We start from the raw sequence: 119,131 nt of genomic DNA on the forward strand, positions 1-119,131 counted from the left end.
TTTTTGCGGTACGCGGGCCTCTCATTGTTGTGGCCTCTCCCGTTGCGGAGCACAGGCTCCGGACACGCAGGCTCAGCGGGCATGGCTCACGGGCCTACCCGCTCCACGGCATGTGGGATCTTTCCAGACCGGGGCGCGAACCCATGTCTCCTGCATCGGCAGGCGGACTCTCAACCACTGCGCCACCAGGGAAGCCCTGCATTGAATTTTTATTTTGTTTAAAATTAGAAAAAGAACTCATTAAATTTTAAATTAGCTCACGTAAAAAGAAATTCTCCTATTCAAATGTTTCCAAGATGAAGTCTATACAATGTAAAAAGGTGACCACTGCTGGTCAGGGATTTTTGAGAAATGATTTTTGCCTTTTTTTTGAGAAAGGGATGGCAATGCTACAGTTACTCCTGAACCATCCTCTACCAAAGAGACACAGTCTTAGGTGAGATACAGGGTCAACAAAACAAAACAAGTTAGGCTGCTCTCCTTATCACTAGGTTAGGTGAAATCTGGTTTTTTGCCTTTTTTTCTTGAAGAGATATTTTAAAAAACCCAGTAATAGCCTTTATCACAGGATTTCTGAAACCAAAACAGCAAGTGAAAAGAGGCTGACATCAGGATGAAATATGAATAACCAGCTACATTATTTTATTCCTTTACAACCATTTATTTTGGCCCCTCACATTAAAAAGTTTTTTCTACAGCCATAGTTCTCAATAATTTTAAAGTCTTCATCCATCAGATCCAACAAGGCTCCCAACAGTAAGTAATTTTCAGTGGGACAAGGAAGAGAGCCTCATACAGGTACAAATCAGAATAGGGAGGGGAATTTAACTTCAATAAAAATGGTTTTAGATGCTTGTAATATCCCCCTACTTGGATGATTACTGCTTTATATTGTTTTGTTGCCTTTAACTGAATATTTAGTTCAACATCACAGGCAATTACCTATTAAAAAAAAGCTTTATTCTGCCAAACATTGTTAGTGCTCCTCCATTCTCCATTCTCCCTTCCTAACTGTATCCTATCTTGCCGTCCTGTCTCTGCAAACCATGTGCTTCAGCGAAAGGTGACTTCATCTCCAGCCTCCGGACTAGACCTGGCTGGTTTAAAGCTAATCTCAAACTCTTGCAACAATGTCTGGTTTAGGAATAGGGTATAGACAAGTCAACTGTGGCATTCCCCTGGCCATAGGATTGTTCAGAAATGATCCCGAGGGACAGTGTGAGCCCATGAGATTCCAGCTGCTTAAAAAGGAATGTCCTTACTGTTAGGAGAAAGGCCCCCCAAAAAGATGCTGTTTCTCTGGAAATCATTCTGTGCTGTTACAGTCTCTCCCCAGTGAGGGATACTGACCTGAGGATGAAATAACTCAAAATGAAGAGCACAGGTGATGGACTTGTAGGGATTGCACGAACCCTGAAGCTCTCCCTACTTCTAAAGTACCAAGCACAAACATTTCCTTATGCTATAAACCAGTTGGGGGTCAAGTTTTCCACTTCTTGAAGCTAAAAGCATACTGATACTTATACAACATATGGAATATTGAAGAATTCCTCAACATATTGTTTTATAATTTTAGTGTGAACTGTTTCACGTCATAGGCTGGAATAATAGGGAAAGAGAAGCTGCTTGAATCTCTGTAATTATCGATTTAAGTTAATCACTTTAAATAGCATCTGAAATATTAATTCTAAAAGTTCCATTAAATACAACGTAATAATATGGCTGGTTATAAGAGACGAGGGCTTTTAGCAATCACAAAATGCCAAAGATCTTAAAGCAAATCTCAGTAATAGGATTTGTGCTTAAACTATGTTTTACCTACAATGTCCTTGAGATCTAATCTTAAACTATCAATGCTGATAAGAAGTGATTAAGATACATCTCTTCCTGAATAATTTATGTACCACATCATCAAGTTGAAGAATTACATTGAAGAGGGAGTTCAATAACTATTTATAGTATTACAAAAATAATCCTTATGTTTTTAAAAAGTGGTCCCTTTTCAGATAATTCATTCATTCCTTTAACTTTATTGAAATATTTAAAAATAACATCAAAAATACAAAAATAGAAGCAAGTGACCTTTAGAAATGAACTTAACTTTTTCCTTCTTTGGTGAAATTTCATGTTTTGTTCCATAGCTCGGATGTCTAGGAAATCAGTATCTTTAAGGGTATGAGGAGAGGGGGAGGTGATAAAAAACAGATGGAAGGTAATCCACATGATTGTTTTCTAGCAGAAATGTAACTGCATTGAAAATATATGCTTTTGAAGATTACTTAGGTGCCAAAATAATTGTGGAAAACTTGTGCTGTATTTTGATAGAAAATCTTCTGCCCTTCAAAGATGCTTATTTTGGGGTTTCTACGTTCTCTCCATTAAACTCAGCAGTATTTATTCTGCAGACTACAGATCCATAGGCTCTTTGGCATCCATCCTCCATTATTTACTTATACTTAATCTGTTGGATTCATAATTCTTACATATTATAATAGCATGTGGCCACAGAGGAAATAAAATATTCAAGCTAGCTAAATACTGATCATCTAGATTTAAATTGATTTCTATTTTGCTGATATAAGAAAGTAGAAAAAAGATAGAGCTTCATCAAAAGAGAAAGTTCTCAAATTAAGGGACATATATTAAATTAACTCTCTTCTTCTTTTGTGTTTGGTGGTTCATGTATGAGATTTTAGAATGGAAAGCAGTATCTGATAAGGTACAAACAACTAATATAAGCAGATTTGTTGGTTCTGTTTCCAAAAACCTGTAACATTTTAATCCAATGAGATTTTGTTTTGGGGGGAGGACTTGTAAACAAAATATCCCAATGAGTGAAATTTTGACCAAAGTAAATAACATATCTGGATGTTATTATCTTTGAATATAATCATGGTTGATTTGAGGGGAGGGAGAGAAAAAAATGTATGGAATAATTGCCTCATTACCAGGTATCTGATTAAATTGTTTGATTTAAATGGATGTGAAGGTAATGAATACAAGAAACTGCTATGAAGTTCCACCTTTTCTTATCAAAATGATAACATTAGGCACCCATACTCATGAGAACCAGGCTGGGTAGGGAGAAAGCTAATTGATCTAGGCAGAAACCCTTCACGGGAAAGGACAAGAAGAAAAGAAACCTGGCCACCTGTGTAAGATGAGCACTCCCTAAGCTCTACTCTGAGAAGTGGTAAGTTAACCATTTGGATGGGCTGATAATTGGGTCCGTTGCAATGCATTTGTTATACCATTTAATACTTTTTAAATGGAAACAAATTCAAGCCCTGGAATCTCTGCTCCGTTTTCCTAAAACTTAGAAGCTTACTTTAATTAAAAAAAAAAAATCACCAGTGAACTTGACTGAACATAGATATATGATAAATTTATTCAATTCCTCTGATTAAGTTCAGAGGTAAATTTTCCAAGATAGACGGCAATGTGAGTTTGGGTATTTGAAATTTGAAGAAACTCCTGGGAATCTTATGGTTCTATTTTGGTCAAGGTAAGAAATAAGAGAAAGTCCTTGAAAACTTCTGATTGCTACAATAAAAAAATTGAAGTATAAAAGTTTGACAAAAGTAAGCTACTAGCTAAATATAACAAAATAATATTATAGCATTTTATTTGGAAGAAATGAATATTCTAAGAAAATGTTTAACATTTTGATAAATTTACTTTATAATAGAGGATATTAGTCAAATAGGTCATGTCACGTTAAGTTTAGAGTCCATCTACTGGCTAAAATCCGTTGTAGTTTCATCCATTCATTCAACAAATATTTATTAAATGCCTACTGTGTGCCAAGCACTATTCTAGACCCTGGGGATAGAAAGTAGAACAAACAAGATCCTGTCTCATGGAACTTAATTAATAGGTTGTACTTCATTGGCATGTGTTCTACTAATATAATGACTTGTTAATTTAAACAAGGATTTGGGATGTTGTTAATTTAAACAAGGATTTGGGATGTGCTGTATCAAAACAGTGTTAACATTCCCGACAAGAAAATAATAGCAAGCAAGTAGTAAAATATCTTTTTAACTTCTCCCTGCTGAATAGACATCATTTTGGCATGTACATATTCCTTGATAGAGATGACAGAAGCCAGTTTGTTAATAAACACTGCAGGATAGTGGCCAAAACTATAATATTCCATATCTTGATACAATGCAAATGTTGTTTAAGAATTATTAGAACTGGTTGATAAACACATACTTTTAAAAATGTATTTCAAAAATACGTCTCGTTGTGTCTATAACGATTGGTTTAAATTCTGCAGAAGTCTAGATTTTAAAATAGTTCTTTTTTCTTATTTTAAGTATCCTTCTCACTCCCTAATGGAGTAATCCTCTTTCCTTATCAGGCTTCTTGAGAACACTAATGAAACATAGAATTTAATATTATATCTTTTTTTCCTTTTCTTCAAATTTTCCTCTTTCTCCTCTTAACACGTGTAGAATAATCACTTTTTTCAAGGGTAACTCACTCACTCTCATCCTTGACGTCCTTGCAAAATCATCTCTTTATTGTCATCTTAGCCTTTGAGCCTTTCCCAAAGCACCACTTTAGGTCTTTCTTCTCTCCTGTAGTCCAATAAATCATTTCTTTTCATATTGTTAAAAAGTTGCTGAAACTAAATGGATTACACAGTGTTTTTAATGTATCAGAGAATGGTTGGTACAATCTGATCAAGAAAATTTCACAGCTACACTTCTTGAGCTGCACCGAATTATGTATTCACCTCTGTCCTCTGCACATGTACGAATTACATCTCTATTACTCTCTATAACTGATGCAGATATAATTCTATGATTGTTGTAAATTTGGCTTGTTTACTCAATAAGAGTCTATTGAGCCTCTACTACACATTTACTCAGCACTCTTCCAGGCAATAACAATAGGACAATGAACAAAATAGACATGTTTTCTAACTTACTGGAATTTACATTTACTGATATTTGGAAGATGGTATATTTCTGGTTAACGTTAGGATAAGCCACTCAACGTTAATGTTGCAGTTTTTAGCTAAAAAATTTTTTTTTAAATCACTGCTTTTTAGTCAGCTCTCATCTGGGACATTGATTACTTTTATGATAAAAACCAATTCACAATTGTGAAAATTAACAAAGTGCACTAATATTCCGTTATCACACTCAACTATCCTAAGCGTACCTCTCAGCTGAAAACGTCCAACCATTTAAATCTGGCGTAACTAGAATATCAAAGTCAACCTTCCTAAGAACTTCATTCACTGCATTGAAATAACAACGATTTCAACGTATAATTAGGATGACTTTAATCTTCTCTAACCCCACGGAGTGTCATGTAGAAGTAGGATATTACTTCCCCTTGGACATTGTATTTCCTCCTTTCACTATTGCAAACCGCTTTAAAGATGAATCTAGCTCAAGAGTGTAAGTGAGGGGCTTTTCAAAGGGTCCACTAAATTACCCACTAACTGGAGAGGAGGGTTAACATCGACGGAGCCTGGGTTGGTCGAAGGCTGACTGTGTAGTCCAAAGCAAACTTCTTTGAAGTGCTATGTTCTATCTTTAAAAATCATGCAAAATGTTTATTGTATCCATATAGTTTCATGCTTGTTTTAATATAAAAAACATGTTTTCATTTCTCACCACTGATTAACATTGTTGCCCCACAACATGATATAGAAATTTCTACTCCAGAGTTCTGTCACAGTTCCATGTTCTCAGGTCATATGTGTACCCCAGTTTGAGAATCACTAGGGTACCTTAACAGAAGCACTCAGAGTGCCTGACCTCTGATTGTTATCAAATTGTTCAAGTTATCCAACTTCAGATTTTCCTATCTGTTGAAAAGTGGTAAAAACCCTGCTTTATTCTCCAAAATGTTGCTGGAAAGATCAGAAGAGTCAATAGAATATTATTATTATTATTATCATCATCACCATCATCATCATCAAATGACTGGTTTGTTCAACAATCAGAACTTAGGTCAGGGTACAAATATGAAATGGTTCCATTTTTCTCCAGTTACTGCTTTCAACTATGCAGCGTTGAGTTTCCTTCTCCCATCCCATTATGACAGCTTAGTCAGACCCCACAGCTTTCTGATCACTCTCAGCTATTAAAATATCAGTTCAGTCCAATTTATTTCCAGTTGAAAATTTTACCTCACATCTGTTTGAAATCTCATCTCCTCCCGCCCTCCCTGTTTCAGTGAAATTTCCGTTTAAGTAATTTAGATTGGGAAAGGAATGGGATCAACTGTTCTATCCCCTTTCCTCTCTTTCTTCCTCTCTTTTCTTTCTCCAAAGAATTGGGATCAAAGATGCAAATATCCCTAACTCAGCAGATACAGGTGTAGTCCTCCCTTCTCTGTTGCTCTTTCTTGGTTCAAGATCCATCCATCCCTGATGCCCTTTGAGTGGCTCCTGGCTCAATGCTGAATTTCTCCTGGGACACGTGTGTGAGTTCTTGTTATGCTCACTAGAACCTGTACACATTAATGCAAATAAAAAGTATTATGTTGGCAGCAGGAACACATGCAAAAATTTGGGAAGTATAGTATTGTGACTTATGCAAAATCGCATGGGATAACAGTTTTGTTGTACCACTCATGAAATGGTGTGATGCAGCTTGCTAGCTGCTGATTAGGGGAGCTGCTTGTGCTACGGCTTAGGGATGTGGGTGAGAAGTTAAGGGAGGCTTCTGTCTTCTCTGAATCTAGGCCATATGTTTAGAGCCTTTCTCTTAATTTAAGGGCGGGGGCTGTAATTATTTTTATGTAATTTGTTGTGGTTGGTTCAGTCTAACACAGTGAGGTAGGGAATAGCGTTATACGCTTCAGGTGTGCTTGTAACATCAGCATTAAATAGAACTCTTGTGCCAGGGATATCTTTTAGCACAGAAGACTCTGTTACCATTTAGTGGGGTCAGACTTCTATGGGCCCAACACTCACCCAGAAGCCTGGGGAATTTCTCCACCAGACAGCTGAGTAGGCTGGCACCAGCTCTTCCACCAGTATTGGTTTCAGTTTTTCAAAAGGGAGCATTTTAGAGAAGAACAAACAAAAAAACCCACATCAGACATTACATAATAGGTGAAGCAAAGTCCCACAATGTCACATAATGTTTCTCAATGTCAACGTTACTGTGGCGGGTCTTTCATCCCAGCTTCTACCATCTGTTCTATCCTCTACCCCTAAAATGGACCCCTGAAAGTCTGCTGCCCCTAGTATGTGGGCACTCTACTGACGGCATAGTCTTTGTAAAGCAAAACTGAGCAGCATTTTCTATTGGCCTGCAGCCCTTTCCACAGTTCCAGGAGTGTCTCCAGCTCTTCTGTCTTGAGTAGGGTGCATTCTCCCACTCTCTACTCTACACCTGGCCTCAGAGAGAGCCACTGTGACAACATACCATGACAGGGTGGCTCAAAGCTCACCTCAGCCTAAAGTAACCCCATGAAGCTTACTCCACATAGGAGAGAGCGCCAGAAATGTTGCTTTTCTTTAGAATCTTAACTTCAATCCGAAGCTCCTTTCAACAGCAGAAATCCCATTTCAGTCATCATTGGAGCTCCCCTCATCCACGCACAAAATGTTGTGCAAAGGTGCTAAGGTTCTTACACCGAGTAAATATTGAGGAGGCCTTGAAAATTTTTGCCCTTGCTGGTCACTGCTCAGCTGTCTCTCATCCAAGCCCTTGAAGTCTAGTGAATTTGCTGATTCTATGTGAAATTAGGGGCATAAGAACCTGTGCCAAGGATGATAAACTGGGGCCTAACTCCTCACTTCCCTCCCCATTTCCATCCCCTCCTGAGGGGTTTCCCAAGAAGTGGACTGTGTGTCCCCACCACGTTCCCCTTCACTCCTCTCCTTCCCAGCCGAAGGCAACCTCTTCTCCTTTCCTTACCACTCTCTCTCCGCAGCCGGTCAGGGACAGCTATTAAAACCACCTTCATGAATTTAGGTTGGGAGTGGGGGATGAGGTGTGGTGTTGGTAACTAACCTGTGGCTGGTAGAAGTTTTGGTTTGGCTCCTGCAGTGGGTTTTTGTTTTCTTTAAACTGAAATTAGTTACCAGCATTTAAAAATTGAATTGGTTCACGTAAATATCTATAATGCTAGCTTTTTATGGAAATTTGGAAAATCTGACTATTACTGCATGACAATACCCAGCTGGGGCAGAGAAGGGCTGTCCCTGCTTCTGCTCAGGCCAGGCCCAGCCCACTGCACTAGTTAACAGCACCTGCCTGACATGAGGAGTTTCTGACTTTGGAAGGTTCTGCTGTGGTCTTTCACAAAAGGCAAGGAGAGGGGCTGTATGGGGGGATATTACCCCAGAACATAAATATAGGCCTAGGTGGGGGGGATATAGAGGATCTGGTTATTTCTGAAGAACCAGAAAAGGAACAAATCACAAAATAATAGCAGAATAAATTATCCCTCCACATTCACAATAAAAATAGCTACCATATTCAGAGATTTCATCACATCCTAGGCCCTTAAAAGAGGCAATGCCATTTAATCCTCACAAAAACCATGTGAGGTGAGGACTACTAACTCTGTTTTACTGATGGGAAAACTGAGGTTCAGAGCAAAGTAATTTTGGCTAAGCCACAAGGCTGATAGGTTGAGAAACTTGGAATGCAGGTATGTATGACTCTTTACTATGGGGCTCCATTGTCTCCACTACCATAGATATTAGTGGTCCTTCTTTAAGGGATTAAAGGCACAGAAATTAATGACCAAGTTTAATGAGATCAGACCCTAGATTGGAAGTCACCTTGACACTAAGTAAGTACTAGTTATTAAGTCTATTCCTGCTCCCTCTTCTAGAAGGAGGCTATTTTCTGAGCATGCTTGAAGGTCAGGGTGGCACCATGCTTTTACAAATAGCAGTTATTCAATAGATATGTTAGTTTTATTAGTCCTTGGAGCTTGCCTTAAATTTTACTAAGTGTGAACATGTGAGTATGTGGGGAGGGGACAAAAAGAGGCAAGGGGCTGAGGAAGGGGAACACAGCTCATGATCCCTCTTGTGGTGGCCACAGAAGTGTTGATAAGAAATATAGAGACATACTACTAGGAAAGTGGTTTGTGGGAATGTAAAATAGCTACAGAATAAGAAAGGCTTGAAATGAGTCAAAATGCTTTGTTTGGTTCTGGGAAATCCCTAGAACTAGAAAGCTACCTAATATGATAAGCTTTTAGGTTGACAAACATGATTTCAGAATCAAGGATTTAATCAAACTTGTTAGTTTGAATTTGCATGTTTACAGTGTAATGAATCTCACATTATATTATGTAATAGACACAAATTTTATGTCTTATTAGCACTTATGTATTTTGAAACAGTATTGATACTTTATAAACTTATAACAAAATTTTCTCTCATGAATTTAAACTGAAATACGATGATTTATGCAAGAACTGAAGTTATTACTGCTAAATATCACATATGAGAGGAAATTAGATTGTAGAATAACAGATAAGGAGGCTCTAGATGCTGATAGAATTATAATTCCATTTCTAGGTGGGATAAATGAGAAATTTCATGTCCTTAGTTTTATAGTTGTAAAAACAAAAAAAACATGCCAACTAAGTTGATGACTTTTCATTAGCTGTGATGAGGTGATTTTAGAAGTAATAGTGTTGTTTTGGGGGGGAAATCCAGAGAAAGAGAGCCATGTGAAAATGTTACCATGTGATAAAGTTTCTTAGTTTATGTCGACGATTTGTCAGATTTTTTTCTCACCTGAGATTATTCTCTGGCATTCAGCGATGGTTTACAATCCAGGTTTTCAGCCCTGGTGGATATCCTAAAGCAAAACAATGAGGTATATTGATGGCAGTTCCTAGTTCTTTTACAGCTACTATTTAAGGTCTGAGATTGTTCATATAAAAAGGTAACAATTAAATGGCATTTACTACATTTAAGTTCTGAACTAAGGCATCATCTATGCTACCACTGTATAGCTGAAACTGAGGCTAAAACAGATAAAGTGACTTGCTTAAGGTAACCCAGCATGTAAATTGGCAGAAGTAGGTCCTAAACTCTGATCTCTTTCCACGGGAGACCCTTAGTCTCATGCTTTGACCTCCCTTTTTCTAGAGTTTAAGGCTAAGTAGTGTTTTACACCACTAATAACGTTGTATTTTGCTTGTTGTTGTTTATCTGTTTGCTAATATTCTTTGAGTATTGTCAATGTGGACATATTTATTAGACTGCTCAACAGAGGATATGTTAAATAACAACATTGGTATTGCATCAACAAAATTTTGACAGTGGTAAACTCTATAAAATTACGAGGCCAGTTTCCTCAATGAAGAGTTTCAAGGAAAAAAAAAAGTGGAGGCGAGTACCTACAGATTAAAAGTGGCAAGAGATAGATCAACCAAATACATTGTGTTTTGGAACTTGTCTGGGTCCTGATTTGAGCAAACCAACTGAAACAAATTATGAGACAATCAGGGAAATTTGAACAGTGTATATTTAATTGTATTAAGGAATTATTGTTAACTTTGAAGGTGTAATAATGCAATTGTGGTTAAGTATCTAATATTTTAAGATATTTTTTAAAATCTTTATCTTTTAGAGGTACATATTGAAAGGGATGAATTGATATGACCTTAGGGATTTCCTTCAAATCCCTGCTCCTCTGCAACAGATGAAGATGATTGGTCTTTAGTTGACAATTTCTGAAGCTGCGTTCTGAGTACCTGCTGGTTCATTATATTATTCTACCTACTTTTGAGTCTGTTTGACATTTTCTGCAAGGGAACGTAGTGTTCAATGATGAACCCAAAGTAGATCACTACTTTGATTTTATTTTGCATAATGCTTTATATCAGAGAGGGCTCTGAAGGGGCCTGAAAGGGTCTTAGAAGTAGTGTGGTCTCCACATCCTCCTTTTCTTTGGGGCACAAAGCGGAGGTTGGGGTTGAGGGGGGTGAAGGAGTGGAAATTGTTCTCTTCCTCCTCCCTCACGCCTATCCCGCCCAAGATCGTTTCAAACTAGGTGCCCTCCGAAAGATTTCTAATGTTTCCTAAAATAAAGGCTGAAGTTTGTGGGGAAGAAGGGGTAGAAAGGGGAAAATGTCGGTTTACAGCTTTTAAATGCCTTCTTTATTCTGGTCTTGACTTTGCTCATTACTTTGTCGTCAGGGGGTAGAAGAACGTATACCTTTAATTCCCCGGCCCACGTGACAATGTTTTTGTTTTAGGGTAAATTTTACTGGACAGGAAATTCTCAGAGAGCTTACGTCACAGCCAACAGTTTACAGCAATTACCGTATTGACGCTACTTGTTTACAAAGCGTGGAAACTTGAGCAGCCGCGCGAGGACAATTTTAGAGTTCAGACTTAAAATCATTATTTTTATGTGACTTAACTCTTAAGCAGTGTTGACAATGAGGGCCTGAACAAACCAATTTTTTTTTTTTTTTTTTTTTTTTGGTAATCTCTATTGATATATTTCCCAGGCTGTGTCTAGCGCGTAAAGCAGAGAACAAATCCACTTTCGTTTCTGGGGAACTTCCGGAAGCGTTTACTGCAGTAGTGCGCCTGCGCAGTTGGTCTCCACCAAATTGCCCGCTTTCCTTCGTCCGGCTAGCAGGGGGCGCTGTGAGGTAATGGCTAGTCTTCTCCTCAGGCCTCTGGAACTTTGCGTAAAACGGTAGGAGGCGAAGCGGGCTGAGGGGCGTTCTATCCTCGACTGCCCTGGTCTCTATGACCCTTTGTCCTCCAGCCTCGCCCGGGCTGTGGGCCTGCGGGCCTGGTTGCTAGGTGGAAGCGGGGTGCGGCGGTGGCCGCGGCGGCTACCCGGGCGTTCAAAAAGCTGCTACGCAGGCGGCAAAAGGTCCTCAGGCGGCGGACTCGCGTCTCCCTGGAAACAGGCCGGGCCGGGTGGCCGAGCGGCTTTTGAGTCGGGGCCGGGTTGCGGGTGGACTGGCGGCCCGGGGCCGGGGAGCCGGGTGCGCTGCAGGCGGACCGCAGAGCGGGGTCCGGGTGTCCCGGGCCGCAGGCGGGTGGCGGGAGCCTCGGCGGGAGTCCAGCCGGGGGTCGCGGGCTGCCAGCCACTCAGCCGGGCTCCTTTTCCTCGCAGCAGACCCCGGGCCGCCGACCGCGACCATGGTCTCCAAGTCCGACCAACTGCTCATCGTCGTGTCCATCCTAGAAGGTGAGTGGCCCAGAACTTGGCGTTTGCGACTGCTACTTCCTGAATTTCAACAGTAGTATGAGACCGAGGCTTTATTAACCTGAAAAACCCTGTCATCTTTGCTTGTGCCGTCCCCAGAGACTTCTTCAAAGTTGTACACAGTGAGGTCTGTTGGCCAGTTGATTTAAAAATCCCCCAAGGGAGTATGAGAGCTCTTAGGGGTAGGTGATATTTAGCGTGACTAGCCGTAGACCCAGAGAATGTTGGAAAAACGATTTCCATCAGAGGCAGCACGTCGATGACGTATATTATGAGCCGAAAGTGTGCCTGGAAAGCACGTTCTGTTCAGCAATCTCCTGGTAGTACCATTGGTGAGAACTTTACTTTGACTCGAGTACACGTTTCCTGCATTTCCAGAAGTGTTGGCGGTGGCTGTTCCCTTTACAGCTCTTGACGGGGGACGTAGAGGACTACAGTTGTCGAGAGGGTCTGTTACACATGCCTCGAAGTTTGGTTTGTTGAATGAGTGACATTTGTTTATTTGGAGACTCACTGAGTGTCAGGCACTGTGCTGGGAATGGAAGAGTAAAATAGTCCTGGTTCTAAAAGCTAAGGGAGTAGCATGGAGAACAATACATAATTCAAGTAATTCATCGTGATGTGGAAGAGAGAATGACCACCTCTCTGGGGAAAAGCTGGGAAAGGTTTCCCAGAGGAAGTGACATTTATTTGGGTCCTACATAATGATTCGAAATTTGTCAGGCGAAAAAAAAGGAAGGGAGGGCATTCCAGGCAAAGGGAGGAGCCAGTGGTGTGGTTAAGGTATAGAAAAACAAGGCATGTTCTTTGATTGCTTGAATTCAGTGTGGTTGGAGAGGAGGTTGCAGGAAAGTGGAGGGTATAGGAGTTGATAGGTAAATTGAGGATAGGTTTTGAATAACATGACGCGACGAGGTCATCTTGAGTGGTGAGAGGAATGGCTGGGGACCCCTGCCTTGCCGTGGGAGGTATCTTGTGGAGGCCTGGCACCATTTGGGTGGTGAGAGGAAAGAAAACATTACAAACCCAAATTTTGAGTTTTGGAAGAGAAGACTGACCAGAAGCTTTAGTGTTGGGGCAGATTTAACTGTTAGGTTACTGACTGTTTAAAGACATAGGACTGAAATCCCATTGTAATTTGGTGAACATAAGCTTTTGGACTTGGATTGAGGTAACAGAAATGTCAAGCGCTCTCTCCCTTCAAGGTTGTAGGGTTCTGTCTCCTTGGGGAGATCAAATTAATGTGGAGGACATATGTTGGGATGTAATATAAATAAAATAAAAATAAATGTTACGGGCTGTAAATGCAGGTTTTGGAGGTGGGAGAGGATGATGGCTGAAGTGCCTTGAGTGGTAGGTAAGCTTTAGATAAGCGAGGATAGAAGGAAGTCATTCCGGGAGATTGGACAACCCAGGCAACTGTGGGATTGAGCATGGTGGGTGGAACAGTGAAGAGGTCAGCAGGGTGACCAGACCCAAGGAAGGTGAATATTCAGGAATATTGTGGTAAGAAATAAGCTTGTACAGATAGAGTGAATAGGCCTTGGAGGATCTTGAAAGCCAAGGAATTTAGGTTTAATGTTCTAAAAAATAGGGAGCCAGTGTATATTCCTAAGTAGGAAAGAGGTTTTTTGCAAATGTACTTGAGTAGCAGCATGCAGGGAAGAGAACCTGGAGTCAGGAAGGTCACTTAGGGGTTGCTGCAAACATATCTAAAACTGGCCCACGGTCCTCCAAACTGTTCCTCCTCTTGTGTTTGTATTTTCATTCATTGTAACCATGCTGTTGCATCAAGCCAAGACCCTGGGAGTCATCATCTTCCTGCATTCCCTCTCCATCCCCAACTGATAAATGGTCACTGAGTGTTGATTTTATTTTTAAAATAATAGTACGTGCTTCATATAAACTTTTAAATGAATGAGTTTCCATTCTGGGTGTCTTGCTTTGGGGCCGTCATTATCCACCTAATCTACTGTAGTAATTGTCTCAGTAGTCTGTTTCATGAATGTTTTCTTTTCAGAAAACACTTAGTGCCCACCTTACTGTCTGGGGATAACCTTTCTGAAGTGCCAATCTAATTTTCTTAAAATCCTTCGGTGTGCTGAGGGGTAAGGTCTGTACTTAAGAGTGGCGTACATGGTCCTTTATGGTAGACCTGTTGCCTATCTTTTCAGCCTCATCTCCCCTCCTGCCATATGTTCATGTGTTCCCAGTCCTTCAACTATATTGAGCTGCTTGCAATTTCTTGACCACATTTCTAGAAATGCCCTTTATTCAAAATAAAATGATTGGGTTTCTACTATGAGCAAACTTCGGGCTATTTACTGGATTCCAAGGACGAAAATGACAGCGTTTCTGTTCTCAAGGTATTCATTGTCTTTGGGACGAGGCAGGGACCTGTTTGTTCTATTGCTTATCCTCTATTTTCAAGCTTATTGGAGGTTGTAGTTAGGATAGTCTGAAAATACAGGGTTTTTTGACATATGAAATTCATTTGGGAAACTTAGTGATCTTTCAGAGCAGCTGAAAATGAGGTCCAGCAAGAGGCCTCCAATTAGTGCTAATTGGGAGAGCCATGACATGTGTGGTAAGACTCTTAATAGGGAGTTTCAAATGAGAACATCAGGTTGAAACTCACATGTTTGCAATCAAGCTCTTTCTGGCCAGCTTAATTCCTTACTAAGTGGCTTGTAGCAGGGTGAGTAGCAGCAGGGATGTATTTACTTAACAGTGGTTAAAACTCCCCTAACTGAAATCCCGCTCACCGAAATCCCCCTCACCAGACCTGGAAACATGTTGGTTGTAAGATTCTTAGTGCTTATTTCTTAGTTTTTTAGCTTTCTGTTTTCAGTGTTTTAAGTTTGTCTCTTTCCGCTAGACCCTCAATTCCTCAAGAACAAGTACTCTGTTTTACTCTTTGCATCCCATTTTCTGGCGTATACCCGACTTTGAATATGCCTTCAACAAACAGTAAAGGAATGAGGTCAGGCAGTACAAATGGACAGTAATGTGTAGATAGAATATTTTAATATTTCTTGATAATATACAACATTGTCCTTGAAAATAACATGAATGAATAAATGTGTTTATTTTCCTTTGGCTAATTGTAAGGTATTCTTAACTGTGTTAGCAGGAAAATTAAGATGCAGGTAAATTTGTTTTTGCTAATTTATTTCTCAACTCTCCAGATGATTTAACTGTTCTGTATTAAGTACTGGTATCGTAATATCTAAAATTGGTGTAATCACATTTTTAACTCTTTAATTCAAATGTTATTAAGATCATTGCTGCTCACAGTGTGAACCAAGGACACCACCATGGACATCTCCTGGGATCTTGTTAGAAATGCAGACTCTCTGGCCCACCCCAGACCTACTGAACCAGAATCTACATTTTAACAGGGTTCCTGGGTAATTCATTGCACATCAGTGTTAGAGAAGCACTAATTTATTAATTATAGCTTTCAATTTGATAAATGTTTTTTATGAATCATGAATTTGAGTGTATCTGTGAGTATGTGCTAGTGAGGTAGTTTATGGACTATACAAGTCAACCACTGTTAACATGTCAATTTTTAAAACACATGCTAAGTGATCATATTTGATTTTTGTACACTTGTGGTTAACCTGTACAGTCTTTTTTTCTAGGTCGCCATTTCCCCAAACGTCCAAAACATATGCTTGTAGTAGAAGCAAAGTTTGATGGAGAACAGTTGGCTACTGATCCTGTGGACCATACTGACCAGCCAGAATTTGCTACTGAGTTAGCCTGGGAAATTGACAGGAAAGCACTTCATCAGCACAGGTGACTGTTATTTTCAACTTGTTTGGCTCTTTTTCAGTCTGTTATAAATAAATACATATATATATCTAAGTAGATAATAGTAATATTTGTTGAGTGGTTTTTTAATGTGTCAGGAAATTTGTAAGTACTTTGCAACAGTAATTCATTTAAACATCAGACTAACCCTATGAAATAGGTATTATTTCCCCCGTATTACAGATGAGAAAACTGAGGCCTAAGAGGTTAAGTAACTTGCCTTAAGTCAGTCAGCTGGACAGTGGTAGAGCCCAGCAGCCAGTTCAACTCCAGAGCTAAGCTTTTAACCACTACACTTAGCTTAGCTTGCTATTTTTCTTTCTTTTTTTGCTAATGTCTGAGAGAATAAATATTCTAGAAGTGCCATCATGATGCCTATCCACTATTAAATGTGGGTTGGAATTCTCTTTAATTTTTTTTTTTTTTTTTTTTCGGTACACGGGCCTCTCACTGTTGGGGCCTCTCCCGTTGCGGAGCACAGGCTCCGGACGCGCAGGCTCAGCGGCCACGGCTCACGGGCCCAGCTGCTCCGCAGCATGTGGGATCCTCCTGGACCGGGACACGAACCCGTGTCCCCTGCATCAGCAGGCGGACTCTCAACCAGTGTGCCACCAGGGAAGCCCCACTGTAATTTTTATTAATAAATTTATTGTATATTTTACCTGGCTTGCCAAGGATATATAGATATATATGTAGTAATTATATAAGGTATTCTTTCTAATTTTACACTTGATTTTAGACCTTTAAATACTTTATTGGTATATAAAACATATTTAAAGTTATAGCTTCTTATTATTTCATGAACTATTACGACCAGAGCAGGCAAGAACACTAATACTTTTATTTTAAAAAGAATTGAAAATATGTTTCCTCTGGGGAACATAGACTCTCTTTAATATTTGTTCTTTCTTAGTACTAAATGAAATAAAAGTACCAAGTTTAAAAAATGAAAGCAAGGAGAAATTTAATTTCTTCTGTTGTTAGATTAGTCCATGGATTTATTAGAAAGGGTATCAAATTCCTAGAGGATATTAGAATTTTGTATATCATCTCAGTGACTTCTGGAATATCTGCTCAGACAGAGACTTGATATATTAGTGCCTGCCTTGGTGGTTGTGTATCTAATTGTGTTAGTGCAGAGTGGTACCACTCTGTATTTTGTAGACTGAGAAAATAACACAGATAAATTAAATATAGAGATGATGATCTTGTGCCAAGTGCAGGTTTCATAGTCATTCCATTAGATGACAGTGATGGCAAAATCCAATCAGCTTACTATATGAGTGAGCCAGTGTAGGGGTTCCAGACTCAAAAGAAGCCATGTTATGCCAGTGAAGGTCATGCTTTTATGACCTTATCATGTAGTACATTGAATTGTTGTTAACTTAATTTTAATAATTTGTGATATTATGACATTTGATTCTTAAGTTTGTTTCATTTTTTTAGCAACAAAAAGAGCTATAAGCATATACGCGTGTGTATTTGAAGCTTTATGTGTGTGTGACAGTCTAAGAAAATTTAAAATCAATCTTGAAAATTCATGGTAATTTTTGACTTTAAAAGAGTTTTGTATGTTACAGAAGCTTGAGAAACATTGATCTAGATGTTAGCTTCTTCGATGAGAGAGACTAAAATTTTTGACATGTTTTGTATATTGCTTTAGTTGGTGTATAGATAAGTAGACATAATAGTTATGCCAGTTGAAGAGTTTTTCAGAAAGTATAGAATAGATATAGGTTATCCAACAAAATTATAATTGTCTTGATAGTAGTAGGCTGCTTTTTCAAAGCTAATAGAAAGTTCAGTATTAAGCAAAAGCGATTTTATTTATCACATAAATTGTTATGTTGCAGGCTACAGCGTACTCCTATCAAACTCCATTGTTTTGCCTTGGATCCTTTATCTTCAGCCAGGGAAACTATAGGTTACATTGTTCTAGACCTAAGAACTGCTCAAGAAACAAAGCAGGTACTGACCTTTTGATGTTTTGTTACTGATTATGTAAACAGTTGGTTATATTGAGTAGATAACAGATTGATGGAAAGGGCATGGAATATTGGACCTAATAAATAATGGGCTTGAGGCAATATGGTAGTTCTTAGTTCTTATGATGAATTTGATTTAGAAAATCCTGACCTTGTGGTTATTCTTTTGGCCTAGAACCATCTCTCTCAAAGAAACTTCTCTCTGAGTTCAAATCTGTGTTCAAGTTGCTATTACCTTTAACACGTTCAGCTCCTGCACTTCACCTTCAAAGGTGTGCCTCTTTTAGAGTTCCTTGCTTCAGTGGATGGTCACCACCCTCCTACCAGTTAGGCGAGCTAGAAATATAGAAGTCTTCCTTGACACGTCCCTTTCCTGGCCTCCTTGGCAACCCTTTGCAGTTGGTTTTCCTTCCTGATCCATCTGCTATTCTGCATTTTCACGCTGCTGTCTCAACTTAAGCCACTATCTGTGCTTCTTACCTTGGCTGTCTTAATAGTAGCCTTCTAACTGGTTTCCCTGCTTCCCGCTCCTTGCATTCCTTATGTAGTGGTTAGAGGAAGGGAATTTCTTGAAAGACACTTGTTATGTAAATAGTACTCCCACCACAGGAAGGAAGAACAACTCAGGGTCTTGATTCCTGTGCTTTTTGTTATTGAAAATGCTTCTTATGTCTTTGAAAATATCTTAGAACCTTCTTTGTGTGTTATTGACTTTAGAAATTCTCACTTTCAGTTTTTCCTAATGACTTGTTTTTGGTCCAACTTTCTTAAGAAAATAAAGTAAAAAAAAAATTCTTTTAAAGTCCTCAGTTGATTTGAATCTTAAATTAGGATTCTGTGAAGAAAAATTTACCTGTTACTAACATTTTTGGTACTGACAGCAATGGTAGAGGCATACCTTGTTTTATTGCAGTTCACTTTATTGTGCTTCACAGATACTTTTTTTTTTTTTTTAAACCAGTTGAAGGTTTGTGGCAACCCTATGTCAAGCAAATCTGTTGGGGCTGTTTTCCAGCAGCATTTGCTCACATTTTGGTAATTCTTGTAATGTTTCAAACATTTTCATTATTATATTTGTTACAGTGATCTGTGATCAGTGATCTCTGATGTTACTATTGTAAAAAGATTATGACTCACTGAAGGCTCAGATGATGGTTAGCATTTTTAGCGATAAAGTACTTTTTAAATAAGGTATGTACATTGTTTTTTTAGGCATAATGCTACTGCACACTTAATAGACTACAGGATAGTGTAAACATAACTTTTGTATGCACCAGGAAACCAAAACATTTGTGACTCACTTTATTGCAATAGTCACTTTATTGTGGTGGTCTGGAACTGAACTTACAATATCTCCAAGGGTGTGTGTGTATTTGCAAATGAGCCAGTCAACCTGGCCCAAATTTGGAATTATTCAAAAGAAACTGAACTGCTTTAAAAGAGGACTTGTTTCTCCTCCATCCTTAGGTACTCATCACCTCTCTGCCCCCAAGTCCTGAAAAAGGTTTTCCTTCTTTAAGCTTAGACCCTGAATACTTCTGCAGTTGCTTTGGTTAAAGAGAAGGTAAATCCTTTCAGGAGGAGGATATCTGAGCTGAGATCATGCCTCTAAATGCTTTTGGTGTTCCTTTTCCCCTTGTCTAGTCCTTTAGGGCAGTCTGTCATCGTATTGGTGAAGAAAGTTAAGGAGAAATTTTTTTTTTTTTTGTGGTACGCGGGCCTCTCACTGTTGTGGCCTCTCCCGTTGCGGATCACAGCTCCGGACGCGCAGGCTTAGCGGCCATGGCTCACGGGCCCAGCCACTCCGCGGCATGTGGGATCTTCCTGGACCGGGGCATGAACCCATGTCCCCTGCATCAGCAGGTGGACTCTCAACCACTGCGCCACCAGGGAAGCCCCCGAGAAATTTTTAAAAATTATGTTAGTTTTGGGGAAACCAAATATTGTCTTGTTTAATGTCTTCTGTTTGCCAGCAGAAGAAATATTTGAAGTTGGATAGTAGAATATTTGAATTTCAAGATAAATTGATTCTCTATAAATAAACACAAACAGAAGAGCCTAGATTTATTTTTCTGAGTTAATAACAGAAATATATCATAAATCCTGTGAACAGCTAAAAATATTTTTTTCCAGGCTTATACTTAAAATTAGAAAATATCTGTCATAAGAAATATAGCAACAAACTGAGTTTTTGCCTTTAAAAAAGTTGGTTGTGGATTTTTTTTAAATACCTGTGGGCTAGTTCACTCTGTTTTACTTACAAACATAATTTGAATATAAAGCTGCAGTTTTTGGTTTTGATCACTATAAGCACCAGTTCCTATGCCTCTATATTACAGTGGTCAGAGTAAGAATGCTGTTTACACGTATTGAAATGGTGCCCCTTCACTAATGATACACGTGGTCTTGGGCCATGAGATTTTGATTTTGGTATTAGAATTCTTGAGGTTACCTTGCGGTTTGGGGGAGGAGGTGGCTATTCAGGTAATTTAGGATACCTCATTCTGTGAGAAACCCTTTCTATTTCAGTTTCAGTCAAATACATGGTTCATAACCCAGAACTCTACCATTAGACCTTACTTAAGTATTTTGTTAGTATTTTTATTAACACTAAGCTTTTCATTTTCTGATTTGATATAAACAGAACAAAGCAGAAATGTGGCAGGCAGAAAACGTATAACAGAAAAAGTGAAAAATTAGGGGTTAGGAAATGGAAAATTGATAGTCTTTGTTGTTGTTGTTATAAGGGATGAAGTGAGATTAAGGATATGAGTGAAGATAGAAAGAAATACACATACTGGGTTTCCTCCTCTTTAATATATTATTACCTGTTGAAGCATAGGAGTAGAAACAAGGAAGGCAATCTAAACTTATACTTAATTTTTTCACGAGGAAATTCAGTTAGCTTCCTAAGCAGGATTAATTTCTTTTGAGGAAAATGTGGGGAAAGAAAATACTTTAAAGGAGGAGAAAGTACTGAGAAACTACAGGAAATATATTTAGAAGCTTATAAAACATTTCCCACTACTGTATATTTCCTATTAACTATTAAGGAGTATTGCTTTTGTTTTGTTTTGTTGTTACTCTCTAGGCACCAAAATGGTACCAGTTGCTGAGTAATAAATACACCAAGTTCAAGTCTGAGATACAGATAAGCATTGCTTTGGAAACAGATACAAAGGCACCAGTGGATAGTTTTAAAGCAAAGGGAGCCCCTCCTCGAGATGGAAAAGGTTTGTACATCATCTCTAAGGTTATTCTCTGAGAAGTTATATCTGTGCACTAGAACTTGAGGAAGGGAGGGGAGGAGGTATTATAGGAAGATAAATGCAGGAGTGTAAACTGGTCTTACTCTAGAGGAGCAGACAAACGTTGGGACATTGTTACACATGAATGCTTGTTGCTCTTATCTCTTGTTTACAAAAATTAGAGATAGGAAAGATTGTCTTTTCTTTATTTGATATGTATAACAGAACAAAGCAGAATTTTATATTGTTTATAAAAATTGCTATTTAGGAACATTTTCTTCCTAGGATGAGTGCAGGATAGCCAAAAATGCGTATGCTGGTCTCTGTTAACTCAGCTTTAGTTTAAGAAAACCTTCATTTTTTTTTTTCCCCTTTATTTTTTAATTAATAAACCTTTTTTTTAGAGCATTTTTAGGTTCACAGCAAAATTGAGTGGGAAGTACTCAGTGTTCCCAGATACCCACATACACACACAGTCCTCCCCACCACTATCAGCATCTCCCACCAGAGCGGTACACTTGTTGAAATCGATGAACCCACATTGACACATAATTATCACCTAGTATCCATAATTAATATTAGGGTTTGTCCTTGGTATTGTACACTGTATAGGTTTTGACAAATGTGTAAGGACACATATCCATGATTGGAGTATCCTACAGAATAGTTTCACTGCCCTGAAGATCCTCTATGTTCTGCTTGTTCATCCCTCCCGCCCCTCTAACCCTTGGCAACTACTGATCTTCTTACTATCTCCGTAGTTTTGCTTTTTTCAGAATGTTGTATTGTTGGAATCGTGTAGCATGGAGCCTTTTCAGATTGGATTTTTTCACTTAGTAATATGCATTTAAGTTTCTTCTGTGTCTTTTTGTGGCATGATAGGTCATTTCTTTTTAGAGCTGAATAGTATTCCATTGTTTGGATGTACCACTGTTTATTTAAACACTCAGCTACTGAAGGATATCTTGGTTGCTTCCAAGTTGGGGCAGTTAGGAATAAAGCTGTTACAGACATCTCTGCAGGCTTTTGAGCAGACCTAAGTTTTCAGTTCATTTGGGTAAATACCAAGGAGCGTGATTACTGGATCCTATGGTAAAAGCATGCCTAGTTTTATAAGAAACTGCCAAACTGTAAGAGTATATGGTAAGAATATATTTAATTTTGTAAAAAACCAACAAACTGTCTTCCAAAGTGACTACCATTTTGCATTCCCACCAGCAGTGAATAAGAGTTCTTGTTCCTCCATATCCTTGTCAGCATTTGGTGTTGTCACTGTTTTTGATTTTGTTCATTCTGACAGATGTGTAGTGGTGTCTCATTGTTTTAATTTGCGATTCTCTAGTAATAAATGATGTTAACATCTTTTCATGTGCTTACTTGCCATCAGTATATCTTCTTAAGTGAGGTGTCTGTTCAGGTCTTTTGCCCATTTTTTAATTGGTTGTGTGTTTTGTTGCATTTTAAGAGTTCTTTTTATATTTTGGATAATAGTCCTTTATCAAATGTCTCTTTTGCAAATACTTTTTCCAGTCTGTGACTTGTCTTCTCATTCTTTTGACATTGTTTTTAGTAGAGCAGAAGTTTTTAAATTTTCATGAAATCCACCTCATCAGTTCTTTCATGCATTGTACCTACAGTGTTACATCTAAAAGGTCATTATCATACCCAAGGTCATCCAGGTTTTTCCTGTATTGTCTTTTTAGGATTTAATAAAGTTTTGTGCTTTACACTTTAGTCTATGATCCGTTTTTTTTGTTTTGTTTTGTTTTTTGCGGTACGTGGGCCTCTCACTGTTGTGGCCTCTCCCGTTGCGGAGCACAGGCTCCGGACGCGCAGGCTCAGCGGCCATGGCTCACGGGCCCAGCCGCTCCGCGGCATGTGGGATCTTCCCAGACCAGGGCACGAACCCATGTCCCCTGCATCGGCAGGCAGACTCTCAACCACTGCGCCACCAGGGAAGCCCTATGCTCCATTTTGAGTTCATTTTTGTGAAGGTTTTAAGGTCTGTGTCTGTATTCATTTTTTTTAACATGTAGATGTCCAGTTGTTCCAGCACCACTTTTTGAAAGAGTATCTTTGCTCCATTGTACTTCCTTTGCTATTTTGTCAAAGATCAGTTGACTGTATTTATGTTGGTCTATTTCTAGTCTTTCTATTCTATTTCACTGATCTTTGTGTCTGTTTCACCAGTACCACACTGTCTTGATTATTGTAGCTTTATATTAAGTCTTGAGGTTGAGTATTCCAACTCTGTTGTTCTTCAGTGTTGAGTTGCCTGTTCTGGGTCTTTTGCTTCTCCATGTAAACTTCGGAAGCGTTTTGTCCATGTCCACGAAATAATTTTCTGGGATTTTAATTGGGATTGCGTTGATTGTATAGATCAAGTTGGGAAGGACTGACATCCTGACAGTATTGAATTGTCCTATTAGCATAGAATATCTCTCCATTTATTTATTGTTCTTCTTTGACTTTATTTATCGCAGTTTTATAGTTTACCTCATATAGATCTTCTGCATGCTTTGTTAGATTTATTCCTAAGTATTTAATAGTTTTGGGTGCTAATATAAATGGTATTTTATTTTATTTTTTGATGGTACATTTTAAAGATATTTTTATTTTATATTGGAGTATATTTCATTTACAATGTTATGTTACTTTCAGGTGTAGAGCAAAGTGATTCAGTTATACATATACGTATATCTGTTCTTTTTCGAATTCTTTTCCCATTTAGGTTATTACAGAATATTGAGTAGAGTTCCCTGTGCTATACAGTAGGTCCTTGTTGGTTATCTATTTTAAATATAGTAGTGTGTATATGTCAGTCCCAAACTCCCAATTTATCCCTCCTCCCCACCTTTCCCCTTTGGTAACCATGAGTCTCTTCTCTAAGTTTGTAAGTCTCTGTTCTGTAAATAAATTTATTTGTATCATATTTTTTAAATTTCTACATATAAGTGGTATCATATTAGTCTTTCTCTGTCTGACTTCACTTAGTATGATAATCTCCATCCATATTGCTGCAAGTGGCATTATTTCATTCTTTTTAATGAGTAATATTCCATTGTATACATGTACCACATCTTTTTTATCCATTCATCTGTGGATGGACATTTAGGTTGCTTCCATGTCCTGGCTATTGTAAATAGTGCTGCAGTGAACATTGGGGTACATGTGTCTTTTCAAGTTATGGTTTTCTCCAGATATATGCCCAGGAGTGGGATTGCTGGATCATATGGTTGCTCTGTTTTTACTCCATTGGTTTATTTTTGGTTTTATTTCCATTACTCTAGGAGATGGATTGAAAAAGATATTCCTGCAATTTATGTCAAAGAGTGTTTTTCCTATGATTTCCTCTAACAGATTTATAGTATCCGGTCTTACATTTAGGTCTTTACTCCATTTTGAGTTTATTTTTGTGTATGGTGTTAGAGAATGTTCTAATTTCATTCTTTTACATGTAGCTGTCCAGTTTTCCCAGCACCACTTATTGAAGAGGCTGTCTTTTCTCCATTATGTATTCTTGTCTCTTTTGTCGAAGATTAATTGACCATGGGTGCATGGGTTTATCTCTGGGCTTTCTATCCTGTTCCATTGATCTATCTTTCTGTTTTTGTGCCAGTACCATACTGTTTTGATTACTGTAGCTTTGTAGTATAGTCTGAAGTTGGGGAGCCTGATTCCTCCAGCTCTGTTTTTCTTTCTTAGGATTGCTTTGGCTCTTCGGGATCTTTTGTTTCTCCGTACAAATTTTAAAATTTTTTGTTGTAGATCTACAAAAAATGCCATTGATATTTTTGTGTATGGTGTTAGAGAATGTTCTAATTTCATTCTTTTACATGTAGCTGTCCAGTTTTCCCAGCACCACTTATTGAAGAGGCTGTCTTTTCTCCATTATGTATTCTTGCCTCTTTTGTCGAAGATTAATTGACCATGGGTGCGTGGGTTTATCTCTGGGCTTTCTATCCTGTTCCATTGATCTATCTTTCTGTTTTTGTGCCAGTACCATACTGTTTTGATTACTGTAGCTTTGTAGTATAGTCTGAAGTTGGGGAGCCTGATTCCTCCAGCTCTGTTTTTCTTTCTTAGGATTGCTTTGGCTCTTCGGGATCTTTTGTTTCTCCGTACAAATTTTAAAATTTTTTGTTGTAGATCTACAAAAAATGCCATTGGTAATTTGATAGGTATTGCATTAAATCTGTAGATTGCCTTGGGTAGTATAGTCATTTTGACAATATTGATTCTTCCAATTCAAGAATATGGTATATCTTTCCATCTGTGTGTGACATCTTTGATTTGTTTCATTAGCATCTTACAGTTTTCAGAGTACAGATCTTTGTCTTCTTAGGTAGGTTTATTCCTAGGTATTTTATTCTTTTTGATGTGATGGTAAATGGGATTGTTTCCTCAATTTCTCTTTCTGATCTTTCATTGGTAGTGTATAGAAATGCAAGAGATTTCTGTATATTAATCTTGTATCCTGCAACTTTACCTAATTCATCGTTGAGCTCTAGTAGTTTTCTGGTAGCATCTTTAGGATGTTTTATGTATAGTATCATGTCATCTGCAAACAGTGACAGTTTTACTTCTTCTCTTCCAATTTGGATTCCTTTTATTTCTTTTTCTTCTCTGATTGCCATGGCTAAGACTTCCAAAACTATGTTCAATAAAAGTGGTGAGATGGAATGCTTTCAGCTGTTCCTGATTGTGAATGGTTAGCTGTGGGTTTGTCATATATGGCCCTTATTATGTTGAGGTAAGTTCCTTCTGTGCCCACTTTCTGGAGAGTTTTTAATCATAAATGGGTATTGAATTTTGTGAACAGCTTTTTCTGCATCTCTTGAGATGATCATATGGTTTTTATTCTTTAGTTTGTTAATTGGTGTATCACACTGATTGATTTGCAGATATTGAAGAATCCTTGCATCCCTGGGGTAAATCCCACTTGATCGTGGTGTATGATCCTTTTAATATATTGTTGGATTTGGTTTGCCAGTTTTTTGTTGAGAATTTTTGCATCTATGTTCATCAGTGATATTGGCCTTTGTTCCTCCATGGGTTTATCCTGCCTGGGACTCTCAGCGCTTCGTGGATTTGAGTGTTTCCTTTCCCATGTTAGGGAAGTTTTCACCTATGATCTCTTCAGATGTTTTCTTGGACCCTTTCTCTCTCTCTTCTCCTTCTGAGACCCCATGTAATGAGAATGTTGTTGCCTTTAATGTTGTTCCGTGGGTCTCTTAGAACGTCCTCATATCTTTCCATTTTTTTTCCTTTATTCTGTTCCACAGCAATATATCCACATCTGTCTTCCAACTCACTTATCCACTCTTCGTTTAGTTTGCTATTGATTCCTTCTAGTGGATTTTTTGTTTCAGTTCTTGTATCGTTCATCTCTGTTTGCTTGTTCTTTAGATCTTCTAGCTCTTTATTAAACATTTCTTGTATCTTTTCAGTCTCTGCCGTCATTCTTTTTTGAGATCTTGGATCATCTTTACTATCATTACTCTGAATTCTTCTTCATGTAGATTGCAATTCTTCTGCCTCGTTTAGTTTGCTATTGATTCCTTCTAGTGGATTTTTTGTTTCAGTTCTTGTATCGTTCATCTCTGTTTGCTTGTTCTTTAGATCTTCTAGCTCTTTATTAAACATTTCTTGTATCTTTTCAGTCTCTGCCGTCATTCTTTTTTGAGATCTTGGATCATCTTTACTATCATTACTCTGAATTCTTCTTCATGTAGATTGCATATCTCCACTTCACTTAGTAGTTCTTCTGGGGTTTTATCTTGTTCCTTCGTCTGGGACATACTCCTCTGTCATCTCATTTTGTCTAACTTTCTGTGATTGAGGTTTCTGTTCCACAGACTGCAGGGTTGTAGTTCTTGCTTCTGCTTTCTGCCCACTGGTGGATGAGGCCCAACTAAGAGGCTTGTGCAGGCTTCCTGGTGGGAGTTTCCTGCCCACTTGTGGGTGGCCTGGGTCTTGACCCTCTGGTGGGTAGGGCTGTGTCAAGGGATTTGTTTAGCGGGAAGCTGTGGGCTCAGAAAGACTCAGCCTGTCTCCTGATGGGTGGGGCTGTGTTCCTGCCCTGTTGGTTGTTTGGCCTCAGGTGTCTCAGCACTGGAGCCTACAGGCTGTTGGGTGGGGCCAGATCTTGGGGAGAAAATTGCAGTCTCCAGGACAGCTCACGCCAATGAGTACTCCCCAGAAGTACTGCCACCAATGTCTCTGTCCCTGCAGTGAGCCACAGCTGCCCCCTGCCTTTCCCGGAGACCCTCCAGTACCAGCAGGTAGGTCTGGCCCAGGCTCCTATGAGATCACTGCTTTTTCACCTGGGTCCTGGTGTGCATGAGACCTTGTGTGCACCCTCCAAGAGCGGAGTTTCTGTTTCCTCCGGTTCTGTGGATTTCCTGCGATCAAACCCCACAGGCCTTCAAAGCCAGTTTGCTCTGGGGGCTCCTCCTTCCCGTGCCAGACCTTCAGGCCAGGGAGCCTGACATGGGGCTCAGAACTTACACTCCTGTGGGGGAACCTCTGTGATATAATTATTTTCCAGTTCGTGGGTCGCCCACCCAGTGGGAATGGGATTTGATTTTACTGAGTTTGCGCCCCTCCTACCCTGTCTTTGTGGCTTCTCTGTCTTTGGATGTAGGATATCTGTTTTGGTAGGTTCCAGCATTTTTTTTGTTGATGGTTGTTCATCACTTAGCTGTGATTTTGGTGTTTTTTTGGGAAGAGGTGAGCTTACATCCCCTACTCTGCCATCTTGTCTCTGTGGTAGTTAATTTTTTGTAAATGGTATTTAAAATTTCAAATGCCACTTGTTTATTATTGGTCTGTAGTGAAGCAGTTGGCTTTTGCATATTAACCTTGTCTCCTGCAGCCTTGTTATAATTGCTTATTATTAGTTCCAGTAGTAGGTTTTTTTTGTTTTTGTTTTTGGTCTTTCCATAGATGGTCATTCTACAGTTACTTGCAAACAAAGACAGTTTTGTGTCTTTCTTCCCAATCTGCATGACTTTGTTTCTTTTCTTGTGTTCCTGCATTAGCTAGGACTTACAGTGTGCTATTGAAAAGCAGTAGTGAAAGGGGACATCCTTGCCGTACTCCTGATCTTAGTGGGAAAGCTTCTCACCATTAAGTATGATGTTAGCTGTAGATATTTTGTAGATGTTCTTTATCAGGTGAGGAGGTTACTCTCTATTTCTAGTTTGCAGAGTGTTTTATCATGAATGAGTGTTGGATTTTGTCAAATGCTTTTTCTGCATGTATTAATACAATCATGTGGTTTTTCTTCTTTAGCCTGTTGACGTGATGGATTACATTAATGGCTTTTTGAATGTTGAACCAGTCTTGTGTACCTTGAATAAATCCATTTGGTTGTGGTGTATAGTTCTTTTTACACATTGTGTTGATTTTATTGGCTAATACTTTGTTGAGGATTTTTACATCTATGTTTATGAGATATTGGTCTGTTGTTTTCTTCTCTTGTAATGTCTTTGCTTGGATTTCATATTAGGATAATGCTAGTCTCATATAATGAGTTAGGAAGTATTCCCTCTGCTTCTGTCTTGTGGGAAAAAAAAAATTGTAGAGCATTGGTATAATTTCTTCCTTGAATGTTAGGTAGAATTCACCAGTGAATCCTTCTGGATCTGGTGTTTTCTGTTCTCTAAAGTTATTGATTCAATTTCATTAAGTGATATAGGCCTATTCAGATTGTTTCTTCTTGTGTGTGTTTTAGCAGATTGTGTTTTTGAAAGGAATTGTCCATTTCATCTAGGTTGTCAAACTTGTGGGCATAGAGTTGTTCATAGCATTCCTTATTAAACTTTTAATGTCCATGGGAATCTGTAGTGATGTCCCTTTTTTCATTTCTGTTAATAGTAATTTGTGTCTTCTTTATTTTCTTAGGCTGGCTAGATGCTTATTGATTTTATTGATCTTTTCAAAGAACCAGATTTTGATTTTGTTAAATTTTTTCTCCATTGATTTCCTGTTTTCAATTTCATTGATTTTTGCTCTAGTTTTTATTGTTTCTCTTCTTCTGCTTACTTTGGATTTAATTTGCTCCTGTTTTTCTGTTTTCCTAAGATTGAAGTGTAGATTATGGATTTTTTTTTTTTTTTTGCCTTTTAGTGTGCCTTGTAATTTTTTATTGAAAGATGGACATGATATACTGGGTAAAGGAAAATAGACTTTTAGTAATATAGCGATAAGGGGGAGGGGAAGCATTCTGTAGTCTTGTGATTAGGTTTCAGTCTTGGTGAGGCTGTGTCCCCTGTACTGTTTGGGCTTGTCTGGTACTAGATTTTGGTTATGCATCTTGGCAGGCCTATTAAGATGCTCTGTTCTCATTGCATCTTATCAGGTGGCGCACTATTTTGATTTAGTCTCACTACTGATTATGTTCACTTGATTACTTGATTATGGTGGTGTGTGTCTGTTCTCAACTATAAATTTTTGTTTTCTTTTGTACTTAATAAATATTTTGTGGGGAAGATTTAGAAAATAAGAAAAATATTTATTCTTCATTATACCTTCAATTTATTCACTTATTTGTATTGCCTAAGTATGGACTTGACAGTTTTCTCTTTAATTAGCGGGTTATAATCTTTAACCATCATTATTTGTCCCAGATTTGGGCATTGAGAACCCCTTCAAGCTTCTTCTGTTTCCTTTTTATGATCTCAATAATCCTTTGAGCTTTTTTAAAAAAAAATGTTTATTTATTTATTTATTTGGCTGTGTTGTGTCTTAGTTGCAGCACATGGGATCTTCGTTGTGGCATGCAGGATTTTTTGTTGTGGCTCACAGGCTTCTCTCCAGTCGTGGTGTGGGCTCTAGAGTGCGCAGGCTCAGTAGTTGCGGCACATGGGCTCCCTAGTTGTGGTGCACGAGCTCTAGAGTGCGCGGACTCAGTAGCTGTGGTGTGCAGGTTTAGTTGCCCCGCAGCATGTGGTATCTTAGTTCCCTGATCAGAGATCCAACCCGCATCCCCTGCATCGGAAGGCGGATTCTTTACCACTGGAGCACCAGGGAAGTCTCTTTGAGCTTTTGTTTCTTTTTCCTGATACAAGAAGATGGTCCACGTTCATCAAATAATTTTCCTATCTCAGCCCTGGATTCAGCCATTACTTTAAGGAGCCCTGCTTCTTTTTAGAAAAGAATGATGTTTACAAGTCAAGGTCCAGCTGCTAGGTGTGCTCTTGGGGTGTTGTTCCCATGTATGTATACATACACACGCAGACACATGGATACATATACACAGACACACGTATATATACATATATACTTTATATATCGATTTGCCTATATATATACTGAACAACATATATTCACACTGACACATTCAATCCTTTTAATCCTACACCACAAGATTTATCCTAGTGTTCTCCCTTTCTGATAATGCGAGACCTGTCATAGTTAGTATTTTGACCTCTTAAGCTCTGCTGACCTTACTATTTAATGGCTACCTTTATTAAAGTACTTAATTGTCAGGTACTGTGCTAAGTGCTTTTGTTATCTAATTTGATCTTCTCAACAACACTGTAAAAGCTTTGCGGAAACTAAAGGAGATCATATAATTTTCCCATACAACTACTGAATGACAGAACTAGGGTTGGAACTTTGGTCTATGTGAATGTAGTGTCTATACTCTTAACCATTAAACTAATTTTAGCTAGTGCTACTGTAAGCACATTTCTTTTGGCTTAACTCCTGAAGGAGTCGAGGATTGCTGGTTTTACAGGGTATGCATATATAAAATTTTGATAAGCCCTGATATATTACCCTCCAAAAGGTTGTACTAGTCTGGACCTACCAACGTGGAGAGTGCCAACCTGCTGGCAATCTCCCTGGCACTGAATATTGTCTATTATTTTAGTTTTGTGTAGTTTTGTTTTTTTCCTTAATCAGTTTTGAAAAATCCTTGTCCCTCTCCAGTCTCTTCATAACGAAGCCTATTTGATTATATCTCTTCTCTCCTCAAAATTGTTTTATTGTTTTCTCTTATTCTTAGAAAACTATCCAAATGTTTCAGCATGGCATTCAAGGAAGCTCTTTATGATATGGCCTCTCCCCACTTTCTGTACCTGAGTCCTCACTCTATGATCCAGCATGCCATATCTATTTCAGTTCTCTAACCACATGCTTTCTCTTGCTTCAGTGTCTTTGTATATATTGTTTCTTCTGCCTAGAACACTGTTTTCCACTCCCTCATTCTCTATCTAGTCACCTTGCTCTTTTTAGCCAAGTTTTACTTATTTTTCAGTTCGCAGTTTAGATTCACTTCCTTGGGGCAACCTGTGATACCTTTTCTACGTGGTTTATTAAATTGAAATCAAAGGAAACCTTACTGAGATATTAACTGTATCTGTGAAAACTGCCAAGTAAATTAAAAAGTATAACCAGCTTTCAAAATCTTATAATGGTTTATGGCAAACTACAATGTAGTTTAATTGTGTTTTTTTCCATGAAGTACCTGCCAGCCTGTCTGGACTTGACGCAAAGGACATTGTGGCGGTGCTGAATGAGGAGGGAGGCTATCATCAGATTGGACCAGCAGAGTATTGTACTGACTTCTTCATGATGTCCGTGACCATAGCATTCGCCACCCAGTTGGAGCAGGTGAGATGAGTGATTCATGAAGAACTTGAAAACATTTTATTTTTAAAATCTGTCTTTTAGGTATTAAAAAGACTTGCAAGTAGACTTACAAAAATAATTTAGAAAAATGTTTTCTTTCATATCAGAAAGCATTTTTGTTTTAGGAAAAGAATAAATTGGGATGATCTTGGTAGTAAGAGAATAAATTAAATCTCTTAGAATTTAAAAGAAAGACCATAAATAAGCATTGTTTCACATTGTATTGTGTGACATTGTAAAGACTGTTATGAAATGATTTTTTTCTAAGTGTTAAATACTTTACTTTTTGGAGAAATATACAATGTTGGGAACATTGTCTCAGTCAGACCTTAATAGCTGTCAGGTCTGGGATTAGATTTTACGTTATTTACACACTAACAAATTAGCCTAAATGCTGCCAGAAGACAGAAGATTCTTGGGTCAGAGAGAAAGGAGTATACTACTCTTAGCACAGCAAGCAACATGAATATCAGCATATTTCTTTCAGTTCCCCCTATCCCAAGTCCCATGGAGGTGACATAGAGGGGCTCAGGTGGTTGCTCCACACTCATTGGGAGTGTGTCACAGCTGAGGAACACAGAACTTAGGGAATGTACGACTTTTACTGTAAGTAGTCTAGGTCTTTGTCTGGGAAGACACGTTACTTTATGAAAGTTACGAGCTGCATAAACAACGCTGGGAGATGGCCTGGGTAAGAGTGGTCAGGGCCTTGCATTCTTGTTACACTCAGCAAGAATGTGCAGGGATGCTCAGGGCCTGTTGCCGATTGCTTCCTCCCAGCAATGGTTCAACACAAAAGTAGCTGTTACTTCATTGTCCTTTTCAGGATCGAGTCCAGATTTTTTGACATTATGTTGATCTATAGCACCTGAAATAAATTAATACTTTAAAAAATAGAGAATATGGCTTATGACTTTAAAATTTTTATCAGACTATTCACTTTCTTAGAGGTATACATTTCCCAGATAATCCGCATTCATAAGTGAAATATGAGTTAGTGACGACACTAAATCTTAATAAGATCTATCAGGTAAAGATTTTTCTCAGGAAATGTGTTTAGCTCTGTCACACTGAATTCATGCCCACTACAAAAAGTACTTTTTATATATACGTATTCTTTGAGCTTTTTCTCTCCCAATTTGGTACTGTCATTTTCTCATTGACACTATATATATGTGATTTTGTCTCTCTCCATCAATTTCCTTTTTTTCCTCTCTTCAAAAAGCTCTGCTTGTGGATTGCCCCAGCTTAATATGCCACCCTGGTTGGGGGGGAAGCTAGATGTCCACTGTTTGTTCATTAACCACATCAGAACACACATTAGATAGTGAGTCTACTGTGTTTTTACTGTGTTATTATTAAATACCTGCAAAGTATTTTAAATTGCTACTTTATTTTTAAAAATATTTTTTCAACTCCCTAGGAAGGCATAATTTTACTTGTGTTAGGTTTTATGAAATAGGTATGTGTTTACTACTTTGCTAATGTTGTATTTAATCCTAGCACAACTTTAGGGGATTGTTATTTTCATTTTTGAGATGAGGAAACCAAGTTCTGAGAAGGTTTTTTAGCTAGTAAATATCCTAGGAATTTCTGGCCATATGGTCACTCTCCACATTCTCTTGTTCCCATATTTTGCTCTCTTGTCTCTGAAGGGGTTTTGGAGTAAGATGAATTTGAGTTGGAATCTAATTCTCACTACTTACTGGCTTCTTTAACTTAGGCAACTTACTTAACCTTTCTCAGACTTGAATTTTCTCAGTTGTATGGTGGCAGTAGTACCAGCCTTGTGGGTGTGCATGAGGAATGAGATAAAACTAATGTGCTTAACCTGTAGTTTGTATGTGTGAACCTATATTTATATAGTGAAAGCATGTGGGTAATTGACCTACTGAATCCACGACTAAAACTAATACAGTTCTTGGTAATACAAAGTAACTTTTTAGGACAAGTCACTCAGTTTAGTTAAAAATAAAAAAAACAGATTGATGTCTGGCAAGCTATTTGCTATCTCTGATAAAAATTAAGCCAAGTAGGTTCCTCAAAAGATTAAACAGAATTACCATAGAACCCAGCAATTTCACTACTGGGTATATATCAAAAGAATTGAAAACAAGGTATTCAAATAAAAACTTGTACATAAATGTTCATAGCAGCACTATTTACAGTATCCCAGAATATCACAGAAATAACCCAGATGTCCATTTATGGATGAATAGATTAACAAAATAAATAAATACACACACACACACACACACACACACACACACACACACAGGAGTATTATTTAACTATAAAAGAAATGAAGTACTGATACATGCTACAACAAGGATGAATGTTGTAAACATGTTGAGTGAAATAAGCCAGACACAAAAGGTCACATACTGTATGAGTCCATTTATATGAAATATCCAGGTGGGCAGACCCATAAAGACAAAACGCAGATTTGTGGTCACCAGGGGAGGGAGAAGTTATGGGGGATGTGGAATAGGGGTGGCTGCTCAGTGGTTCTGGTGTTTCTGTTTGGGGTGATGGAAGAGTTCTGGAACTAGGTAGCGGTGATGGTTGCACAACATTGTGAATGTACTTAGTGTTCCTGAACTGCACAGTTTTTAATGGTTAAAATGATAAATTTTCTGTTATGTGTATTTTACAATAATTTTTTAAAACACAAAAAATTAAGCCCAATAATTTATTCATCCCTTGATACTGCTTAGTATTACTTGTTTGCTTTTTTTACTCTTTATGGACAAGCCAAGGATTTTAAAAAATAGTTTTTTTCTTCTCAAGCTAGTCAAAGGTAGTGTGAGAAAGCATCTAGCGATAAACAAACATACCTTTCAGATGCAAACAAGTGTCTTAGAACATTGATACTGTAAAGTAGTAGAATGCAGGAATGAAATTAGAGTAAGAATACTGGATTGTGATACTCTTGCTTCCTTTTTAAATATTGAAATTAGGGCAAAAAACCTGTTTCTAAATCCAAGGATGATAAAGGATTTTTAAAAGCATCTCTTCTCTTAGTGGAAATTACTTAGAATTAAATGTGCTATGAAATATAAAACGGCTGTCTTTATTTCTTAAAATTTTTATTGCTTTCTGACTATGGAAGAAAGTAAAAGAAAATGAAAGTCTCTTTTAATTAAACTCCTCAGAAATAATCACCCATAAGAGCAGTATATTCTTTTCCTCAGATATTTTCCCGTTCACATAATAGCTGACTATGGGCTAGGCCGACTTGTAGAAGCGAACATGTATTATCTCTTTTAATCCTTCCAAGAACCCTAAGAGAAATGGAGGTACAGAGTGATTAAGTATTTGTCTAAAGTCTCATAGGAAGCCATTGGTGGAACCAAAGTTGAGGGTCGGGGCTTACTCCAGAATTTGTGCTCTCAACAACTAAAAGTGTATAGGTGCTGGCTCTCAACAAATATAAATCTACAGGATTAAAATCCACATGATTAAAATCTAATCAAACAAATACATTTTAAAGTATAGGATTAAAGTAATAACTTGCTTTGTATATAAAATATATTTAATATAAAATAACTTTATTGACTATTTACTGTGTGCTCAGTACTGGGTTATTTTAATCTTTTACTTTTATTTTCACAAACTTACAGACTTACAAACTGTCCTGTAAGTTTTTTTGACCTAAAAATATTTTAGGTAACTTTCATGTCACTATATCATTATTGAGGAGCCATATTGTTTGATAACTATAATATTTTTAAGCCATCTCCTGTTGCAGAACATGTCAGTTACTTATAGTTTGTTACTTTTAACAATGTGCTAGCAAACATTAAAGGTCTGTTAGAAGGTATTTTGCATTTTATGCGACAAGCATCCCATGTCTTCATGTCACATAGCCAGGAAACTACCAGCTTTGAGAAGTAACACTCCTAGTATGGAAGACATCCTTTTTTTTTTTTTTTTAATTTTATATTAGACTGTAGTTGCTTTACAATGTTGTGTTAGTATCAGGTGTACAGCAAAATGATTCAGTTATACATACATACATACATATATATATATTCTACTTAAGTTACTACAGAATACTGAGCAGAGTCCCCTGTGCTATACAAGCAGGTCCTTGTTGGTTATCTGTTTTAAATATAGTGCTGCATATATGTCAATCCCAAACTCCCAATTTATCCCTCCCCCCCACCTTTCCCCTTTGCTAACCATAAGTTTATTTTCCATGTCTGCAGATCTGTTTCTGTTTTGTAAATAAGTTCATTTGTATCATTTTTTTCCCGCATATAAGTGATATCATATGATATTTGTATTTCTCTGTCTGACTGACTTCACTTAGTACGATAATCTCTAGGTCCATCCATGTTGCTGCAAATGGCATTATTTCATTTTTTTTAATGGCTGAGTAATATTCCATTGTATATGTGTACCACATCTTCTTTATCCATTCATCTGTCGATGGACATTTAGGTTGTTTCCATGCCTTGGGTATTGTAAACAGCACTGCAGTGAACGTTGGGGTGCATGTATCCTTTCAAACCATGGTTTTCTCTGGATATATGTCCAGGAGTGGGATTGCTGGATCGTATGGTTGCTCTATTTTTAGTTTTTTAAGGAAACTCCCTGCTGTTCCCCTCTGAGCATATTTGTGTGTGGATGATTTACTACCTTTACTTTATGTTTGCCTTTACTGGTGAGCCTTCCCATTTGTAATTTTCTTGTTTCTAGTTGTGTCCTTTTCTTTTCTACCTAGAGAAGTTCCTTTAGGATTTGTTGTAAAGCTGGTTTGGTGGTGCTGAATTCTCTTAGCTTTTGCATGTCTGTAAAGCTTTTGATTTCTGTATCAAATCTGAACAAGAGCCTTGCTGGGTAGAGTATTATTGGTTGTAGGTTTTGCCCTTTCATCACTTGAAATACATTGTGCCACTCCCTTCTGGCCTGCAGAGTTTCTGCTGAAAAATCAGCTGATAACCTTATAGGGATTCCCTTGTATGTTATTTGTTGCATTTCCCTTGTTGCTTTTAATATTATCTCTTTGTCTTTAATTATTGTCAGTTTGATAAACGTGTTCTCTGCATGTTCCTCCTTGGGTTTGTCTTGCCTGGGAGTCTCTGCACATCCTGGACTTGGGTGACTATTTCTTTTCCCATTTTAGGGAAGTTTTCAGTTATTATCTCTTCAGATATTTTCTCAGGTCCTTTCTCTCTTTTTCTGGGACCCCTATACAGTGAGTCCCCTACATACGAATGAGTTCTGTTCTCAGAGTGTGTTTGTAAGTCCTATTTGTTCGAAAGTCCAATGAAGTTTGCCTGGGTACCCAACTAACACAATCAGCTGTATAGTACTGTACTGTAATAGGTTTATAATACTTTTCACACACATAATACATAAAAACAATGAAGAAAACATTTTTAATCTTACAGTACAGTACCTTGAAATGTATGGTAGTACAGTACAACAGCTGGCATACAGGGGCTGGCATCAAGTGAACAGGCAAGAAGAGTTACTGACTAGAGGAGGGAGAGGAGGTGGGAGATGGTAAATCTGAAGGATTATCAGCAATAGATGGAGGGTAAGCCACAGTTTCACTCATGCCTGACATTGATGGCACAGGTTCTGATTCCTTGCTGGAACCAGATGCATGTTCGCAACTTGAAAGTTCGTATGTAAGGGACTTACTGCATTGCAAATGTTGGTGCTCTTAATGTTGTCCCAGAGGCCTCTGAGAGTATCCTCACTTCTTTTCATTCTTTTTTCTTTATTCTGCTCTGTGGTTGTGATTTTCACCATTTTTTCTTCCAGATCACGTATCTGTTCTTCTTCCTTGTTTATTCTGCTATTGATTTCTACTAGTGTATTTTTCTTTTCAGTTATTTTATTGTTCATCTCTTAGTTCTTCAGATCTTCTAGCTCTTTGTTAAACATTTTTTGTATCTTCTCAATCTGTGGCTCTGTTCTTTTTCCAAGACCTTGGATCATCTTTCCTATCGTTACTCTGAATTCTTTTTCGTGTAGATTGCCTATCTCCACTTCACTTACTTGTTCTTTTGGGGTTTTATCTTGTTCCTTTGTCTGGGACATATTCCTCTGTCATGTCATTTTGTCTGTCTTTCTGTGATTGCGGTTTCCATTCTGCAGACTTCAGGGTCGTAATTCTTATGGCTTCTGCTCTCTGCCCCCTGGTGGATGAGGCTGGTCTTAGTGGCTTGTGCAGGCTTCCTGGTGGGAAGGACTTGTTCCTACCCACTGGTGGGTGGACTTGGGTCTTGTCCCTCTGGTGGGCAGGGCCATATCAAGGGGTGTGTTTATCAGGAAGTTGTGGGCTCAGGAAGGCTTTAAGCAGCCTGTTGCTGATGAGTGGGGCTGTGTTGGTTGTTTGGCCTGAAGCATCCCAGTACTGGAGCCTAGAGGCTCTTGGATGGGGCCAGGTCTTGGTGAGAAAATGGTGGCTTCTAGGAGGGCTCATGCCAATGGGTACTCTCCAGAAGTACAACCACCAGTGTCTTTATCTCAGTAGTGAGCTACAGCCAACCCCTGCCTCTACAGGAGGCCCCCCAATACCAGCAATTAGGTCTGGCCCAGGTTCTTATGAGGTCACTGCTCTTTCCCCTGGTTCCTGGTGCACACAAGACCTTGCGTGCACTCTCCAAGAGAGGAGTTTCTGTTTCCCCTGGTCCTGTGGATTTCCTGCAATCAAATCCCTCTGGCCTTCAATGCCAGATGCCTTGCAGGCTCTGCCTCCTGATTCCAGACCCCCAGGCTGGGGATTGTGATATGGGGCTCAAAACTTTCATTCCAGTGGGAGAACCTCTGAGATATAATTATTTTGCAGTTTGTGGGTTGCCCACCCAGCAGGTATGGGATTTGATTTTATCGTGATTGTGCCCCTCCTACCATCTCCTTGTGGCTTCTTGTTTGTCTTTGGATGTAGGATATCTTTTTTGGTAGGTTCCATCTTTTTTTTTTTTTTGTCGATGGTTGTTCAGCAGTTAGTTGTGATTTGGGGTGTTTTCTTGAGAAGAGGTGAGCTCATGTCCTCCTCCGCCATCTTGTTCCACCCCCAGTAAACATTTCATTTGTGAAGGGCTCCATTTTCCCCCTGCAGCAGCTCCTTACAGTGGGCGGAAGACAGCCTTTTGTAACTTAATTTATAGGTCTCCAAGTTTTGTAAGAGTAGCTACAAAGCTTTTTTTTTTTCCCATCAAAGAAGTTATAGTAAATAGCTTGGATTAAGATTTTTTTAAAAACCTTCTCTCATTTACAGAGAGGATGGTGGAGTAGGGATATGCGGAAATCTCAGTGTAAAATATTTGACCACTTTCTTCTAAAAGAACTTTTATGGAGTTTTCATCGACTAGTTGAATGAAACATAAGCTTTAAAACAACATTAATGTATAAAAATATTTTAGTCTCTGTGCTTGTGTAAGATAAACCTTTAAAAATTAAACTAGTGATTTGGTAGTAATTTGGCAGAGATTTAGAAATTTTGAGTTATTAATTTAAGGCTTGAAATAAAAAATCATTTTAGCAAATATTTTTGGAGGTTGTCAGACATCTTTAAGGATGTTTAGTGGTTTATAATATAATAATCCTTCTTTTTCTTAAATATTTAGTTAATTCCATGTACCATGAAACTTCCAGAAAGACGGCCTGAGTTTTTCTTTTACTATTCTTTACTGGGGAATGATGTTACAAATGAGCCCTTCAATGATTTGATCAACCCAGACTTTGAGCCAGAGAGAGCATCTGTTCGAATACGTAGCAGTATAGAAATTCTTCGTGTTTACCTGGCTCTTCAGTCTAAACTACAGGTAGGTATGGCAGAGAATTGTTTCCTATGAGATGATTTTTTAAGCATTAAAGAGGTACCCAAATTCTGTCTTATTTCTGAAGTGGATATCATCTTTCTGCCACATCTTTTAATTTTTAAGGAATTATCGTGACTTGTACAGTCACAGCATGACAGTTATTTCAGAATTTTAGGAGATAAACCGCCTTACTTTGTTACTGTGGAAAGCAGTAGATCAGTTATCGGTCATTTATAATAAAAAGTTGTACCTGGAGCTTAAAGCTGCGGGCACCAGGCAGGTTTTATTATTGTTAGTGGAGATTAGCTGTCACCACACAGATCACACTCTAGATTTCAGAATTTATACACCTTATTGCTATTAAAATCAAAGAGATAAAACAACTTTCTAAAACCTGTTCTTGAACTTGGTAGTTTTGTAAACCAGTTTTAAATTGGACTTTATTTAAAAGTGAACCTTATCTAGTCCAAAATTACTTTTCTGTTTGTTATGATTAATTTTAATCAGACTGAAATGGGTGGTGGAGGAGGGTGGGGTAGTCATTTTTTTATATAGTAAAGTGATCATTCATTAGACTTCGCGTTTTGAGTGGATAGTGAAAAGAGGCATTAAGAAATTTTAGTGGAACTAAATTTTAGAGGTGGTTCTGCTAAATCCAAGGTATTTATTTAGAAAGTTGAAGATTATATAAAATGAAATGCAGGAAAAAAGCACTTTGAATTTTATCTTATAAAATTCCTTACCAAAACTATTTATTAGTTTGATTCTCGTGGACATTTAAGTCATAAAAATCCTTTCTCTCCAGCCCATTAAAAATATCACACCTAATAACATTAGGACTGTTATAGGTCATTGCTGATAGTAGAATTAAAAGTTTTGTTTTGTTTTGTGGTAAGCGGGCCTCAATGAATACCTAGTATTCATTGTTCATATGAATACTAGGTTTGCTGTGGCTTCAGTGTAGTAAGGGAAAAGAATAGTTATGTGACACATATCTGGAGCAGCCTTTCTTTTTTTTTTTTTTTGGTCGTTGCAAAAGGTGGTAATGTTTAAGTTTTGATTAGCTAGCAGTGATTAACGGTACATTCCACCACCCCAGAGGTATTCTCTTTTACCTTTCACTGTTAAGCACTCTGTTTTATATATAAAGTTTGAAAAGCAAAAAAAGAGAGAAAGAAACATTCATGGTGTTTTATGGCTGAATAAAACAGAATTATTTGAGGTTCTTTAATTTCCAAATAGGGCTGGACCCACTCACTTATTTTTTAAGAACTGTGTTTAATGTTATAATGGAAATAGAAAAGATGCTTGATGTATTTGTTTTCCATTTAAATTCATATATTCATGATATAATTTGCATATGTAAGATAGCATAGTAAAATATTAAAGTAACCATAGCTCACCAGAGAGACAGAAAAGAGAACGTGATAACATAGGAGGGTACAGAACTGAAAGGAAAAATGAAAAGAATTAATAACTTTATTATTGAGTTCTGGGTAAATTTTGTGCTTTAGCAACAGTTTTAACAATCATGTGTGAGTACCTTAGTCATTGCAGGTCAGTAAGATAATCTGCATTCTGTTTTCCTTCTATGGATCATTTTATAACTTTTTGTTAAGATTGTGTGTTTAGAATAAAGGAGAAAATATAAAGCCTGATTTTGATTTTCCCTGTCATATTAGATCCACCTCTGCTGTGGAGACCAGTCACTGGGAAGTACAGAAATACCCTTAACCGGACTACTGAAAAAGGGTAGTACAGAGATCAACCATCGCCCAGTCACAGTTGAAGGTGCTTTTATTCTGGACCCTCCAAACCGAGCCAAACAAAAGCTTGCACCTGTTCCTGTGGATCTAGCCCCCACTGTGGGAGTGTCTGTGGCTCTGCAGAGAGAAGGCTTAGATGCCCAGGCAAGTAGTGACCCTCCTTCCCCTCCTCCAGCTTCTTCAATGTAGTTCATGATTAGTCACAAAATTTGAGCTTCAGAAGCATTACCCTGCATAAGAAAGTATTTATTATTCTTAGGTAGTGGCCTTCATTATATGATAACCTCCTCTCCAAAGAGACCCTTCTGAAAAGTGCTGTGGCTTCTGCCGCATTTCATAGGTGACACTGTCCAGAGCCCTTCAGTCCAATCTTTTCATGTAGTGAAAACCATTCCCCACACCCCCAGCTCGTAGTCAGTGACTGTGGCAGAAGAGGGACTATGGTAGAAGAGAATATTTTTAGACCCAGTTTCTGGTAACCTGCGTTAATGGATCCTTTTTGGTTGACTCAGCCTTAGCTAAGATAACGTTTTTGGCTCAGTATTTTATAGTCCTCATACTGTCTCTAGGCAATAGAGACATTTATTTGAACATATATGTTTTTTGATTATATATAGCCCCAGAATCAACTTTAGTGTCATGTTTCTTTTAAAGAACTGATTTTTATGTAGGCTGTGAACTGAAGTGAGAGTTTAAAAAGACATATATGCGTGTATTTTTAGAGGATAGTGGAGCAAAGGAAGAAAATCATACTAGACTTCTGGGTTTTCGGTTTTTTTGTTTGTTTTTTAGTAATATAGACCTCCTTTGTATTGCTTTGGTAGGAATAACCATTCCCAAGGACACCTATGCCTGACTTCTTTTATTGAATATCCCTTCTTATGCATTAGGATGCATTTTGATACGGAGCTCTGGATATCATATTTCCTTCCTGTTCATCTTCCTTTTTATGGTCCTAGATGCTATAAGAAAATTTGCAAATTATGAAGAGAAATAGACTAGGAATGTCCAAACTGGGAAAGGAAGCTAATATTTTTTAAAAACATCACGATTTTTGCTTAATTATGAAGGAGAGTTCTTTGCAAATTATACTTTATTTAAAAATTGTTTTTAGTCTTTAATTGAATTAAAGACCCAGAATGAACATGAGCCACACCATTCAAAGAAGACAGTTTTCACCCCCACAAAGGAGAAGACACACACTGGGGCCAAGTCTCCACGCGTGTCCCCTGTTCCACCTCACAGTCAGTCACCTCCAACAAGAGACGACGCAACAGAAAGTGAAGTGGAAAGCTTACAGTATGATAAGGACACAAAACCCAATCCAAAGGGTAAGGTATTCTTTTCACAGATCTATCTTTTAGGTATAGATTTTTCAGCCATCTAATAAATGACTGTGCGAGTTTTCATGGGTGCTAAGTAAAAATTGAGTTTTTTAAAAAGCCAATGTAAAAAAAATCAGATTAAAGTAATTGCAATTTACTTAACTTCATAGTAGAATTTGCTAAAAGGTAAGAGAATTTTTCATTTATTTTCATACTAGAAATAGTAGCTTATTCAAAAGAAATTAAAGAATATAGTTCTTTCTAATAGATTGTTAGCAAACTCTTCAGTATCTCAATTTCACTGGAATTTTAGAGAAAAGAGATACTAACTGCCTCTTATAGTAAACTTAAAATAATCATTTTTGATCCTAAAGTTGAGACAGTCTGAGAATGCATATTTATCTGGTCTTATAAAATTTTTCCATCTGTTACGTAAAAAGCTACAGTTAAATTCAGTAGTATAAATTGTAAGAGCAGTGGTGGATTAGGAGTTAGAAGTTTGGGTGCAAGTTATAGGTCTGTCACTGAGTAGCTATAGGACTTGGGCCATTCATTAAACATCTCTGGTGTATAATAGGATTGGACTAGATACCTCTGTCTTTTCAAGTTTTTGTGTTTTTGTTTGTTTTTAATTTTTGTTGCAGTATAGTTGATTTACAAAGGTGTGTTAGTTTCAGGTGTACAGCAAAGTGAATCAGTTATTCATATACATATATCCACTCTTTTTTAGATTCTTTTCCCATACAGGCCATTACAGAGTACTGAGTAGAGTTCCCTGTGCTATACAGTAGGTCCTTATTAGTTATCTATTTTATATATAGTAGTGTGTCTATGTCAATCCCAATCTCCCAGTTTATCCCTTCCCCTCCCCTTTCCCCCTTGGTGACCATAAGTTTGTTTTCTACATCTGTGACTCTATTTCTGTTTTGTAAATAAGTTCATTTGTACCATTTTTTTAGATTCCACATACAAGCAATATCATATGATATTTGTCTCTCTGTCAAGTTTTAGTTGTTTGTTAGACATAGTCTAACACACTACTTTTTAAACCCTAACCCAACTACTTTTTAAAAAGTGATGTAATGATATCTGCAATAAGTCTCAAATACAACCCTTCAAATACTAAGCTATATTCACCTGTCTCTTAGAAATATTAGTGCCTGCCAGGCTGCTATCATACATTACCACATTGGTACTGTATGCTTTTATGTTATGCAATATATGTTGAGAGTGAGAGTAAGCTCTTTTTTTTACACAGTTCTATAATGGGAATTAAAGCCTACATAATATTGGACAAGTCACTTTAAGAAGTTTATGCCTCAATTCATATGTTTATAAAATCAGATAGTCAAGTCTTTGCTTGAAGGTAAATGAGATGATATCTTTAAATTATCTGAATAACTTAAGAGAAATTGTTAGCAAACAGAATTTTTTAAAAAAAATTTTTATGTTCATTTTAGCTGTCAGTTCTTCTGAACCTGCTTTACTGGCCCAGCCAGTGACTACATCCATTGCTTCAGGAACAGCTTCAGGACAGAAAATTGCTGTTCCTGCAACATCACATCATTTTTGCTTTTCAATAGACTTAAGGAGTATCCGTGATTTGGAAGTTGGTTTTCCAGTCAACTGTATATTAAGGTATGATTTGATTTTGTTTCAGAATATTTTCTGAGGAGAAATGCCTTTCCTCTGTTTGGGGTTTGCAGAGGAGAAATGTCACCAAAGAAGTTATGACATTTGTTAAATCAGGGGACTAAAAGGGTGTAAGGCTATTATGTCCTAATGACTTTGAACTTAATCAAAGGTGGCATTGGTAGTATGAGAGGTAACAGTCTTGCTAATAATTGTAGGTATTGATAATAATTTGTTAATGTTCCTTTTTAAAATATAGTGACTCTTGAACTTAAAATGTATTGTTTCCAGAAAAGGTGCCATAGGTCAAAATAATGGGAGTATAGTATCTGATTTTTCTATAAAACTGTGTTATAATGGGAGGTTATAGTCTTAATATCTACCTTTTATACCTATGAATCTAAAAACCATACCTAATGAACTGGAAGTGTCCACACTGTTCAATTTAGAGAATTGAAATATATATATTTCAGTCAGTTAAATGGCTTTTACATAATGGCTTGTTTGTTTTTTTAAATTTATTTATTTTGGGCTTCGTTGGGTCTTCGTTGCTGAGCTTGGGCTTTGTCTAGTTGTGGTGAGCAGGGGCTACTCTGCGGTGCATGGGCTTCTCATTGTGGTGGCTTCTCTTGTTGTGGAGCACAGGCTGTAGGTGTGCGGGCTTCAGTAGTTGTGGCATGTGGGGTTCAGTAGTTGTGGCTCGTGGGCTCTAGCACAGGCTCAGTAGTTGTGGCACACGGGCTTAGTTGCTCCGCGGCATGTGGCATCTTCCCGGACCATGGATCAAACCCATGTCCCATGCATTGGCAGGCGGGAAGTCCTAGGACCAGGGGAGTCCCCATAATGGCTTGTTTTTAATAATATTACATTTCCATAGACTTTGTGGCTAATATATATATTAAATGTAATATAATTATGTGTTTTAGCTTGGAGTCTTTAGGTCCTCATAAATTACTTTGGAATAAGCATTAGCATTTGTAATAAAATGTTTGGTCTTTATGTGATTAAAATGAGAAAATCAGAAAATCTTTCCATCATCTTGGATTGCCATTCCCAGGAATGTCAGCAACTTCTCATTGCTTCCTGCTGTTATTTGAGGCATGTCTGCCTTTCAAATGCATAAATCAACTCCTACTTGTATCTAATTTTTCAGTTGTTTGATTCCTTATCAAGTTGTTTCCAAAGTCCTGTGAGCTTTGGTGTGAATAATGGACAGAATCAAAGGGACCCAGCACGGAGTTCACACGGTGAAGTCATGGAATGGAAGTCTGTCCTCACAGCCTAAGTTCTGCATTTTACCTCATGTTAGAGGCTGAGAATCATGACTAAAATATTGCTTTTTTAAAAATTGAAAGTCAGGAAAAAGTTTTCTGCCATAGACGTAGCTTTTCTCACAGGCTTTATATAACATAGAACTGTTCCTTTTTCTCTCCTGCTACTACTGGAGAAACTGATCTTAGGACACTTAGAGATGATGTTGGCCAGAAGCACAGGGATGATCTGAGATTGGATGCTATGAGGGAGGAGCCTTGAACAAGCCCAGTTAGAAAGCACATATTAGTTTTTTGTGTTTCCTGCTTGCCATAGGGCCATTTGTTTAATCATTAAGTGCCTACATTATGCCAACAGTTTGTCCGGTATTAGGGCATGGGGCATATAAACAAAGAGCTCAATCTAGTGAAGAAGACAGAGTCAGAAATATGTCAGTACATGAGGCTACTAGTTCACTTGACAAAGAAAAGGGCAAGAATATACTACCCCGAGGAAATAGGTATGAACCACTTAATACTCTATAGAAATCACTTGAGGACTACTGCTTCTGTCTTTGATTCATTTTAAGGCTTTTTTTTTAAATGTTGGGCATTTTATGTTTGATAGATTTTATGTTATCATGCTCTGTGTTGATATGAAATTGTAGTGTACAATCGACTAATGGAATTTGTGAGATAACTGATATTAGAAAAAGTTTAATGTGTTTACTTTTTTATTTCCTTTTAAATCACTACATCTGTAGTAGGGGGTTAAATTTCTAGGGGATGAGCTCTCTGAGATGACCTAAATTCAATTTATGTAGTTGTGTAGGAATTGAGTTTATGAGCAGGATTCTTCTTGTAGGAAAAGCAATTTCTACTAGTAGAGTTTAAAGTCTAGTTTTATTAATGAATAACAAATTATAAAATGAAATTTAAGTGAGCATTACAATATCTCTATTTGGCTTTACGTACAAAATAAGTTCAGCAGTAGTCAGACATTCTTCCGTTTAATCTGGTGTGACTTTTATGATGAAAGAAAGAAATAGTGTTTTGCCACTCTTTGATTCATCTGTAGTATATTTGAGTTGCTTTCATGCTTGATTCTCAGTTCAGAGACAAAATACTATGAATGCATCCTTTTGGAGTTGACTAAGGGTTTTTTTAGCTCATACAAAATCAGGACATTATTATATAAAGAAAAATCGGTTTAGAAATTAAATTTAGCAAGCATTTCTTGACAGTTTACTATATGACAGAAACTGTTCTGGGAGCGCAAAGATGAAAAAGGTAAGACCCATGCCCTCAGGAACTCTTCCCCCCCCACACACACATTTTAGTATTTATTTTTTTATAAAAATATTTTTGACATATTACATTGTATGAATGTAATGTGTACAATATGTTAATTTGCTACATTTGTATACCTCAGGGAGCTCTTAACAGATGGCAGCTCTGTCTTTGTTTAGTGGAATCATTTTCACTTCTGAATCTTTGTCTTATTTGAAGTGTATCAAAGTGACTGTCTCTTTCTTATTTGGTGTATTGCCTTCAAAATACCAGTGTATACTCCTCCTTCCCCAGAGGATCTTGTAAAGGAACTTTGGAAACCAGTGCTGTGCAAATAATGCATTTTCTCTATAATTTTCTCTGTAATTCTCTATAATTTCTGTGATTTTTATATCAACACTGAAAATATTTGTATAATTTTAAAGTTGGTGATAGGAGTAAAACCATAATGTATTTGTACCATTTATCTATGAAAAAATTTTTATTTAATATTCATATTACACTTTTTAACAGACTATAAATTTGTAAACTATAGGATTTTGTTTTTCTTAAATTCTAGGTACTCATATCCTTTCTTCGGAAGTGCAGCTCCTATTATGACTAATCCTCCTATAGAAGTTCGGAAAAACATGGAAGTTTTTCTTCCCCAATCTTACTGTGCATTTGATTTTGCAACTATGCCTCATCAGCTGCAGGATACCTTCCTAAGGTAATGTATACATGGTGTGTATGATATTATATAGCAGGATACCTTCCTAAGGTAATGTATACATGGTGTGTATGATATTATATTATGATATTATTTTCTCAAATCAACTCTTGAAAATTTGTATCAGATTAACAAGAGGAATTCCTATATTTTTACATCCATAGCTGCTTATGCATTTGCGAATCTAGAAACAAATTTAAAATCTGTGACACTTGTGGTTCCACTATAAAGTTTTATGTGGTTACGAGGGCTCCTTTTAGATTTTCATATCTTGTTTGCCTGAGTTGGGATATTAGAACTTTCTTAAAACAATATATGAATAATGAAGGAACCTTGAAAAGTAATGTTGCTTTTTCCTAATATGTGATGACAAATAAACTGTTTAGTTTTTATTATTGATTTACTTAATGACTGTAATGCATTATTTGCTTTTTCTGTTTTTTCATCTATATAAAATGGAAATATTGATCCAGCCATCTGAAATGGATTTGTGACGAAAAATGAGATCTGTGAAGTGTCTTTTTACTTTCTCAGAGTATCACAATTTGAAAAGAATTTTAAAAGAAAGAATGAAGAGTAACTAAACGTTATGTAACCGTTTGTGGGAATAGTAGTGTTCGGAAGGGTTTTTCTTCATTGCACAGGAAGAGGTGTAAAAAAATCTAATAGTATTTTCTGTTTGTTACCTGTGGAATTGAGCCTTTACATTCCAGGTAGCAAAAACATCTTTGGCTACATTAAAGGAATTCAAAAATTTTAGTCCAGAAAAGCCTTAGATCAGAGTTGATAGAAAAGCCTTAGTTCAGAGTTGATAGGTATGAACATATGTTTCTCTTTTCCTTTTAGGATTCCAATGCTGGTTGAATTATGGCACAAGGATAAAATGAGTAAAGATTTACTTCTGGGAATTGCCAGAATCCAACTTTCTAACATCTTGTCTTCAGAAAAAACTCGCTTTTTAGGTTCTAATGGTGAACAGTGTTGGCGACAAACTTTCAGTGAAAGCGTGCCTGTTATAGCAGCACAAGGGTAATGCATTTCCTAGAGCTGGTCTTAGCTTTGCTTTTTATTCCGTTTAGCCAGCTACAACTTTATCCTTTCATGTCATTTTTTTTTTTTTTTCTGATCTTTTTTCTTTGACCTATGGGGGTTATATCCCAGTTTGCTCTTTAGCTTTCTGATACCTACTATATCCTCACAGAGTGAATCTGTGCTACCATAATACTGTTATACTTAGAGTATTGCGTAAGTATTTCTCTCTCCTCTCTTTAGACTGATAATTTTAAGTTCAGGATCAGTTTGTTTTTTGTGTTTTGTTTTTTTTTTTAGCTTAGTAACTCAGGGTCAAATTTATAATGTATTTTTATGTTATTTTGAATTTTTCTACTTGAAAAATATTTAAACTTTTGCCTCAAATATACTTGGAGAACGTTGCAAACGTTCGACACTTTAAAAAAATGAATATTCTTTTTTTGCCCTGAAATTCACTGCCACCGTGAAAAACTTGAGTTCACATATTTTACACAAAATCATTCAACAAATATGTTATCTTTTTATATTTAACAATAGAAATTTAAATTGACTTTAACCTTACATATCACATGCCTGTATTTTTAAAGCATAGTAAGACTGTAGAAGAAAATCAGGCCCAGTAAAAAGCTGAGATGTAGAAGTATTATTGGAATTTCTTCCCTTACTTTTCATCATCCATGCCACTTCCAGAGAGTGAAGGGTTTAGTAAACTTTTATTCACTTGGAGATCTGGGAACAGGTTTTTAGAGAATCAGTTATTCTGGTTAACTGAAAATTCTTTTAAAAATCAGCATTCTTTTCTCTTATTGTAAGTAGAATATAATGAAAATAATCATTACTTGTTGGAAGTTATTTTAATGCTGATTGCTTTGAATAACTTTTATCGCCCTGCTCTGTAGACAGACGTTTTAAGAGAGAGATTTACCTAAGTGAAAACTTCAGAGATGATAGCGCTTCATTTTATTTTATTCATTTCTTCTGAAATCTGACATCAGAAGAAGAAAATGTAAAAGTTATTAAGAGTTCTAATCATGTGGCATCCATTCATTAAAGTTTTGTTTGATTTAAACAAAGCCACATTTTTTTGTTGCTAGAATTTTATTTTCCTCTAACATTGTCCTTTTATTTAATGGTAAATGCTGCATTCAGGTTCTGTGATACAGAAAGGTATTCGTTATAATAAAAGTAACATAATTATCCCACTTCTAGGATTTAATCCTGAAGCAGTGCTCATATCCAGTAAAAGATTTATGAACAAGGCTGTTCATTCCAGGCAAAGTAGAAAAAGAGTCTAGAATAATCTATATATAATTGAGTAGGGGAATTTTAAGTTTTTTAAATTTTGCTACATAAATTCATTAGTGTGTTTTACAGGCGTTACAAATTATATTTTTTAATTAATGTTTGTCATTACACAGGAGGAAAATGCAGGAGGATAAATGGGGAAAAAAGGACAAAACTGTATGATTTTATGTGCATGGGTACATGTGTATCTACCTATCTAAAAAAGAGGAAGGAAATGAAATTTTAGCAGTGATTATCTGTGGGCAGTGAGATTTAAAATTTCTCTTTTATACTGTTCAGTTTTTTCAAATCTGTAACTGTTGTAGGTCATTTTGTAGTGAATGTAAGTATGTACTTCATACTGTGTTTGTGATCATATAATATCACATATATAGAAGGTCTTGAAGTCTGCAGAAGCTGTTGCACTTTGAGCAGCAAGTGTCAGGTGCAAGACATGCTGTCTACTCAGTGCTCTAGCATTGGGGAAGTAAAAGGAAATAATATAAGTGTTTCCATGAGTTTTAAAATATTTCTGATTTCATTTGTAGGTCAAATAACAGGATAGTAGATCTTTCTTACACAGTGACTTTAGAAGATTACGGACTAGTGAAAATGCGTGAGATTTTTGTGTCTGATTCATCTCAGGTATATGTCATTGAATCTTATGAAACTGTTCTTTAAAACAGACGTAACGGGTATATATGCGTGAGTGTGTTTGTTCTAGTATGCTTCTTTCATTCATATCTTAGGGTGTATCTGCTGTACAACAAAAGCCATCTTCTGTTCCTCCAGCACCTTGTCCTTCAGAAATCCAGACAGAGCCTCGTGAAACCTTAGAGTACAAAGCAGCACTTGAGCTAGAAATGTGGAAAGAGATGCAGGAAGACATTTTTGAAAATCAGGTTACTTTTTAAATGTTACTTAAAAGATTTTTTGTCTATTTAGTATATTTTCCCTTCTCCATAGTAGGCTTTTCTCTCTTTTCCATGGGTACTCTGTCTAGTCCCTTTGAATTCAGGAATGCCTTACTCTTTAAAAAAATGAAGAATTAAAAAGCACTCAAAATGTGACAGCTTCACAGAAGCCACTCAGTAAAGGATTCTCCTAAACTCTCTCCATGATTTGTGGGCAAAATTAGCACTGAAGGTTAGAATTCAGAGGTTAAGGACTTGAAGGTTTCTTTTAATTTCAAGATCTCATTTAGCATACCCTCCTGGAAGCTGGAATCATTAGTTGTTAAACAAGAGAGGTAGAAAACAGCTATTAACTTTTTACTGTCCTGAATTATACTCATATGGGTATTACTCACCTCAGGCATCCTCTGTTTTGTTTTAAATAAAATGGAATGTCTGAAAGAAATATATCATGATCAGTATTAATTATTTAACTGAAAACAGCTGGTTTATTTATTTGAAATATTTAGGGTTTCTCTTTTTTACTTTATTTTTCTTCCTTTGACAGCTAAAGCAGAAAGAACTGGCTCATATGCAAGCTCTTGCAGAGGAATGGAAGAAAAGGGACCGAGAGAGGGAATCACTAGTAAAGAAAAAGGTAATGACTTTTATAAAAATTGAAGGAGGAAAGAAAGAATATTAATGATAGTATCTTCTGTATACATTAAAGGAAATCTCTGGAAGGAATAACTAATTATAGTGGTTATATATTGGCTTGGATAAAGTGAATGAATGGGTCAGGGATAGGAAGAAGGGTTTTCACTGTAAGTTGTTTTGTACTCCTTAGATTTTGAACCCTGCAAATGTGTTACCTGTTCAAAAAGTGAATAAATATAGAAAGTGAATACTTTAGAGAAGAAGCCTATCTCTGTATTTAAAAAGAAAATAGAACATTTAAGTATATATAAATATTACATTATAATCTATTAGTTAATAAAAAGGACCAAAAACTCTTAAGCTGTTTTAAAAGATTGAATCATGAAATGTTATAAATCACATCTTTTAGAATGATAATGTGACACCATCTGATCTTATTCCAGAAAGCCAAAATTTAATATTTATCTATTTATACTCAAGGTATTGAGTAAAACAACCCTGAAAATTAGACTTGTCTGAAATATTCCAAATTCAAGTCTATAAAAATACTCTCATATTAGTGGTTAATGAACTGTCTATAAATGGGAGAAGACCGTGGCAGGGTAGTTTGCTACACTAGATCAAGAGACAGGACAGGGTATGGACTAGAAAATTCTTTAAAGTTTTTTCAGGTCTCTGACTTTTGGCCATTTATATTTATTGACGTGCTTGGGTTTAAATCTACTATCTTGCTCTTGGTTTTCAATTTGTCCCATACGTTCTTTGTTTTCTCTCTTTTCCTGCTTTCTTTTGCATTCATTGAATTTTTTTTTTTTTTATGATTCCATTTTATTTCTACAGTTGCCTTATTAGCAATATCTATTTCTTTTTTTAGTGATTGCTGTAGGGCTTACGGTATGCATCTTATCACAGTAAGCCTTCAGATGATACAGCACATTTAGCTTTTAAGACAAGTTAATCTTTGGGCCATTTTTTAATGTGTCTGATGTGTTTTTCAGTGTTGATGCTTATATGTAAAAGCAAAATATATGATGAAAATAACAAAGTATGGAAGTGAGGAAATGGACAAACGCTGTTGTAACGTTCTCATACTATTTTACTAGTTTAAGCAATCACAATCTCTTTCCTAGATAACTACGTTTACTTCTTTATTTTTATTATTATTATTATTATTATTTTGGATCTTCCCCGGAAGGGATCAGACCCGTGCCCCCTGCATTGGCACTGCGGAGTCTCTGCATTTACTTCTTAACTTGGTATCCTGTCCTCCATTACTGACCCCTGTAGCTTGAGATATCAGCCAAGAGTAGAGGAAGTCAGATTATGTATTCCTCCTCCTTAAAACACATCATACTCCTCATCACATTTAGAATAGAACTCAAAGTTCTTACCAGGACCTACAAGGCCTTTTGTAATCTGTCCCCTCGCTTTCTCTGTGACCTCATCTTCTGTCAGCCTTCTGTTCACACAGTCTATTCTGACCATCTTGGCCTCTGTGTATTTCCTCAAACATGCTAAGCCACCTCTCTCCTCAGGATCTGTAGACTGCTTTTCTTTCAGAGATACTTTCTGGTTTCTTTCTGCTCAGAGTAATGTGAGCGAGGCCTTCTCTGACCACTGTATCCAAAATACTGCTCTCTTCCCCTGCCCCCAGGCACTAACTATCCCCTCATTCTGCTTTATTTTCCTCGTAGCATTTACCTACTATTACATTAAATACCACTTCTTTGTTTATAGTTTGTCTTCTCTCAGAGTAGAGATTCCACATGACTTTGTTTTGCCCAGCATCTGCTACATATACAATAAATATTTGTTTAAATTAAAAGGATAGGGCTTCCCTGGTGGCGCAGTGGTTGAGAGTCTGCCTGCCGATGCAGGGGACACGGGTTCGTGCCCCAGTCTGGGAAGATCCCACATGCTGCAGAGCGGCTGGGCCCGTGAGCCATGGCCGCTGAGCCTGCGCGTCCGGAGCCTGTGCTCCGCAACGGGAGAGGCCACAACAGTGAGAGGCCCGTGTACGGCAAAAAAAAAAAAAAAAAATTAAAATGATAATGAATGATTTCAGGTTTTACAGTTTTGAGTTTGAGATTTATGGGGACTCTTGGCATGTTCAGCAGGTATTTGGATTTACAGGTCTGCAACTCTGGAGGGGGGGGGTTGACTTTGCAATATAAATTTGGGAGTTCTTCGTCTCTGTTATGGTACATAGATGTTTGGGTTGCCAGAGGACGAACATATGGTTTGAATACTTCCTCCCCATCCTGTTTACCTGTCTTTCTATAAGGCTTTTTTACATGTGGCACTCAGAATTTGACACACTTATATTAGTGATTTGGTTAAGAATTTAAAGATGAACCAAAAATCAGTGGTAGAGTTAACAGAATTAATAAATAAATGATCTTGCTTGGTTGGTATGTTGAGCTAAATCATCAAAATAAAGTTTAATAAAAAAAAAGTCATTCTGTAGTCAGAGTAAAACATTCACTTGGACAATGGGTATAGTTATTCCAAGTTTAAAAACAAAGACCTTGGGGATTTTCTTTGACATAACGAACAGTGTGACCAGGATCCTCAGATAGCAAATGCAATTTTAGATGGAGTTAAAATTAGGAGACGTTTGTTGACCTGTCTTTAGCCGTGCACATTCTTTAGTCTCTGAACTAGTGAGATCACATCTGGGTACGATTTTTTTTTTTTTGCGGTACACAGGCCTCTCACTGTTGTGGCCTCTCCCGTTGCGGAGCACAGGCTCCGGACACGCAGGCTCAGCGGCCATGGCTCACGGGCCCAGCTGCTCCGCGGCATGTGGGATCTTCCCGGACCGGGGCACGAACCCATGTGCCCTGCATCGGCAGGCGGACTCTCAACCACTACGCCACCAGGGAAGCCCCCTGGGTACCATATTTTTGAAAGGACTTAGTTTAGAATGTAGACTCCAGATTAAATCCAAGTATTAGAGGACGTGGAAACAATAACGTGACTAATAGTTGACGCTTGTGCTTATCTTGGAGAAAAAAAGACTAGGAGGATGTATGATGGCTATCACTGGAGTCAAATATGTGAAGATACTTTTTTTCTTCCCACGGGATAGAAACAGGATTAAAGGCTTAAAAAAAAAAAAAAAAAAAAAAACAGGGCTTCTAACGAGCATCAAACCCAGGCTTGTAAAGAGAAAATCAGGTTGGGGCCTGGGACCTGGAGACTTGTTGGTGAGGAGCACAGAAAATTTGGTTCAGAAAGTCCTAGTAAATATGATCAGTCTGAACTAAAAGACAGAAAACCATGAGAGAGGATCCTATACAGGCCAAGCAGGTAGACCTCTATCCTTAATGGGACTCACACCCTTAAAGACAGAGCAGAGCAGGACTTTAGGCTTGTACAAATTGGGGTGCTAGGCTAAGGTCCCAAGCAGGAACTGTAGCTTCAGAAGCAATTAAGAACTCAGTTGTTTAAACTGTAATAAAGGACTAGATCTCAATAATAGGAGGATTGACGTGAAACTGATTGGTGATAGCTGGCCTATCACCAGTCTTAGTTCCAGAGAAAGAGCATAAGTGACTAAGAGGGCTTTAGAAAAATACTGGAATATTGAGCAAGGCAGATTTTTAAGGAGCTAGGTTTTTACTAAAACACAAGATTTTACTGGCAGTCTAACTTACCACCCAGTGGGAGAAGGGCTTCCTCAGGAGACTGAATATTACTAGAGATACCCAAGCAGAAGCTAGATTGGCTTCCTTCCTTAGAGTATAGTGGAAAGAATTTCTGCTTTGAACTGGTATATGTAATTCATGATTTTCCTAGTCTCAGATCCTCTGTTTCAGTAAAATCATAACATATGCATTTTTGAGTTTGTGTTTTGAATTTGGGGAAAAGATAACTTTTATTATATTTTAGGTTGCTGAATATACTATTCTCGAAGGAAAACTTCAAAAAACCCTAGTTGACTTGGAGAAGCGAGAGCAGCAGCTGGCCCTTGCAGAATCAGAGGTACTCTATTCATCTGTCATGTCTTTATTTCACAGAATCCATACATTAAATTCATACCATTCATTTGTTTTTCCTTTGTACTGTATAAAGTATATTTCATGGAAATAGTCTTTCAGACATTATGGAGAAAACTGCTATTCAACTAGGTGAAGCATGTTTTATATGTTAGAAGGTGAGGAATTAGGTACAAAACTGTTTGTTATTTGAAATTCTTAACTATTATTCAGTCAGCTTTGGCTGGCTTTTGCAATAGTGGAGAGTTTTGGTTACCTTTGCAATTATGTGGAAGGAATGGATAGTTGCACTACCTAGACAAAAGAGAAAATGTAGTGTAGGCTCAGGGACCTAGAATCATGATTTTGTATTTCACTAAGAAGGGAATATACCTCCTTCTTGCCTATTGAAGATTAGATCCCAAGAAAGGATAAACTTACGTTAGTACCATGCCTAGTTAGCATTTTTGTTAGGTCTTATTAAATTGTACCCTAACTACTTTTTTAAATTACTATAAAGTTCACCTCAAATTATTAGAATTTCCTCCTTGTGAAATTTATATGCCCCTTCCTTACCCAAATGGTTCTTAAAATTTTCTCAGCATATCACCCTAGCCTTATTTCTACACATTTTCGGCAATTTCTAAATTGATTTAGATTGTTAAACCTAAACATAATGTGTATTTGTTCCTAATACTAAGGCTTTGTTATCTTCTATGTGATTAGGTAAAAAATAAGAAGTTTCTAAAGACGTAAAGAAACTTGGGCATATTTGCTTACATAATAAAATGGGTTTATTCAAATAGGGGTTTTAAGCATTTAGGGCCTTTTCAATTGAATTTGTGCATCATTTGGGGATATACTTTGTATTTTAGGAGTAAATGATTGAAAATTTATAATTTCAATACACTTAAACATTAACTCTCTAATACCTGAAAATGGTATAAAAATCACTTCATAAACTACTCTGAACATTTGACCATATGTAAGGGTAATAGAATATTGACTAGTATAATGCAGGTAGGAACAGGTCAGCCTTTTAAAGATGTACCTGTTTTAAGCTTCAGAGAGAAAGAAGGGAACTGAAATCAGAACGTGAACGGAACCTGCAAGAACTCCAGGACTCTATCCGTAGGGCCAAAGAAGATTGTGTTCACCAAGTAGAACTAGAAAGGTTGAAGATGAAGCAACTAGAAGAGGATAAACACCGACTTCAGCAACAGGTTGGATGAAAATACCTGTCATCTCTCTAAACTTAGAGTTTATTTGCATTCTAGAAATAATAGAAATCATTCACTAAGGAGTTATAAAAATTCCCAGTAATTTGGATTATTAATCACATTTACTACACTGAGAGTCAAATGTAAGTTGGATCTTCTTTTCCTGAAAGCTGAGGACTATATTGCAGTAATCTTACTTCCCTTATAATTATTTGTATGAGATTGTGCTATATTTTAGTTAACTCTCATCTTAAAATTTTTTGCTCCTTTGAGCAAATGTAGATATTCTTCATATATCACTGGACCAAGTTCAGTTAAGAACCAAATTTCATGAGAGAATTGTCTGTGCTCCTTTCCATTTTCTCACCTCTGAACCCATCCACCTCAGCTTTCCATCCTCATTGTCCCAGCCAGCCAGTTGTCAGAGAAGCCACCAGTGGCTCAGTCACTAAATTCAGTGGGTGTTTTTCATTTCTCATCTTACTCAGACTTATTGACAACATCAACACTATTGTTCTTGTTTTTATATATTCTCTTCTCTCAACTTCCATAACACCACTCTTCTTGTTTTTCTCTACTTTTCCGGCCATGCCTCAGGTCCGTTGCAGGTTTATTTTCCTTTATCTAGCCATTAAATGTTGGACTTCCTCCAAGCTCCAGACTTACACTGTGCTAAACAATCTCATTCGTGCCTGTGGTTTCAGAGACAATCTGCATCTCTGAGACTTGCGCATTCATATCCCAAACCTTTCCTTTGCACTCTCAACCCAATTATCTCATTGCCTTTTACACATCTCTACTTGGGTGTCTTAAAGGCATTTAAAACCCACCATGATCCTCCTATCCATACTGACCTTGCTGTAAGTATTCTTTATGTCAGTAATGGACCCCTGTAACCTGTTCTTCCTGTCGCAGCCTGAGTGATATTTTTGAAATTTGGAATCATGACACCCTCCTCTAAATTCAGGGTTGTCTTAATGCTCATAAAGATCAGAATTACTACCTTGCCCTACCAGTCTTTGCATAGTTTGGACCCAGCCTACCTCTCTCACCTCATCTCCCACTCTTTCACCTTTTCTGTGTGCTCTCCAGCCAGACTCGTCCTCTTCAGGTCCTCAGGCATACCATGCATGCTTCACCCTTAGGATCTTTGTGTGTGCTGCTTTTTCTTGGCCTAGTGAACTGTACTGATCCCTCAGTTTCCAGCTGAGGCATCACTTTCCCAGAGAAATCTTCCCTGACCCCTGCTGTCCAAGTCTAGGTCAAGTTTTTGTTATATGTTTTCTTGGGGTATTATTCTCTTATTCTATTTCTTTATGATATGTTATAGCAGTTTGTTTTTATTTTCATTAGTGTGATAATTTGATCAGTGTCAGATTATTAGTTCCATAAAACTGTGTCGGTTTCTGTCTGTATGGCTGGAGCCCAGCCAGTCTTCAGCACATAATAGGGGCTTAATAAATATCTGCTGGAAAAAGGAAGGCTCAGGCTTTTAAAAATGAAGCTTATCTGTCTTGAAACATTTCAGTGTAGATTAGATATGTATGATGAATGCCTCTGAAGTCTTTAGTAAATCCTGGCATGAAGAATAGTTTCCATAGCAGTTCAGGGTCAGTTAAGATCATATTATTTAGGTGGTTATAAATATAAATTTGATTGTTATTGTGGTGGTCGCATGTAAATTTATGAAAGACAAAGTTGTAAAAGTGGGCAATTGTGATGGGATTCGCCAGTAATGCTTCTCTTCTACCACTTATCAGGGAGATTCAGCCATCTAGAACAAAGGCTTCTAACATGTATTAGAATCACCGGGGGAGCTCATGAAAAAATCCACGTGTCCACCCTGTCCCAGACTGGTATAATTAGCTTACAACGTTGTGGGAAGAACCTTAGCGGGAAGAACTGGTATTTTGGAAAAATTCCCCGGGGCACTTCTAAAACATAAGCTAAGACCTGGGGAAAAAACTGTGGTGGGCAGCAGAAGTTTCTGGGATGCCCAAATTGCAAAGTCCATGACTGTAAACATTTCCCCTTTTATATATAAGAAAACCTTTTAGGCCCTTACTCTGAACCAGGTTACATGTACTATACACACAATTCTAACTGGACAGGTAGAAGGGACAGATAGATACACTGTCAGTGCAAGGTGATGAAGATAAAGTATATATATTCAAATATGTAAAGGCAGTTATCAGAACTGAAAAAAAATCAGTGTAGTTTATAGGCCACTTAGCAAAGGAAAAAGAACCCAGTATGCCTAGTAGCTTGATTAGTAATTCTTAATAGTAGATTGATAATGTCCTGAATGGTAAAAAAAAATGCCAAATATTAAGTTTATTAGTTTTTGTTTAAAACAAAAATGTGACAGATTCTTTAGAGAGGTTTCTATTCAACTTTAAACAAAATTTACATGTTCAAAGAGGTAAACTTCAGTTATATGGAAAATTTCCATGTGTGGGCTATTCATTACCTAAAGATGCTAGATAAATCCTAATTAGAATTATTGATAATTATTAGTATAAAACAAGAATTTATTATTGGTAATTTAAGTTCCATTTTTGCCACCAGTTTTCTCAGTATTTCGCATTTAGTTAAGTCTTAGTCTTAAAGAGATAATTGGGTTATCTAAAGATGGCTAGTCATATTGGTGTATGTTTTCAGAAAGCATCTTTAAACAGTGCTTCTTTGCATTTGGTTAGAAAAATCCCACATTTAAAAAAAATACCTTTATATCTTTTTTTCTTTTTCTTGGTAGTTTTGAAACTGTTCTAAGGGAAATTACAGTGTTTAGTCAAGGCAGTCTCTCTTTTTTTTTTTTTTTTTTAAATTTAAGGAACTATTCATTAATGCATCATTGTAGGGGATGAAAAGATCTGAATTCTCTTCATGCGTCTCCTAGTGACTAGCTCACTAGCTCTTTGGCACTGCCTCAGTACTTTAGCTCTTTGATCCTCAATTTTCCTACCTATAAATATGAAGGGACTGGGCCAAATAATCTGTAAGTTGTAATAGCATTGGAATTATGAAATTCATACAGTATCAAATTATATGAACAATAAATACGGCATTAAAATTACTTTCATCGATAATCAGGTATATCTGTAATGCTCAATCTTACATGTTGCATTTTTAAAAATTATATTTTCAGTATTTTTATAAACCGACTTTTCCATTTGCCATCCAAAATTTAACAAAAATGTTCTCAAGCTACTGGTTTTATAAGAAATGTCATACTCCTACAAAGTTTTTGTATACTGTTAATCAATTGTATTGTTAATCAATTGTATTGTATATAGTTGATTTACTGAATTTTTAAGATTACTGGAGATCTTAATTTTCTTCATTATACTTTATGTATTTTCTAAATTTTCTAATATAAACATGCCTTAAAGTAAGAAAAAATGACACTATTGAATTGAATTCTGTAATACTAAACTTTGCGTACTGCTGTTTTAAAGTGGCTATAATTTTTTTTAATACAGCTCAGTGATGCTGAAAATAAGTATAAGATTTTGGAAAAAGAGTTCCATCAGTTCAAGGATCAGCAAAGCAGCAAACCAGAAATTCGGCTACAGTCTGAAATAAATCTTCTCACTTTGGAAAAGGTACCCATGTCAAGTTATGGCAATTTAACTAGCCTTACTGGTAAATTTATAAAATAAAAAATGATACTTGCATATACAATGTAATAACATTTAACTATAGTATTCTGATATCAAATAACATATCAGAGAATTTGAGGCACATGACATTGTCAATACTTGAATTTCATAGCTTTTATCAGTTATAGCCTATACTACAGTCCTTGGTTACAGACAACAGAACTGAGTAACTCTTGGACTAGAGGAATTCACAAACCTGTCAAGAAAGCTAAAAAACCTGGGGGAAGCAAGTCATGGGCCCATCCTGTCATAAAACAGTCTACTCAGGATGCTACTGTTGGTGCCATGACTGCCATGTCCCTGGATTCTGTCTCCCCTGATTCTCGTGTTAGGCTGTTGAACTCTCAGTTTTGCAGTAGCCATTGTGAATACCCTCTCTCCGTATTACTGCCCTTTAGATTCACTGTCTCAGGTAGGAGCATGCATTTAAATCACAGGTCTGTACTCTACTCTTAGTTGGGAAGAAGCGATAGCCATCCTATTTTGCTTTCTGCGGTTGGAAGCCAGGTCCTGACTCTCATTTATATTGGGATTCCCCACAGACAGAATGTTCAAGTTCTAGGCATAAAAAAATGTGTAATATCCAACAGACAACCTAAGTTTGACAATATGAGCTCTTGTATTTTAGAGTTTGATAAATTTTAGGCATTATTAAAAAGATACAGCAGACTTAAGAAAATAACAGAGTTAATAATAAACAGGAAAATAAGCTTTAGAAGCTTAAGGATTTAATTGTCGTGGCAGCCATTGCCTGTCTGTTCCCACTCAGCATTGTAGTGAAGGCTTCCTTGCCCTTTCTCTTCTGTAGATTCAGTCACTGGGAGACACTAACAGAAGATTGGTAGATAGGAGTTGGGAAGATGCCAGAGTAGTTCTTTCTTCTCTCTCTCTCTGCCTCTCTACCTCCTTTATTTTCTCTGGCAGTAGTTACATCTTTTTATGGTTCCATCTCCCACCAGGCATCCCTTCTCCCGCTTCCTTTAGTCAGTCTCCACTGTGGTTCTAGCGCACTGGACATCCCCAGTTTGTGGGTTGCTTGTATTAAGAACTACTATTTCCTGGTACCTTTTTGTAGTCCCTCCTACCTAGGAGAGGTGGGGGCTTCTTGCTGCTGCTGATTACTGGGTTGCCTCACCATATCCTCTTTGGCCTTTCTGCTCTTCCTTTATCTGTTGAACCGGTTTCCTGTATTAAATTGCTTCTGATTTCTAGATTCCTGGCAGGATGCTGATTGATAGAGTTGGTTTTTCATTATCCAGCAAAGTTGTATGCTATTTATGATACCATGCTAAATGCCATTATGAATGATTCAGAAATGTTCAGGATACCATCAAGTAAATAACAAGTTACAGAAGGAGACGGGGAACATACCCAAATAATTATAGCAAAAGGCAAATGAGCAGATATCGTCTTTCTCTTGCTAAATGCCATGAGTCCAAAGGGAAAACAAAGTCAACTTCTGAAATCAACACACTAAGTATAAAGAAGGAATGACATTATATATGGAGCCTACGAATAGGTGAAACTTTAAATAGGTAAATATGTGGATGAGGTTATTCCAAAAAGAAGTACTGAACAAAAGTATAAAAAAGATTAAAATATCTGTTGCATATTTGGATAGCTGCTTGACTAGAACCTGGAGTCTAATCATTATAGTAGTATGGTTTACCCTTGAACAACATGAGTTTGAACTGTGAGGGTCCACTTACACACAGATTTTTTTCAGAAAATACATTCTGCAGTACCACATGACCCGTGGTTGGTTGCTTCCTCAGATGCAGTACCACATATTCAGAGGGCCAACTGTAAAGTTATAGGCATTTTTTTGACAGCATGGAGGATTAGCATGCGGTACCCCTGCATTGTGCAAATGTCAGCTGTAATTTTAAAATAAATATAGGCCTGATAAGAGAATGCTGGAAATAAAGGTAATTTTCAGCCACATGAGGGAAGAGCTTAGATGTTTGCTTAAAGAATTCATATTTCATCTGGTAAGAAAACTCAAAGATTACTCTCAAATTTATAAGATTGGCTTAATGGACGTTAATATTAATAGAAGTGAAGATTTTCGATGAACTTCTTTGGAGGGATGGAAGTTGTAGAGCATTCAGATTTTAGACATACTACATTTGAGATGCTAATGCAGTAATCTAAGTGAAGGAGTTTAACTAAATGGTTAAAAAATGAGAAAATACAGTAGGGAGAGAATAGGCCTAGACAAACAGATTTGAGAATCATTTGAATAAAGTAACAGCTTACAGGTATATGCAATTGCTTAAGGAGTGTTTAGGAAGGCTAATTGATGATAAAACTTAGGGGGACGTTCAGCTTTGAGAACAATCAAGAGTTGAGGAAGGAGGCTAATCTCTAATGAGATTTAGAGAAGTAATAAAAACAGTCTAGTGCTGTGCCCAAAAGGAAAGGGGGAGTTTAAAGAATGAGGAAGTGAAAGTAATCTCTCATGATGGGCAAGTCAAGAGTGGTTGAGGAAAGACCCCCAATGTGTTTGGCAGTTAAGAGGTCACTGATTTTTAAGAAGCCAAATTGCAGAAGGTTATAGAAAGTTTGGCTTTGAAAAGAAAACAAGAAAAGGGCTTCCCTGGTGGTGCAGTGGTTAAGAATCCACCTGCCAATGCAGGGCACATGGGTTCGAGCCCTGGTCTGGGAAGATCCCACATGCCGAGGAGCAGCTAAGCCTGTGAGCCACAACTACTGAGCCTGTGTGCTGCAACTACTGAAGCCTGCACACCTAGAGCCCGTGCTCCACAACAAGAGAAACCACCGCAGTGAGAAGACCACGCACCGCAACGAAGAGTAGCCCCCACTCACCACAGCTAGAGAAAGCCCACGCACAGCAGCGATGACCCAACGCAGCCAAAAATTTAAAAAATAATAAAAAAATAAATTTCAAAAAACCTCAGAAGACAAGAAAAAATGTAGCCCAAGGGCCTAAAGCTCTTGCGAAAAGCTTATTTAGAGGTAGGAAAAATCAGAGAATATTTTTAGATTAAGGACAAGAAATTAACAGCAAGGAGAAATTGAAGCTTTAAGAGAGGAGGGGATGGTTGGAGCATAGATACAAAATTTAGCCCTTGATATGACTATTCAAGAGGCAGAAGGGTGCATATAGAAAATTTGGAGACAAGACTGAGTGGTTAAAAAAATTTGAGTTGAAAAGGGTATTAACTGCTTTCCTCTAGCATTTCTGAATTCATTAAATGTTTCTGCAGCTTGTCAAATGCCATGCTATTTTTGGTTCCTCTTCTTACCCCGATATCTATTTAATTGCAAAGTCTTGTTGATTCTGCTTCGTACATATCTGGACAATCTCTTCATTCTCCATTTTTGGCCTTCTCATTTCTCTACCAGTAACCTTGAATTTGAATCAAACTGGACATTTCCCACCCCTTTTGATTAAACCAAATATTAAAGTATTTCTGTTTATATATTATGAATTATGTGGCCTGCCAGAGATATTTGAAGCATTCAGACAATATCTCATCAATTCTCACAAGTTCTCTTAAGTAGGTGTCAAGAGTATTTCCATTTTATCTTGGGGAAATTCAGGGCCAAATATCTCAAAATTGGAACAGAGGGCTTATGATATTCATCTTTTCTGAATATATACTAGATATCACCATAGAAATAATGGTAAATGATTTTTTAAAATTTCTTCTTCCAATTACACTTCTACCAAAAGGATAAAAATCACCAAACATATTACAAATATAAACAGCACCATGAACTTGTTGAGGAAAAAAAAAGTGTAATGGAAGCGCCTTTATATCAGACCTAATGAATTCATCCACTGTTTTTAAATGCCTAGCAAAAACAAGGCTTCTCAGCTCTTTTGAACATTCTTTGTAAGTTTTTTTGGAGCCAGAAGAGGGCAGAATCTTATTTCTTAAGTAACAAAGAGATAAAAGCATAAAAAGGAAGACTTAAGTGAAAAAGTACCTGATTTAGTCTGCAACTTCTGGTTATGTCTGATTGAGAGCTTTTTTCTTTTCTGTTTACTCATCTCTTCAGTATAACACAAATATTTCCATTTTCACTGAAATAGTCTAAAAATAAGTTAACATTAAGATACAGTTTTACCAAATGCAATTCTTGATTCCCTTAAGAAGTGAATAATAGTTTGATGTGCTTTTAGCTGGGAAATGACTTTTAGATGGCTTAAAAACAATTGGAACTTTTAAAAAATAAAATAGGGAAAGCATTATAATTTAGTAATGCATACAGAAGATTAAGACAGAAACTAAATTTGTGTATTTAAGAACATTTGGTGAGCATCTACTGTGTCTTAGGACAAAGGGAAAAATGAGAGAAAAGAAAAGAGTAAAAGTATGTTATCCTTTGGGGACCTCACTTTTTTTTTTTTTTGATGTGGACCATTTTTAAAGTCTTTATTGAATTTGTTACAATATTGCTTTTGTTTTATGTTTTGGCTTTTGGGCTGCGAGGCATGTGGTAAGTCTTAGCTCCCCGACCAGGGATCGAACCCACACCCCCTGCATTGGAAGGCGAAGTCTTAACCACTAGACCGCCAGGGAAGTCCCTAGGACCTCACTTCTAGAAGAGTTTGTAATATAATTGGGGAGATGACTCAGAGAACCTTAAATGACCATATATAATCGAATACCAGGGAATGTGATAGGAACTCTTTGCAGTTCAGAAGTCATTTGGTGTTCAGAATATAGTAGTTTTAAGACAGCTCCATGGAGAGGTAGAATTTGAGCTGAATCTGAAGTTTTAAATAAGCGATGAAGAAAAAGAATCGACAGGCTCAGGAAGTAACTTGGACAAGGTGAATGTAGGGGAGACAAACCCGGTGGTTGGAGTAGAGGGTTTCCTGTTGAGGAATACCAAGAAAGTAGTAGAACAAGTAGGATGGAAATTATATCTTGGAGTGCTTTAACACCTAGGCAGAGGAGTTTAGGCTCAGTCCTGTAGGCAAGTAGTAGCTGTTGTAGATTTTTTAGTAGAGAGTAAATTGACGTAATAGTGATTTCCAGGATTTGTAGATAGAGTACGTTTGAGGCTGAGCAGACAAGAGATGAGATAAGCCTGAGCTTAGGAAATGGTAGAAAGAACATAAAAGAATAAAACTGGAAAATATTTCAAGGGAGAAATCTATAGTTTTTTGTGACACATTGGAACTGGGGGATAGGAAATTAGAGGCAAAGATAATGCCATGCCTCTAGTAGAGAATTAGAGTTGTGGGTATATCAAGGATAGAAACAGGGACATTGAGAATCAGTGAAAGTCTGTGCTTGGTCTTCACTAGCCTCTGAATTGACTCTAGGTCCTGAGCCAAGTTTTAATTTGAGTCTATAACTTGGCTTATGATTTAAGTCAAAAAAGCCTTCCCGAAGTCTCATGTCTACCCACAAAAGGGCTCTTAACTCGAGGTCTTTGAATGCCCTGAAATTGTGTCAAAATTTTGGTTGTGTACCTTTTTTTGGGAGTTGGGTCCATATATTTCTTTAGAATCACAGAGGCATCTGTATCCTTAAAAAAAGTTAGGCATCACTGATTTGGTAGTTTGGGGTGAATTAGAAAAATGATGTGTAACGTCTCAGATTTGTTAGCTACAGGTTTTTTTGGTTTGTTAAGAATAAAGACATTATATGTTTTTATTATATATGCATTTTAGTGTGAACTGCTGTGTGAATATCAATGCAAATGTGAGTTATTTTGATAATCATGGCAAAACTGATAAAACCTCCCCAGCTTTTTCTGATGGAGTCAGTTCAGTGGGTATAAGTGATCTCTCTAGGTTGTCCTAACCCTCATTCTGAGGCTCATCCAGGATACTGTACCTTCTCCAAGACCCAGGGACATGGTCACTTTTATAATTGAATCCTATTCTTTTATCACATAGTCATAAAACAGATTTTTGCTTTTTCTCTGACATATGTCCTCTTGTTAAAATTACCAACTAATAAGTATAAGTCTTTAGGGCATAAGTGGAAGAGATCATCTTTGATAATCTCAGAGTATTATTCAACTTAAGATGTATGAGTATAGTTGTGAAATGTCAACACATTTAAATCCAAGCACTAGGGATTTGTAAAGCAGAAAAGACCTTGACTCCATGAAGTCATATATTACTGCAGAGAACATTCTGGTCTTTTGTGAAGGGATTTTGGCAATCTGCTTTTCCTTTCATTTTATTTTCCTTCTGAGCTTTCTGAAGCTTGAATTTTTGGATAGTGTCTTCGATTTTATTTTTCTGCAAAACATTAGGAGTTGTGTGTATGGGAAAAACTAGACTTGATATAAAAAAATTAGACCAGTTTAGATTAACAGTATTTTACTGTAATTCATCCATATAATTACCTTATCACTTAAATAGTAAAACTGTCTGTTGGCTACATGAATTTGTTTGGTACTTGGTTTGAAACTTTGAGAGAGTACATTCCAAAACCTAGCCAAGTTGGCTTCAGTTCATACACAACAGATTGCCTGCTGCAAGTATAAATAACTGTATTTTAAAAATCAAATCTATTTCGTGTTTTTCTTTATATATTTGAGGAAAAATAGAAAATAAAAGTTAGATGAGTGTTTTTAGGAGCATTATTTTTCTTACTCTTGGGTTTAACATTCTTAAAATATTTTTGACTTTGTACTCTCAGTAAACTGCCTTCTGATAAAACAGTTCACTGTTCTCAGCATTCTATGATTTTTGCCAAAATAGAGTTATAAAAGTATCTCTACAAGCTCTCTTCAATGTAAGACAAAATTCCACATAATGATAGGTCTCCAAAAGGAATAATTTGGTTTCAAGGTTGAGAGTGTCAGTGAAATGGAATGCTAACAACTGCTTTTTGTTATATTAAAAAAAAAATGTATTTTTCACTCTGTGATCTTTATGTAATGATCTTTATGTAATATATATGTTTTAAATACATTTATAGCAACTGCCTGGAGGTTAAGACTGATTCAGTTCCTTTTAGTATAGGCTGTTAGGCAGTAAAAATACAACTATATTTTAAACAAGAAAATGTTCATGTGCCATAATATTTACAGTAAATTATATAACAGTTTTAGATGATGTCATATGTTACACTATATAAACTCTTTTCTTAAGCCAGAATCTTTGTATATATTATCTTTCAGTGATTGTACACAGTGGTATAGTGTTTCACTTGATATGATTTTAATCACTGTTAGGTTGAACTTGAAAGAAAGTTGGAATCCACAACTAAGTCTAAGCTGCATTATAAGCAGCAGTGGGGACGAGCTTTGAAAGAACTTGCCAGACTTAAACAGGTATGTAGTTTATAGCTAATGATGGATTATTCTTTTTATGTCTTTCTCCCTTGATATTTTTTTTTTTTCCAAGTTTGCACATTTGGCAATATCTGTTAGGTTCATATGTCTGTATTTAAATGTCCAGTTCTGTATTTGAGATTAGGCCCCACCCCCCCTTTTTTTTAATGTGTTACACATAAGATCCTCCTTTATAAAAACTAAAACTTCTAGTTCCTTTTTCTTTTCCTTTCTTTTTTTTTTTTTTAAAGCCAACTATCCTCTTCCCCACAGCAAGTTGGGAATAATTTCTACTTTCACTTTAAAAACAATCATTCTTTTTCTCCTTTTACTTTCACTTATAAAACTACCATCCTTTTTTCCTTAGGATTAATTTCCTTCTATTGGGAGTGCCTTTGGGGGGAGAATTTTAAGAACATATTTTAAAAGTCATTCCTAGGAAGACACAGTAATTTATTCATTAAAAAAAAGGGATCACGGGATTTTTGCATAATTTTACAAGGATTTAAAAGTGAGAGTAGTTACCTAAATTCTTTACATTACTTTTTTTTTTCCTTCCTGGTACCAGGTAACAAATGCCATTAGCTTCCTGAGGAATTAACCTTAATTTTGGCTATAATTTCTTCAAATTATTAAGATCAAATAAAATATGAGCAAGATTTTTATTTTGAATCTCATCTATTTGATCTAAACTTTTAAGGATCATTAGTGGTTAGTTTATTGTAAGTTTTGCTTTTCTGAAATGTGTCCGTTATATGCCGAATGCAATTTTGGTACGTAGGGTCTCTCAGATTTGTATTTTTTTTTAATGTGTCTCCCAAACCATCAAATGTCATTAAACATCTTTGTGGTATTGTACTAAATGCTTACCACCTTCATAGAAGAGTATGTACTAGACTGCCTGAGAATAAATAGTGCAGTTTGCCTTAACATAGCTTTTAGATGAATTGAGATTGTAAGCATAAGTATAAAATAATATTACACACACTGAATATGTTTTATAGATGCTCACAAGACTAAGGATAGATGAATGAGTGAATAATCATATATAGTACTGAGGGCCTCCTGTGTTCAAGGCACTGTCCTAGATTTATAGTTATAAGTAAAACATAGGTCTTTGCCTCAGGGAGCTTGCAGTTTAGTAATAGGGAAGAAAACTGTAAATATAACATTTACTGCCAAATAGTAAGAGCCCTGAAAAGACCTGTACAGAGTACTCAGGAGGGGAAGTACATCTATTTAATAGAATTTAGGAAAGGTGTCATAGAAGACGAGATATTTGAGATGGATCTCTGGAGAACTGGTTGTGATTTAGGAAAGCTGTGGGGAAAATGTTGTATATACAATGAATAGAATGATTATAGCAAGGAGGCACAAAGTCAGAAAGCATAGACTCTCCATGGAGAACAGAGGAGGTCCCATTTTAGAGGTCATTTCAGGAAATAAGGACTAGGTAGCAGTGGGGACATGACAAGGAGATTATTTTAAAAGACATGGTTTTGGTAGATTCTGTACAGTACACTATACCTAATCAGAATGCAGAGTGGAAAGTCAAAGATGATGTCAAGGGTTCAAGCCTTCACGTCTGGAAAGAGAGTTTTCCAGGATTGTAATGATGGTTATTAAGACAAGAAGCTGATTGAGGCATGGGGAGGAGATAGGACTTGCAGATTTGAACATTTTAATTTTTACAGAAAGAAATTCAGCAAGCATTTAGAAATATGGACTGATGTTGGGAGGATGATTGAGCTTAATAACATGAAGGAATCCTTTTGCAGAGGTGATAATTGAAGATGTGGCAGATAGAACTTAGAATTCTTATGTTTAAGGAGGAAGGAAAGCTGATAAGTGCTAGGTATTAGGCTGAGCCCTTCATACGTTTTCATTTGATCCTAACCAAGATCCCTATATAGCAGGTAATATTTCCATTTTATAGATGAAAGAAACAGACTTAGAGACATTAAGTAAGTTGTGCACGATCACACAGGTACTAAGTGATAGAGCAAGGATTAGACTCATTTGACTAGAGTGTGGTCTCAGGCTCTTCCTGCTTTATAATGTTATGGTTTAATTCCATAGAAGCCACATAATGAAAGAATTTCAAATAGAACAAAGTGAGCTGTGGAAGACATTAGGGATTTCTGACAGAGTGAGTATTGAAGCAGAAGAAGTCATGATTTGGCCTATCATAAGCAAGGAAAATGACATCACTGACAGATAGACTAGCTCAGGTAATGAGAATTAAAGTGACTTTGAAAGAGAATAAGCTAATATAAAGTCATGATGGCAAGATATTTAAGTTACATTTAGCACCACAGGGAGGAGTCCCTGTGGAATTGGGAGCAAGGAAATAATGTGGTGAGAGTGGCTATTAAAAATAACAGGACACAAATTCTACCACAGGCAGCATACATAGCAGTTTAGAACATGGCCTTGGAGTCAAGAGAGCTGTATTGAATCTTGGCTGTACTTCTTAACTACCTCTGGGACTTGGGGAATATAATTTCTCTGATTAGTCTCCTCATTTGGAAAACGAAAAATCTTTCCTCACAGGTTGTTCTGAGAATTAAATGAGTGGTCTGTAAAGCATTTAACACAGTGTTTCGTACATAGTGTATGCTCAATAAATGGTAACTGTTGTTAAAAGGATATGAGCCATAAAGCTATTGTGTAGTATTCTTGGTTTCAGTCATTGGGGACCTAATCAGATGGTAGCTTTGGAATATTGATGAATAGAACAAATATTAGAAGGATTTACGACTGAGTAGCTGAAAAATGACAGACACCAACCAAAAATAGAAAATTTTTAAGTCTACAAGATAGGAGAATGTTGTTATATAATAGTAGCAGTGGGGAAGTGAGGTTCAGTGTAGTTTGACTAGTAACAGTACTTTGTATATGGATGGTAGATTTAATATAGATGTTCTGTAGAAACTGACAAAAGGGGGAAAACCTATGTTAGGGCTAATTGTGCAGATATGCAATACTGTCAGTCAGTAGGTGAACTTCCTAAAGTTAGGTGTAAAGAGATGAGAGTGCATTGAGTCTGAAGAAACATCTATAGTTGTTTTATTTGTTTATTTTTCATTCATCAAGTACTTGCACCTTGCACACTGGTAGATGCTCTAGATACAGCAATTCTCTCCCCACAGTAAACCTAAAGTTCAGCTGGGAGGGCTGATATTTAACAAGAACATGGCAGAGTGGTAAGAAATGCAAGTGAAGTTAGCATAAATAATAGAAAATAAGTATCAGAAAAACACAAGGACAGTGGGTTATCATTGTATTTTGTCATTCAAAGCTGAGGGAGAAATGGTTCAAAAACGGTGTTTCAAATATCAGTATTAGAAAAAGGAATCCAAACTGGAAAAGAAGTAAAACTGTCACTGTTTGCAGATGACATGATACTATACATAGAAAATCCTACATATGCTACCAGAAAACTGCTAGGGCTCATCAATGAATTCGGTAACACTGCAGGATACAAAATTAGTGCACAGAAATCTCTTGCATTTCTATACACCAACACCAAAAGATCAGAAAGAGAAATTAAGGAAACAATCCCATTTACCATCACATTAAATGACTAGGAATAAACCTACCTAAAGACCTGTACTCTGAAAAGTATAAGACGTTGATGAAAGAAATTGAAGATGACACAAACAGTTGGAAAGATATACCATGTTCTTGAATTGAAAGAATCAATATTGCGAAAATGACTTTACTTCCCGAGGCAATCTACGGATTCAGTGCAATCCCTATCAAATTAGTAATGGCATTTTTCACAGAACTAGAACAAAACTTTAAAATTTCTGTGGAAACACAGAAGACCCCAAATAGCCAAAGCAATCTTGAGGAAGAAAAAATGGAGCTGGAGAAATCATGCTCCCTGACTTCAGACTATATTACAAAGTTACAATCATCCAAACAGTATGGTATGGGCTTCCCTGGTGGCACAGTGGTTAAGAGTCCGCCTGCCAATGCAGGGGACACAGGTTTGAGTCCTGGTCCGGGAAGATCCCACATGCCATGGAGCAACTGAGCCCATGCACCAAAACTACTGAGCCTGCGCTCTAGAGCCCGTGAGCCTAGAGCCCATGCTCTACAACACGAGGAGCCACTGCAATAAAAAGCCCACACACTGAAACGAAGACCCAGTGCAGTCAAAAATAAATTAATTAAAAAAAAAAATAGTATGGTATTGGCACAAAGACAGAAATATAGATCAAAGGAACAGGATAGAAAGCCCAGAGATAAACCCACGCACCCATGGTCACCTAATCTATGACAAAGGAGGCAAGAATATACAGTGGAGAAAAGACAGTCTCTTCAATAAGTGGTGCTGGGAAAACTGGACCAGCTACATGGAAAAGAATGAAATCAGAACACTCCCTAACACCATACACAAAAATAAACTCAAAATGGATTAGAGACCTAAATGTAAGATCGGACACTATAAGACTCTTAGAGGAAAACATAGGCAGAACACTCTTTGACATAAATCACAGCACTATCTTTTTGGATCCACCTCCTAGAGTAATAAAAATGAAAACAAAAATAAACAAATGGGACCTACTCAAACTTAAAAGCTTTTGCACAGCAAAGGAAGCCATAAACAAAATGAAAAGACAACCCACAGAATGAGAGAAAATATTTGCAAACAAAGCAACCGACAAGGGATTAATCTCCAGAATTTACAAACAGCTCATGCAGCTCAATATGAAAAAAACAAACAACCCAATCAAAAAATGGGCAGAAGATCTAAATAGTTCTCCAGTGAAGACATACAGATAGCCAAAAAGTATATGAAAAGAGGCTCAGCATCACTAGTTATTAGAGAAATGCAAATCAAATCTACAGTGAGATATCACCTCATACCGGTCAGAATGGCCATCATCAAAAAGTCTACAAATAGTAAATGCTGGAGAGGGTGTGGAGGAAAGGGAACGCTACACTGTTGGTGGGAACGTAAATTGGCACAGCCATTATGGAAAACAGTATGGAGATTCCTTAAAAAATTAAAAATGGAGCTACCGTATGATCCAGCAATCCCACTCCTGGGCATATATCTGGAGAAAACCATAATTTGAAAAGATACATGCACCTAGTGTTCATTGCAGCACTATTTACAATAGCCAGGACATGGAAGCAACCTAAATGTCCATTGACAGAGGAAAGGATAAAGATGTGGTATGTATGTACAATGGAATATTACTCAGCCATAAAAAAGAATGAAATAATGCCATTTGCAGCAACATGGATGGACCTAAAGATTATCATACTATGTGAAGTAAGTCAGAGAAAGACAAATACCATGATATCACTTATATGTGGAATCTTAAAAAAAAAAAGATACAAATGAACTTATTTACAAAACAGAAACAGATGCACAGACATAGAAAACAAACTTATGATTACCAAAAGGGAAATGTTGGAGGGAGCGATATATTAGGAGTTTGTGATTGACTTATACACACTACTATATATAGAATAGATGATCAACAAGAATATAAGCACAGGATTGTATAGCACAGGGAACTCTACTGAATATTATGTAACAACCTAAATGGGAAAAGAATTTGAAAAAGAATGGACATATGTATATGTATAACTGAATCACTCAGTTGTACACCTGAAACTAACACAACATTGTAAATCAACTATACTCCAATATAAAGTAAACATTAAAAAATAATAATAAATATCAGTATTAGATATGAAATCATTTCAAGTGTTTTTTTGTTTTGTTTTTTGTGGCATGCAGGCCTCTCACTGTTGTGGCCTCTCCCGTTGCGGAGCACAGGCTCCGGACACGCAGGCTCAGCGGCAATGGCTCACAGGCCCAGCCGCTCCATGGCATGTGGGATCTTCCCGGACCGGGGCACGAACCCGTGTCCCCTGCATCGGCAGGTGGACTCTCAACCACTGCGCCACCAGGGAAGCCCCTCATTTCAAGTTTTAAAATGGAGAGTAGATTGGGAGGAAGTGGCAGACAGTGCCTACCACTGAAGAAATTTATGCAACTTATGAAGGATAAGAGCTAATGCAATGGTAATTAATTACAAGGCATTACCAAAGTTAGTAATGAAAAGATGGAAGCCTGTGAGCTGTTGATAGGGCATTTCTTTTGGAGAAATGAGTGATTAATTATCAGAGCATAATTTCATTATAATTGTTATGTTTCTTAAGAAATATCCATGTAAAAATTTATTACTTTGAGTAAATTGATTTTTAAGTTATGTTCATATGTGTATGTTGACAGACATCGTTTTCACTGTTTGAGGTGGTTTTTCAAATGTAAGAAAATAATCTGAACAAAACCCCCCCAGTTCATGGACTGAGACTCTTAAAAAAACGTTCAGTTTAAAAGGCTCCCACCCAAGCACCCCTCCTTCCTAACATACGCATTCTCATACACTTTTGCTATCTTCTGGATTTTTCCTTTAATTCATTGTTTTCTGTTTACCCTTTTTTCCTAAGTGTTTTCTACCTTCTTGCCTAAAAAGCATTGGCAAAGTAATTTTAACTATTTGTGCCTAATAACAGAGTGTATCACAAAAGTTCAGATGCCTCTTTTCTCTTAAGTTACTGTAAGTGAATTAAGAAGAAAAGAAAACATGGTGTTAAATTCCTGGTTCAACTCCAGACTTCTACTTCATGAAAGAAAATAGTCTCATTCTTTCAGTACAGTAACCTTCATTGCAGACCACTTCTATTCCTTATCCCACAGACTTTCTGCTTTAGAAACAACACTGTAAACATATTTCAAGGTCACTAGGAATCACTGATGTTCTACAGACCACATTTGAGATGCAACACTTTAAGAAGAAATTTAATAGACCTTGCGATTACCGTAGTGAATTGTGTTCTGCCACTGTTTTTGGAAGATCAAAATTAATACCTTCATCAAATAGGCACAATTTATATGTGTGAAAGTTACTTCAATTTTTTTCCTAAAGCTTTTTATTAAAAACACATTGTATTTGAATGTAAAACTGGAATCCTCTATCTGCTTTTGTTCAGAGGATTGTTTGTGCAACTTCTTGTTTAAATTGGATTAGTACCATGTTAATTTTACATTGCCTCTGGTGAATAGCCACGGGGCTATAATCTCTGCCAGTAATTTGTCACAGCAAAATCCTCTGGAGGGCCATACAAAACATTTGTGTAGTACGGATTAGACGGCGAAAGCCATATCTTAGATTGTTAATAAATGTTAATGACAAAACCCAGCTGGTAAAGCTTGGAAATAAGACCTAATGCTCCGTGCCTGTTGCCAAAAGAATGTTTAAACAGACATTTCCATTACTCAAAGGTGACCCAGTATAGTCAATTTGTGAATTAAAAAAAATCATAATCTTCCAATTATTTGGAAAAAAATCTTTTCTTCTGATTCAAAAGCATAAAACTCTGTTTCCATGTTGTAAACTTTTTTGTTCTTGGGTAACTGGGTAGGCGACAGCTGTAAAATATAAATAAGTGTAACGTAAAATGGGTCCTAACTTAGAAGACAAGGAAACGATATCCATACAGTCTGGATTTGCTATCTTTGGTATGATGTATAACACTGACTTTAAAGAGTTCTGGTTGTTAGACATTTAAGGGGTAATTTAGTTTCTTTTTTTCCCATCTCCAAGTTAAGATTGTTACTTTACTGTGTTCTAAGTAGCATATTTATTTTAAAACATTTCTTGACACATTAGAATATAGTTATGGAGGAAGAATAACAGCCACTACTTTTTAAAAATAAATGAATCATTGTTAAAAGGTATGAATTTGTTGTTCTGGGAAATTTAAATTTCCCAGAAATTTATCATGTCTGATACATTAAAACTAGGTATGTTTGTTCACAGGACAGGAAACAGAACTAAGATTTTGGGTAGGATGTGAGTCCCTTACCATATTTGTGCACAGTAGATCTGTTTAAAACTAAGCTGATATATTTAGTTAAAACAACACAGACTTCATTGGCTGACATCAGCACTATCTTGTCCAGCCTCCTGCTTATCCACTCAGAGTAATTAATTTGATTAATTTACAAGTAATTTAGCCAAGGATGGGATGTAAATCTTTGTTTAAGAAAACAGTTGGAGGTCCAAGTCTTGGTTAAAAACTGTGTCTTGAAACCATCCAGGCCCTCCTACTGACTTGTCAGCTCTGGGTTATTTTCAGAAAACTTGACTTGAGCTCCTTAGTTTAGCTGTAAGTTTTTTCCCACAGACTTACATGGTATGTGTGAGTGGGAGAGTAAGTAGTGGCCACGTTTTAGCCGCTGTTTAGTCTAGTGTATGCATGTTTACATCTCCTCTCTGGATTTATAGGCAGCCAAGGCAAAATAAAGATTATACTCACTTGATTGAGGAGCCTTTAACCCAGAGCACCTGGCAGCAGAGAGGATTTCTTCCTCTAACCTCTAATTTTTGTGTGTGCATGTGTGATTATTATTAATGATATATACTTGATTAAAACTTCAAGGCATTTAAAGGCTTTTCTTATGTTTAAGGATTAAAATGTTTCCAGTTTTATAAAGTTAGTTTTATAAAATAACCTAAAATTAAATAATTGACCATTTTTTTCCTGTTTGCAATTATATTTGCTTAGTGTAAAAGAAATCCAAATTTTGCAGCATCATGACATAGAAAAGTAATAGTCACTGGTAACCTTATCACCTCCTCAGCCAGAGATAACAACTTGGTGTATCCTTGTCTGGATTTCTTTTCCTTTCTTTATTTTTTAATAATTACTCTTTAAATGAAATATATCGTACATTCCAAAGAGGGGGAAAAAAGAAGATTCTTCTGCACTTCAACCCCCACCTTCTAGTGTAAGAAACAGCATTATCAGTGCTCCTTGTGCCTTTTCTAACCTGCATCCTCTCTGCAGGTAACTACTTTGCTGAATTTGGTATTTATTATTCCTTTGCTTTTCTTTATAAGCTTATAAGGTATTAAAAATATTGGTAAACAACAGTTTACTTTTGTATGTTTTTAAACTTTATATACATGGAAATATTCTGTTTGAATCATTCTTCTGTGACTACCGTGTGTGATTCAAAATTTAGCTATTTTGATGCAGTAAAGTTTATTTTATTGCTTTATAAAACTTAAACATATGAATATTCCAAGTTTTCTCAAAATAAGATAACAGTGAAATATTTTATACATTAACATTTTTCTCTAGTGTTTAAATCTAAAAGTAGAACTTCTGGTCATAGGGTTCACTCATTTCTTCTGCTTCACTAAATGTTGTGAAATTACTTTCCAAAGTGGTTGTACAAATCTGCAGTTCCCAAGAATGGTGTATAGTTGTTATTCTTCACACCATGTCTAACACTTGGCTGTTATCAGATGTATTAATTTTTTCCAGTTTGGTGGGTCTGAAATCATATCATTCTGTGGCTTAAATTTTCATTTCCCTGATTATTGACTTTGAACATCTTTTCATTTGTTTATTAGACTTGCATGTGGAATGTCTTATTGTCTTTTGCTCAACAGAAATAAATCAACAGATTTTGGAATCACCAGACACAAAGTTAGAGATAACTACTAGGAAATAGGTGATATGATGGAGAAATGTATTAGAGAAGTAGAACCTTTACAATCATATAGACATTCTGGAACTGAAAAGTATCACAAATGAATTGTAAGATTCAGTAGATGAATTAACAGCAGAACCAAGGATATGTGAACTGAAGATAAACCAATAAAAAGTGTCCAAACTGGAACAGAAGAAAGGATGGAAAATACAACAAAGAACCTAAGTGACATACAGGATAGGGTATATGAGACTGACTACTTTTTGTGTAGCCACAGACCCCTGTGTTAGTCTGTTTGGGCTGCTGTAACCAAATAGCACAGACTAGATGGCTTACAAACAACAGAAATTTGTTTCTCACATTTCTGAAGGCTGGAAGTCTGAGATCAAAGTGTACACATGGTCAAGTCCTGTGTCGAGAGGGTCCACTTCCCCGTTCATAAATGGCCATCTTTCCACTGTCTTCACATAATAGAAGAGCTAGAGAACTCTGCTGGGTCTCTTTTGTAAATAATTTAAAATAGTCAAACTACTAGAGCTCGTTAAAGAATTTGGTAAAGTTGCAGGATACAAAATTAATACACAGAAATCTCTTGCATTCCTATACGCTAACAATGAAAGATCAGAAGGGAAATTAAGGAAACAATTCCATTTACCATCACATCAAAAAGAATAAAATAGCCAGGAATAAACCTATCTAAGGAGGCAAAAGACCTGTACTCAGAAAACTATAAGATACAGATGAAAGAAATCAAAGATGACACAAAGAGATGGAAAGATATACCACGTTCTTGGATTGGAAGGATCAGTATTGTCCAAATGACTACCCAAGGCAATCTACAGATTCAGTGCAACCCCTATCAAATTACCAATAGCATTTTTCACCGAATTAGAACAAAAAAATTTACAGTTTCTGTGGAAACACAAAAGACCCCAAATAGCCAAAGCAATCTTGAGAAAGAAAAACGGAGCTGGGGGAATCAGATTCCCTGACTTCAGCTACAGTCATCAAAACGGTATGGTACTGGCCCAAAGACAGAAATATAGATCAATGGAACAGGATAGAAAGTCCAGAGATAAACTGTGACAAAGGAGGCAAGAATATGCAGTGGAGAAAAGACAGCCACTTCAATAAGTGGTGCTGGGAAAACTGGGCAGCTGCATGTGAAAGAATGAAATTAGAACATTCTCTAACACCATACACAAAAATAAACTCAAAATGGATTAAACACCTAAATGTAAGACCAGACACTATAAAACTCTTAGAGGAAAACATAGGCAGAAACTCACTGACATAACTCGCAGCAATATCTTTTCAGATCCACCACCTAGAGTAATGAAAATGAAAACAAAAATAAACAAATGGGACCTAATCAAGCTTAAAAGCTTTTGCACAGCAAAGGAAACCATAAAGGAAAAGACAACCCACAGAATGGGAGAAAATATTTGCAAACGAAGCTACTGACAAGGGATTAATCTCCAAGATATACAAATAGCTCATGCAGCTCAATATGAAAAAAACAATGCAATCAAAAAATGGGCAGAAGATCTGAATAGACAGTTCTCCAAGGAGGACATACACATGGCCAAACAGTACATGAAAAGAGGCCCAACATCACTAATTATTAGAGAAGTGCAAGTCAAAACTACAATGAGGTATCACCTCACACTGGTCAGAATGGCCATCATTAAAAGGTCTACAAACAATAAATGCTGGAGAGGGTGTAGAGAAAAGGGAACGCTCCTACACTGTTGGTTGCAATGTAAATTGGTACAACCACTATGGAAAACAGTATGGAGGTTACTTAAAAAACAGCTACCATGTGATCCAGCAATCCCACTCTTGGGCATATATCTGGAGAAAACCATAATTCGAAAAGATACATGCACCGAGTGTTCATTGCAGCACTATTTACAATAGCCAAGGCATGGAAGCAACCTAAATGTCCATTGACAGAGGAAAGGATAAAGAAGATGTGGTACATATGTACAATGGAGTATTACTCAGCCATAAAAAAAGAATGAAATAATGCCCTTTGCAGCAACATGAATGGACCTAGAGATTGTCATACTGAGTGAAGTAAGTCAGAGAAAGAAAAAGATCGTATGATATCACTTATATGTGGAATCTAAAAAAAATGGTACAAATGAACTTATTTACAAAACAGAAATAGAGTCACAGTTACAGAAAACATATGGCTACCAGGGGGAAAGGGGGAAGGAGGGGTAAGTTAGAAGTTTGGGATTGACATATACACACTACTATATATAAAATAGTTAACAAATAAGAACCTACTGTATAGAACAGGGAAGTCTACTCAATACTCTGTAGTGACCTATATGGCAAAAGAATCTAAAAAAGAGTGGATATATTTATATGTATAACTGATTCACTTTGCTGTAGAGCAGAAACTAACATAACATTGTAAATCAACTGTAGTCCAATAAAAATTAATAAAAAAAAAATAGCCCCAAAGCAAAGAAAATATTTAAAGCCATGGATGAAGAGGGAAACGTTTCCTTCACAGGAGCAACAATGAGATTGACAGATGAACTTTCAATAGTAGTAAAGGAATTCGTAGTGGAATAACATCCTTAAAGTACTGAAAAGAAGTAATGGCCCACCTAAATTGAGTATCCAGTGAAAATGTACTTCATTATTGAAAGCGACGTAAGACTTTCAGACTAACAAAAATTGGGAGAAAACAATCACAGTATTTGTTGGGTTTAAAATATAGAGAATTAAAATTCATGGCAAATAATAGTACAAAAGATATGAAGGGATAAATAGAGTTAAAATGTTTAAAGTATGTTGCATTGTCTGTGAAGTTGTAAAGGTCCTAATTTCTATGTAAAAGAAGAGTAAAAATAAGCTGATAGAAGGGAAAAATAGAATGACATAAAATATTAGATAAATCTAAAAAAAGACAAAAGGAGAGAAGCAGAACATAAAATAGATGGAAAAAGTAGAAAATAGTAATGTGTAAAGATTGAAACCCATATATATCACCCATTTCTTTAAATATAAATGGACTGAATACCATTATTAAAGACATATTCAACTAAAACCTGAATTAAAAAAGCAACAGTATGTGACTTAAATATAAGGACGCTTTAACTATAAGTACACAATGGTTGAATTTAAAAAGAGGGGAAATTGTATGTTACATTAATATTAACCCACAGAGCTTAGACTCTAGGGCAAGAGGCATTACTGTAGATTAAGAGAGTTTTCATAATCATAAAAGGGTCAGTCACCTAGAAGCTGACAACAGTTCTACACTGAGTGTTCCTGGTAACAGCCACAAATTTATATAAAGCAAAAATTAATAGAACTAAAAGGAGAAATGGACAAGCACATAATAATGGTAGATTTTACCGTAACTCTCCTGGGAACTGATAGAGCAAACCAACAATGGATAATAAGATTTAGATGACCTAACCATTGTTATATGTAGAATACTTCATCAAAAAAGTCCCAGGGGGTTTCCCTGGTGGTGCATTGGTTGAGAATCTGCCTGCTAATGCAGGGGACACGGGTTCGAGCCCTGGTCTGGGAGGATCCCACATGCTGCAGAGCAACTAGGCCCGTGAGCCACAACTACTGAGCCTGCTCTCTGCAACAAGAGAGGCCGCAATAGTGAGAGGCCCGTGCACCGCGATGAAGAGTGGCCCCCACTTGCCATAACTAGAGAAAGCCCTCACACAGAAATGAAGACCCAACACAGCCATAAATAAATAGATAGCCAAGCATTTGAAGCCCTTTAAAAAATAAATAAATAAATAAACAAGTCCCAGGATACACATCATTTTCTAGTGCACTGGAACATTTAGCTAAATTGCTCATATGCTGAATCGAACAGCAATTCTAAACAAATTTCAGAGGATTGTAACTCAGAATATGTTCTCTGAGCACAGTGAGATTAAGCTAGAAATTAGTAATAAAAAGATAATAAGTATCCCCCATGATTGAAATAGTACACTTCTTCTAACCCATGGCTAAATTGGAGACCACAAATGAAATTAGAAAATGTCTTGAACTAAATATTTAAAACATGTAAAGACATGAGCTTTAATGACAATTGTGCTTAAGGAGATTCATAGCCTCAGGTTCACTTGAAAAATATCAATAAGAAAAGCATGAAATCTATTCTCTAAATATCCCTTTCAAACAGTCAGTAAGCAAATAGGAAATTAGGAGGAAGGAAATAATCAAAATGAGTAAAAATTGATGAAATATGGGGAAAATGTACAGCAAAATCAACAAAGTTGGCAAAGAGTGTTCAAGGACCAAAACAATAGGCAGTAATTCCCAATATCAACGTTTAAAAAAATGGGACAGGGCTACAGATCCACAGACATTTAAGGACATAAGAGAATGGTATGAAACTTTTATGTGAATATGAGACACAGAACTCACAAAACCAATACAAAAAGAAACAGATAATAGAAGTAGTCATATAGTTATTAGAGAAATTTAATATGTAATGAAAAACCTTCACCAAAAGAAGGCTCCAGACCTAAATGGCTTCACGTTTCAATTTTAGTAAACATTTTAGAAAGAACTAACACTAATCTTACACAAACTGTTTCAGAAACTGTGAAGAGAGAATACTTCTCGCTTTTTAAAAAAAACGAGACCAGCATTATCTTGATCCTAAAATCTGACGAGGACATTATAAGAAAATTAATTGGCCAATCTCATGAACATAGATATAAAACTTGTAAGCATCACAACTAAGTTTATTTATGAAACAAAGGGGAAGTTGACTATTTACCCCCTTAAAAAATAAAGGAGGACTTCCCTGGTGGCGCAGTGGTTAAGAATCCGCCTGCCAATGCAGGGAACACGGGTTCGAGCCCTGGTCCGGGAAGATCCCACATGCCACAGAGCAACTAAGCCCGTGTGCCACAACTACTGAGCCTGCACTCTAGAGCCCGTGAGCCACAACTACTGAGCCCACGTGCCGCAACTACCGAAGCCCGTGCGCCTAGAGCCCAAGCTACGAAACTCGGAGAAGCTACTGCAATGAGAAGCCCACTCACCACAACTAGAGAAAGCCCGCACGCAGCAACGAAGACCCAACAACAAAGACCCAATGCAGCCAAAAATAAATAAATTTATAAAAGAAAAAAAAATAAAGGAGAAGAAATCAAATGCTCCTATCAAAAATGCAGAAAAAGTCAGTACCCATTCATAGTAACAATTCTTAGCAAACTAAGAATGTAGGGGAAATTTCTTAATCTAATAAAACCTACCAAAAAATATTTCTTAAAGGTTTTCCTCTGAGATCAGGAATGAGAGAAAAATACCCTCTATTATCAAATCTTAATATTGTACTAGAGGTTCTATCCAGTGTAACAGGCGGAAAGGGTCTATCATCTGGAAAGGAAAAAGTAAAACTGTTGTCATTTGCAGATGACAGTTGTTATGTACATAGAAAACCAGAAAGTATCTACAGATGACCTATTAGAATTAATAAGTGAGTTTAGCAGACTTGCTGGAAACAAGATGAGTATGTAAATATCAATTTTAATTCTCTATACCAGAGGCAGAGAACAGAAAATTTTAAACTCTGCCATTTGCAGTAGCATTTAAAAACTTGAAACTCCTAGGCGCACATTCCAAGAAAGATGCTACTCAGTATATAGAGAAGTATAAAATTATTGTTAGACAAAATTAAAGAAGACCTGAATAATTGGAGAGGTAAACTATGTTCACTGTTTGAAGAATTAATATTGTAAAGATAATGGTTTTGGCCAAATTTGATTTGTAGATTCAGCATAATCATAAGCAGTTCCAGCAGGCCTTTTTTTTCAACCCTAGAAATTGATATTTATATGAAAACACACAAGAATAAGAATTTTGAAGACAGAAGACATACTATCAAATATCCAGAGTTATTGTTACAAAAGTTACAGTAATTAAGACAGTGAAGTTTAATGGAAGGATAGAGAGTCCAGAAACAACTCATATATAAAAGGACAGAGGTGATGTATAACAGGTGACACTGCCAAGCAGTGGGGGAAAAAGTTGTTTTCCAGTAAATGTTGCTAAGTCAATTGGAGCTCTATATGCGGAGAAGAAGAAACTTGATCTCACCATACACAAAACCAATTGCATATGAGTTTTTGATAAATGAAGCTTCAAGAGGGTAATGTAAAGTAGTGTCTTCAAAACAGGCACATAGGGACTTCCCTGGTGGCACAGTGGATAAGACCCCACGCTACCAATGCAGGGGGTCTGGGTTCGATCCCTGGTCAGGGAACTAGATCCCACATGCATGCCGCAACTAAGACCCCATATAACCAAATAAATAAATAAAAATTAAAAACAAAAAACTGAGGCAGACAAAAAGATAAATTTGGACCATATTAGAATTAAATAAAATATTTACAATTTAAATAATTGACAAAGGATTTATCTAGTATATGTAAAGAACCACACACATATCAATAAGGAAGGATGGACTGCCAAGTAGAACAAAAGGCCAAATGGTTGAACAGGAATTTTACGGAATAAGAATGCCATTAAAAATATTAAAACACGTTCAACCTCATTAGTATTTGAAAAAATGCAAAATAAAATCATGAGATACCACTGCATAAGTTATCAGAACGGTTTAAATGAAAAAAGAAAAAAACAACTGACATTACCCAGTTTTGGCAAGAGTATAGAGCACTGGAATGCTTACATGGGAGTGTAAATTAGTACTACTACTTTAAAAACAGACCATATTTACTAATATTGAAATTCTTAAACCCAATGACCCAGCACTTTGAATCGCACGTATATACGTAGTAGAAATGCATACAAAAGTCCATGAATGTACGATAATGTTCACATCAGCTTTAAAATACAAAACTGGAAACTTAACGCAAATGTCCCTCGGCAGTGGAATGGAAAGACTGTATATTCATCCAATAGAATGCTAAGTAGTACTGTGAATCATCAACTACACATAATACGAACGGATCTGAAAAAATGTTTAGCGAAAGAAGCCAGACATAAACTTACATTGTACAGTTCCACGTACACAAAGTTCAAAGCAGTGAAAACTTATTCATGGTGTTAGAAATTAGTCCTGTCTTTGGTGAAGGATGAGTGGTCAGTGACTTGGGCGGGAGCACAGAGGGGCTTCTGGGGTTATGATAATCTCCTGTTTCTTGTTCTGGATGGTGGTTACGTGAGTAGTTCACTTTGTAAAATTTGACCAAAGTGCACGTTTATGATTTGGTAGTTTTGTTATTATTCAGTAAATGCTTCTTTTTTAAAAAAGATGATATTACCTATTGACCTAAGCTTTCCCATTTAGGGGTTCTGTCCTAAAGAAAGAAAAGCACTTCTGGTCCCTAAGGAAATATATAGAAAGATTCATGAGCTAACTATGTTAGATGACAGGATGTCTTACTGCAGCATTCCAAAATGTCTGTTATTGAGAGAGTGGTTGACTAAATCATGGAATATCCATTGTGTGGAATGTCACACATTTATATAAAAGAAATTTTATCATGTGCATAGATTTCTATGTAAGCCTTGAGAAAAGAGTGGAAAGGCATATTATCTCTTGAGGTAGGAGTGGAGTTACTAGTACAGGGACAGTTATTGAATCTTAGTACCTCTTTGTATAATTTGTATTTTGTATAATTAATTTGTATAACTTACCATTCCTTTATATAATTGTAATTTCTTAGATAATTTTGTATAATTAACCATTTCTTAAATACTACTCTTACCATTGGTCCTGTGGCAACTCATTGTGTTGATAGCAGACTCTTTCTTGCCTCTAACTACTATTAGATCTTACGATATTTAGCTAACCTCAATCACTGATTGGGCCATGAGTGGTTATGGCTTATAACAAGAAGGGAAATCACAGAAAAGTTTGTAAAGGGAACCTGGGCTTTCTAGATAATAGAATCTGCAGTGTGTGGCTCTATCATGGGTGCTGTCAAGGAGGATTATAATCATAAGTCAAAGTCATATAAATACATTTATTCCTAACATTAGAGATCTGGCTTGTTTCTTTCAAGCGGGAGCAAGAAAGTCAAATGGCTCGACTTAAAAAACAGCAAGAAGAGTTGGAACAGATGAGACTACGTTACTTGGCTGCTGAGGAAAAAGATACAGTAAACACCGAGAGACAAGAATTGTTGGATATAAGAAATGAACTGAACAGGTATAATAACTAAGAAATTACTTTTTTTTCCATACAAAAACTAAAGTTCAAATAGGACAACTTTTTATTTAGTCATTGGTCTAGGGAAAGTACAACATCAGGTCTTTCAAGAATAAGGCACATCATATATAAAATGTAGCTGAGTTATACAATAGAAAATCTTTGCCAAAGACCATTACTCTTAACAGTTTTTTGCCATGAACGTAGCCGTATTTAGCTTTTTTGTTTCCACTCATAGCATTAGTACTTTAACTTTTATTCCTGTGTGACTATTTTAGGATTATTGCTACTATTTCAAGGTAATTGATTATACTGAATTTTTAATTACATAAAGTAAAAAAAATTTCAAATATTGTTATATTCTTAATGTAAGTAATACAGAATATAGCTCTTAATTATTGCCCTGTGTGTCAGCAGCTATTTTAAATGCCTTATATGCCTATCTCCACTTTTTTTTAATCCTCGAAGCAACTTTTTGAGGAAGATATTATCCCCATTTCGAGATGAAGAAACCAAGGATTAAAGAGATTTATGTACCCTTTCCAAGGTCACACAGCTAGTAAATCGGGGAGCCAGAGTTCATATCTGATTCCAGAGGTTGTATTTTTAACTACTCTGCAACAGTGGGCTTCTCTATAGTGTCATGTTCATCTTAGTTACAATTTCAAGTATTTGATGTTAGAAAAGTAATCATTAGGAAGCAGTATTTGAACAAATTACTGTCTTTTTAAGGGGAGTGTACAGGAAGACTTTCTAACTTAGTTTAGCAAGAGACTAGTATTTTTGTTGCAGCGAAGCATACTGTCTTAGCTCAGGCTGGCAGAACAAAATACCATAGATTGGGTGACTTAAACAACAGAAATTTATTTTCTCACAGTTCTGGAGGCTAAAAGTTCAAGATCAAAGTGCCAGCATGGTTAGTTTCTGGTGAGGACTGTCTTCCTGACTTGTTAGACAGCCGCCTTACCTCTGTGTCCTCACAAGCTCTACCGTGTCTCTTCTAATAAGTGCGTAAATCTCATCATGACACCCCTGCTCATGCTCATCTAAACCTAATCATCTCCCAAAGGTTCCATCTCCAAATACCATCACATTTTGGGCTGGGGCTTTAAACATATGAATTTTGGGAGGACACATGTGTACATAGGACATACATTTGACAGAAGAGCCCATGATATATCCCTATATAAATGGGGAAAATTCAGTCACTATATTAGGTGGGTTTGGAGCTGAATTACACCACTGCATTTAGAATATTAATATATAAATATCAGTTGGAAAAGGTCAAGGTCTATAATGCATGCTGCAGGGCTCAATTCACACTATTATTCTCTTTTTGTTCAGCAAATATTTATTTGGTATCTACTCTGTCATAGGTTTGGAAGATGTTACAAATTAATTTTAACATGTCCTTTGCCTTGCAAAATTTTGCTATTATATATAGCAATGTGTTTTAGTTTAGCAAATACATATCAAGTACCTACTGTTTGCTGAGCACTGTTTTGGGGGTTTAAACAAAGATAGCTATTTGCCGATAAGTCATATAAAATTAAAACTTATTATTAATGTCTTAATTAAGATTTAGGGAGAACTGAAACCAACAAGATTAAATACATTAGAAACAAAAGCAGAGTTCTCTGTATAAATTATAAGAAAAATCTCTCAAGTCATGGGCAAGACATAATAAAACAGTTGATGTGAGGAAGCCTAGGAGGGTTTAAGTGACTACTGCTAACAATGTGACTTGGCTGCCAAAGAGCCAGTGCAGTTAGGGACATTCATAGAAGGAGTGTTCAGTACGCACTGTGGTAAAACCACCTCTGGGTTGTTCTTACCAGTGTGCAGCAGACTTTAAGGGAAATCAGCTCCCTAGAGAGCTGCCAAAGGAATGTGACCAAAAAGTGGTTAGGAGAGTGAGGGATATTAATTTGTAGAGAAGTCTTGGGCAAAGTATTAGAAAGTTCTCTTCAGATATCTGGAGGGCTACCATGTTAAAAATAATTCAGTAGGATTTCCTCTTGAACAGAATCATAGCCAGTTATTGGAGAGTATAAAGGCACATACTGAGTTCAATATAAGAAGGAACTTTCTAAGAGCAATTCTAAAAGCAGTAGGTTCCTAGTGACACGAAGCTGGGTGAGTGGAGTCCATACATAGTGTTTGTCAGGGAAGTAAAGTTTCCTTTGATAACTTTATGGACTTCTTCAGCCACAGGGTTCTAAAATCCTGTTGTGATCATGAATGTTGATTGCATTTTAGTAAAGACTTGATAGGGATAATCTCTCAGTTGTGTAAAAATTTCATTTGTCCTTCATGCATAAACAGATGAACAGGGAAATGGTTGAACTTCCTGGTACATAGTCTGGCACTGTGTGTCATTAATCTCCCAAGAGGACCTATTCCTCCAAGAGAGCTGTTGTAAGAGTTAGAGTAGGGGAAACAGCTATTCAGAAATCTTCTCTTACTCATCCCCATATGTTGCTCAGTTTTACTAGTGTCCCATTAATCACTTGATTTCCACCCCAGTCTCAAAGCACAGGGCCCTCACTATTTAGGGTTTTTTTTTTCTTAGAACAGAGAGAGGTATTTGGTGTCCTTTTTGGACTGTATACCTCAGTTTCTTATTCTTTTGTGAGGGATCTTAGGAGTCAGTTCAGGTTTCAGAGAGGTATATGAACAAACAAGACTGTACACTCCCAGTGCTCCTTGTCTGTCGGGGCAGGACACTCTCCTCCCAGGCTCTTCCTCCCTCTCCCCCCAAACGCCATGTGTAATTTGAGAAGGGGATTTGGTTTCCATTGGCTTACTTACCATGAAGACCATCTAGAAGCAGGGACTTAGACTCAATTGCTTTTTTATCTTATTTATAAAGACAAAGGTTAGGAGTAGTTGCAAATTAAATATTTTCGTAGCCAGTTACGTAGAGTATAAAGTTATGTCTTAGTTGTAGATTCCAAATTAAATTAAAACCTACTCTGTGTCCAAACTTAGTATGCTTACTAAGTGATAGTAATGCTAAGTATACTTCCCATTTTCAAGGTAAAGTGATTGATGATATTCCATTGTAAAGACCCAAATCCCAGGCTGGCACCTGCTCCCCTTTCTTCATCTCTCAGATAAGATCATCATGCATATAACTTGAAGCTATCCATACAGTCTCTTAAAATGTACGTGCCCTTTGAACCAGGCATTCACATCTATAGAATATCACTTTCTATGAATACTTAGTAATATAAGCTCCATAATAATGGGAACTTTTCTTCTTGATTCAACTGCAGTATCCCCCAAACCTAGCACTGTTTAGTAAGAGTAAATATTTGTGGGATGAATTTAGAAGAAAATTTTATGTTCAAAAAACATAACAAAAGTTTAATAACAACCTAAAGATCAATAATAATGATATAGGAAGATATTCATTATAGTAATAAGTGATACATATAATGTACAGAATTGCCTATATAGTTTTCTAAAAAGTTAGCAATACTGTGTTTAAAATACATGCATTTTTAAATTGAGAATACAGAAACTTATTACTCAGATTGGTTATCTCTGGTTAATAAGATCGTGATGATTTTCTTTTCTACACATTCCCCAAATTTCTACAGTTTTCATGTATTTTATAATTAGAAAAACAAGTATTGTTTTTAAAACTGTCTTTTATAAGTGCCCTAACTCTGCCCAACCAAGTGGTTTTTGTTTTCTTCCTGAAAATGTTACTAAAAAATGTATTTTACCACTAAATCATTTTGTTTTTAAGTGGTGTTGTTAACCGAAAACCAAAAGAGTGTTTGTTGCTTGCTAGAGTGGCATGCGTTCTTGACTTCTCAGGTTAAGGCAACAAGAACAAAAACAGTACCAGGATTCCAGAGAGATTGCGAGTGGAAAAATGGATGGCCCACATGGCAGTGCATTGGAAGAAGGTTTGGATGATTATTTGACTCGCCTCATAGAAGAAAGGGATACTTTGATGAGGACGGGTGTGTATAATCATGAGGATCGAATAATAAGTGAACTTGACCGACAGATCGGAGAGATTTTGGCAAAAAACAATGCCAGTAATTAATAACATTTGGAAAATCTTTACAGAGACTCCAGGTCTGAATTTTAATTTAATAGTAAAGCCCTCAAAAGAAGGGAAAATGGATGTTTTACAATGCAATTTTCAGTTTTTTATAAGCAAAATTTTGTATGTTATTGTATAGTATTTATTCGATTTTATTTACTTTATGCTACCTCTCCCACTCTGGTTTATTTGTAATTGCGTTTTATATTCTCATTTTTAATGACTTTTCAGTGTTTCTCATAATTTATAATTTCATGGCTAACTTTCAGAACAGCTTTTCACTAAATGTGTTCTCAGAGAAATGACTGTAGTAATTTCCAGTTACATAATTTTTTATGTTGAGCCAAAAGAGTACATGTTGCACTTTAAAAATGCTGTCCTGTTCATTTGAATAGAGGTATCTTAAAAGTTGAGACCACTTGTAAATGCAACTAGTTTTATTTAATTCATTTTAGATGAGCTGTCTGTTTTAACTTGTAACATTTGCAGGTGACAAGTTCGAAAACAGAAAGCAGGATCAGTGCAGAGAAGCCATTTGTGATCTATTGAGTGACAAATTAGTCATTTATTTAAATAAAGTTAATACAGATTAAACTTGTTTCAACAGCTATTGAATTTTCAATTTTTTAGTATACTCTTAACTTTTAAGAATATGAAGTAATAGCTTAGTAAGTTTTCTCTGTCAGTCTCCTGCTCAAGATTGCATTGTTTTCTTTTGTTAAAAATAGAGATTTCATTTTCCAGTAATAGTAATACTAGTTGTTAATGTAAACCCTCTGTAATAAAACATGGAAACAGATGCATAAACGCTTTAGCTAAGAAAGTAGAGTGAAAACCTACTATTTTTGACTCCCCCTGAATTTAATCAGTCTTTTACAAAAGAACATGAGATTAAGCCATTGGATTTATGTAGTGCCATGTCAGTATAAATTTTTAAGAATTCCTTTACATCGTATTCTTCAGAGCCAACATTTGCCCTCAAAGCAACACTTTCCACTTCCTTTTACAGGGTACTAAAAAGGTTTGATTAGCAAATTCACAGATTAGGTGAGCTTTGAAATATATGTAGTTTAAAATTTCTTACTTCCAAATATAATAAATTTTAAGTATATACTTTAAGAAATATGTACTATTTACTGATAACTTCCACAAAAACAGGATAGGCTATTTGGTGACACTAAATTTTCTGTTGTTTTCAAGGTGGTATATTTCTTGTTTGGGAAATTAAAGTCCCTACATGCTTTATATGTTTCTTTCCTCCCCCCTTGTTAACAAGTATTAATCTGAAAACAACCCAAGAGTAAATAGAGAAATTACTGAGAGAATAATGAATATGTGAATTATAGCAAGAATGTGAAGTATTAATTATGGCTATATATTTTCTCTCATTGATTTTTGTGCCACATGAATGGAACAGAAGTATTCTTTTTATTTGGGAAGGTCTTGGGGAAATATTGTGACTGTGCCTTCAATTGCACTGTGTGCTGCATGTGACTGTTTTCAGACACTAGAGGGGGCCTTAGATTTAAAGAAACAAAAAGGACGTTTCTAAAATGGACGTGCGGTTTGCCTTCTCTAATCTTTTGGCTATGTATTTCATCAAATAAAAATGACACTTGTATGCATCTTTGAGTTTCTGAGCAGTCTGTTACTTTTTTGTTAAACGGATCGGGCAAGTGCTTGGCACTTCCTGGATCAAGTTACTTTGTATTTTTGGTTTTTAGGTGCTTACATTGCAGATAGACACTTTTATATGTTCTAAAATTGATTGGGAGACTCTGAAATTTTAACACCTTTTTGTGGTCCTGTAGCAACAGACATTTCATTTGTAAGTGGCATTTACCGTATTTATACTGATTGCTCTTACTGAATTATCATCGGTGCCTGGGAGTTGAGTTATGACCATAGTAGAGAGACGAGTGAATGACCAAGTGAGTAGGTGAGTGAATAAGAAGTTTCCTCAGTACTATATGTAACAGCAGACCTTTCGTCAGGTATTTTCATGTGAAACAAAGTTTACCTTTAAAACGTTTGTGATTCCTTTTCACGGAGAAAGCCTAGTTCCATGTGTAAGGCTAGCACATACTGCGCGGAAGGTGTATTACTACGTCTTCCCGGTATGTGTGGTGCCATGTCTGTATAAATTGGAAGAGTTCCTTTACAGGTATATCCCAGTGATTTCTATATAGACTTGGGATCCTGTTGCTTCCAGCAGGTGTGGAAGTTTTGAGTATGATTTAAGGATGTATTAAGGCACTGCATGAACGATTTAAGATTACAACAGGCAAGTCTGATCAGATGACTTTCTCATCCACTTACTGCTCTGTCCAGATACGTCCCAGCCTGAATCTGAGTCCTCAGATTGCCCCAGTACATATTGCTTGTTCTCAGCCACCTCAGAATGGACTGACTGACCTGGTTCTTACAGTCTATAAAAAGGGTCCCCTGGTAGCTATGGATGGACTTTGAAAATTTGGCCTCTCACTACCATTGTGTCGGGCTTGACTGAATACCTGACTTGACTTTTTGATTGATACAATTCACATACCATAGGATTCACCATTTTAAAGTATGCACTTCCGTGATTTTTAGTATATTCACACGGTTGTGCAGCCATCATTGCTATCTAATACTGAAACGTTTTCACCATCCCCTAAAGAAGCACCACACTCATTAGCAATCATTCCCCCTTTACCCCTCTCCCCAGCCCTTGACAGCCACTTAGCTACTTTCTGTCTCTGTGGATTTGCCTATTCTGGACATTTCATATAAATGAAATTCCAAATTTGATCCTAAAATTGGAAACCTTAAGTATTTTTGTATGCCCAGCTTCTATGGTATATAGCATTTTATCAGATGTTAAATTAAATGAAACAGATGCAGAAGGCCCAAATAAGGGTATAACATTTATCAATCAGTTAGTATAGCTCAGCTGTTCTATTATCCATTATCTAGTAAAGCAGTGACCTAAAATAGAGAACGGTAGATAATGTTCTGCCGTAACACCTCTGAGCAGTCCTCTTATGCTGGAAATGGATTATTGATACAGGGCATGTGTCGTGCCACTGGTATCCTATCAAAATTGCACACTTTCCCACGTGATTTCTAGAGTGAGGATAAGGAGAAGCATGGTTAACTAGAATAGAAGGTCCATGAGGACAGAGGTTAGGTCTGTCTTACTTTCTGCCATTTGCCAGGACTAAAATAGTGGCTTCCCCAGGTAGGTACTCAATAGTTGCTGCATTCACGAAGAATAAATAGTGTATGGTCTGCCAGTCAAAATAGACATAAAAATTAATGACTGAGGTACTGGGAGAATGCGCTTTCCTGGCCTCACTGACCCGGCTCTGTTGAAACTGAGGGATTTGTTTGTTGGATTGTTTGGCTTTTATTTATTTATTTTTGTTTTTGCGGTATGCGGGCCTCTCACTGTTGCGGCCTCTCCCATTGCGGAGCACAGGCTCCGGACGCGCAGGCTCAGCGTCCATGGCTCACGGGCCCAGCCGCTCCGCGGCATGTGGGATCTTCCCGGACCGAGGCACGAACCCGTGTCCCCTGCATCGGCAGGCGGACTCTCAACCACTGCGCCACCAGGGAAGCCCTGTTTGGCTTTTTAAAAGTATGCTTCAATTGCATTGAGACAGAAGGTACAATAGAGGTTACCTGGGAGAGGGGGTGCAGGAATTGGGGAGTTACTGCTGAATAGGTACAGAGTTTCTGTTGAGGATGATGATAGTGGAAATGGTTGCATTGTGAATATATGTAACGCCACTGAATTGTACACTTAAAATTGTTAAAATTTTGTGTTATATAAAATGTATATAATTAAAAAAAACAATTTAAAAAGTTTGCTTCAGATTTGCCTACCCAGTGTTTAAATACTAAAAGGGTTTTTGCACATGAGCCTCCTGGCAAGCCATTTTTAAAGATACTATCTTTTCGTTCCTTGATTGTAGGAGTGGATCAGATACTTCATTATACGTTTGTAGTGCCTTTGTTGGCAAATTCTGAAATTAGTGAAAATTAATGGCTACTTTTTCCATCCCAACCTCTAAAGGTAAAATTGGAGCATCCTTGAAACTTGGAATTGTAATGCCTTCATGTATTATAAAATTAAGGTCTTATTATCCTTTTAAAAAAGAATAATGACAAAATCAACACAAAACAGTACTGGTTATTTAATTTAGCAGGTAGTCCAGAACATGGACATAAATTTGAGTGAGAATTTTTCACAGTGGATTACTAGTTCCCTAAATTAGGCTTAATATCTTTTCGATTGAGATAGTCTGTTAGTTTGGTAGTCTGGTAGTTTGTTGCTACTGTGAGGTAGTCTTATTGTTGGTTGGTGGTCTTATTAATTGACGAAATGGTTTGCGTGGGAGGGCTGAATAAAGTCTGGGTGGATAATTTTTAACATGGTATGACTTGAAAATTCAAATCCGTCTTTGATATTTGTGTTTTGGCAACTGGGGCAAAGGCCTCAGAACACAGACTTCCCAGCATGCACTTCTTCTGCCACCTGCCTTAGAACACAATCTATGTATCTTCCTATCCGATGGGCCCTCGGCTTCTGTGACTTGGCAGACAAAGACATAACTCCTCCATCTTGATGTAAATGTGGAAGTACAGACGGAAATGTTTAAGCACCTAAATTTTTCACTGAAACCAAAAGCACTAGAGTGCTCACTGATTTTGTTATATAACCTCTATTTGGCATCAAATTAGAACCCACTATTGTTAGGAATGTAACAGTAGAAGGGCTGCTATATACTTAAATCTCATTTTATTTGCTTCTCTGGGGGTTGTCTTCATGTTTTCATTAGAAATGTTTTTACAGATGTAGGCTCTTCAGATATAAAGTTGCTGAAATAGAGACCCAGAAGTTTAGCTTTCAAATTGAAGGGGGCTGGAAATCTGTTTAGAAAGACTAATTTATAGATAAATAATTTACTGACTCTGATACGTTAATGTACAATAATCCCTAGAGGCTTTTAAAGATGTAGTCATTATATTCTTAGGATTTCTAAGAATGTTAAACCTGTCATTCATAACAGGAGAGAACTAAAATAGGGTCCATTTATAATTTCTTCTTGGAAACATTTCATCCACAAATTCACAGACAAATATTTTTTCTTTTCCAAATAGCTTATCTAATAGTTGGACAGCACAACCCTTTTCTTGATTAACATGTTAACTAGTCAAAAGCATGCAGATTCATTGGATGAGTGCTGAATTTTCCTCAATATTTTAGATTAAAACTTGGCCAGGGCAAATGAAATATTATTGCAAAATCCTACTTTGACATTATTGTAAATTTTAGTGAATGCCAACCCAATAGTGAGAGAGCCTATGCCTAGTAGATTTGCTCATTTTTAAAGCAAATTCTCATATTAATGAATAGATGGAGCAAGATGAAAAGCATTAAAGAACTCATTTCATTTCTATGACTTCTTTCTGTAATCTGAAAAATTGAGAAAGATTTGGTTACTAAAATTTCCATCTGTTTTCTTGAGAGAAATTCTGAATTTCAAGCAAGGCTATTATTGCATTACTTGAATTCAGTTCAGATTGTGTGCAAAGATGCCCTGAAAATGGGATGTCAAATCAAGAACTTGAGATATTAATATTCAGCACATATCTTGAGTCATCCTGTTTAGATTGGATGAGATAGTATAGTAGACTGGTGTAGTGCCCGGTTGTTGCCTCAAGGAAGGAACTTTCAATTCCTGATTTAGCTTCACTGTTGGCAGGTGAGATTAATGGTATTCTCTTGAAGGTTTCTGGCAGAAGTTTATTTAGGGAACCAACTGAAATTTGTAAAATTTGCACAAAGAGAATCAAGGTACCAAATAGGAAAGTTTTATAAATAGTCTTCAGAAGTGATTTAGCCCACAGACTTTTTTTCACCAATAAAAACTGTAATAGCCAGCCCACATTTGGCCTACCACCTCTCTCCCTGTTATCAATTCACACTTCTTTCTCTCTTATCTCCCTATGAATGTGTAAGTGTTTACTGGGAACAAATGACACCCAAAATTTGTCTGTAAAAGATTCTTTATAAACCCCGCAAAAAAGAAAAGGAAGAAAGAAAGAAGGAGAAAGAAAAACGAGGGAAAGAAAGAGTGGAAAGAAGAGCTCACACCTCAATTTTCCTGTGGTATACCTTTTCTTTTTCTTCCTAAGGTCTATAAAATTGTCAGGTGGGTTCACTGGTTCGATTACTCTTTACCCCTTATATTATCACTTGAACCTTAGTGTCACTGTCCAGATCTATCTGAATATGTCTATGAATCTAGCAGTATACGTACACATGAGAAGTAATTGTCAATCTAGTATATTCTGTCATGAATCTAAGCTTAAAATTTGGAGCACATGTGCAGTATTCATTTCAATGCTTCCTTCAATGTGTGTACATATTTAGCAATTGCTAGTGGCATGCTGTTCTACCAAATGAAAGAGAATAATCTGCCTGTTCCACAGAGATCAAGTTATAGATTTATATACATTTATTATATATAATATATATATACATACACACTACATGTAGGTGCTTTATGTAGTATACAGCTCTACATACAGTTGATTATTGAGCAATGCATGTGTTAGCAGTGCCAACCCTGGCAGTCAAAAATCCACCTGTAACTTTAGGACGACCCTCCTCCCTGCGGTTCTGCATCTGAAGATTCAACCACAGATCAGATCACATAGTTCTATAGTATATATTTGTATAAGTGGACCCATACAGTTCAAACCCATGTTGTTCAAGGGTCAACTGTAGTTATATATAAAGTATTACTATTGTTCTTCCTAGTATGTTATCTTGGAAAGAGATTATACCCTTCATGGTTATCAGGAAAAATTACAGGTGACAGTGCACCTCCAATCCCTTCATGTAATCAACAGCAAAGAATGACCAAAATAGCATTTCTGCATTTTCCTTCTCCTCGTCCTTTATCTACACTCACTGTTCTGTTTCTGATAGATTCTGTTACTATAAAGTAGAGTAAGCAACAAAGTTTCCAATCACAGCTTTATTAGTAGAAGCTTTGCTCATGCATGTTATTTTATATCAAGACTTTTTCTCAGATTTTGTAAGAGTATTTGGATACTAAATTTGATATTAAAAGTAGCATCAAACTTGTTTGAACCAGAGGAACAATTTATGTCATAAGCTACATCAGAGTAGTTGCTAGTCGCACTAAAACTTCGGAGGTAGGTATAGGGGGAGAATGAGAAAAACAAAAACAACAACAAACCAGTATGTTTATAAGCCTGTGCTCCCAAAGCTTAGCTAGCAAAGGGGGGTGTGTGTGTAGGCAAACTCAGCTGGAATCTAAGATGGCCTTAAAATCCATAGCGTCCAAAGCATTTCCATAGAACGTGTCAATAGCCAATTCTGGGTACGAGTGACAATAGCAGTCAAGTGAGAAAAAGCATTTGTCAAAATCCAACATCCATTCCTGATAAACACTCCCAGCAAACTAAGAATATAAGGGAACTTCTTCAATCTGATAAAGGACATCTACAGGACCCTATAGCTAACATACTTAATAGTAAAAGAGTGAGTGCTTTCCCAAAAGATCAAGAACAAAACAGTATCTCCTCCCATTATCTCTGTTCAAGACTGTATGAAAGGTTCATAGCCAGTGAAATAAGGCAGAAAAGGACCAGATAATGGAGTAGGAGATACCAGCCTTCATTACTCAAGAAAATATAAAAAGTATGCAGCTATTCATGAATGAAAACAGCCCTGGGAGAACTCAAGAGTCCAATTAAGAGCCTATAGCAACACAGTGGAACCAAACAAGAATAACTGCATGACAAAGATCTCCAAGGAAATCAGCATAGCTGAGGTGTCCAGAGACAGGAACCAAAAAATAAAAAAGCTGAAGGTTATCAGTGTCAGCCACATGGCAAAGGCCACCACATTCCCCATGGCATGCTCTGTGGAGAATCCCAACAGACTTTGCCACTGAGGAGCTCAACAGCCCCCGTGACAGTATGGACTACTCCATTGTGTTTGTGCATATGAATCCCAATGGCCTGCTCCACAGAGAATACAAGCAGATTTCACTACTGAGGTAAGCAACAACCATTGCCATAATGGACCCCTCAGAGAGGAGATACTACAACCCCCCAAGAAAGAGTCTGGTGTCCTGGGACCAAGGATGCCACCCCTCCCACCACGCCCCATACTTACCCCAGACCCCAGAGCCACAGCTGTTACGCATGTCCCAAAACTTCAGACCCTGACTGTGCATGTGCTCTTTGTGTGCCTGTTCTGTGTGTACCCACATCTTGGGCACTGGAGTCAACACCACTGAGGGCTAGGCAGTGCCCCAGATTCTGGAGTTACTGTCTCTACAAATGCACCCACTCTCTCCAGCTCCCAGCTCCTTGGCTGCTCAGCTTGCACCAACATCTCAGATACCAGAGCAACCACCACTGTGGGCAGCCAGTGCCCCAATCCCTGGAGCCGCTGTTGCTCTGTGGACATCCACTCCAGAGCCCAACTTCATAGCTGTTCCATGGTGCCTATGCATCAGACACCAATGCCAACTCTACCACGACGGCTCTCATGAACTGGACATGGATCCAAAAGGGATACCCTTTGCCATGACAACCCCAGCAGGAGAAGAAAGATCAGGAGTTCCCTAGAAGACTTTACCACCAAAGACCCCATCAGACCCCACCACTGCTTCAGTCACGGCCCTGGCCAATGAAGACCCCAGCAATCTTTGTGAACAGTGACCTCAGCTGATGGAGCTGCAGGGAGCAGCAGCACCAGGACTTACCTGGAGCCAGAACTACCACACCCCACTCAGCCACTGCCCTTGTACCACATGCTGATGATCTTTTCCCACCAAAACCTGTCCATAAATTCTGGAAGAGGTTACTGTTCCATCAAATGCAGAGACATCAACACAAGCCTACAATAAAGGTGAAAAATCAAGGAAGCATGACACAACCAAAGAAACACAATAATTTTCCAGTAATCGACTCCAAAGAAATAAAAACTATGAATTGACAGAGAATTCAAGATAATTGGTTTAAGGAAGACTAGTGAGCTATAAGAGAATACAAATAGACAAATTAGGAAAACAATACAAAAACCAAATGAGAAGCTCAACAGACAGAGAGAGAGAGAAATCATAAAAACAAAACAACAAAATCCAAAAAAACATTCTGGAGCTGAAGATTATAATGGAATGAACAAAAATGCAAGAAGAACATCAACAGCAGGCTTTAATGATACAGAAGAAAGAATCTGTGAACTTGAGAACAGGTCATTTGTTATTATCCAGTCAGAGGAGAATAAAGAAAAAAGAATGAAAAACAGTGAAGAAATCCTATGTGAATTATGGGATACCATTAAGTGAAACAATATATGTACTATGAGAGTACCAAAAGAGAGAAAGGAGGCAGAAAGCTTATGTAAAGAAATAATGACTAGAGAGATCAAGATGGTGGAGTAGGAGGACGCTAAGCTTGTCTCCCCTCCATGAACACATCAAAAAAATATATATATATATACATGTGGAGCAATTCTCACTGAAAACAAACTGTAGACTGGCAGAAAGACTACAAAGGTGATAAAGAAACCAAGGCTATAAAGAAAGAGCCACACAAAGTCAGGTAGGAAGGAAAGAGAAGTGATCATGTCAGGACCTGCACCCCTGCGAGGGGACACAGAAGGGGGGTATTACACAGGCCTGGAGATACTTGCTGGGAAGTGAGTGGTTCAAACCACATATGGGATGTGCCAGACCTTGAGTCCAATACCAGGAAGATGAGTCCCCTTGGCTTGTTTGAGGACCAGTAAGACTGGTAGGGGGGCTGTGAGAAACTTGGACTGCACTTGTGAAGTGCAAGCACATGCTTCCTTGTTCCCCAAACAAGGCTGAGTAAGCAGTTTGAGACTGCCTGGGACTCTGGCCAGTTTCCCATGACACCCCACCATGCACCCTGGCCCACACTGAGTGCCCACTCTGGCCCCTCTTGCTCTGTGGGGCAGCATCCCACTAGGATGAAGGTTGCTGCTGCCAGGGGGAATGTGCAGTTGTGGAGGACAGAGCTGGCTTATACCTGGCACTACATCTGAATGGGTTTGGAATGGCCCTTACTGGCACTCTTGGAGGCAGCAGATCAGGAGTGGTCTGGAACTCTGAATGGTATATGGGACCACTCCAGTACAGGCCCTGGCCTGCACTGGATGCCTGATCTGGCCCCTCTTGCTCCAACTCTGCTTCCATCTGGAGCTAAGGTATTAGTGCTGGGCGGAGTGAGGAGCACACACTTAGAACAGAACCAGCTTGGATCCAAGCCTCAGGGCCTCTTCTTTAGCACCTTGAGACCTGAAGCCACCCTCAATACAGTGGTGTCAGGCACTGAACATAGGAGAAGCCCCAGCTCACACCTGGCTCTGGCTCTAGCTCTGCCATCTCTGTGGCCCACCTCAGTGATAGCTGTCAGCATACCCTGGGGGAAGACATGACTCGTGTTCTCCCATCAAAAGCCACTAGACACACACAGACTGTAGATGGACACACCCACATAAGGACACCCCTTCAAGACCAGGATGGGTAACTCTTACATCTAATTTCATAGAAATAGAGAAACTTATGGAAAATGAAAAGACAGGAATTTGTTTCAAATGTAAGAATAAGAAAAAAACCTCTGCACACATCCTGAGCTGACATGTCAGTGCATCCATTTCTCACCAGGATCTCTACCTGAATCACCAGGTAAAAGGCCTCTGCCCATTATAAACAAGTGAAACTAGGCAGAGCACAAAGGAAAACAAAAGCTTTGTAAGGGTCTGAGGACAAGAAGGCAGAGTAGAAGGACCTGAGCTCACCTGCTCTCATGAAAACACCCAAATCACAACTAACTGCTGAACAACCATCAACAAAAGAGACTCGAACCTACTGAAAATGATATTCTACTTCCAAAGACAAAGAAGAAGCAACAACAAGATGGGGGCAGACACCAGAAGCAGCAGCAACTAAATTCCTGCAGCCTGTGGGACTGCAAACACAGAAAGTTAGACGAAATGAGATGGCAGAGGAATATGTTCCAGATGAAGGAACAAGATAAAACCCCAGAAGAACAAGTGAAACAGAGATAGACAATCTACCTAAAAAAATAATTCAGAGAAATGATAGTAAAGATGATCCAAGATCTCAGAAAAAGAATGGAGGCACAGACCAAGAAGACATAAGAAATGCTTAACAAAGAGCTAGATGATATAAAAAACAAACAGAGTTGAACAATACAATAACTGAAATGAAAAATACACCAGAAGGAATCAATAGGAAAATAAATGAGGCAGAAGAACAGATAAGTGAGCTGGAAGAAAGAATTGTGGAAAGCATTACTGTGGAACAGAATAAAGAAAAAAGAATGAAAAGAAATTAGGACACTTTAAGAGACATCTGGGACAACGTCAAATTCACCAACATTCACATTATAGGGGTCCCAGAAGGCGAAGAGAGAGAGAAAAGGCCTGAGAAAATACATGAAGAGATAATAGCTGAAAACTTCCCTAACATCGGAAAGGAACCAGTCACCCAAGTTCAGGAAGCACAGAGAGTCCCAGGCAGGATAAACCCGAGGAGGAACACACTGAGGAACACATTAATCAAATTGACAAAAATTAAAGACAAAGAGACAATATTAAAGCAACAAGGGAAAAGCAACAAACAACATACAAGGAAATTCCCATAAAGTAATCAGCTGATTTCTCAGCAGAAACTCTGTGGGTCAGAAGGGAGTGGCATGATATATTTCAAGTGATAAAAGGGAAAAGCCTACAACCAAGATTACTCTACCCATCAAGGCTCTCATTCAGATTTGACAAAGAAATCAAAAGCTTTACAGACAAGCAAAAGCTAAGAGAATTCAGCACCACTAGACCAGCTTTGTAACAAATGCTAAAGGAACTTCTCTAGAAGGAAAGGAAAGGTCACAACTAGAAACAAGAAAATTACAAATGGGAAGGCTCACCAGTAAAGGCAAACATAAATGTAGTAGATCATCCACACACAAATATGATATCAAAACCAGCAATTGTGAGAAGAAGAGAGTACAAATGCAGGATATTGGATGTGCATTTGAAATTAAGAGACCAGCAACTTAAAATAGTTGTGTATATATATAGACTGCTACATCAAAAACTCATTGTAACCACAAACCAAAAGTCTACAATAGATGTACACACAAAAAAGAAAATGCAATACAAACACAACACTAAAGATAGTCATCAAATCACAATAGAACAAAAGAGGAAGGGAAGAAAAAAGACCTATGAAAACAAGTCCAAAACAATGAATAAAATGGCAATAAGAACATACATATCAATAATTACCTGAAATGTAAACAGATTAAACCAAAAACATAGACTGGCTGAATGCATACAAAAACAACACCCATATATGTGCTGTCTAAAAGAGACACACTTCAGATCTAGGGACACATACAGAATGAAAGTGAGGGGATGGAAAAAGGTATTTCATGCAAATGAAAATCAAAAGAAAGCTGGAGTAGCAATACTGATATCAGACAAAATAGACCTTAAAAAAAAAGACTGTTACAAGAGACAAAGAAGGACACTACATAATGATCAAGCAATCCATCCAAGAAGAAGATGTAGCAATTGTAAATATATATGCACCCAACATAGGAGCACCTCAATATATAAGGCAAATGCTAACAGTCATAAAAGGAGAAATTGACAGTAACACAATAATAGTGAGGGGCTTTAATACCCCATTTACATCAAGGGACAGATCATCCAGACAGAGAATCAATAAGGAAACACAGGCCTTAAATGACACATTAGACCAGATGGACTTAATTGATATTTATAGCGCATTCCATCCAAAAGCAGCACAATACACCTTCTCAAGTGCACATAGAACATTCTCCAGGATAGATCACATGCTGGGCCACAAAGCAAGCCTCAGTAAATTTAAGAAAATTGAAATCATATTTAGCACCTTGCCTGACCACAACACTATGAGATTAGAAATCAACTACAAGAAAACAATTGTGAGCAGAAACATGTGGAGGCTAAACAATATATTACTAAACAACCACTGGATCACTGAACAAATCAAACAGGAAATAAAAAATACCTAGAGACAAATGAAAACGAAAACAGGATGATCCAAAACATATGAAATGTGGCAAAAGCAGTTCTAAGAGGGAACTTTATAGCAATACAATCTTACCTCAGGAAATAAGAAAAATCAAAAATAAGCAACCCAACTTTATACCTAAGCAACTAGAGAAAGAACAAATAAAACCTAGAGTTAGCTGAAAGAAAGAAATCATAAAAATCAGAGCAGAAATAAAAGAAATAGAGATGAAGAAAACATCAATGAAACTAAAGGCTGGTTCTTTGAAAAAATAAGCAAAACTGATAAACCTCGAGCCAGATGCATCAAGATAAAAAGGGAGAGGGCTCAAATCAATAAAGTTAGAAATGAAAAAGGAGAAGTTACAACTAACACCATAGAATTACAAAGGATTATAAGACACCACTACAAGAAACTATATGCCAATAAAATGGACAATCTAGAAGAAATGGAAAAATTTCTAGAAAGCTACAATCTCCCAAATCTGAACCAGGAAGAAATAGAAAGTATAAACAGACCAATCACAAGTACTGAAATTGAAACTCCCAATGAACGAAAGTACAGGACCAGATGGCTTCACAGGCGAATTCTATCAAACATTTAGAGAAGAGTTAACACTGATCCTTCTGAAACTGTTTCAAAAAACTGCATAGGAAGAAACACTCCTTAACTCATTTTATGAGGCCATCATTCTGATACCAGTACCAGACAAAGATACTGCAAAAAAAAAAAGCGAATTAAAGACCAATATCACTGATGAACATAGACGTAAAAGTCCTCAACAAAATACTTGCAAACTGAATCCAACAGTGCATTAAAAGGATTATGCACCATGTAAAGTGGAATTTATCGAAGGGATGCAAGGATTTTTCAGTAACTGCAAATCAGTGTGATACTCCATGTTTACAAATTGAAAAATAAAACCATATGTTCATGCTCACTTTGGCAGCACATATGCTAAAATTAGAATGATACAGAGAACATTAGCATGGCCCCTGTGCAAGGATGAAATGGAAATTCATAAAGCATTTCATATTTTTAACAGACATAAAGGGAGAAATTGACAGGAATACAATAATACTAGGAGAATTTAACACCCTACTCACATCAATAGACAGATCTTCCAGACACAGAATCAATAAGGCAACAGAGATACTAAATGATACACTAGAACAGTTAGATTTAATTGAGATTTTTAGGAAATTACATCCAAAAAAACCGGAATACACATTCTTTTTGGTACACGTGGAACATTCTCTAGGATTGAACACATATTAGGGCACAAAACAATGCTCAGCAAATTTAAGAGTATAGAATTTATCTCAAGCATCTTTTCCAACCACAGCAGTGTGAAACTAGAAATTAATGACAGAAAAAGAAATGAGGAAAAACAATTACACAGAGACTAAAAAACGTGCTACTAAAAAACCAATGGGTCAATGATGAAATCAAAGAGGAAATTAAAAAATACTCAGAGACAAATGACAATGAACACACAAAATCTGTGGGATATAGAAAAGCAGTTCTTAGAGGGAAGTTCATAATAATACAGGCCGTCTTCAAAAACATAAGAAAAATCTCAAATAAACAACCTAACCTACCACTTAAAAGAATTAGAAAAAGAAGAAGAAACAAAACCTAAAGTCAGCAGAAGGAAGGAAATAATAAAGATCAGAGAGGAAATAAATAAAATAGAAATTTTTAAAAATAGAAAAATTCAATAAAACCAAGATCTGACTCTTTAAAAGGATAAACAAGATTGACAGATCTCTGGCTTGGCTCCCCAAGAAGAAAAAAGAGAGAGAACCCAAATAAACAAAATGAGAAATGGAAAAGGAGACATAACAACAGATACTGCAGAAATATAAAAAACCTTAAGGTAATACTATGAACAATTATATTATTATTATTTTTTTTTTTTTTAAACACCTTTATTGGGGTATAATTGCTTTACAATGGTGTGTTAGTAAACGGACAAGTTTCTAGAAACATACAGTGCACCAAAATTGAATGACAAAAGAATTAGATAATTTGAACAGACTGATCACTAGAAGTGAAATAGAATCTGTAATTTTAAAAATCCCTACAAACAAAGTCCAGGACCAGATGGCTTCACAGGCAAATGCTGCCAAACATACAAGGAAGAAGGCATACCAATCCTTCTCAAACTCATCCAAAAAACTGAAGAGGAGGGAACACTCCCAAAGACATTCTATGAAGCCACCATCTCCCTGATACGAAAACCAGACAAAGACACCACCAAAAAAGAAAATTGCAGGCCAATATCTTTGATGAACATAGATGCAAAAGTTCTCAACAAAATATTAGCAAACCATATCCAACAACCCATAAAAAAATCATACACCACAAATGGAATTCTTTCTAAGTTCACAAGGATGGTTCAACATACACAAATCAATCAACATGATACACCACATCAAAAAAAAGAAAAGACAAAAAACACATGATCATCTGAATAGATGCAGAAAAAGCATTTGACTAAATTCAACATCCAATCATGATAAAAACTCTTATCAAAGTCAGTATAGAGGGAACATATCTCAAAATAGTAAAAGCTATTTATGACAAACCCACAGCCAATATAATACTCAATGGTGAAATATTGAAAGCCTTCCTCCTAAAATCTGGAACAAGACAAGAATGCTCACTCTCATTTCTTCTATTCAACATAGTATTGGAAGTCCTGGCCACAGCAATGACACAAGAAAAAGAAATAAAACATATCCAAATTGGAAGGAAAGAGGTAAAACTGTTATTATATGCAGATGATATGATACTATGTATAGAAAACCCTAAAGACTTCACACAAAAAGTACTAGAACTGATAAACGAATTCAGCAAGGTAGCAGGATACAATATAAACATACAGAAATTAGTTACATTTCTTTACACCAACAATGAAACATCAGAAAGGGAATGCTAAAAAAAATAATAACTTTTAAAATCACAACCCCAAAAATAAAATAAATAGGAATAAACCTCACCAAGGAGGTGAAAGACATATGTTGAGAACTATAAAACATTAATAAAGAAAATTGAAGATGATTCAAAGAAATGGAAAGATATCCCACACTCTTGGATTGGAAGAATTAATACTGTTAAAACGGCCATACTACCCAAAGCAATCTACAGTTTAACATGATCCCTATCAAATTACCCATGACATTTTTCATAGAACTAGACCAAATTATCATATAATTCATATGGAACCGTAAAAGACCCAGAATTATCAAATCAATCCTGAAGAAAAAGAACAAACCAGGAGCATAACCATCCCAAACTTCAGACAATACTACAAAGCTACAGTAATCAAAGCAGCATGGTACTGGCACAAAAACAGACATATGGAGCAACAGAACAGAATAGAGAGCCCAGAAATAAACCCACACATCTACAGTAAATTAATCTTTGGCAAAAGAGGCAAGAATATACAATGGGAAAAAGACAGTATTTTCAGCAAATGGCGCTGGGAAAGTTAGACAGCCACATGTAACTCTATGAAGTTAGAACACACCTTCTTACCATACACAGAAATAAACTCAAAATGGCTTAAAAACTTAAATATAAGACATAACACCATAAAAATCCTAGAAGAGAACATGGGCAAAACATTCTCTGACATAAATAATACCAATGTTTTCTTAGGTCAGTCTCCCAAGGCAAAAGAAATAAAAACAAAAATAAACAAATGGGATATAATCAGGCTTACAAGCTTTTGTGCAGGAAAGGAAACCATAAACAAAATGAAAAGACAACCCACAGAATAAAAGAAACTATTTTTAAATGATGTGACTGACAAAGGATTAATCTCCAAAATATACAAACAGCTCATGCAGCTCTATATAAAAAAAACAACCCAGTCAAAAAAGAGGCAGATCTAAATAGACATTTCTCCAAAGAAAACACACAGATGGCCAAGAAGCACATGAAAAGATGCTTAACATAGTTAATTATTAGAGAAATGCAAATCAGAACTACAATGAGGTATCATCTCACACTAGTCAGATGGCCATCATTAAAACCTCTACAAACAATAAATTCTGGAGAGGGTATGGAGAAAAGGGAACCCTCCTACACTGTTGGTGGGAATGTAAATTGGTGCAGCCACTATGGAAAACAGTATGAAGTTTCCTCAGAAAGCTAAAAATAGAGCTGTCATATGATCCAGCAATTCCACTCCTAGGCATATATCTGGAGAAAACCACACTTTGAAAATATACATGCACCCCTATGTTCACAAAAGCACTATTCATAATAGCCAAGACATGGAAACAACCTAAATGTCCATTGACAGATGAATGGATAAAGAAGATGTGGTACATATATACAATAGAATATTACTCCACCATCAAAAAGAATGAAATAATGCCATTTGCAGCAACATGGATGAACCTAGAGATTATCATACTATGTAAAGTAAGTCAGAAAGAGAAAAACAAGTACCATATGATATCAATTATATGTGGAATCCAAAATATGACCAAAATGAACCTATCTGTTAAACAGAAACAGAATGACAGACTAAGAGAATGGACTGGTGGTTGCCAAGGGGGAGGAGAGTAGGATAAGGATGGATTGGGATTTGGGGATTAGCAGATGCAAAGTGGCATATTTAGAATGGATAAAAAACAAGGTCCCACTGTCTCACAGAGGGAATTATATCCAATCTCCTGTGGTAAACTATAATGGAAAAGAATATGAAAAAGAATGTGTATGTATGTGTATATATATATATATATATATATATATAATGAAGTCACTTTGGTGTACAGCAGAAATTAACACAACATTGTAAATCAACTACACTTCAATTAAACAAAAAGAAAAAAACCCCATATTATCATCTCAATAGATGCAGAGAAAGCTTTTGACAAAATTCAACATCCATTTATGATAAAAACTCTCCAGAAAGTGGGCATAGAGGGAACATACCTCAACATGATAAAGGCAATATATGATAAACCCAGAGCTAACATCATACTCAATGGTGAAAAGCTGAAAGCATCTCCTCTAAGATCAGGAACAAGATAAGTATGTCCATTCTCACCACTTTTATTCAACATAGTTCTGGAAGTCCTAGCCATAGCAATCCAAGAAGAAAAAGAAATAAAACAAGTCGAAATTGGAAAAGAAGTAAAACCGTCACTGTTTGCAGATGACATGATACTATATGTAGAAAATCCTAAAGATGCTACCAGAAAACTACTAGAGGGTAGTTTTTAAGAGGGTATGGAGAAAAGGGAACCCTCCTACACTGTTGGTGGGAATGCAAATTGGTGCAGCCACTAGAGAGAACAGTATGGAGATTCCTTAAAAAAATAAAAATAGAGCTACCATATGATCCAGCAATCCCACACCTGAGCATATATCCAGAGAAAACCATACTTCAAAAACATACATGCACCCTAATGTTTATTGCAGCGCTATTTACAACAGCCAAGACATGGAATCAACCTAAATGTCCATTGACAGAGGAATGGATAAAGAAGACGTGGTACATATATACAATAGAATATTACTCAGCCATGGAAAAGAATGAAATAATACTATTTGCAACAACATGGATGAACCTAGAGATTATCATACTAAGTAAAGTAAGTCAGAAAGAGAAAGACAAATACTGTATGATATCACTTGTATGTGGAATCTAAAAAAATGATACAAATGAAGTTATTTACAAATGATCAACAGACTCACACACTTCAAAAACAAACTTATTATTGCCAAAGCAGAAATGTGGGGCAGGGGTGTAAATTAGGAGTTTTGGATTAACATATACATACTACTATATATAAAATAGATAATCAAGAAGGACCTACTGTATAGAACAGGGGACTCTACTCAATACTCTGTAATAACCTATTTTGGGAAAGAATCTTAAAAAGAATACATATATGTATAACTAAATCACTTAGCTGTACACCTGAAACTAACACAACATTGTAAATCAACTATACTCCAATGTAAAATAAAAATTTAAAAAACAAAAACAAAGCACACCTCTTGGAGGTAATGTAAACTGGTAAAACATCATGAGAAGGCAATTGGCCATTAATATATATCTATGATATATTTAAAGGGAAATCAGCTTACAGAGCAATATGTGTAATATGATACTATAATGTGTAAACCATATGCATGTGTATATATGTCTAATATATATAAATATAAAGGCACACAAACACATATTTTGGTAAATGTATAGAAATGGTTTGGGAAGGATGTGGTATACAAAATCATTAACAGTGTTTATCTCTGGATGAGGAAAGGGGTATTATGGAAAAGGAATACAAAAAGAGCAAGTGTCACTCTTCTCCTTTATATACGTGTATGTTTTTGCATTTTTATAATGAACATGTTTTCATCTAGGGAAAAAATTACATTATTATGATAAATACACTACTCAAAAAAAGAAAGAAAAATACCTCTGAAATAAACAACTAATGAAACAGATAAATAATTTACCAGATACACAGTTCAAAGCATTAGCAATAAGAATGCTAACTAGGGAAAATAATAGATGAACACAGAATTTTAACAAAGAGCTAGAAAATTTTAAAGAGAACCAATCAGAGCTGAAGAATACAATAACTGAAATGAAAACCACACTAGATGATACAGAAGAACACAAAAGTGATCTGGAAGATAATAGAATACTGGAAATCATTCAATCAGAAGAGCAAAGAGCATATAATTTTTTTAAAAAATTAGAACAGTTTAAGGGACCTATGGAAAAACATTGAGCATACTAACATTTGTATTATAGGGGTCCCAAAAAGAGAAGAAAGAAAGGGGTCAAAAACGTATTTGATGAAATTATATCTGAAGACCTCCCAAACCTGAAGAAGGAAGCAGATATTCAGGTGCAGGAAGCAGACAGTGTCCCAAACAAGATAAACCCCAAAAGACCCACACCAAAATATATCATAATTAAAATGGCAAAGTAAAAGATAAAGAGAGAAATCTAAAGGGAGCAAGAGAAAAACAGAATCACATACAAGGGAACCCCCATAAGTTTATTAGCTGATTTTTCTGCAGAAACTTTGTAGGCCAGAATGGAGTGACATGATATATTTAAAGTGCTGAAAGGGAAAAACCTACAACCTAGGATACTCTACCCAGCAAGATTCTCCTTCAGACTTGAAGGAGACATGAAGAACTTGGGTAAGCAAAAACAGTTCATCAATACTAAACTGACCCTAAAAGGAATGTTGAAGGATCTTCTCTAAGTGGGGGAAAAAAAGGGGTTACAATAAGAAGTAAAAATTTATAGGAAAAGAAAAATCCCACTAGTAAAGGTAAATAAATAGTAAAGGTTGTGGATCAACCACTTAAATAAGCTAGTATAAATATTAAAAGGTAAAAAACTGTACAATCAACTATAACTACAATAAACAGTTAAGGGATAAACATGAAGTATAATACATCAAAAACAGAAAATGTGGGGGAGGGGAGTAAAAAAATGCAGATCTTTTAAAATGTGTTTGAACTTAAATGATTACCCGTTTAAAACAAGTAGATATAGGTCAACATATATGAACCCCATGGTAACCACAAATCAAAAACATGCAAAGGCACACAAAAACTAGACAGAAAGAAACATAAGCATACAACTAAAGAAAATAATCAAACCAGAAGGGAAGAAACTGAAAGAAGAAAATAAGAGAGAAGAACTACAAAAACAACCAGAAAACAAGTAACAAAATTGCAATAAGTACATACCTATCAATAATCACTTTAAATGTCAATAGACTAAATGCTACAATCAAAAGACATAAGGGGCTGATTGGATTTGAAGAAAAAAACAAGATGCATCCATATGGTGCTTATAAGAAACTCACTTCAGAGCTAAAGACACACACAGAATGAAAGTGAGAGCCAAGAGAAAGATATTTCATGAAAATAAAAATGACAAGAAAGCTGGTGTGGCAAATTCATACCAGACAAAATAGGCTTTAAAATAGTCTATAAAAAAGACAAAGAAGGACATTATATAATGATAAAGAGATCAGTACAAGAGGAGGATATAAAACTTGTTAATATATATGCAACTTATATAGCAGCACCTAAATATACAAAGCAAATATTAACAGACACAAAGGAAGAAACTGACAATAATACAATAATAGTAGGGGACTTTGATGTCAGTGGGATGTTAAAGGACAGGTCATCCACACAGATAATCAGTAAGGCAACAGAGGTCCTAAATGACACAATAGACCAGTTGGACTTAACAGATGTCTATTGAACATTACAACCTAAAACAGCAGAATACACATTCTTTTCAAGGGCACATGGAATGTTCTCCAGGATAGATCACAAGCTAGACCACAAAACATGTCTCATTACATTTAAGAGGATATAAATTATATCAAGCACTTTTTCTGCCCACAAGGGTGGTTGGAAAATGGTAAAGAAGAAAAGGGGGGGGCGGGGAAACACAAGGAAGAAAAATTGGAAAAACTCAAACACATGCAAACCAAACAATATGCTACTAAAAATGGGTCAGTGAAGAAACTGATGAGGAGATTGGAAAATACCTCAAGAAAAATGAAAACAATAACACAACTTTCCAAAATCTATGGGATGCAGCAAAAGCTGTTCTAAGAGAAAAGTATAGTGATACAGGCCTACCTCAAGAAATGAGAAAAATATCAAACAACATAACCCACCCTCTAAAGGAATTAGAAAAGGAAGAACATACAAAGCCCAAAGTCAGAAGAAGGAAGGAAATAATAAAGATCAGAGAGGAAATAAATAGAACCCCCTCCCCCCAAAAAAGAAAGAAAAAAGAAAATATCAGACAAAAAGCTGTTTTTTTTTTAAAGATAAAGAAAACTGATAAACCTTTAGCCAGGCTCATCAAGAAAAAAAGAGGGGACCCAAATAAACAAAACAAGAAATGGAAGAGGAGAAACTACAAGTGCAATCACAGAGATACAAAAAAATCATAAGAGACTACTACAAATAGTTATATACCAACAAAATGGGTAATGTAGAAGAAATGGATGTTTCTAGGGACATACAATCTTCTAAGACTGAATCAGGAAGAAACAGACAATCTGAACAGAGCAATCAGCAGTAGTGAACTTGAATTTGTAAGTTAAAAACTCCCAGCAAAGGAAAGTCCAGGACCAGATGGGTTCACAGTGGAATTCTACCAAACACAGAAAGAAAAGCTGATATCTATCCTTCTCAAAGTATTCCAAAAAATTGAAGAGGAGAGAACACTCTCAAACTCATTCTATGAGGCCACCATTACCCTGATACCAAACCCAGACAAAGATGCAACCAAAAAAACAAAATTACAGGCCAATATATGATAAATAGATGCAAAAGTCCTCAGCAGAATATTAGCAAACTGAATTCAACAATATATAAAAAGTGTCATCACCATGATCAAATGAGATTTATTCCAGGGATGCAAAGATGGTTCAATATCCACAAATCAATCAAGATGGTACGTCACATTAACAAAAGAAGGATAAAAACCACATGGTCATCTCAATAGATGCAGAAAAAGCATTTGACACAATTCAACACCATTCACAATGAAAACTCTCTCATCAGATCAGGAATATGATAGGCCACTTATAACAAAACCACAGCTAACATCATACTCAATGGTGAAAGCCTGAAAGCTTTTCCTCTAATATAAGGAACAAGACAAGGATGCCTACTCTCACCATTCATATTTAGCATAGTATTGGAAGTCCTAGGCACAACAACATACAAGAAACAGAAAAGGCATCCAAATTGGAAGAGAAAAATTTAAACTGTCACTATTTGCTGATGACATGATACTATATAGAGAAAACCCGACAGTATCTTTCTGAAAACTATTAGAATTCAGTAACTAATAAATGAATTCAGTAAAGTTTTAGGATACAAGATGAATATACAGAAATCTGTTGCTTTTCTATACACTAATAATGAACTATCAGAAACAGAATGTTAAAAAAAAATCCCATCAAGAATCAAATACTTAGGAATAAACTTAACCAAGGAGGTGAAAGAGCTATACTCTGAAATGTATAAAACAATGATGAAGGAAATTGAAGATGATACAAAGAAATGAAAATATAAACTGTGTTCATGAATTGGCAGATATAGTATTGTTAAAATGGTAATACTACCCAAAGCAATTTACAGTTTTAATGAAATCCCTATCAAAATACCCATGACATTTTCCTCAGAGCTAGAACAGATAATCCTAAAATTTACATGGAACCACAGAAAACTCTGAATTGCCAAAGCAATCTTGAGGGGGAAAAAAAAACAACAAAAAACCCAAAGTTGGATGTATCATGCTCCCTGACTTCAGACTATGCTACAAAGCTACAGTCATCAAAGCAGTATGGTACTAGACTTCCCTCATGGTGCAGTGGTTAAGAATCCACCTGCCAATGCAGGGAACACAGGTTTGAGCCCTGGTCCAGGAGGATCCCACGTGCTGCAGAGCAACTAAGCCCATGCACCACAACTATTGAGCCTCTGCTCTAGAGCCTGTGAGCCACAACTACTGAAGCCCATGCTCCACAACAAGAGAAGCCACTGCAATGAAAAGCCTGTTCATCACAACAAAGAGTAGCCCCTGCTCGCTGCAGCAAGAGAAAGCCCACTCTCAGCAATGAAGACCCAATGCAGCCAAAAATAAATAAATAGATAAATAAATTTATAAAACAAGCAAACAGTATGGTACTGGCACAAAAAGAGACATATAGATCAATGAAACAGAACAGAGAGCCCAGAAATAAACCCACATTTATATGGTCAATTAATCTATGACAAAGGAGGCAAGAATATACATTCTCTTCAATGAATGATGCTAGGGAAACTGGATAGCTATATGTAAAAGAATGAAATTAGAATATTTTTTACACCATATGCAAAAATAAACTCAAAATGAATTAATGACCTAAATGTGAGACCTGAAACCATAAAACTCCTAAAAGAGAACATAGGCAAAACACTCTGACATAAATTGTAGCAATATATTTTTTAATCTGAGTCATAAGGCAAAGGAAACAAAAGCAAAAATAAGGGGATCTAATTAAATTTAAAAGCTTTTACACAGCAAAGGAAACCATCAATAAAACAAAAAGACAACCTATAGCCTGGGAGAAAATATTTGCAAATGATGCAATTGACAAGGGGTTAATATCCAAAATATTAAAGTTTGTCATAAATGGCCTTTATTAGGTTGAGATATAAATTTACACTGAAATACCAAGGACCTAGAATAGCCAAAGGAACTTACCAAAATGAAAAACAAATTTGGACAATGAACACTACCCAATTTCAAGTTTTATAAAGATATAGTAATAAAGACCACATATATACACAGAACTGATTTTTTACCAAAATGCAAAGTCAATTCAGTGAAGAAAGAATTGTCTTTGACAAATTGTTCTGGAAAATTTGGATGTCCTTAAGTAAAAAAACTGAACTTCTTTTCATACTTCACACCATATACAAAAGGTAACTCAAAATATTTCATAAAACTGTAAGACTTCTGGCAGGAAACCTTGTAGTTTGGGGTTAGAAAAAAATGCCCTACATATAATACCAAAAGCACAATCCATAAAGGAATAAATTGATAAATAGAACTTCATCCAAATTAAAAACTCACGCTTCAAAGACACTGATCAGGAAATGAATAAACAAGCTACAACTAGGGAGGAAAAAATCTGCAAATCACATATCTGATACAGAACTTGTATTCAGAATATATAAACAGCTCTTGCAAGAAAATAATAAGAAAACAAACCACTCAAATTTTAGGAAGGTAAAGCTTTGAACAAATGCCTCACTAAAGGAAGATATATGAATATCCAATAAGTACATGAAAAAATATTCAACATCAACAGTCATTAAAAAATGCAAATTAAATCCACAATATTACTATACAACAATTAGAATGGCTAAAATTAAATACACTAAACAGATTAAATACATTAAATAGTCCATTCTTTTCCTAGGTGTTTACCAAAAAAATAAATAAATAAAAATAAAGCATATGTCCATAAAAAGACTTGTAAATAACTGTTCATAGAAGCTTTATTTGTAGGCACATTGGAAACAGTCCAAATGTTCATCAGTATGAGAATGGATAAATTATGGCATATCCATACAATGGAATATTAGTCCCCAATAAAAAGGAATGAGTTATTGATGCAACAAGGATAAATCTCTAAATAATTTCAAAGAGTGTATTCGTAGGCTGAATAAAGTCCAACTAAAAGAGAGCATTTAATGAACGATTATACTTATAGAAATTTCTTAAAAGCTAAAATTAATGCATAATAACCAAAAGCACATCAACATTTCATTTGTATTAGGGTGTAAGGTAAGGAAAGGAACAGTGTGGAGGAATTATAAAGTGATACAAGGAAACTTCTAGGGGTGATGGATATGTTCATTATCTTGACTTAGGTGGTGATTTCACAGGTTTATACATATTTCAAAACTTTTTGAATTGTATACTTTGAATATTTGCTATTTACTTTATGTCACTAATGCCTTAATAAAGGCATCCTTGGTTGTTTTTCAACTGTATTCAGTTTTTAATATACTATTTACTATATTGATAATGCATCTGTTTCCCATATTAGGGCACAGACAGTTGATCTTGAATAACATGGATTAGAACTGTGCAGATCCACTTATATGTGGGTTTTTTTCAATAAATACTACAGTACTACACAATGAACAGCCGGTTGATTCCATAGATGCAGAATATCAGGTACAGAGTGCCAACTGTAAAGTTCAATTCTGAGGAAGGTCAGTGCCTCTAATTCCTGCATGTTCAAGGATCAACTGTACATTTCCATGTAAGTGGATTTTCCAGATAACTGAGGCTTAGCATTTACTGCATTGAAAATTACTTATTCTAACCATTTTAAAGATAAATATTTAATGTGTCAAAGTCGTCTTTGCTTTTTGAAACAAAGAATACAGAAACCAAGTAATATTTATGTCACAGACTAACATTATGACAGCTGCAGCAGAGGTGGAAAAGTACTCTATTTGAAGTTACTTGATATTATGTACAGGTTTATATTTGCTGCCCTTAACAAGGAATTTCAGATGATTTACAAAATTAAATTTAATTCAAAAGGAAATAACAAATAATTGAAGAATCAGTATGAGAGAAAAACATAGACTGTCAAATACTAATGCCAGAGAAAATATTAGTGATATCATCATACTTAAGTCTCTTTCTCTAAGTGACAGAAAATCCAGCTTGAAATTGCCTGGGCACTAGAGAGGATATAATTGCCAAAAAAATACAGCAGTAATGAAATGGGAATGGCCTTGAGATTAACATCATAAGGATTCTGAGTGTTGTTATCTTTGCTTCTCTGTACTTAAAGGCTCCTTCCTTCACTACATTAAGGGGCGAAAAAAAGGATGTAGAAGACCTTCAATATTATTAATTAGATAGATATAATTTTTATATATGCATTTTGTACCCAGAAAACCATATATAAACCTTTACAAATTCACATGAAATATGCAAAAATTGAGTATGTTAGGCCATAGAAAATTTTATGACCTAAAAATGTAGAAAGCACAGTCTTGATAAAACTAAAAATTAAACCCAGCAATCCCACTACTGGGCATATACCCAGAGAAAACCATAATTCAAAAAGACAAATGCACCCCAATGTTCATTGCATCTATTTACAATAGCCAGGTCATGGAAGCAAACTAAATGCCCATCGACAGACAAATGGATACAGAAGATGTAGTACATATATACAATGGAATATTACTCAGCCATAAAAAGGAATGAAACTGGGTCATTTGTAGAGATGTGGATGGACCTAGAGACTGCCATACAGAGTGAAGCAAGGCAGAAAGAGAAAAATATCATATATTCACGCATGTATATGGAATCTAGAAAAATGGTACAGATGAACGTGTTTGTAAGGCAGAAATAGAGACACAGACATAGAGAACAAATGTATGGACACCAAGGGAGGAAGTGGGGGAGGGATGAATTGGGACATTGGGATTAACAATATATACACTAATAGGTATAAAATAGATAACTAATGAGAACCTGCTGTATAGCACAGGGAACTCTACTTCACTTTGCTGTTTGTTAGAAACTAACACAATATTGTAAAACAACTATACCCCAGTTAAAAAGAAAAAACTAAAAATTAATATGAAAACTAGATTATAAAGAGGCTCTTCTACATAAAAATTACTTAAACACTCTCTTTACACTTGCATCAAAGAGAAAAATACAAATCAATACAAATTACAAGACCTCTAGAATATAAAAGTGATGAAAAGTACACTTATTAAAATTAATGTTATAGTGACACAAGCAAGATGGTGGACCAGGAAGCTCCAGGCCCTCATTCCCCCATGGAAACATCAAGCAAACAACGGACTGACTAGAATAATTTTGGTGAGCTCTAGAAATCGAAGTTATGCAGCAACCAAGTGAATAACAATTTTAAAAAGTCACACACAAAATCACACAAAATGATAGGAAATTTTGTGGCATATTCTGCTTACATTTACCCTGCCCCATCCCTGATGTGGAATAGTGCAGAGTAAGGCAGTCAGGAGAAAGCTGCCAAATCCCTGGTCCTCTCTTCAGGACAGAAGGGAAAGAGTAGAAGTTGCTTGCAACATTTTGGCTTACCTGAAAAACCCTGAGGGACTAGTTTCTGTTTCTCCTGACTTGAATCTCAGACAGGAACAGTGGCATAATTTTGATTATCAGGTTGGAGGCTGCTGAGAGCAGTGGCAGGCAAAATGACACATAAAAACTACAGGGGACTGCGGACCCATGGGTGCCTGGGGGCAAGATACTATAGGCTGAAGAATACAATAAAGCCTTGAAGACCTGAGAAAAAGCAGGGGTAAAACTAAGGGAAATTAACAGATTTAAAAGCAGGCATGTATACTGGGGAGTTAGGGGAAAACAAACACACAGGGAAGACACAAGCCCTGAAAAGGTCTGAAAAGAATTAAACCCTCAGGCCAGTTGAATTAGTGAAATTCTTCCTTTGCTCAGAGCCTGTCTGCAAAGACTTGGAGAGGTGGCTCATTTCTCCTGTGCCCAATTTTCAACAAAAGATCTCAAGTCATACAAAGAAAAAAGGAAACATGGCCTATTCAAAGTAACAAAATAAATCTCTAGAAACCAACCCCACAAAAACACAGGTTTCAGTTTTACCAGACAAAAATTTTTAAATAATTATATTTAGGTGATCAACTATATTGATCACCTAAATACATAAAGCAAAAACTAACAGAGCTAAAAGGAGAAATAAACAGCAATAGAATAGCTGGAAACTTTAATACCCCACTCTCAACAACAGATATATCATCCAAAAAGAGAATCAATAAAGAAACAGTGGATTTGAACAACACTACAGACCAAATGAACCTAACATATGTAGAACATTCAATCTGACAACCAGCGAAATACACATTCTTCTTAAGCACATATGGAACACTATCTAGGATAGACCAAATGCTAGACCACAAAAGAAGTCTTAGAAAGCTCGAGAGAATACCATATACATATCTTCTCTGACCACAATGATATGAAACTCGAAATCAATAACAGGAGGAAAACTGGAAAGCTCATGAATTCTTAGAATTTAAACAATACCCACCTGAACAACCAAAGGATCAAAGAAAAAATTTAAAGAAATTAAAAAGTTTCTTGAGAAAAATGGAAATACAATGTATCCAAACTTATGGGATACAGCAAAAGCAATTCTAAGAGGAAAGCTCATAATAATAAATGTGTACATTAAGAAATAGGAATATCATGGGGACTTCCCTGGTGGTCCAGTGGTAAAGAATCCTCCTTGCAATTCAGAGGACACTGGTTTGATCCCTGGTCAGGGAACTAAGATCCCACATGCTGCAGGGCAACTAGGCCCATGTGCCACAACTAGAGAGAGAAAACCTGCATGCCACAACTAGAGAGAAGCCCACACACTGCAACAAAGAGCCCACGTGCCACAAGGAAAAGATCCCACATGCTGCAACTAAGACCTGATGCAGCCAAACAAAAAAGAAAAAAAAGAAATTCAAAAAATAATAAAAAGATAAAAAAAAAATAGGAATATCGTATGATATCACTTATTTGTGGGATCTAAAAAAATGATACAAATGAACTTATTTACAAAACAGAAATAGACTCATCAGATAGAAAGCAAACGTATGGTTACCAAAGGGGATAGTAGGGGGCGCTAAATTAGGAGGTTGGGATTAACATATACATACTACTATATATAAAATAGGTAAACAACAAGGACCTACTGTATGGCACAGGGAACTATACTCAATATCTTATAATAACCTATAATGGAAAAGAATCTGGAAAAGAACATATATTATTAAAATATAAATATTAAATAATATTAAATATTATATTCTTTTTCAGATTATATATATAACTGATTTTATATATATATATATATATATAAACTGAATCACTTTACTGTACACCTGAAACAACATTGTAAATCAACTACACTTCAATAAAAAAATAAAGAAAAACAATTTTTTTTTTTTTTT

General features: G+C 36.6%; 1 protein-coding gene and 1 non-coding gene across 3 annotated transcripts; both read left to right on the top strand.

The window, feature by feature from the left end:
• Nucleotides 1-11,739: 11,739 nt before the first annotated feature.
• CEP120 (centrosomal protein 120) lies at nt 11,740-91,038 on the top strand. Of its 2 annotated transcripts, XM_024757146.1 has the most exons (21): nt 11,740-11,843; nt 12,093-12,164; nt 15,830-15,986; nt 17,855-17,969; nt 21,078-21,219; nt 31,709-31,857; nt 39,465-39,662; nt 41,342-41,569; nt 42,540-42,756; nt 44,211-44,388; nt 47,482-47,631; nt 48,478-48,660; nt 50,496-50,592; nt 50,697-50,849; nt 51,409-51,498; nt 55,392-55,484; nt 56,539-56,700; nt 60,180-60,302; nt 67,536-67,634; nt 85,203-85,348; nt 89,177-91,038. In XM_024757146.1, the coding sequence occupies exons 2-21, from the start codon at nt 12,116-12,118 to the stop codon at nt 89,409-89,411; spliced, it is 2,964 nt and encodes a 987-aa protein (XP_024612914.1). In that variant the 5' UTR covers nt 11,740-11,843; nt 12,093-12,115; the 3' UTR covers nt 89,412-91,038. The 2 variants fall into 2 exon arrangements, with proteins under 2 accessions (XP_024612914.1, XP_024612915.1); XM_024757147.1 differs by having other exon boundaries at nt 11,747-12,164.
• Nucleotides 91,039-103,483: 12,445 nt separating this feature from the next.
• On the top strand, nt 103,484-103,590 carry LOC112407785 (U6 spliceosomal RNA). Its single transcript, XR_003004832.1, has one exon. It is a non-coding gene; the product is annotated as a U6 spliceosomal RNA (small nuclear RNA).
• The last annotated feature ends 15,541 nt before the right edge of the window (nt 103,591-119,131 follow it).

Source organism: Neophocaena asiaeorientalis, unplaced genomic scaffold (assembly GCF_003031525.2).
Source record: "Neophocaena asiaeorientalis asiaeorientalis breed wild unplaced genomic scaffold, Neophocaena_asiaeorientalis_V1.1 scaffold149, whole genome shotgun sequence".
NCBI classification, from domain to species: domain Eukaryota; kingdom Metazoa; phylum Chordata; class Mammalia; order Artiodactyla; family Phocoenidae; genus Neophocaena; species Neophocaena asiaeorientalis.

Coding starts and splice junctions, on each gene's coding strand:
- CEP120 (XM_024757146.1), top strand. CDS start 12,116: ATGGTCTCCAAGTCCGACCAACTGCTCATCGTCGTGTCCATCCTAGAA. Junction 41,570..42,539: donor GAGAAGGCTTAGATGCCCAG/GCAAGTAGTGAC, acceptor AATTGTTTTTAG/TCTTTAATTGAATTAAAGAC. Junction 56,701..60,179: donor AACACCGACTTCAGCAACAG/GTTGGATGAAAA, acceptor TTTTTAATACAG/CTCAGTGATGCTGAAAATAA.